The sequence below is a fragment of the Lingula anatina genome, chromosome 2 (genome assembly GCF_051362555.1).
Source record: "Lingula anatina isolate TDL-2025a chromosome 2, LinAna3.0, whole genome shotgun sequence".
NCBI lineage: Eukaryota > Metazoa > Brachiopoda > Lingulata > Lingulida > Lingulidae > Lingula > Lingula anatina.
The window spans coordinates 29,209,943-29,324,400 of record NC_141768.1 but is presented as its reverse complement, the minus strand read 5'-3'; the positions used below and the strand labels follow the sequence as shown (position 1 = coordinate 29,324,400).

General features: G+C 35.3%; 7 protein-coding genes across 16 annotated transcripts; 5 read left to right on the top strand and 2 right to left on the bottom strand.

Annotated features, from left to right (window-relative positions):
- Positions 1 to 4,018: 4,018 nt before the first annotated feature.
- LOC106167966 (Golgi-specific brefeldin A-resistance guanine nucleotide exchange factor 1-like) lies at positions 4,019 to 33,447 on the bottom strand. Of its 4 annotated transcripts, none has more exons than XM_087003749.1 (41): positions 33,278 to 33,447; positions 26,561 to 26,734; positions 24,442 to 24,508; positions 23,121 to 23,252; positions 22,703 to 22,821; positions 22,283 to 22,391; positions 21,881 to 21,990; positions 21,436 to 21,584; positions 21,027 to 21,177; positions 20,654 to 20,857; positions 19,672 to 19,855; positions 19,166 to 19,386; positions 18,806 to 18,904; positions 18,346 to 18,540; positions 17,900 to 18,041; positions 17,342 to 17,452; positions 16,898 to 16,998; positions 16,478 to 16,680; positions 16,094 to 16,217; positions 15,581 to 15,706; positions 15,184 to 15,266; positions 14,950 to 15,013; positions 14,369 to 14,541; positions 13,904 to 14,003; positions 13,442 to 13,618; positions 13,203 to 13,267; positions 12,296 to 12,485; positions 11,984 to 12,105; positions 11,404 to 11,557; positions 10,784 to 11,021; positions 10,278 to 10,444; positions 9,658 to 9,868; positions 8,923 to 9,113; positions 8,443 to 8,587; positions 7,965 to 8,095; positions 7,524 to 7,625; positions 7,063 to 7,176; positions 6,351 to 6,510; positions 5,827 to 6,090; positions 5,242 to 5,450; positions 4,019 to 4,534 (listed from the first exon to the last, which is right to left on the bottom strand). In XM_087003749.1, exons 2-41 carry the CDS (start codon positions 26,660 to 26,662, stop codon positions 4,481 to 4,483), a joined length of 5,763 nt encoding a protein of 1,920 aa, XP_086859875.1. In that variant the 5' UTR covers positions 26,663 to 26,734; positions 33,278 to 33,447; the 3' UTR covers positions 4,019 to 4,480. The 4 variants fall into 4 exon arrangements, with proteins under 4 accessions (XP_086859875.1, XP_086859874.1, XP_086859876.1 ...); XM_087003748.1 differs by lacking the exon at positions 33,278 to 33,447 and adding an exon at positions 29,573 to 29,763; XM_087003750.1 differs by lacking the exon at positions 33,278 to 33,447 and adding an exon at positions 29,573 to 29,763 and having other exon boundaries at positions 20,729 to 20,857.
- A 139-nt stretch (positions 33,448 to 33,586) lies between these two features.
- Positions 33,587 to 39,251, top strand: LOC106168008 (protein Wnt-8b). The gene is made up of 6 exons (XM_013546931.3): positions 33,587 to 33,895; positions 34,422 to 34,455; positions 36,916 to 37,054; positions 37,343 to 37,468; positions 37,691 to 37,833; positions 38,206 to 39,251. Exons 1-6 carry the CDS (start codon positions 33,804 to 33,806, stop codon positions 38,701 to 38,703), a joined length of 1,032 nt encoding a protein of 343 aa, XP_013402385.1. The 5' UTR covers positions 33,587 to 33,803; the 3' UTR covers positions 38,704 to 39,251.
- An 845-nt stretch (positions 39,252 to 40,096) lies between these two features.
- LOC106167930 (melatonin receptor type 1B-B-like) lies at positions 40,097 to 47,795 on the top strand. Its single transcript, XM_013546831.3, has 4 exons — positions 40,097 to 40,788; positions 44,391 to 44,909; positions 45,938 to 46,058; positions 46,629 to 47,795. The coding sequence occupies exons 2-4, from the start codon at positions 44,417 to 44,419 to the stop codon at positions 47,320 to 47,322; spliced, it is 1,308 nt and encodes a 435-aa protein (XP_013402285.3). The 5' UTR covers positions 40,097 to 40,788; positions 44,391 to 44,416; the 3' UTR covers positions 47,323 to 47,795.
- A 2,286-nt stretch (positions 47,796 to 50,081) lies between these two features.
- LOC106168001 (NADH dehydrogenase [ubiquinone] 1 alpha subcomplex subunit 6) lies at positions 50,082 to 56,352 on the top strand. The gene is made up of 3 exons (XM_013546922.2): positions 50,082 to 50,272; positions 51,353 to 51,468; positions 55,867 to 56,352. The coding sequence occupies exons 1-3, from the start codon at positions 50,119 to 50,121 to the stop codon at positions 55,987 to 55,989; spliced, it is 393 nt and encodes a 130-aa protein (XP_013402376.1). The 5' UTR covers positions 50,082 to 50,118; the 3' UTR covers positions 55,990 to 56,352.
- On the bottom strand, positions 56,262 to 78,223 carry LOC106167985 (telomere length regulation protein TEL2 homolog). Of its 5 annotated transcripts, none has more exons than XM_087004761.1 (20): positions 78,097 to 78,223; positions 77,317 to 77,700; positions 76,437 to 76,646; positions 76,107 to 76,261; positions 75,635 to 75,782; positions 75,056 to 75,158; positions 74,709 to 74,777; positions 74,330 to 74,471; positions 73,503 to 73,639; positions 72,980 to 73,059; positions 72,588 to 72,701; positions 71,588 to 71,768; positions 71,014 to 71,130; positions 70,566 to 70,637; positions 69,691 to 69,968; positions 69,257 to 69,356; positions 68,678 to 68,742; positions 66,611 to 66,726; positions 65,370 to 65,452; positions 56,262 to 56,563 (listed from the first exon to the last, which is right to left on the bottom strand). In XM_087004761.1, exons 2-20 carry the CDS (start codon positions 77,685 to 77,687, stop codon positions 56,537 to 56,539), a joined length of 2,568 nt encoding a protein of 855 aa, XP_086860887.1. In that variant the 5' UTR covers positions 77,688 to 77,700; positions 78,097 to 78,223; the 3' UTR covers positions 56,262 to 56,536. The 5 variants fall into 5 exon arrangements, with proteins under 5 accessions (XP_086860887.1, XP_086860891.1, XP_086860890.1 ...); XM_087004765.1 differs by having other exon boundaries at positions 69,691 to 69,869; XM_087004764.1 differs by having other exon boundaries at positions 71,651 to 71,768.
- On the top strand, positions 78,209 to 80,290 carry LOC106154108 (dynein axonemal light chain 4). Its single transcript, XM_013528363.2, has 3 exons — positions 78,209 to 78,386; positions 78,741 to 78,824; positions 79,572 to 80,290. Exons 1-3 carry the CDS (start codon positions 78,321 to 78,323, stop codon positions 79,734 to 79,736), a joined length of 315 nt encoding a protein of 104 aa, XP_013383817.1. The 5' UTR covers positions 78,209 to 78,320; the 3' UTR covers positions 79,737 to 80,290.
- A 516-nt stretch (positions 80,291 to 80,806) lies between these two features.
- On the top strand, positions 80,807 to 104,917 carry LOC106154098 (regulatory-associated protein of mTOR). Of its 3 annotated transcripts, XM_087005052.1 has the most exons (32): positions 80,807 to 81,109; positions 82,351 to 82,453; positions 82,790 to 82,950; positions 83,530 to 83,610; positions 83,789 to 83,935; positions 84,629 to 84,819; positions 85,372 to 85,431; positions 85,847 to 85,947; positions 86,205 to 86,349; positions 87,188 to 87,365; positions 88,037 to 88,120; positions 88,474 to 88,584; positions 88,771 to 88,845; positions 89,413 to 89,478; positions 89,710 to 89,808; positions 90,030 to 90,122; positions 90,597 to 90,737; positions 91,038 to 91,212; positions 91,760 to 91,834; positions 93,739 to 93,983; positions 94,334 to 94,446; positions 94,645 to 94,810; positions 94,991 to 95,222; positions 95,703 to 95,817; positions 96,041 to 96,165; positions 96,315 to 96,425; positions 97,357 to 97,509; positions 99,172 to 99,278; positions 99,470 to 99,600; positions 101,722 to 101,925; positions 102,297 to 102,426; positions 102,900 to 104,917. In XM_087005052.1, the coding sequence occupies exons 1-32, from the start codon at positions 80,960 to 80,962 to the stop codon at positions 102,969 to 102,971; spliced, it is 4,140 nt and encodes a 1,379-aa protein (XP_086861178.1). In that variant the 5' UTR covers positions 80,807 to 80,959; the 3' UTR covers positions 102,972 to 104,917. The 3 variants fall into 3 exon arrangements, with proteins under 3 accessions (XP_086861178.1, XP_086861180.1, XP_086861181.1); XM_087005054.1 differs by lacking the exon at positions 91,760 to 91,834; XM_087005055.1 differs by lacking the exon at positions 97,357 to 97,509.
- Positions 104,918 to 114,458: the final 9,541 nt, after the last annotated feature.

Here is a 114,458-nt window from a genome sequence, read left to right as displayed (position 1 = left end):
AAAGTTTTAGAACAGTGAATTCATTCAAATGTCAAGTCAAATTAAACAAATAGCACACTTATGAGGGGACTTTGAAGAAAAGAGAGAGAGATAAATTAAATCAAAATTTATCAAATGACGTCAGTTCAATGCATTCAGCTCACTGGTCAATAAAAAATAAATAAATAGAAAATAAAAATTGAAAATGAAAGTACCATATCTGGCCCAAGTCTGGGCAGCATCTGGCAAAATGTGGCATAAATGCCAGACTTTGCCAGACTTGGCCCAGATCTGGCAAGTGTCTGGCAAAATGTGGCATAAATGCCAGACTTTGCCAGACTTGGCCCAGATCTGGCAAGTGTCTGGCAAAATCTGGCCCAGATATTGCCAGACGTTGCCAGATCTGGGCCAGACGTGGGCCAGATTACTGAGGCTGTCTGGGGATCCTGTCTTCCTACAATATGGCAAGATACAGTCAATTATCTAATGATTATAGAGGTCAAGTTATTAACCTGAAGAGGCGGAATATAAGCAATGTCAAAATATCAATACAGTTGAATTGTTCAGTCAGAACCGTGCAGAGGGCCAGGTCTCGGTATAGAAACACAAGAGACAAATCGCCTCTGATGGGTGGTCCAGGAAAAACTATCGACCGTGAAGACCAACGACTGATTTTGATGTCCAGGTTGTCAAGGTTCGACATTGCTTGTCAGTTGACAACACTGTGGAACAATTTCACACATAAGAATCTGTCTGTGAAAACTGCTAGGCATCGGTTACATGCTTGAGAGTGTACAGCAGGGTAGCGAGACGGAAACCTCTTATATCGTTACAAAACAGGCAACGTAGAGTGAACCAAGGCCAACAGGATCTGGAACTGGACAGTCCATGACAATTGGTCATATATAGTTTTTTTATGAGTGTCGATTTGGTCTGACCTCTGATGACAGACGTGTCCGATGCTGGCGAACTGCTGGTATAGCATTTGAACCACATGTACTGAATTTTCGAACCCGGAGCAGCATATTCATCATGGTGTGGGGCTGCATCAGCATCCATGGCGTGGGTGAATTGGTAATGGTTGATGGAAACATGAATCACCAGAAATATATCGATGTTTTGGAGTCAGGCTTGCTACCATCTATTACTAACATGTTTGGTGACAGGAATTATCCGTTTATTCACCAGGATGACAATGCTCCTTGTCACAGATCCAGAGCAGTTGATGATTGGTTTGACCAACAGGGCATTCGCAGGGTGATGTGGCCTGCCCAGTCCGGATGCAAACATAATAGAAAATGTGTGGAATGATATGTCAAAACTTTTGACAAATGCCCGTCCAACCAGCAGACAAACTCTGTTAGATTCAGTGTTTCATGCTTGGGCCAGCATAAGGCAGCTATTATTAGGTAACGTGGCTATGCCACTAAGTACTAGTTTTGGACTTGAAACTGCATATCTTGGTAAAATGTATATTTTGTTCTCATTTTGTGTTTGTTTTTTTTTTTTTTTTTTTTTTTTTTTTTTTGTGAAATTTGACGTTAATAAAATGTTACCAGGAGCATATCATTCCACAGTCATTTATCTCCCCCAAAGTATTGGTTCAGTAGGGGTGACACTTGTATTGTCCAGTGTGTGTGTGTGTGTCCATAGGCTCTATTCCCATAGATTTTAGATCGATCTATCCCCGCGGGGAGTCTCACTAGATTACTTTCAGATAATCCGACTTAAATGTCCGTCCCGCCTACTACAAGCTGAAATGAGGTAATTAACTTTCGTGTCCGCCAGGCTGACAGCTATTTAGCGTGAACCCCCAGGGAGTTAGGTCGATCCAAAGTAGGTCGATCTAATCTATGGAAATGGGATGTAACTCTCTGGCCTTGGATAGGAGATATTTTGGGTCCTACCTCTGGCGAATCTCACGCTGAAAAAAAATGCACATAATTAATCTGCCATGATCTGTGACCCTGGTAGAGGGTAGTTTCGATTCGACGCGGATAATTTAATTTTATTGACAAAAGAGGATTACTACATGACTCTATGCTTCAATCGTTTATTCAGTAAGGGGGGAGGGAAAGAGAAATCCAATCCCCTACACCAGTTGCTATTTTTTTAAAATTAATTGTTAACCTCCCTACACCATCCTATTTAAATCTACTTCCTATGCACCTGATATTGGACTGAGAGTGCATGTATATATATATAGTGCGCTTTCAGATTGACTCTGCTGATTGTTCTCTATTTTTTTTTACTTTCGGTTTTCTTGTTCTTTCTATTGCTTTCCCTTGCTTTATCAAGTTGGGTTACTTTCACCAATTCGTTTAACAAAGTTAGCGCATGCATCGATCCCAGCAAAATACCAACTGAAAGGAAATTAACATAACAATAAGGCTTTAACGCGCAATCGCTTTTCAGGTTGACCTCGATAGGCAGTCGCAGTTCCTTGGATACGAGTAAACACTTGAGAGAACCGCGTGTTGATACACATACCATAACAACACTGCCCGAGTTAAGTCGGCAGCAGAAAACGTTGGAATAAAATAGTGTCGCGCAAAGACAGGCCTGCCGCAATGTCATTCAGTCCGTATGGTCCACAGCCAGTATTAATTCCCCCGCCGAGAGGGGCACCAGAAAACGCACTCAACAGGGTGCCTCAGATCACAGAATTTGGTAGAATCGGCTTTAAGCAGGACGAGCTCTACTGGCCATGGTTTCTTGACACCAGCAGCACTGGGGACATAGCCGTGGCCGATACCGACAACAACAGGATCCAAGTGTTCAACACCCATACCCACAGCGTCGTTTTCCCACCCTACGGTGTCCAGGGCCAAGGAACCAACAAGGGAGAGCTGCTTGCCCCAAGGAGTGTTAAATACAGTCCCATCCCCGAACTTCACTTCACCGTCGCAGACACTGGGAACAGGCGAGTAGTGCTTCTTCGTATTAACTTTAAAAGCGGTTGCCTTGAAGAGGTAGGAGAATTCGGTCGCACGATATTCCGAGAGCCATCCGATGTTTCTTGCGACTGGCGCACAGGAAACATGTACGTCACAGACACCAGTCTGAACAAAGTGACAATTCATAACAAATACGGAGAGCTCGTCAGCGAGCTCCGGCCTCAACCCCAGCGTCCATTCTATCAACCCATGGGTGTTGCCGTAGATGAAAACGGACGCGTTTTTGTCACAGATATGGGCAATAACGCCGTGAAAATTTTTGATCGTAATGGCGATTTCATTCAGGAGATCGGTGGGCTAGGTACTGGGCTAGGACAATTCAACCGCCCAAAAGGGATTTGCATCGACAGAAAGGGTTACATATACATTGCCGATGAGGGGAATTCCCGTGTTCAAATGTGGTCATCCGATCTCAAGTACATGTCAGAGATCATCACAAGCACACCAATGCCAAAGGGGGTTGCAGCCCATAATCAACTGTTCGTCACCACCGGCGATCAGTACAACTTCGTGAAGGTGTATAACATGTGAGCCTCTTGTCATTGAAAAAAACAAACATTTCAGACAGTAGGTACCATTCCTACATTCATAACGTAAAGATACACGTACTGTGACACCGAATTGAACTGGATGACACCGCAGGAATATATATACTATTTTTCATATTCTTGACAGTTTTGTCCAACCTCATCACCAATTTCAGATGTGAAAACCAGGACTGACCCAGTACTCAGGTCATGTAAAAATATGAGGGGATTCTTTATGAGAAAATCTCCTACTGCATTGGGTTTAGACCTTAACAATCTATAAAATACTGGTTACATTTGAAAATGAGATGGGAGGGCTGAAAACAATTTGAAATACCCCAAAGTAGTGCAACAGTACATAAATCAAATGTAAAATACTTGAAATTCATCAAAATATATCCAAGTTATATGTCAAGTTCAGCATACACCCAATTTTTAAAATGCGACTTATGTATATGACATTTTAAGACAGTCACCCAAAACATGATCACTTCCATCTTGTTGCAATCAATTTGTAGATTGATATGTGCTAAGAAAGTCAATACAAACACAATCAACACTGTGAACTATGTTTTTATTGTTAATGTATGTTTGGCTTTATTCTTATTCGTGTATAGTTTCAGTAAACAATTTTAACTGATCTTGTCAGCATGTAGTTTCACATATTTTGTAAGGAAATGCAGCATATAGTCTTTCTCAACTGTTATTACTTTTTTCACTTCATCCATTACCATTTCTTCACAGTAATAAAATCAAAAGCTGCTGAAGTGAGCAATTATATCACTCACAGCACAAGCCACTATGTAACCAAATCACAGTGGATTTATAGCTGTCACTCGGTAATTCAGTCAGTTTACTGATAAAATTGTACAGTGTCTCATTAAGAAATTCAGTGCTTATGAATATGTTAATAAATTAAACATCAAATGCTGTATCTTTTCATCTTATGGATCCTGTCACTAGTAAAAACCACTGTAAGTGATCTTGGGGGGGGGGGGACAGTAGTGATATCTTCTCTCACTGGTTAGAAGAGACCATATTGTTGGCATCACTCACTTTCTCAGGCGTGTTCTGAAACATATAAACAAATGTGTAAATAGCAGCAAACTATGGCAATAAATAAATAATAAAAATCTAAAAAAGCACTTATTTTCTTTCTTAATATGAGAAATACAAATAACAACAGAACGCTGGATTCAAATATTAAAATAAAGAGGTGCACATGGTGAAAATCTCACTTTTAAAAATCGTACATGAAAAGATATTCTTAAATATATATATTTTTTCATTTAAATTTCACATTGAAATTAAAAAAAAAAAACATTGCTGTTAATGCCAACATATATAAATCAAGGGAACATATTCATAAACAGATTGTATAAATTACTCTATTACAAATCAAAACATGTGTTTGACATTCAGGATTAACAGCAATAAGCACTTAATAATAGGCAGAATAATGCATTATCTAATATCAACTCCAACATTCAATGTGTTTCCCATGTAAATGTCCAAAAGATAATATTCTTCTCACTACCTTCAACATGGAGAGCTAAAAAATTTTAATCTAAACAAATATACACACATTTGCAATTGCTCCTGCAAGTGTGTATGCTGAGTAAAAGTACCAGACAATTCTTATAAAAGAGACCAGAAGCAATAACATATTATGCTCTTTCTATCTCTTTACATAAATCAGCAGAAAACCTGCACAAATCAGTCATCAATCAAAGATATCCAGTGAAGCTTTCTTTCGGTTATTCCAATTAGTTAAGTACCTGTGGTGATAACAGAGGCATTCCTGCCTGTATCAGGTCAGGGTTCAGCAATAATGGCACTTGATGCTGGTGCTGTAGAGGCTGTAGAGGCATGCCTGGCTTCAGTGGGGAGACCACTGTAGGCAGAGGAGGGTGCAGGATGTAGGTGGAGGTTGGGGGCAGTGGAGTCTCATCTGTCAGGGGGCTGGCAGGTCTCATGGGGCTGCCTCCTAGAATACAGTTTGATCTGGTTACATGAATGTGAAGGAGGCAAACTTCAGAATTTTATGCATGATAACCACAAGAAAGGAAAGCAATTAAAGCTAGCATAATGGAGGAAAATCAAATACATTTTTAATAATAATAATAATAATAAATTTTAAGGCTAAAATTCATTTAAAATGTTCAGTAGACTTTACATAAAAACAAGTATACGATAAACTTTTTGAATAAAAACTTTATGAACACTACATACTAAATATATAATAAAAGTACCACTTTATTTTAACATACATCTTTCAAAATCTTATATTCAGCTCTTACAAATGCCCAAGAAGTTTTATGTGGCTTATTCCCACCATAAGCCCAACACTAGAGAAATCTTACCTGAACCCCATGTGCTTTGCGCCACCACACCGTTGGTCTGCTGTGGTTGCTGTAGCTGTTGTTGTATTGGGTGCAACTGTGCCACTGATTGCTGCTGCTGACATTGCTCAGGCCCAGGTTGTTGTTGTTTTTGTTGTTGCTGCTGCTGCTGCTGTTCTGCAGGTTGTTGTTGTAGTAGAGGAGTGTTTGGTTCAGCTTGAGAGTTATGTTCAATAACCTGTGGTTCAGGAGGAGTGGTCTGTTGCTCGGTTGGTTTCTTCTCTTCTGTAAACCAGAAATATTATAAGAGAAAATTATTACTATAATGTGATAAAATAATTTTCACAAAATATTTGTATTTATTTCAGGCAAACTTATCTCACACACAAAATGCTTAAAATAGTGTTAAATACTTTCTATTCTTTCATTTTCTCTACACAAGCAAACTTTTACACCTCAAAGGGCAACTAAGGTGTAGAATGAAAACAGTGGACTGAACAATTCCATTTCTTTCTATCACATTTAAGAAAAGGTTGCTGGTTTACCTGGTGGCTTAAACAATTCTGTTCTAAGAGTTGGTAGAAAACTGTCAATTCTATCCCAGGTTAGTTTCCACAACTGTGACTCTTCCTCCTCAGGTGTGAAGATCCTTGCTGTCTCCATCACCAGTAACATGTTCTTCAGTGACTCAGGAATAGCCTCATACTGAAAACAAAAATCATGAGTTTGGCAATACTATGTCTTTTATGTCAAAGACACAACCTTCTGTTCAAACACTGCTTTTGTATAAGAGTATTTGTATAAATAAAAGTGTACCAGACATAAGTTGGAGTACACCCGGCATTACACAATGATAATTCACCATCTTCACCCAGACATCATCAAAAACAATGATTAATCCTAAATGTTTGACTTTTTAGGCTTTTAATTAAAACAAAGATACTTTTCATTTATATATCATAAAATGACAAAGAAGAGTTCAAGAGTTTACAAATCAAGTACTACCCTTTAGCAAACAGCCCTACACATATTCAGTGGTAATAGCATGTCACTTAGGCTTCGTTCACATGCAATGTCTATTTTCTAAATTCTATTTTCTATTTGCGGTATGTCTTATGATCACGGTCTGTGCCCTGAATATCCCGCCGCGTAATTACTGGCAGCGTGAGCCAGTTACTTATAGTAACTTATAGTAACTGGCTCGCGCTGCCAGTAATTACGCCGAAGCCTTAATGTGCATAGGATTAAGTTTCTTACCAAGAGGTCACTCTTATCAGCATGCATGTATTTGTCCATGTAATCCAGTATGGTCAGCCACAGGGCTGTAAATGTGGGCAGGGAAAGCAGTGGATTCAAGTGCTGTAAGAAAACCTGGAACAAGAAATTAATATCAAAGTAGATCATTTAGATTTATAATCATATTCACGAGATAGACAAAATCATTAATATAGTATTATTAAATACTTTATGATCATGATTTTTTCCATACATATACTTGGCGCTTGATCTATTTACAAACAAAATTTTTATTAATAATTTTCCAGTCAATTTACCATGGAAAATCTTTCAGCTAAAAAATTTAAATCTAAAGTTAAGAATATCCAAATATATGTCAAACTAAACTAATCTTTTGACTATAAAAACCAACAGTTCACTAACTAGAGTCAAGTTTTGGTTTGCATTTAATAGCATTTCACAATGTAACACATCAAGGGTACCTTGCAGAGTAAAGTAGATCCTCTCATCCTAGTCTCCTCCAGTCCCACAGGATCTTGCGTGCAGATGTTTTCTAGAAGTTTGGCAAGAAGTGGGAACAGGACCTATGCAGGTGAATAGAAGTAAAGTTACATATTTTATGCTTTCTATGAACAATTAGATGCTTAAAGCATAAATAATATCATATATCTTAACTGACCTCTAGAGGGCACAGGTCATTTAATATCTCCCAGACCTAAGACTTTCAAACTTGTCCTTACAAAATTACTTTCTTCTCTGTGATCTTCTGGCTAGTATTTAAAATGTACATAAATGTATATACAAAGGAGCTTCATTCATACTCAAATAAATTTGCTCACCACAGGAAAAAATATTTTTTAAAAATATAATGCCAAAAACTGACATTGCAAAACTGAGAAGATTCACATCAAACTTCTAATTACCTTATTAAAACAGGATTCCCATTCTGTAGGGGACAGAGTTTGCAAGTCATGGACCAGTAAAGCCCTCTGTAGGTATGTAAGTGCTTGACTTCTAACTGCTCTCCTGGCATCACAGCAGAGGCGAGCAATACCTACAACAAAAAAGACATTTATGTTATTTTTTGATAGAGGCAAAATAGAGTAAATGGATTGAAAATGTTCTTCCCTTCACTACCCCCAATGTGATTTATTTTCTCAGAGGCCACTACAGTTAAAATGTTTTGATGTTAAAGTGTAAAACAAAAAATGTTGGAAATACACACTCCTCCAACCATGTTACATTTTACCAAACAATATTTTCTAATTTAGGGCACTATCCTATGACAAACTTGAGAAATATACATTGCAGAAATTTTTCTTATTAAAAAATTGCTGCATAACCTATATAAAAACTATATAAAATTTCAAAGCCGGTGCTACCCGACATTACTTTACATACCCTGCAAAAGTGGACACCAGCATTTTATCCACAGAGTGCCAGAGCCAGCATCTATACTATCTTTTCCCTGCCCATCCTCCTCCTCTGCCCAGGAACCAAATATTGAGGCTGCCCTGGTGTGTAAGGTGTGCATCAAATCCAGAAGCTGAAGCAAAGTTTGATAATGGTTACTCAGAAAAAAAACCCTAGCATTACAACTCTGGATCTGTGTGCATCAAATCCAGTAGCTGGAACAAAGTTTGATAATGGTTGCTCAGAAAAAAACTAGTATTACAGCTGTGGTATTTTTAACATAATGAGAACTGAAAGTATTAATCAATGCCATCCACTGATTACAAGTCCTCTATGCTGTTAAGTTAAGCCAAGTCGCAACAGTTGGCTTTCAGCACTTAACCCACTGCTGGGCCATATCAAACATTAAAAAATAGTCTACATACATGCAAACATATTACAAAATAAACATGAATTCACAAAAGGTACCTGTATTGATAGCGAGTGATAAGCTCCAGTAGTGTTTTCAAACTCTTCTTCATCATCCGAGTTTGTGACATGTGCTATGTGAGCAGGAGAGGATTTGGATTTTTTCATTTTATCTCCTTTTTTTTGACCATGTTTGTGGCCTTTCTTTTCATGAACTTTTGGCTTTAAAAGATGTTTGTTTAAGTGGGAGCCTAGAAGTAGAGGAAATGAAGAGTTCTGATCATTTCAGATGTTCTTAAAATATTGCCTCCATCCATACCAAAACATGCACCCACCAGATTTCAATTTCAAACATCCTTCAGACATAGCCATAGATTTTCTTTATTAAGATATTCACTGCCTCGCACACCAAAGATAGAAATATTTGAATGAAAAAGTAAGATAAACTGGCACATTAATTTTTCCAATTTTTTTTTCTGTCACTGTATTCAAACAATCTTAATCCTTTGTAACTCATATAACTATACTGCTCTTGATATATATCAAGCAAAATGAAGTTTCAATCTAGATATGACTTAAAGTTACATGTGAAGCTAGCTAAGATGTGACACATATAAACCACTTCTACTAGTTTCCTATATGACTCAAATAAAGTCGACACACCTACGGATGGCATTTGGTCAGCATTTAGTGGCAATGATAGACATGTCAACTCTCTTCAAACGCATCCTTAACCCAGTAAAGTTAGCCCCAATCTTGACACACGGTAATAAAAGGAGGTTCTTGACCACCTACCTCCATTCACGCTGGCTTCCACAAACATCCTAATAGCGTGAACACAGTTCTCAAAGTTGTGTGGTGTCACATGGGCAGCATCACGCACAAGGAATGCCAGGCTTTCCGAGGCCTTCATTAAAGACTTGGTATCATGTGGCTGTAGCCTGTCTCTTAATTCAATACTATACTGGTTCACTAACATTGCTCTTTCACATTCCTCTTTATTCACCTGGAAAAAAGTATACAATTTTGTTTTATTTTCTAGATGTAATATCAAGTAAAGGAATGACAAAGAATATTTGGGAACTTTTTGACAAAAAGAATGTGACAAGATCCTGTGAATCAATATTGTCCACTTGATTAAAATGTTAAAAAGACAACAAATCTTCAAACAGGCAAACAAAGCTGTTAGGAGCCTCCTAGTAAACGTGAATTAAAATAAAAATATGGCTAGGCAGTTATAGTATTAACAAATGTGTCAGACAACGTCAGTGACAGTGGCAGCTATGGGCAGACAAAGTTAACCAGAACAAGTGTTTGAAAGTAAATGTAGTACATGAAGATTGTAAAAGTGATCACATTAAACTGCCTTCAAGTCTGATTACTTTGTTACTGTAACACCATTTGCTTCCACTTACCACCAGCCAGCTGCCATTGGAAGGCCTCACATTTAGATCTACCTCAGTGCTGGTTTTCTGATGCTTAGTCTGAAGTGCCTCATACAGCTCACTGTCTGAGGTATACCCTCTGTCACTGTATTCACTGGGTACATGGTCTGTTCCTATCTCACTATCACTCTGAGCACCTTCAGGAAGAGAAAAATAGATAGATTTATTATTTTTCATGAACTGGCAAAAGGGATTTGGAAGTAACATTTAATCACCATGTGATGACACAGGTAATTACAAAACAGGCAATACTAGACACATTTGAAAGTTAGCTTTCAACAAAATCACTTAAGATGTGTATAAGTAAAAAGTTAAAAGGAAATATCATTTTACAGTTGCACAATGTAATTTTACATGCCACTTAATCTAAGGATAAAATAGAAAATTTTTCATTAGGTTTGTGCATGTGCCTAGAATACATGAATGCATGCAAATGTTAATTATCAAACCAAATAACTATCAACAGACCCATTTACCTGCATCTACCAGACTTTCAGCCACATCCACTCCACTCCCAGTCTGCATGACGGGTGGAGGACTGGCCCCAGCCCCAGCCACCTCCAGCAGTGTGAACAGCGTATACCAGTCCTCAGAGGAGTGGATATTAGCAGCATTAGTCCTCAATAATTCATGCAGACCAAAGGTGACTTGACGACACAGTGAGTGGATGATCTCTGGTTTCATCATCAGTAGCATCCTCAGAGACAGTAAAACCTAAATAACCAAGACATGTTTGTGGTTAGTTTTTTTAATTATGGTGTATATATGAAACAGAACAGAGTGAAACAAATGTGAACTCATTTTAAGACAGCAGGGATATTTGGAAAAGACCCAGGGTATTTGAGGCAGATCATTAACAGTCAAAGTAAATGTTGACCAATCAATAAGATATACACAAGCTAATAAAAATTCAAAATGCATCCACACTTCTGATTCTTATCTTCAAACAAACAAACAAAAAAAAAAAAAAAAAAAAAAAAAAAAAAAAAAAAAAAAAAAACTGCCAGGAAAAATGAGTGTGAAATGTTTAAAGTAGCAGAAGGGGCACATCTTTCTATGTATTTTTCTAATAATTATTCAACTATGAGCAACTTGCCTGTGATGCCACCTCTTCTCTCCTCAGTAACCTAATGGCCAGTCTGAGCAGCCCCACCACAGCTCTCTCAACCAGGAATGTGTGAGCACTGGCATTCACTATCAAACTATAGAAGTGTTCTCGAACTGCCTGCCAGATAGGAGCTACTCTGTCTCTGTAAATACGGAGAAGTTTGCATTGGAAGGAGGAGATTTTGTCTTACACTCCATTTCCATAGTTTAGATCGACCTACTTTAGATCGACCTAACTCCCTGGGGGTTCACGCTAAATAGCTGTCAGCCGGGCGGACACGAAAGTTAATTACCCTCTTACAGCTTGTAGTAGGCGGGACGGACATTTAAGTCGGATTATCTGAAAGTAATCTAGTGAGACTCCCCGCGGGGATAGATCGATCTAAAATCTATGGGAATAGAGCCTTATTGATGAACAATTTTTTTATGGCTTAATGCTGACCTTTCGACAAAAATTGTTCTTGAAATGTATACATATAAACCCAAAGTTGCATTTTAATAGTTGTCTCAATTGAAGCTAGAGTGAAAGTATGAGTCAGTTGTCTTTGACAGTTGAGATAAAACAATACCTGTTCTGAAGAACCACTTTAATCAGGAGTTCTAAGTAGAACACATGCTGAACGTCATCATCACAGTGCAAGCCAATGGATTCAGGGTTTTCGAGAGCATTGTTAGAGGCAAATATCAAGGCCTGAAAAAATAAGCAAAAATTTTCCATTAATTCAAGTTTCATAATATACAATGTATTTGATAGTCAATATATGTTTAGAGGTCTGAAATAAACAAATAAAACAGCATATAAAGAAGATTTTTATTTCCCACCTTAATAAGGACAAATCAAGCATATTTCTGAGAAAAAAAATATGGCATAGTGAAATAACCTTGATAAGTTCTTGCAGAGAATCTATCCTGAGGAATTTACTGTCTTGTATGAGCTGTTCTGTGTGGCACTCTCTGATACAGTTCTGTGCTTTCTTAGTGGCCTGCTCCTCTTCTGGAGTGGGACCCTTTTGATTTGGCTGCTCAGTCACAAAGATGGAGTACAGAGAACTAAACACACTAGATTCAGGCCTGTGGAATAAAATAAAATAAAACTTGTTCAAAGACGGTTGTTTGTAAACAAGAAAACATTATTTTTAGCTTATATGTAAGCCTCTATAATGTTTTGCGTATGAAAAAATAACAATCTTTGAAGTCTATACTAAGTTGATGAATTTTTTTAACTAGTATTGCAAAAAAGTATCTCTTTTACACTTATCACCATAAACTTTTGCATTTTTGAAATAGTAAATTACCTCTAAATTTGATGTACAAACATTATATAAATATTTGAAACACACTTCACACCATTTGCTAGGACACATTCAGCCATCACACATGGAATAGGTTACTTTAACTAATATGATTTTACTTTATTTATTTATTTATTTATTTAATTTTTTTGCAATTCAAGACAATTGTTTCGTGACGTTACATTATTAAGGATCAGTATACTGTTGAGATATAAATGTTAAGATAGAGTTGAGGCAAATTCTGTGTTATAAGAAAATAAAGACTTAAGGCAGTTTTGGCATTCTGTTTCTCTTTCAAGTTAACAAAAAAGACACAAAACAAATGAAGAAATACCACAAAAAGTACAATTCTACAAAAATTGTGAACAAAAATTAAAACAATAAGGTGACCTCCTTTTAGTAATGGCAAGGGACAATAAGCTTCTATTATAATCAGAGGACTGGCATGTATACTGAGAATTTTTCTATATAAGTCTATCAAAATAATCAATTTTACCCATGATCCTTTGTCTCCTCTTTGATAAGGGAAATTCTCCCACTGGGGTCCAGGAAATCTTCCACCTTGAAAATTACATTAAATTAATCAAACAGCCAGTTCATGGTGCTTCATGCTACAAAATCATGATAACTGACAATGTAATTATATCTAAACAAAATGCAAATGGCAAATTGCAAGTCACAATTATTTTATATCATCAATAAGTTCTGTATTTTCAAACACACATTAATCATCACCTTTACAAAAACTTCAGGCAGTAGCTTAGCTCTAAAGAGCTGTAGCATGCAGTCAATGATATTCTTCCAGCCCTCTCTGAGTATGTCCCCGTGTCTGTGTGCTAGTCCAAACACAGTGCGAGCTGCCAGCTGGGCTTTAGTGTTATTACCAAAGGTCACAGGAATGTGTTCTGCTGTCTGGAACAAAACAGATACACCAGTGAGGAACAATGTGATGATTAGTCCTTGTACCAAGTGTGTGATACAGATGCATCTTATCTTAAGGAATCTATCTAAAAATCACTTCATTTCCATGCATATATAAGGAGTACAAACATTTTCAATTTTTTATAAGTTTGCTGTAAGCCTGATAAGTTTCACTTAAAGGACAAAAAAGATAAAATGCTTATATTAAAATGAGCAGATGACATCTAGTAGTTTTTTAAAAAATCACAACATATGTTCTATAAGTTAGTATTTTACCTCTGATGTGCTCAGCAGTGATGTAAACTTGCACAAGGAAATGACTAGATTATCAAATACATCACTAATGCCATAGTAGGCAGATATCATTGCACATTTTCTGGAAAATAAAGAGTTTTAATAAGTTAAAACATTAATAGTCTGGGTAATGCAAGAAGCATCGTTGCATCTCAATTATCTACTATCATCAATATCCATTCTGAAGGTTTATCAGCAATGAGCTTGGTTTTGACATTTCTTCAAGTGAGTACTGTGCTACTTACAACTCAACTTTTAATCACTGTTAATTAAAAGGTTAATCAGCAACAATTTTTTCAATGTAATTTCTCATCTTTAAACATGTCTATCTATAGTAAGCTTTTTTTTTTATTTTTTAATACTTTTTCACTGTGACCTTTCTACTTCATTTTTCCTCTATGACTGCTACTGATAATCAAACATACAGGCAGTGTAAAATGTAACTACCTGAAACCAGACACAGCCTTCTGTATGATGGACTCATCCATGCTCTTGTCAAACACAAATGACAGGGCAGCCACAGTGGGACCCCAAATCAGTGTGAACAGTTCATGGTCAAATGATCCTGTAGGGCAGTGGATGAAAGCTGTATCCTTGGACCCTCCTCTCTTCAATAGTAACTAGAAAATAGTAGGATTGGCAAGGCTTCACCAAACAAGTGTAGGAAATTTATATTACCAATACTTAGGATAATTTACTTTGGTTGACAGAATTGACAATTATCTTCATAATCATTATCATTTCCTATAAAAATTACAAGTGACTTGTTGGATATTTTAGCTTGATTAGAATAAATTATGCTAGAATGACCCAAGAATTCAAAATAATCTTTAAACATTAATAAATATTTTAACACCATGTCAAGCACATGCAGCAGCTTTTTAAGCTGTTACATATTATTAAAGGTTTTTACTGCTGCATTTTTTATCATCTTAGTATGTCACACTAAAACATTTAAAAGGAACTCAAGTTTCCATTAAATAACTCAAAGGCCTCACAACTTTTCCACCATTACACCTGAAACTTACCTTCCACATATAGTTTTCTTTCACGTGACCAGTGTGTTCTTCTGGCAGTAAAATTTCATCTCCCCTGAAATACGATTCATAATTCACATCAGATCCTAACTGGTTCATCAAATCATTATAAAAATAATGAAAAAACATAAAATCTGAAGAAAGTAAAAGGAAATTCAATCTCTATTAGGCACCCTTCAATGTGAACCTTTATTACCCAAATTTTAATGAAAAAGGTGTACTCACTTTATAGCAGTATAAATTTCTTCCAACATTTCCTGGTCAAAATCCTCTCCGCCATTCACTTTTGAGACATTTCTCTTAAATTCCTGGAAATAAAATATTCTTTTTTACATCAATTGACAAAGAAATCTGATATTTTACAAGTGAAAGTAATATTTTATAAATGTTGTATTACAAATGAATAATGGTTCCTAGTCAGACATATAGTGAAACCTTATACTACGATCATCCACTGAATTTTTTTGTTTTTAAATTTTATTTGACCCTATGTCCCAAAATGCTACTTAAAAAAAAAACTTTTAAGCAATTTAGCTCCCTTCATACTTCAGTCACATAGGTAAACAATCATGATTTTTTTTTTTTTTTTTTTTTTTTTTTTGCTAATTTTTTTTCTTCTCACCTGCACTGTCATTGGCACATTCTGTTTTTTAACATTATGGTTGTGCTGGTCTGTGTTCAACATAATGACAGCATAGGCCAGGGTGAATGCAGCATCTACATTGGCAAACGGTTCCCCATTTGATTTCTAAAAACATGACAAGATATAGATTGACTTACATTTAGAGCATACTTTTGGCAAATTTATCTTCACAATAACATTGCCACAATCAGAAGTTGAAGCAAAGATGTAGATGTTATCCAGTTTTTTGGATTATATACATTTTTTTTCTTCTTTTGCAATGTTGACATTTCAGATTGGGCTTCAAATCAATTTAGTAATCTTTAGAATAAAATGGTTTACAGGTCTTAAGCAAATAAAATAGATAAATAATAAAGAAAAGAAACTTTTTTTTGAAGTGATACATATATATCTGTAGAACATAATATAGTATTAAAAAAAATACATCACAGTGCTGAGTAATGAGTTGACTGTAACAAAAATATCTAGAAAACAGTCTTATGTTACACTTACATGCCAGTGTTCTGCAAAGTGCTCCAAGAGATAAGAAATAACAGGGGCCTCTCCTGGTAATCTGAAGGTTTCGAGGTACATCCGTAATGCCTCGTCCAGACGAATATCATCAAAGTTAAAGTCCCTAATAAAGCAAAATAAACTGTAACTGTCTGTTTTTTCAAAGGTTTATTATATTTCTACGGCAGAATTAAGGCCGCAGAAAAATAACAACTTGGTGAGTGCCCATGTTTATGTAGATTCCTCTAGGTTTGCATCAGCAAAATTAAGATAATTTAAAAGTCAATGTGCTAATCAAAATATTGCATGTTTAAAAAGGGTCAAAGCAGCTAATAAATATATTTTTTAAAAAGGTGATCACAAAGACTAAAGATACATTCTTACTTCACAAATGCCTCCAAGACAGCATGGTTCTTCTTTTTGCTTATATACTCCCCAATCATCTTCTTATCAAGTTTTGGATTAGTTTTCAAGAACTGCACAACCTCTCCTGGTTGAAGAGGAGCTGACAAAAGATGCTGTTCTTGTAGGAAAGTTATCCCTTTACTTGGGTTTTGGTTGAAAAGCTCAGCACCTTGTTGTAGAAGCTGAAAGACAAAAGATGAGGTTTAGTCCACAACATATAATATTCCATATTAGTAAGATTACTTTTCTGATATCATTTGAAAAGTTCTGATCACCCACAAATTCATCACGGGCCCAGATATAACACTAACCTTGAGATATAAATTACAAGCCACAATAAAAATACTGTGAATGGGCAATGACATACTTTATGAATATAAATCAGTGGCAAATACCCACCCTCTTGGTAGTTCTGGTTTTATTTATGTCTTCCACAGTAGGAATGTTGGGAGATATCTTCATTCTATTGGGTCTCACAGAGCTTCTTTTCCTGCAAATTTCTGGAAACACAAGTAACTTGCTCAAATGAGCCAGAATCTTTTATCCTTCTGCTAACATATCAAACTGTATGATTGCTTTTCCTTTTATTCACATTTATCTGACTTACCAATTTTGTGCTTCAAGACAGATTTATATCTCCTCATTCCTTTTAGTACAAATTTCATTTAAAACATCAATGGCAAACATAATCCATAGGATGACTATTATTTCGCTAGTTAACATCCCTTTTAATAATGCCAAATACAAAAGAGATTTTAAATTTTACTTTAACCAATTGACAAGGTAATAAAATAAAATGTCATTAATTTTTATTATTATTCTTATAATTATTGTAGTTTTTACCTTCCATCTCTTTTTGTAACAGCTGTTGTCCCACTTCATACCCTGACACAGGAGGGGCTGGAGGAGTTTCACTGGCACCATGATTATAATCTTCTTCACCCTGGGGTTTTACTGGATGAATCGCATAAATAAACAATATAAAAATTAACTATTTTTTGTTATATCCTCCATTAACTAAACTGCCTTAGCAACTCAATTGAAATCTTATGAAATTTGTTTGAAACTCATGAGAATTTTGCTATCCAACAACACAGAATTTTTTAAAAATATATTCTTCTCCATTTAAAGCAAATAGCAATTTATGAAGGATACTACAGACACTGAATTACCAAAGTTATATACTTTTTAGAGAGAGCAAGGCATTGCAGCAGCTCATTAAGAAACAAGTTTAAAAGAACAGGACAAAATCATCCTACAGAGCAATAGTGGACTGAATGAATCCTAGTATGCAGATGGTGAACACTACAGATTAGTTTCACTGCAACAATTGCTAAAATACCTGAATAATTACTCCAATCACAATACATATTGCAAACTAATGCAAATGAAATCTCTTACCCATTCCATCCAAGCTGTCCTGGGATCTTGAGTTAGTCAGCACCTTACTGTGGCATTGTAGCTCTATATAGTCTACCACTGTCAACAGGGCTTCCAGGCAAAGTAAATGAGTTGTGAATAGGCCTTGCACAGGGAAAGCATTCTGGACAAGAAGTGAAAAAAATATTCATTTGAATAATTTCCAATGATAGATAAAATGTATCAATACTGAATTGGTCATATTGCCATAAATAACACTTTAATCATCTAAAACTGGTCTTCAGTCTCGTTTTAGAGGAAATATAAACTGAAATCCTGAAAACATACCTTGCAATTTCTCATTGGATTTAGACCATATGAATAAAAAAAACATAAAAAAGGCATAATCCTGATAACTTTCACCCATGTATCTACCATAAGTCAACTTATTTAATTGTAGTTTTGTAATCAACGTGAATCATGCTTACTTTTGATAAAAGTTTCGTCAGGTCCTCAAATAAATTAGAACAGACTAAATCACAGTCATAGTTAAGGTAAAGTTCTGTGACCAGTCCAGGTATTCTCCACAGCTGCACCACAGACTCCAGTGCTATCTCCTTCTGCTCATACGACACACGCACACTCTCCGTCGTGATGATCTCAGTCAGTTTGATCAGGTAGCTCTGAAAGTAAATGACCATTTTTTTTCCTATTTTGTTGACTTAACTTCAGCCAAAGAATCTTCACAATGAAAGCCTTCCCCCATTGGAGTCACATTAAAAGCGAGTGTCTCTTAAACAACATCTTGAATAAATTTACTCAGTATTTTTTATTAATTTGTTTGAATAAACTCTCCTTTTTGTGTTCTTCTTATATCAATTGTTCAAATCTTAATGTATTGTTTTACTTCTATTTATACTTGAATCATAAAGAAATATGGGCTTATACCTCTAACTGGAACTTGAGATGACTTCTCATAGATTCAAACAAAAGAAAGCACACCCTCTGTGCTGCAGCAAAAAGGGAGAGACGTTCTGTTTGCAGGAGCTAAAAACACACAATCAAGGTCTTAAAACTAGACATAATAACTTCAAACAGTAGATTGTTATTTTTTAAGTGTATAACTTGAACATTACTCCAAGTTCAAAAAAATATAAAACAGGTATTTTTTGTTTTAAACTTTATATCTTTCTAAATATTAATCACCAGCATGAGAGCAAAATCCAATGTCATGTAAGTAAACCATTATAACTAAATAACCAAAACTCCCTTGCATTTTTTTAAATACAGGAAACAACAGAGGCTCACACTAAACAAGTTCCTGCACATTTCATCTTTAACCAGCAGAAGAAGAGAACTGTTATGTGCTATGTGATCAGCTCCAGCCTCCAGGCCAATGGTCAAGAGACTCAGACCAATGTGGATCATAACATCAGTATTGTGTCTGTCCAAGGGGTTGGTCAGGGAAATCAGGAATCTGAACAGCTCTCTGACACAGGGAAGGCCATATGGTATCAAAGGGCCTGAACCTACCAATGATGTAAACCCAGTGAGTCAAGGTTATACAGTTCAGAGGTTATCATGATGATAGTCCAACTTTTAAACTCCAAACTTCCAAATCAAGCTTAAGGGAAATTTGTTTAAACGAGTAGCTTTCCTTATCTTACAATAGATTAAAGATCAATAAAAAGTATACATTCTCACTAAATTTCTCTATTACATAATAGACGAGAGAGAGCAAGGAGAGAGAGAGAAAGAGAGACTTCACATTCAAATATGCAGTATTATTTCACGCTGTTCAGGAAGTACTTTACCTTCTTTGGCCACCTGTTGCTGTGTGAACCGGACTCCGCGGGGGTTGATATAGTCTACATCCTGTAGAGATGCTGTGTCAGAGACGAGGGACTCCTGGTCACTGCCCTCTACCACAGCATGACAGCTTGGTTTGTTGGCCTGCTCCATCTCCCTGTTGGCTTGCTCTATCTCTGTGGCCAAGATCTGAAACATCATATAAATGTCAGTATTAATTTATCCAAACATAAAAAATAATGTTTCTGTTAGATTACTCTGTAGTGTATTTAATGCCAGTTTCTTCTCTTTTCTTTTAATGTCCATTATCTCATTTATAGAATTTCACTTATAATAATAATAATAATAATAATAATAATAATAATAATAATAATAATAATGCATTCATAATTATTTTGGTTGTCTCTTCGGGGCTACCTGGTAATACTATCAATAACAAGATTGTCCTGGAACTTTGCAAGACCCATATTTAATATTTACAAAGATATCTTAAAACACATTAAATTACATTAAACATACCTTTTCTGAAAAGATAGCATTTAAAAAAATAATAATACTTTCCGAAATCCCTATTTTACCTAAACAAACACATAATATACAAGTCTGAAGAATATCAGTCAAATGGTTTTTCATTTATTGTGTTATCTCTGAAAGTGCACAGTTTCAATGGCTAGATGTACAGACGTGTCAGTACATAAAAAGCACCATACCACATGTTGCAATATTAGATTAACAAGAAATCCAGCCTCACAAATAGGCTCTATTCCCATAAATTTTAGATCGATCTATCCCCGGGGGGAGTCTCACTAGATTACTTTCAGATAATCCGACTTAAATGTCCGTCCCGCCTACTACAAGCTGTAAGGGGGTAATTAACTTTCGTGTCCGCCCGGCTGACAGCTGTTTAGCATGAACCCCCAGGGAGTTAGGTCGATCTAAAGTAGGTCGATCTAATCTATGGAAATGGGGTGATAATCTATGGCATACCTTGTCAGCCTGAACCACATTGCCTGCTCCACCAATCCCACCACCACCACCAACCCTTTCACCCTTTTCTCTAACCTCTACAGCATCAGGGACATCACACACATTCTCGATGTTAATGGTAATATCCCCCGTGGTGCTAGGCCTATACTGGTAATCTTGTGTCTCTTGTGTGTTAGTACTCTGCTCATCTTTCTCCAGTGCCTCCTGAAAGTAGTTGATATTTTGATGGTTAAGAACCATGTTAGGTTGCTTCAAAGAAGATCTGTTTCTGTTTAAAGTTTACTACTAATACTACCATAAAGGAGAGTAATTTGAATAAGAGTGTGTCTCCAAACAGTTTGTGTGCCCATGCAAACCAGTTTGTAACTGGTACCTGAAACCCCTCGTGTATGTCCACCATGTTCATTCCTCCAGCCACTGGTGTGGTGGCTATGGTAGCATGCTGTTCAAACATGGCTTCTTCATCTTCCAGAGCTGTTGCTGTCGCACTTGGTGCAGCCTGGTCAGAAACAGCTTCTGTGCCACTATAACAGAATATTGGTTCAGGAATGCACTGTATGTTGGATGAATACTTTACACAAAACAAGAAAACAGACCTACTGTGGTACGATAAAAGGGATCTATATAAATCGAACTTCCTTTATGTCACTGTTTGCACAAAATATATAACAAATAAAACTGCAATTCACTACATAGCTATCAGTACTAGTAGATGGGAATGCATGGATTTTCTTGAACGATAATCATTATTTGTATGCGAGTGCCTTGAAAAAGTATAATACCCTTCTTTTGGTGAATCATCTAATTCTGGTACAGTGGTTGCTGCCAGCTGATTACCACCTACTGCTTGGGCTGCTGATCTTTTTCTTTTTGTCTTTGGAGAACGCTTCTTTTTGTATCGCGTCTCTATCACACCTGCTCTCATTTTTAGCTAATGTGGAGAAAAGAAAAGAAGGAAACAAAGAGCATACAATAATATGGGTATCAAGAAAAATGATGCATCAGCAAAAAAAAAAAAAAAAAAAAAATACAACTTGCCAACTTAGTCTTATGGGATATTACAAGAAAATCAATACAAAACTGCTTTTGCAAGTCATCATAGACAGTGCTTAGACTGAGTCTATTGATATTCAATAATCAAGAAATATCATGTTGTAGATTAACATACGTATTCATCATCATCATCATAAAGAAATCATGTTTCAATTTCAATTCTATAAAACTCACCCTTTTCATCCCCAGAGCCCATTTAGCATCTTCTTTGAATTGAGGAAGTCTAGAGAACAGGAGCTGTACCATGTCCATAAGTGTGTGTTCAGCTGACTTACGTAACAGCTCTGTAATATTAAATATAGGCATGTGCTGCACAACCATTATTTTATCAATATTGGTTAATCTATGAGAAAAAAATCAATTAACAATGAGTTAAACTAATTTTTTTAAAATGGTTGTTCCTTCAAAATTTCCTTTTTCAGCTGACAAAACAATAATTTTGCCTTCATATACAAGCAAGGGAAATGAGAAACTGAAAAGTTTTACACGTGGACAAAAGAAGAAAAATTCAATGATGCTTTACTCAGACAACAATAATGAATTAAACTGGACACTAAGGTACCACTCGGTACATACCACTCAGTCTCATCTCAAAACATATTCTGAAACATGACTGCATTATCTCACAGACAGACTCATTGGTCAGCTGAGCCCCAGCAGCGGTCAGTAGCAGTGTCCGCAACACCTATAAATAATCATTTGGCAGGTGAGTCATGGGAAAATGCCAATTAATGTAAATTAAGAAAACAGAGATTTATACCGGAAACAGTTCTGAAACAAAATTAGAACATTAAGACAGGAGAAAGTAGAAACAAATAGAAAATAATGCTCTGTTTTTTTCCCCCGAAGAAAACAAAATCAAATTAGTAGAAAACCTGAAAACAGTAAACATCAAATGGGTTTTTAATAAAATAATAAATAATGTTATTTTCACATGCAGTATTCCTTTGCAGTCTAAGATTTTATACCAACAGGAAAGCATTTGCACGCGCTTACATGTAATATTTTCATGAGTACCACTTCGTCAGATCCTGGGTCAGTTCCTACGAAGCGTGCATGGGTTACAGCATCAGCTATATTCTCTATGGCAGCAGGGGCTGTATCACAACAAGGATCTGAAACAAAAAAATTTATGAACTAAGTTAAAAATAAATTACTTTATTTCAGAGCTACTTTGAAATAACCTGCTATTCAACTTCCCAACTTTCAACATTATTTAAACATTTCTAAAATTATTTAAACATTTATTAAAAATTTATTACATAAAATTTTAATAACATATAATGCTCATTTCATATCACAACAAAAACTGAAGTTCATAAGACAACAAAAACGCCCCTTTTTACAGAAACCAATACTTATTTAAAGGCTGTCTGTTTGACCTCAAACTCACAAAGATGAAAGGGTATCTTACCTAGAAGTCCATATGATAGAAATTTGTTGATAGAAGTGAGTGCAAGCCCTGTTATAGGCCCAGTGGTGTCTTCAGAGCGAATCACTTCCAAAAATGGACTCAAATACACATTAGGTTCCAGTTCGTCTAAATCTAAAAATGAAATAAGTAGATGCATTTGAAGTCAATTTTTTTTCAACAAAAGCTAACCACTTTATAGCTTCAAATAGTTAAACTCAGAAAAACACCGAAAGATGTAGTTTCATATTACTGAAAGATATAGTTATATATTATGATATTTGAACTGCTTTGTCTTTTTGTTTTCTGTGCTGTATATAAATGGGGCAGATAAGGTCTAAGAATTTATGACCAAAATTTTGATGAAAGTGCCATTTTAAGCTCTTTTATGGCTGACAGAGTGACTAATCCGGTTTATCCCTTGGCATGACGACTTTATTTGAGTGGCATGAGAAACTAGCAGAAGTGATTTATATGCACTACTGGGAATCCACGCCCCACTGATCCCTGGTTCAAATGTACCTTTAAAAAGGAAACTTGCATTGTGCAGATGATGCTCAATTTGTCTCAAAATCATTACATAACGATTTTAAGTGCTCAATTATCTAATGATATTTCTTGATTACAGAGATTAACATCCATGAAGGAAGGAAACCATACATTCTATTTCCACATCAGCACTTACATATTTCAATATGTAACATTTAAAGCAGACTTTATGTCAACAGACAATACTCCACTCAAAGATTATTGACTCAAAAAGAGACTTTTAAATAGTGTGAATATCATCAATCTTCAATATTGTATGTGAGACTGATCGAAAAATATATTATAAAAATATTGCAAACTATCTTGACCATAAATGAGCAAAAATGTTCATTAACCATATGACAAAATTCATCTTAGTGAAACTCCTGAAAAGAGAATCTATTTTGATCAAAAAGTTATCAATATACAGTTGGAACCTGAATGTCTCAAGCCTTTTTTTATTCTATAGTCTTGATTGATGAAACAGCCACAATGTGTGAATATTTTGTTTTTCCACATTGGACATTTACATATAAAACATAATCCTTGCATATGACCTAAGTATTTTTTAAAATCTTTCTTATTACCTTTTTATAATGCTTTCATACCTTCCAGGTCTTTTACTGAGATTATAGGACTTCAAAACCATCTTTATCATTACCAACTTCAGAGATTATTCTTGAAACAGTCAAAATCCCTAATAATATACTGCAACTGTTTATCTGACACTAGCACAATTCTAACCCGAAACTATGGTCAAATAATAAACATCCCTTATTTAAACTTTTATACTAACCTGCGACATGGTTGAGTTCTTCTTTCAGACGAGAAAACCCTCCAAGCAAGGGGTCCTGGTCATCATCCTACAATTCATTTATCTTATATAGTATAATATAAATATAATAATTTAAATACATGTAACATAATGGCATGAAACACACAGATACATTATATCGTATACAAATACATTATATTGTATATGAAGTGCCAAACTCTATTCACTGTAGGTTTCAAGCACCATGAACCTTGCATAATACCAGTGTATGAAATACGGCTGTCCCTTGGCAAATGGGTTGACAGCTGGGTTAGAAATATCTGACATAGCTATTACTTCCTTCATTAAAGTTATGTTTCCCTTATTTTATACCAATATCATGATAGTTACCCAGAAAAACCCAAACCCATCAATAAGCAGACTCTCTTCATTGCCCTGGAATTTAGTATCAATCTGCATTTCTTTTAGCTTCATTGAATTATTAAAAAACTTACTGAAATTGTACCTGAGCTATATTTCAGGATCTTTTTTTAACAGCAACAAGCTGATATAAAACTAAAAGTTTTCTCATTCTCATTCATTAAAAACAACCTCAAGTATTTATCTTTGGGAAACCTGAAAATGCTCGTAAGCCTACTGGTTGTATCAAATATCTAACAATTATTCAGTGTGGCAGGCAATAAGACAATGTCAAAACTGGAGATATTGCAACAAAAGTCAAAGCCACGGCATTGGCATTTGTACACTAAAAAACAACCCACACACATTTCTGAATATAAATGCTTAGAAAAATCAATATTGTGATTAACTCAGCTTCAGAATAAGGTAAAAATGTGTTTGCAGGGGTCAAATAATATGCATTGTTCTGTAAATTAGCTAGATAGGAACTGTCACCTTGCATGGACGAATGGGCATATTTTAGACAAAAGCAATATCAATCAACAACCAATGCCTGTTGTGGAGTTTTAATATGCTTCTCCTGCTAGGTATAAGTGCTCAATGAAATTCCAGACAAATGCTTGTGATTCCTCTCTTACCTTCATGTCCATTTTATTTGCTAATTTTTTTCTACTGTCTGTAAATCTAATTTGATAACACCAACCCTTTTTTTTAAAGAAATCAGATCTTCTTTCATTTCCACCTACTTTTTAGACATACAAATACATTAGGTTTCGGCCTGTTAAGAGGGAATAAATTGACAACTGACCCCAAGAAAAACCTAAATGCTATTGTTTTCATGCTCTAAAATCGCCTACCACAATGCAGACGTGATCTTTTTTCAAAAATTAAAAAGGCCAACTCTTAAATAAAGCTTTTATGCTAGTTTAAAAAACATCACATGTAAAAAAACAAATGTTTTCTACTGATCATTCTGACTGAGTCCCCACTAGTCAACCATCTTATCAATTCTGTCAATTACACAATGAAGGCACACACAAACACACACACATGTGACATGATACTGGGAAGAAGGGTATATACCAGTAAAAGAGATAAGAGGGAGGGGGGAGGCAAGAAAGAAGTAAAATGATCATGTGACATGATACTAAGAAGGGTATATACCAGTAAAAGAGATAAGAGGGAGGGGGGAGGCAAGAAAGAAGTAAAATGATCATGTGACATGATACTAAGAAGGGTATATACCAGTAAAAGAGATAAGAGGGAGGGGGGAGGCAAGAAAGAAGTAAAATGATCATGTGACATGATACTAAGAAGGGTATATACCAGTAAAAGAGATAAGGGGGAGGGGGGAGGCAAGAAAGAAGTAAAATGATCATGTGACATGATACTAAGAAGGGTATATACCAGTAAAAGAGATAAGGGGGAGGGGGGAGGCAAGAAAGAAGTAAAATGATCATGTGACATGATACTAAGAAGGGTATATACCAGTAAAAGAGATAAGGGGGAGGGGGGAGGCAAGAAAGAAGTAAAATGATCATGTGACATGATACTAAGAAGGGTATATACCAGTAAAAGAGATAAGGGGGAGGGGGGAGGCAAGAAAGAAGTAAAATGATCATGTGACATGATACTAAGAAGGGTATATACCAGTAAAAGAGATAAGGGGGAGGGGGGGGCAAGAAAGAAGTAAAATGATCCGAGAAAAGCAAAAAGCACCCTTCATAACACTTATTATTACCTGGTGACTGTGAGATGACCATCTGGAACTTCTCCTCATTGCAGTTCCAAGGAGAGTGATCTCCCCTTGGATGATGTACACACCATTCTTTGGACACGGCATCTTAGTCCCAGTACTGTATATCTGTGTGATGTGCCAATACTGTGTTATGTGAAGCTGGGATTCTAATTCAACCTTCATACATTTCAGGTGCAACAGAAAAAAAAAAGAAAACTTTCATGATTCAGAATATTAAATTAATATTTCATTCATTGCTGCATGATACTTTCACCTTGCTGTAGGGCTATTTTGAGTGAATCAAATAATTATAATATTTGAAATATTAAAAAATATGCTGATAACAGTACAATTTATGGTTACAAACTGACATCTGAAAGATAAATCAAAGATCAACTACCAAATAAAATGCAGCTTTGTTCACAAATATTTTGAAGGAGGACATCAAAATAATCATTTGGATTTCAAAATACAAATTTGAGAGATAAGACAATTAAGAAAACATAGTTCTGACAGCAATTTTTCTGTTTGGAACTGGTTATTTGCACAATCACAGATCAGGGATTATTCAAATATGTACTGATATAAAGTATTGCTAAACAAACTCAAAACTTGCTGTTTTTCATTTGTGTTAATCACATGACATGCATATTTTGGCATACCATATATTCATTTAAAGTAAGATTTAATAATAAATCTGTTGAAAAAATCTACAGGATTACTCTTTGCCAGCCAGTTAGTCAGATTGTGAATGAATGTATCAATACTGTTCTTACACACAAAGCAGAATAATTATGATACATTGGGTTGAATACATTCCGAAGATGCAAGCATAAATGATGGGTAATCTTCCCCTTTAAGGTTATTCTAAAACAGGAGATCTCAATCGAGGCTAGTCATAAGGACAGCATCTGATGCTGGGTCAAATGTGAAGTATAGGGTGTCAATTTTGTAAATGCTACCAAGTCTCATGTCTCTCTTGAGGCCTTGTATTGATGAGAATCATTAACCTAAGCCACGATGTTGGTTTTGTCTCTTGAACTTGGTCTACTAGAGAATGAGGCTGCATGCAGCAAGCTCTACGTGTCATACACAGTGGTCAGTCAACTCTAAGAGCGCATTCTCAATGAATTAAGCCAGGCTTTACAAAGCCGGTGACCTGAAAATGGCGGACGTACATGAAAGAAAAACCGCCTAATCTTTTAATAGTCTCTCCGCCTCCCCACACGTCGTCCCTGCGGGGTACAGTAATTAAATCTCGGCTCCGTTCGCCATGCAGAAGCTACCTGAGAAATATTAAGTGCGCATGCTCATCAGTTAAACTCGTGGTGAAGAAAGCATGGCGGCTGAAGGCGATCGAAGGAAAAAAGCTCTTCTGTTCTATTATCTTTGAAAACAGAGACGAAAAAGGAATAAATTGGCCCGCAGAGCAGCAATGAATCGACTATCTACGGAGCTAATATCACCAGAGATATTCACGGAAATATTAATGTTCGGAGCCGAGATTTAATTACTGTACCCCGCAGGGACGTCGTGTGGGGAGGCGTGTGAGAGGCGGAGAGACTATTAAAAGATTAGGCGGTTTTTCTTTCATGTACGTCCGCCATTTTTAGGTCACCGGCTTTGTAAAGCCTGGCTTAATTCGTTGAGAATGCGCTCTAAGCTTCCTAGCCTGACCATGCCAGTCAGCCTAAGAAGGTCACCATAGGTGCATTCCCAGAGATTTAGATCGATCCAGAGATTTAGACTCCCCTGGGGGTTCACGCTAAATTGCAGTCAGCCGAGCGTGCACCATAGTTAATTACCCCCTTACAGCTTTTAGTAGGCGGACAGATGCTTAAGCTGGCTAAGCTGACAGTAATCTAGTGAGACTCCCCACAGGGATAGATGGATCTAAAATCTATGGGAACGGGGTCATAGAGTTTTCCATTTCTCACATGGTTCTCCCAGGCTACATACTGGGCCATCCTGAGCATACTCACAAGAATACACTCTGTCTCCAGAGTATTCTCCTGAGAGGATTGGCAGTTTATCAATTTCATCTTTTTTCATCCACCCAATCTCTCTCTCTCTCTCTCTCTCTCTCTCTCTCTCTCTCTCTCTCTCTCTTAAGAGTCTCAATATATATAATACTGACTCTCAAAATTGTAAGAGCTTGTCAAATTATTATTGCCATGAAGTCTACCTCAAATGTCACCTTGACTAGTTAATGAAACCTAAAACCACATAAAAAAATTTAGACTGCAATTATATTGTAACTAGTCTACCAAAATGAAAAAAAAAAAAAAAAACAGTAATGAATTGACAAAGTATTTTTAATGAATTTCATAAAATAGCCATATATCCCCACATAGACAACTGATGTTGAGATCCACATGCAAAAACATCAATTTCAGGTGGTATTTAAATCTCAGTGTGGCCAAGCACTGGCATTTACACTATGCCTACTAGTTGGTAAAAAAATTAACAAGGAGGGGTTACAGCCCACAAAGAGGTAGGTGTGCTTAATTTCAGTGTGATCCAATTTCTAAACCTATTTTATTTGTTACTTTATCCTTCATTTGTGTTTGACAAGATAACTTTATTTTATTTTCTATAGGGGTATATCACAATTTTATTAATTTCACTGACGAGCATTATCCCGATTTTTTTTTTATATATTGGTAGACTTGTTTGATGGGGTTTTAAGGTTTTACACGGTTAATTAACCAATCAAGGTTACAGTCTAGCGCGATTAAGTCAATACATGAAGATACTTCAATTTTACGGACTCTTAGTTTTTATGGGTCGAATTATGTTATTTAAAATAATAATCAGTATATTATGTCCGCAACACGACGTCCCTTTTGCGTTCCTACCGAAGGTAAGATCGCAGACTTGGAGGCAAGATAAGGGACACCGTATTTAGACTTCTTCATTTATAGTCAACATTAATATATTACTGTCACTGACTTAGACTGAACTCGGCAAGGAAACAGACGATCAAACTACACATGCTATAAAAGAAATATCTACCTTCTGATCGAGTCCTTACTGGTTGCCTTTGTCATATGGCCGCAACAGATAGTCGTATTTTTCTACATTCTGGTATATGACTGGACGCCTACGATATTCTGTACAGTCAATATTATGTTGATTTTTACAGTCGTCTATGTGGAAACTAGCAGCTCAACTCCACTGACGTGGTGCGCATGTGCAGATGTAAAAGCCGTCGCGATTATAGATGGCGCGACCAACCTCGACATAGCGTTTATCGTAATGTAGCTCGATCGGAGTCCGAAAGGGATAAAGCAATAATATTTCTTGTACATCATCAAATTATGGCTAAAGTGCACAACAAAATATATTAAATCCTTTAATACAAGGTAAACACACACGCACACACACACACACACACACACACACACACACACACACATAAAGATATTGAATCCTAGAATCGCAATATTTAACCATTTTTATTTCTTATAAATATTGGAAACCAGTCATGCGAAAGTCTTAGCATCACATTAACTTTAATTTTTGTCCCACTTAATCATGTCTACTTATATTGAAATCATATGTGGTCATTATACCGATTGCATGTGGCCAGATAGGGCCTATGCTTTTGGTAGTCATTGGAAAAAAAGGTTAATTTTCCTGGAGTAAACAACAATTTTCCCCTACTTACCATTGGTTAACGAATTCATTTCTACATTCAAAGTTAGTCCTTTTTTTTTTTTTTTTTTTTTAAGTTTGGTTTTATGTTAAAATCCCTTAAGAGATTATTACAGAGTATAGCCATCTATATGGAGGTCACGTGGTCTGATAACCAGCTCAGATATCAGAATGATAGCCGTTTTTGTGGTAAAACAGAATATATTATATTTCTACGAGTTGTTTACAATGTTCTTATTGTGAAATATAGATCTCATACGAAGAGTTATTATCCCTTTGATGCAGTGGTTTGGTTCATTCTGAGTAAGGAGATACCCTACCGTTGCTGTCTTCAGACAATCACGTAATATTCCTTTTGTACATATATCATAAGCCGATGTCTGTCCAATTGTTTCCAACGCGAGTAAGTTCATTAGAGCCTACAAGTTCCATGACTAATTGACTCAGATTGACTTTAAAGCGACCTTTAAGCCTAGATTACATTTACACGGGCGCCGTGCGATGAAATTGTCCGTACCATTTTTTTTTTTTTTTTTTTTTTTTTTTTGAAATCGTATGTATGCATTACATGGCCTTAAATCCGTATGATTCCGTGCGATTTCGCACGGCCACTGTCTAAGTACTAGTACCTCCACTCAGACGCCGTGCGAAAAGTGCATTACGGGCAGCATACGTGCACCGTACGGGCATTGCATTGCAAATGTAATCTAGGCTTTACGCTGATCCCGTATGCGCTCCAAAGAAAATAAGATACAGAATATACTTTTCGTTCTCATTTTTAATTTGCACAATAGTGGTTTAGAATAAAGGTATGTGCAAAGCCACATTTATTCTTTGAATGGCGTTACCTGGATTGAATAGACATAAGAAAGGCGCTGCGACGTATGCCAGGCGCGTTTTTTAGTTTTAGAATGTTTTCTATTTTTAAAGTCAAGTAGGGGCCTAATTGCTTATACTTTACGGCATATATCATAAGTATAATTTTAATCAGGCAATCAGGTTAATCTTTTCGTTTAGGGCATAAATCCTAACAACTTTCATTATTATCTTAAAACTACAATATGTGCAACACTTTTATTTTTGTCATTTTCTAGGTTCTTCTACCCGTCTGGTTCGCTAGTCTGTTTTATTCTATTTTCTTTATCCCGTGGTACTCTTGGGGCGAGAGTTGGCCATAACACCTACGTAACCTTTTTTCTGATACCGTGTGGGGCTCAATGCGCCGTGGTTGGTGAACAATGTAGCGAATTTATATAGGAAAAGGCCGTGTGATAAAAGCATCAACCTCAGATAAAATAAAATTGTGGCGTTTGGATCCGTAGGCGAAGGCTGTCATAATTTTCATCATGCATTTCCGAATGGCTACTCGACCAATGAAATTGGATGGCGAAGTTGCTGGAGTCCCACAACAGCCTAATGGCTGTTATAATTAGACAGGTATATGATCGGAGAAAGGTGCCTCATGAACTTGCTACAAACTACAAAGTGGTTAGGCTACAAACTGGCGAGGAGACCGAATTGGGAGTAATTTGTTTTTCCTGTTTTTCTGTATCATGTTATCTTATCTTTTGATAATTCCGGTCATTATTGTGCATTAACCTCGTATTGCTACAGAGCGCCCAGGACACAATTACCTTAGATGAGACTCCGCACACCCTAAGCAAACAGGATAAGACGGGAGAGCATCTGGTTGCGTTTATCACTGGTACTGATACCACACTTGTAATTTTAACGTACAGTGTGAGATCTAGGATTTTTTAATTTTAATATTATATGAACAATTTCAATCTTCGATGTAGCTTTTGAAATACGTAATCCCTTTCTTTTTTACACCCATTTATCATTGTAATTAATTTTATTATGAAACATCATTTTTCGCCTGTCCAGTCTTACCTTCTTTATCATATAAGAGCTAAAACAAATTTCCGTGCCTCTTTCGAATTTTATGTCACTTGGAATATGTTTGAGAATGTGAACGTAACAGCTTGAGCCTGCTTCAGTTAGGATACTACCTGGTTAATACAAAGAAAGATAAGAAATACCTGAGTTATACCTAAATGGATGAATAGCCGGTAAAAAGATGTGATGCGACGATAGATAACGGATGTTTAATTCGATCTGCAAACTGTGAATGTGTCAGCCCAGTGCATTAGCTTCATCACGCCTAATTATATAAATGAAGTTAGACCGTTTGTGTCTCTTTTTGGTGTAAATCTTATGATTAGGCCAAATCAATTTGATAAGTTGGTTAACGAACGGCGACTTTTAGCAAACAGGGTTGGTAAACGAAATTGATTTTTATTTCGTTTTTTTAAACGTATGGTGTTTAACGAGTAGCCGTTAAATTTTAGTGCCCAGTCGATATTTCTTTCTTTCTTTCTTTATTGATGTGGGGTCAAATCAACAGTGTAGTAGATATTAAATAATAAAAAGAACAACGTTAACATTAATAATTTCCCTAAGGTCAAATGAAAAATTGTCCCACTTACCAAATCAATGCCCAGAGTATTTTTACACTAATTATACGTGTGAAAATTTCTTTGATTTCCTGAAAATTAGGGTCGGTTGCGTTCGTAATTATCCAATTTATCAACTTTGTCTGGCCTTATCCTCCCTCTACTTTTTCTCTATTTTATCTGCCATTAAGTTCAAAGGTCATGACATAAATCCCACGCACCATCGAGAAATAAGATATAAATATTCTATTAAATAAATTAACTTCTTCGCTGTTTAGTTTTACCTTACAAGCGTATGCAGGTTGCACCCAAGTAGTAGTATTATTATTTCATGGAATGATATAAATGTTAGAATTCTTCATTTATTTCTTTCCTAGTTTGAAACATAGCATAGACGCACTTGAATGCTACGGATAGTGCTTTAAATTTAATTATAAATACTTAATTGTTTTAATTCTTTAAATATTCATTTGATCACAGAAGGTTACATCCCTTGCACAAAAATGTTTTATCATCGTAAATGTTATCTTGCACTGACCTCCTTAAATCCATCCAAAAGTACAATGGGCGAGTTAATTGTGAATTTTTGAACATTCAATTAAGTTACCTTTGGTCCATATTAGATTACATCTGATGAAGCCGGCTCAAACAAAGTACTCTTCCTATTCCACTGACCGCGCGGCACTTGAAAAGAATTACAAGTCATAGGAAGTTAAAATTTTGACGTAATTACATTCCCTTGAAATCACTTCCACCTTAGCCCTTGAAGCCATAGCACAAGCAGATCAGGAACAAAAGAGAGTGGTCAAAGTGGACAAACAAGCCGCCCTGGACAGTTTGACCATACACCTTAATCCGCTTAGAAGACAGCCACAGTAAATGTAATCAAGCGCAAGTGGGCCTCCTAAAATCTATTAGGTGATACACACTGCGCAGGTGCGTTGTTTGATTTACCTTTACATATTTTAAACCCGAAATTTGATTGGGTGATGACGTCCTCTCTAATTCCATTGATAATCGTGTGACGTATTGGATAGTAACTTTATAAATGACCGCCTCGTGGACATTTCATGTCATATCAACTCTCTCACTTTGAAGACGAACATTGGACTATTACTACCAGAAACTGAAAAATGTGGACGAAAACGAAGTCGGCAACCCAAGGACATTACTTTAACGTCGCTGTAGTATTCTTACTTATTATACCTGTAGATGTATTAGCATGGTAAGTCATCACTTTACATTATTTTGTTCAGTATTTTCTTAAGGTAAACTCATGCATGTCGTATTTATTGCATATATAGCCATACATTCTTTTTATAATTAATTTAATGAGTAAACTTTATTTGCAACCATGATTCAGACTGGTTTTACGTGCGCAAGAAACGACGAAAGTGACATTTCTTTACATGTATATTTTACAAGTTAATGCTTTTTAAAGCGGTTACATCTAAATTTGCACTGGTATGTGCCTAGGCGTGTAGAATGATAACAATCAACGCATCCCATGCCTGGCTAATGAAGCGTGATTACATCTCCATGTGCCACAACACCGGTTAACAGCGGGGTCAAATGGAGCAGGTTTAGATGCAAATTTAGACATTTCCAGTCTATTTTGATTGCCATCGCTGACGGGACGTTGATTTCCACTGATCTGCTCCATATTTGCTTTGTATGTCGACGATCTTCCTACTCGTGTCTAAATTGATAGCTATTGTATCCCTAATCCGCCCCTTTTTCTTTTCTTGCAGGTCGCTGAATAACTTTCTTATGACAGGACCAAAGGTACGTACACGCTTTATTTAACCTTGCTATTACTTCACAATGTCTTGGGAAAAGAAGTCACAGCGCATCACATCAACCAAAATGGACAGCTACTGTAATACAATAACTGAAGCATGGGCGTGTTTGCTTAACACAAAATTAGATTGTTAGATAATATCCCCCCAAAAAGGCTATCGTCTGTCATATAAAGTCCAGAGCTTATTGCTATATACTCAATAAATCAATTTAAAGATTTATCGAGAAAGGAATTTGTATTTAAAGCGTCTTTGTGTAGTTCATTTTGAGTAGGGCTGACAGGTGAAATAATCTAACCTCCTCAAAGTATAAGTCCTGCATCTTCTTCAACTCCCTCCATCAATTTTTGAGTGAGGTAGGGCATTTCCTTTTGAGGTACATTTTCCCAATTTATCAAAGAAGAATATTAGACCCTAAACCTCTAGACTGACCAATATGAAATGTTAAGTTGTGTGTAAAGACGCATTCAAGGTTGCACTAAATTGGGATCGCAGTTAAGCCCTTTCCAATCAAACTAAGAATACGACCAAGTAAACTAAACAATTATATGGCTTCATCGACATTATGTCAATAACATTCCACAACAATGCCTAATTCAAGTCAAGATGAACTGATTAGAAGGTGTCTAGAAATAATTTTAGAATTAGTGTATTTGTGAAATTGGATTAGCAACATTAAAGAAGCATTCTCAAATAACAACAAGGAATAAATTATTACACTACAAAAGGCAGGTATAATAATTAATATTCGGCTAATGTATTTATTAAGGGTTTCCTCGGATATGCGGTAAAAGTGAAAAACTTTTCCTCGACCACAGATTAGGGTGTAGGCAGAATCCGACGCATTATTTCTACATACAGATTGTCACTGGAATGCTAGTATTTAAGAAGAAAATTTAGAAACTATGTGTCACGCAGAGTTTAAGACCTGCTAGCGGCGCAAAAACTCGATACTTCGTTTACCCAACTACTTACGGTATGGCCCATGATGAACAAGGGGAACCTTACAATACAAAACGGAAAACAAATGGAACTGTAATAAAGAAATGATGGACAAGACTTGACACTCTGTTGACAGAAGTGTAGCGGGTGTACCTCCTGCATCTGTCGCGCTGTTACCAATAATAACACAATAATCTGACATCCAAAGAATTGAAATTTTCAAATAATGAAAGTTAAGGCTGCTTAAAGTTGAATTTGTTTTCCTTTTGAAAAAAGTTATCAGCTGTAGATGACTTATTAAAGGAAGGTCTATAAAAATAAATATCCCGAATAAACTACTGTACTTTTTCATTTTTTAAAATTAGCGATTGAAAAAAATCTTGGTTCAGTAAACTTTGTTGAATTCGTCACTATAGCCTTGAGTCACAAACATAAAAACCCCGGCCTTGAATTTTGCTAAATATCAATTTCGCGAGTAGGCTGGTCTTTCCCTTAGGTAAAGAATGCACTTGATCACAAGTTGAAATAATCATTTTAGTTAATGACGTTTATTTAGCTGTATGATATAATGGATAATTGGAATATAGGCATGTTGTTTCTCATTATCAGCCAAAATTGTATCACTTATTTCATACAGTCCTGCAATCATAAAAGGGTACTGGTGAGATTGAACCTTTGTTAGCTACACCTCCTAATAATGGGTTTTAGAAACATTGGCTACTAATTTGGCCAGAAAATTAAAGTACAGAAATTGTGGGGCTTGGGTTTACTGAAATATCATAGAAATGAGCCTGGCGCCACTCCGTCTGCGAGGATATAAGGCAAAGTGAGTGAAAACAAGAGAGCACTAAACGTTTTTCTTCACACGATTTAAGTGATAAGTATCACTGCCTCCAGTTGATCGGCCCTTTGATCACGCCCACTTAACACAAATTTGCTATTCTTGATAGTCATCGCGTTAACTTGTTAATATCCTTTAAGTCGTTTGAAGGGAGACTACGTAACAATAGAAAATTTAAGATAAGTGACGATAAGCGCCGTGTTTGCTGACTGTGTTTGTAGTATGCAATCGAACTCAAAGGCAAACGAACTTAATCAGTTATACTATACAATACAATACCTGCGGGATTGTGAAGTGTTAATGGCACGAGGCGCAGGGATACAGGTTAGGAAAATCACCCTTTTCATCAATATATCGAAAAGTTGCGTGTGTAGGAATGCATGTGGCCAACATGAAAATTGTCACTTTAAATGATCATTATTGAATAAACAAATAAACAAGGGAAAAGTGATTCACGTTAAGGACAGCTGACTAGTAATATTTGTATGTATGTTAAAGGGATGCGTTGGTGACCAAATGGCCAAATTGTTTGTTAGGGACACGACTAATTACAAATTTCTTTTTTTGTCCATTTATTGCATTTTGTATCCACAATATGTAAAACCAATTTTTCATCCTTTTCTGTGAAAGTTAGCTTTCAGTTTTGATTATTATTTTTTATAGGCTTACTTAACCTATGCCGACAGCGTGGCGTCGGGCGCACTCATGGGTGTTGAAGAGTGTAAGGAACAGTTCAAGTGGGATAGGTGGAACTGCCCTGAAAACACGATCCCTTTCTTTTCTCATGGATCTTTCAAAAAAGGTAAGACATTTAAATTTTGTGAGAAAAAGAGGAATTTAAACAGTTAAACAGTGAGAAGGGAATCAGGAATTTTAAATAATTAATCTCAGTTTCTACAGTCAACCCATCTCAACTAACACAATGTCGTTGAAGTATTTTTTCCTATGTAAATATTTCTTCTGAAGTTCACGTCCTTAGTTCTATAGTTTTGCCTGAGAATGGCTGTTTGGATGCCAGCAGCAATTAGCTGATAGGGTTTCCGCGAAGTCCTCCATAATCGGACAATCAAATCAAAGTAATCTTTTTCAGCCGACAAAGAAACCTCTTTCGTCCATGCCATTAGCGCCGCAGGTGTGATGTACACGCTAACTAGAAACTGCAGCATGGGTCATTTTGAAAACTGCGGATGTGATAACTCAAAGAAAGGTTTGCAAGGTAAGATAGTTGCTAAATATCTTGTAACATAATAATCTGATATCGATTTTCATTAAATGTTTTTTTATACAAGCCAGTCTGAAAGTGATAATGCATTCGATTAGGTCCTTGCACTAGCAGCAAATGGTTGAGAGGAGTTAATGAGCGATTCATTTTAGATCTTATATAATCTATTTTTATGTAACATCTGGCTATACTGGACTGTCTCTTTTTTTTTTACAGGAGGACCTAACTGGAAGTGGGGAGGTTGCAGCGATAATGTGAATTTTGGGGAGAGAATTTCTAAGTTGTTTGTGGACTCGCTGGAGACCGGGAAAGACGCACTGGCGATTATGAACATTCACAACAACGATGCTGGCCGCAGGGTAAGGGTCTTTAATCGCTTCACTATGATCTCCTTGCCACATGAAAGCCAGAGATTCACAATATTTTGTGATGCTGATTAGTCATACTAGATAATATGATATTAATAAGAGTAACGATTAGTTATCTTTCCTGACTGTCATCAATACTTTGTGTTAGTCTTGCACAGTTAAGTTTTTCTCATATCATAATGCTATAAGTGCCGCCCCTTCTCTCTTTGTATTTTCAAGGTGTCCAGCTTCGCTTACGCATTCAAGTAAAATGTCGAATTACTGCACTTCTTTATGTTAGTTGATAATACATTTGTCTTTCTACTTAACCTCTCGTATAATTTGATGTCTCAGTATTTATGCAATTATTTGATCATTTTACAGGCTGTCCGTAAGACTCTGAAGTTGACCTGCAAGTGTCATGGTGTATCCGGCAGCTGTACCACAAAAACTTGCTGGCATCAACTCCCCGACTTCCGCGACGTCGGAAACTGGTTGAAGAAAAAATACCAAAGAGCCATTCGAGTTGACAGTATCAACGGGGAGCTCAGAAACGCAAGAAGAAACCAAGGGCTCATGTCTGTCTCCAAAAATGACTTAGTTTATTTGGAGCACTCTCCCAATTACTGTAAAGCCAATCTGACTGCTGGTTCCTTCGGCACCGTTGGTAGAGAATGTATCAAGCCACGAAAGAAAGACAAGGGCAGCACCCGTTGGGAAAGAAAAAGCTGCAGACGACTATGCACATCTTGTGGACTCAAAGTACGCAAGCGTTATGTTGAGGTGACATCAAGCTGTAATTGCAAGTTCCAATGGTGTTGTTCCGTCAAATGTGAAACCTGTCGACAGAAGGTGGTAAAATTCACCTGTGCGCTTAGGTAACATTGATATCTTATTGCCAGTGTATTTTTTTCATGGGGCCAATACAAAGAATCAAAGGTGCGGATATATTTTCATCTCATATATATATATATATATATTTATACTATTACTGTATATAAAGAGTCTATCTGAAACATATGTATATATATAAAGAGAGTTTATTACTGAATGAAGATGACGTTAGTTAGTGAAAGGTAATAGTGCAAAAGTCTATATTTATTTATTTTTCATTCTTTCATCTTTTGATTGACTTCGAATTGAATTGATTAAGAAAGTAGACATAAGAAATTAGAGTATTTATTTCGCCGAGCACAGAAGGTCAAGCTTATTTATCTGTTGTCCATATTTTGTACATATGAAATATGTTAAGGTATTTATTGGGAAACATGTAAGTTATTGAAAATTCTTGTAAATGTGTGTACAGTAAATGGGAAACTTTGAATAATTTATTGCAAAGACATCAGCAGCACTTTTAAAACGTGTTGTGCTTATACTGTGAATAAATAATATATGTGATCAAATAGATATTAAATTTATTTCAAAAGAAATATTACAAAGCGTGCATTGTTTTTTTCTGACACACACGTATATATATGAGAAAGAAAAATGACTGATATTAAAGATCCGAAATAAAAAGGAAATTAGGAAGAGTTAACAATTTAAGCAATCATCATTAAAAAATATTCATGTTATTTCTGATACATATGACATATGGTTAATTTTTGTACAGTCGAGGCGACACCTCCATATAAAAAAAAGTCCTGTGAAGTGTTGATACCACATTTCCATTATACCATACCACTACTGTCAATTAAAATTTCATCCGAAAACAAATCAAAATAACCACGCACTGCTTCTCAATCACGTGATCAGTCTGTCGGAAAACATCGAAACAAGACACGTTGTAAAATAAATGAATAAAATACTTCTTTTGGTATACACATGTAACACGAAATTCTAACATTTTGAGCAAAGCAAGTGATTGACAGCCTAACTTAGTGCCATTTAAGTACAGCGGACCGTTTTATAACGATTTTCGTCATCCTCTTCTCACCACAGCACGTCACTTAACTAATTTGACCTGTCAATCTGCTGTCAATCATCGGCCGTTCTTAACCAATCAACGCATTTTACGACTCTCAAGCCTTATCACTAGGTTGCCATTTTTTTCTGGACAAGCAACGTGCCTGTGCTAAGGTCTGGGCGAACGTGATTATCGTCCCCCCCTCCCCCGAAACTATGAAAAATTATCCTTTCCTGCTGTAGCATTACCTAAGCACTCTGATGAATCGCAAATCCTTTGACTGCCAACTCTTTTCATCGTGAAAAAAACTGAATGTTCGGCGATTTTTTGTGTGCTACATTACAAAGCAAATAGGCTTAAGGATCTAAAAAAAATGTTCAATTTCATTTAAAGTTAGGATTCTCCGATAAGCCGGATAAGAATTGTGAAAATGTTTTAATATCCTGTGAAATTTATTAAAAACAACATTTCCAGTTTCCTGGATGATACAATAACATTTATGTGATTCTTAATCGACCTTTTCTAAAGAAATAAAGTGATTATACCTCAAAAACATTAACCCTGATCTAAATCATAGGCTGTTGTTAATATACTAAACTGATGAGTGACGCACATTATCGGAAATCTGCGTCAATCCTCTCATTTCGAATATATTATTCCGCCCTATTATTTAGCGCGAAGAAACTCATTTCGTACCATCACTCGGAGTCAATTTGGTTACATTACACTATCGGAAGATATTTAGCACTCACTTATATTGTCCACGTGTAGCATACCGGAATTGTATTCATCACGCAAAATAGGTAAGCGTTTCTTAATTATCTATAATACCGGCAGGTGAGAACAAAATTAAGAGTTCCTGGAAATAATGGAAGCCTTTTAACTGCCGCGGTTTCCTATTGGTATTATGGTGCATCCGTACAACAGAGTTTAAATGCAATCCGACAGCGGCGTGTTCTCTCAGTGTTCCCCTGCACTATTCCAGACAAGGTCGCCTCTCGGAACTTTGGATGCCGCTCGCAAGACTTACATTCAAAAACAGACAAAATCATTCAGAATCGGTAAGTAGATCATTTCGATTGATTTTCTTGAGATTTTTAAGACCCCACTAAAATTTAAAAAATCATTGACGATTTGCGTGAGGTACGACTTTCATACAACACTGACGCAGAAAAAATTCTGACATAGGTTATTTAGCTTTGAATTTAACATTAAAGCCAAGTTGGCAGGTCAAAAGAATAACACTAGCTTTGTTGTCTTGATTCAGGTTTTCGTAAAAAAAATGTTCCGTGGTTTGTAAATCTCTTTCAGATTGTTATTATGATTTTGACTCTTTTATAACTTTAGTAAAAGAAAATATTATTAAAGGATGTTTACAAAATCTGAATATTTTATAATAGTTATATTGTTAGATAGTAGTTAATCGTGTAGCATGTTCTTATTATTATTGTCAGTGTTTTGAAATTCTTTCGATATTATGCAAGGGACATTTAGTTGGGTGGCTTAACGAAAAAATCGTGACACGGCGGATAAAAGCACCATTTGGCATGTAGTTACCTTTCGGCATTCTAAACCAAATTAGGGCCGTAGCCCTCTGAAAACATTTACCGTTTGGTCAAAAATCCAAAATGGCCCTCAATTTACGGAATTCTATAGAAATATATACATACTTATATTGATTTTTATCAAATAAGTTTTTTCCACATCCTTATTACCCATATAATGCATACCTGTCAGGGAGGAAACTGGTTTTCTTGGACTTTCTGAAAAAAACAAAAACAAAGTTGCCAGCTACAAAGGTACTTTATTCACTATCAAATTCAGATTGTTATTCAGTATTTTTGATATCATTATAACTCCATAATACCTATCTGGTAGGTCATAAATGTGCATATTTGATCGTTTTAAGAAAATCCAAGTTGGCCGCCATTTGCCATAGGAATACCATTACAACTGTACATGCCTGGCTTTTCATCTTCTACCAGAGAGATGTAGTGTTTATTAACAATTGTGTTTGTTTCTAAGGGATTTGCATGTTCAGTTATGTCCGCTTCCTTATTAACCTTATTCTATATAAATCTGGTGTGTAGCAAGTGTGTATCCGTGTGTATTTATGAAAATCCAAGATGGCTGCAGTTTTATAGGAATTCTAGTAATTGGGTTTCAGCTACTGCCAGAGATATATAGGGTCCAATTAAAATAAGTTTTGTCTCTGAGGATATATATCATTATATCTGTTGGGTAACAAGTGTGCACTCTTGGATATTCTGAGAAAACCCAAGATGATTTCTATTTTACATATCAGTACTAATGGGCGCGTTTTAATTGCTGTCAGAGAGACATTGGGTTCATTATACAATTATGTAACCAAGGATTTGTTTTTCAAAATATTTAATGTTTTTTCATACCCTTGGTTAATTCCCCTATATATACAGGTACTTGGTCTTTTGCCATAAGAATACTAATACACAGACTTCAAATAATGACAGAGAGACATTGAGTCCATTTTGAAGTTAACTTTAGATCGTTTTTAAATGGTTTCATATTCATATTTCCCTTATGTAAGATTTTTGGTGTAGTGTAGAAAGTATGTATTATTCTGAGAAAACCAAAGTGGCTAACGGTTGCCATAAGAATGTATCATTCAAATGTAAATATGTGTCAATTAACGGAACATAGACATGGATTAAATCATGGAATAAAGCTAATGTTTGATGTTCAGTTATGTCCGCTTCCTTATTAACCTTATTTTACATAAATCTGGTATGTAGCAAGTGTGTATCCTTGGGTATTTATGAAAATCCAAGATGGCTGCAATTTTTAATAGGGATACTAGTAATCGGGTTTCAACTAGGCCTATTGCCAGAGATACACAGGGTCCAATTAAAATAAGTTTTGTCTCTGAGTATTAATTATATACCTTTAACTCTGAGATAAATATCTGGTGGGTTACAAGTGTGAACCCTTGACAAAACATCATGATGACCATGCACTATGGCAAACGACGGCCATCTTGTATTTCCTCAAAACAATCAAATGTGCAAATTTTTTACCTACCAGATAAGTATTATGGGGTAATAATGATGAAAAAACACTGAAAGACAAACTGACATACCTAAATTTAGCTTCATTTAATGTTAAACCCAATCTCTCTTTTTTTTTTTTTTTTCAAATTGTGCAAGGATATACACACAAGGTTCTCAGCACATATATATTTTATGGGTTTTAAAGATGTGGAAAATACCCAAAAGCAAACCTAATTTCTTCATAACATTATATTATCTCCCTAGTTGGCATTAGTTGAAACCCCTTGTACGTGTACTAGTATTCCTATGGCAAATGGCGGCTATCTTGGATTTTTTCAAAAAGTCCACGGAAATCGTTTCCTCTTTGATAGTTAGGCATTATATAAGTAATAAGGATGTGGGAAAGATTGACAAAAAACTTTATTTGATAAAAATAAATAGAGGTACGTATATATTTCTACAGAATTCCATACATTTGCGGCCATTATGGATTTTTTGATCGAAAGGTATATTTTTTCAGAGTATGTCAAAAGGTAACCGCATGCAAAATTTGGTGCTTTTATCCGCCGTGTGTAGATTTGGCCATTTTTTTTTACCCTTAATTACCACTAATTGAGATTTATATGCAAAGCGCCATAAATTGGTTACACTTTGCTAGATTTTTAATGCTTGTAACTTCTAGTTGTGTAAATGTTTTGTGTTCATAAAAGAGTATTATTATTATTATTATTATTATTATTATTATTAAATACAAATGAAAGACGACATGACCACAGACAAGAAGCTATCAATTAACACTGATATTTGACTTCATCACCATAAAACAAGGTCAACATTTCCGAATGAATAGTTTTTGCAGTCATCCCTCTTCGAAGACTAAGAGTTAAGGCGTCTTAAGTATCGATTTTTTAAAGGTCACAAATTAATGGATGGGAAACCACAGAATAATCAATCAGCGAGGGAGCAAGATTGATAAGTAAAACAAAGTGTTGGTGTTTATTTCACGCAAATTAGCGAAAACTTGATCTCAAACATATTGATATTTTTCTACTTCAAGGCATGTCCTGTGGTTAGTTTGTTAAACATTATCTTTTACGCTGATAAAATTGATTTTTAAAATATCATAATCTCTGAAAAATATCAAATATATGCCATGGAACTTTCTGGTCTCAGCTATATTAATTTATTCATTCATTCATGTGTAACTTATGAAACATTACGAGTTTCTGGAAGTCTTACTGAAGGTGAAAACTGGCGAGGATGGGAGAACTCAAAAACAGTTTTATGAATCTTTATTTTCTCAACGGTTTTGGATAGGGTATACCTTGGTGATTATGAGAAAATTGACGTTGTCAGGAAAATGCGTTTTTTTCTTTCTAAATACTGGTCTAACGCACGTTGTTGGTCTTTAAGGTGTTCTTCCGACTTCTGAATTCCCAATCAAAAGTTATTTTATAGTAGTGCATTGCGTTGTAAAACTGAACGAACATGTCAACGACTTTGTGGATTTTAGTCCCAGACTGCTTCTTTCTCTCACTTTCTCGTTCTTTCTTTTTATCCCTCTCTCATAAGCACCTACATCTTTAAAAAACCACCCAACTTAAATTAAGACATGATGCGCTCGGTTTTTTCTTCAGGTATAAATTCTTGTTACTGAAGAAGAATGGAGGTTTTAAACCTTGGTGGTCCGCTGTCAAATGCCACCGTGCCAGCAGTGTTCGTTGCCTTCATTACATCAACTGTGCTTGGGGGCACTGGCGAATTGACGACCGCCAAAACATCTAAAGCACCAAATCCGACTGCGTTAACCTCGGAGGGGTGGCAAATGGCTACGGTCACACAACTTGCTTCAAGCATCACCACAACCTACATGAGCGACGAGCAGAACTCAACAATGCTGCCAATGGCCTCCCCGGCACCGGAAAAACGCCAGTTTGCAGAGCCTCTGATTGTCACCGACCCGGTGATTGGCACAATATATGTGTCTCTCACCAGCGTTGCCTTGCTGATGGGCGTGGTAGGCAACTGCGTGGTACTGTCCGTCTTCTGTTGCGGACGCATGCCGGGTTTCAGTAAGGTTGGAAGCGAATTTCTCATCAACCTCGCCATTGCTGACCTCTGCGTGAGCGGTGTGGCAGATCCTCTTTGCATCATAGGTAACTTGTAGATTCCCTTTTTTCATTCTTTATTCACCTTTTTTTTTACTAATTATAATTGTCATATTTAAAAAAAGTAATATTATATACATTATAGAACAATGTTATAAATATACCTCTATTCATTTGATTGTTTCAATCAGCCATCATTCATTTGCATTTTTCTTTTTTCACCTTTGCCTCAGAGATGGTTTGTAAAACTGAATGCATCTTTTCGAAGGATATAAAACTGATTTTTATTCTAAACAACACAATCTAGTATGTCTTATTTACATCAACTGAAAATCAAACCTAAACGTGTAAACGGAGCCACGAGTCTTATATACACCTGAGACACACGAACAGACAATTTGTCATTAATGAAGCCATATTAACTACGCAGATGGCGTTAACTGGAATCTCAGATCTATGAAAAAACATAGGATGTCAAGTATTCAAGCAAAACGTAACTCTATACGACATAAAATGTGTCTTTTCATTTGTGTCTTTCTTTGGGCAAATAAAATCATACTAAGAGACAATATTTATTGACCATTACCAGTCGAGTTTTAAACCAAAATATTTTATAAATACTAGATCAGCTTTTTTGTCACCTCTCTTCAAATTGGCTTAAGGTGGTTGAAGTGCATTCTTTGAATATTCACTTTTGTGAAAAAATACTTTTTGCAGGGACTAAATACTTAATCGCTTGAAAAAGAATGTACCAACAATGAATCTAATTTGAACATAATATAGTGTAGATTAACAGGAAAGATACTGAAGAAGATTAAAGACAATACATATCCTGTATTCTTTCGATACGAATTCCGTTATTGAGATTTATTAAAATATTATTGATTTTGGATGTATTTCTTACGTCAATTCCCTTAAGTACTGATTCCTGCCAATTTCCTTATTGCAATGGAATATACCACTATAAATACCAAGCCAAAATGAAATTTGAAATACGTGACGTCTTTCCACAAAATACAACTTAAAATATTACAACATTTTTACCTGTTTTTCTTACTTTTCCTTACTGTTTTCAGGAGCCATCAAAGGAGAGGAGTTTTTCCAGGATAAGTGGTGGCTTTGTGAGGGAATTGCATCTATGTGCTTGACGGCATGCGTTTGTGCGTTCCTAAGTCTCAGCGGGGTGACCCTAAATAGGTAAAAATGAGCTTACCTTTGAACATGCATTAAGAACTAGATGACTTCGCTACACTGTCAATGGGTCTCACCCGTATAGATGTCTACAGCACTGCCAGGGTATTGATTATTGGTAGAAAACATCATAATAACAAAATAAGACATCAGTTTTCAAGCATGACTATTTAGAAATATCGATGGAACAACATCTCTATGTGAAAAATAGAATCATGCACTCCCATACGCATCCTTGATGTTAGGAAATCACACACACACACACACACACACATCCCCAAAGTTTCAAGCTCTTCAACGTAATTCGTTTTATTATTTTTTTCACATAATCTTATCACATGACATGTATTTCACTTCATTCCGTGATGAACATGGTCAAGACAGACCTCGAAATATTGAAAGGAAGTAAGCAATATATTCAATACATGCAAACTGCTTTATTCTTAGGTGTTCATCATTTTTGAGGTCTGAATCGGGAAAGATAAATAGCTAAACAGCGAGATATTTAGACATAAAAGTATGACTTTTGGAGATTTTCAAATATCTATCTATCTATCTATCCCTTTAATTTTACAGGTACATTTACACTTGCCACAACCACATCTATGATCGTATTTACAACCGTCTCAGCAGCATCTTGATGTGTATCTTCTTCTGGGTCTGCGCCTTCTTGCTGGAAATGCCCAACTTCATTGGCTGGGGCGACCACGGCTTTGATGAGAAGAACCATTCCTGCATCTGGGACAGAACTGCCAGCTTCTCTTACACCTTCTTCGTGTCAGTTGCTCTGATTGGTGGACCTCTGGTGTTCATGGCCTATTGCTACATTCGTATCTTTTGGAAGTTGTACCGCAGTCAGACCTCTCTGGCAAAGTTCAGCGCGAATCCAGATGCAGACCGTACCTTTTTCAAAACCGTCAGCATGGCACGCACCTTGGTTGTCATCTTCTTCGCGTTCGTCATTTGTTGGACCCCCTACGCATTTGTCATCGTTCTTGACGCCGACAACAGGTTCCCATATCAGATTCACCTGTGGGTCACTCTCCTCGCTCACCTTCACTCCAGCGTCAACTGCACGGTATACCTTGTCACCAACCGCGAGTTCCGTCGCCGTTGCAAGCAACTACTCAACCTTGCCCAGCCCTCAGAGACCTTCACTCCGTCAACGTCCAACCACGGCTATCTGTCGAGCAAATCTGATAAAGACGTCCCTGTCGGCAAAGAAATAAACAGTCTCACTAATATAGGGAAATATACTGTGAAGGCATGATTTTATGTACAGACACTTTGTGTTTGCACATATACCAACCTCAAAAATGTCCGTGTGGCCGTCGGCGCTGTGGAATTTTCTTGTTGACACGATCACTTGAAATCAGAATCAAGTTACATCAAACTAGCTAGAATCTTCAGTAGGAGCATTTGGTTGAAACCTAAAACAATTTTGAAAATTGCCCTAATCAAATTCGAATATTTTTTTTATCGTTGCCCTTTCCTATTTTGCGATTTTGGAATTTTTGCACACGTTAGGGAATTTGCCGCCCGTCCGTATGCCCGAGCGTTTGTGATTTGTAATTTCCGATATCTCCTCCAAAATAATCAGAGTGAGGAACTTGAAACTTTGAACATTGGTAAACCTATCATCAGGGGTGTTTATGACCCTTCTGAAATTTTAGGAATGGGGCTGGCCCTTGGGGGTAGATGATTCTCTTTCCAGGGCCGTAGCCTGAGCAAAATGCCAGGAGGGGGCAGTAAGCGGACATGAGGGGGCGAAGCCCCCAAGGGGGGGGGGGGGTGTCCCCCAATCACGATGTGGAAAATGCCAAATTCCAGGGGGGGCAGCTGCCCCCCCTGCCCCTCCGGAGGCTACGGCCCTGGTTTCTCTGCATTAAGTATTTTTTTTCCTCGATGCGTTTAATTATCTCATGCTGGTATGAAAACAGTGGTTTAGAATAATTTTTAATGTATTTGTTTTATGAAAAACATAAATAACTTGACTGATCAATATTTCTTAAATGTCAGATCCATGACTGGACTGCACCAATGTGTCACAGTTTTGCACAAGAAGTCAAATGGTTTGCGAAGACGATGTCGGCCTCTGCATGTAACAACTCTAGAAGTTAATATTCCTTACTAGGGCCAGACAAATCGATAAGATGGTTAGCATCAACGACTCACTGTAAACAGCATCGGTAGAAAAAACTACAGGCTATATGGCCTGTTGCTGTTATTTAATCATTATTTAACGAGGATGATTTTCTAACTTAAAAACAACAACACTGATCACGGATAAAATAGGCCCTATCATCATAGCAATAGTCGGAACCTGTTCTTTTAGATAATGATTAAGACGCTTTTTCATTATTATATTATTTGCAATGAATTTTGCTGTCGTACTAATAGTGTGTGTGTGTGTGTGTGTGTGTGTGTGTAAATTTCCAATACCCGACTTTTCATTTGAAAATAAATAATTGAATATATATAAATTATAATAAAACTTTGTGTTGCGTCACATGAAGACTGGTTGGAGCTTATTAAAGACCTTTGTAAAGTGGGTTAAAACAACCTTACATATGAATTAGGTGTATTCAAACTTTCAACATAAAATAATTGTATATTATTTTGTACTTAACACCGATACTATTCTTCACAATGGTGATACCGTATCTTCTTTATGGCCTACTTATGTAAAGTTAATAAAATGACTGGTTGAAGCTTATTAAAGACCTATATGTAACGTGGGTTAAAACAACTTAACATATGTATTATGTGTATTTCAATCTTTTAACATAAACTAATTATGTATTATTTTGTATTTAACACCAATACTACAGTATTTTACATTATTGTGACTCCGTATCATCTTATGGCCTACTTGTGTAAAGTTAATAACCTGTTATAACATGCTTAAGCTATACACGCGTGTGTATAGCTCATTAAACGAGGTGACGTCTGGTAGTTATAAAACACAAGAGCTTATATATATATATATATATATATATATATATATATATATATATATATATATATATATATATATATATATATATTAGTTTAGATAATTTAGATATTAGATATTATATAAATTGCGCGTACTATCCATATAAACACTTATAAGTTATGAATAAAAAAATCTGTCAACGCAACATTCGTATTGTGCATAAAACAGTGTAAAATGTTGGTGATAATAAACTTTTCTGCAAAACAGATGATTTGCATTTATTACTTGCAAATATTAGAATTAGAAGTGATGTCGAATGAAATACTGCGTGTGTGTGTGTGTGTGCGTGTGTGTGGGGGGTAATTTATCAGTCTTTTTCAAGCACATTAGTCAGTTCCATTGATCACGGATAAAATAGAGCCTATATCATCATATCAATAGTGGGAACCTGTTCTTTTAGATGTTTTTTCATTATCACATTATTTGCCATGAATTATGCTGACATAATAATTATAATAATAACACACACACACACACACACACACACACACACACACACACACACACACAGTAAGAGATGTGGATCTTGTTTCCTGGCGTTAAGTTCTGGATGCCTTGGGCGTGGCCTGTGTGTAGATACATCATTCCGGGCATTACAAATCTCTGTTAGCCTGTGCAGAGCGTTCTTTGCGACGCGATAATCTGCCTGGCTATGTCTATATCTGTTTTGCGCCATTCTGGCGCAGTGCAACAATGCTGTAATACTTTGCGTCGCTCAGTTTAGGCACTGTAACATCTGCTACTTGTATTACAAAATCTTCTGAGCAGGCGTTGCCGAAATATTGAGACTTTTTTTTTTTACTGAACCATGCTCTGCCCTAGTCATACTTGGATCAGCCCAGAAAATACTAAAAATATAAATAAATAAATAAAAAATGAAAATAAACACACATAACGTAATGCAGCAGTGCTTCATAAAAGGCAGTCAGTTAATTATTGTTACCGAAACATATGACCACACATTTATCAAATACTTGATTGTGCTAGTTGCGCTCGGTGTTTCGCCCTTGAGGCGCCTTTCACTTGCTGCCCCCTACCAGTGACTCTGAACACTAACCGACGGGAAAAATGGCGTCGAAGAAAGTAGGGTCTGCCGTCAGTGCTCATGTCTTCCAAAGCGGGATTAAGATAGCAAAACCAGTGGTCTCTCGTGATAACTTAGAAGTCAAACAACGAGTGCTTCAAACTTTCACTGCCTGGTATATTGCAATACCACGATTTTGTAAGTTAATGGCGTGTAAACAATCAAATCAGCAATGCAGTACTTGTTTAGCAAAGAGGTTGTTCAAAGTCACCAAATGATTTCAAGGGAGGGGGAGGACAATACTAATAAAATACTTAATGGGGGGGGGGGGTTACTGCAAAAATGACCATAGTTTCGACATCGTGAGTCACAGGAACAAATCTACAGCTAATCATGATCAACAACTACCTTTTTTATTTCCCATAAATTCGAGGTCAGGCCTACCCAACTACCAGACTCGGCACCGAATGATCCTGAATTCACCGGTAAATCGGACCACACTACCCGTTTTCAAGGTGTGTATCAGTACACATTTCACAGTATCAGACGCGACACCGCTCTTGCCTAGTACGCGATGTGATAGTGACGATTCTCAGCGGGGTTGAAAAGTATTGCATCACCACTCAAAATTTGTTCAGGGTATGATACTGTGTAATGTGTACTGACTCACACTTTGAAAATGGTTAGTGTGGTCTGATCTACCGGTGAATTCAGGATCATTGCCGAGTCTGGTAGTTGGGTAGGCCTAAAGGTACCGGTTTAATATACATGTATGATCAGACTACTTCTCTGGATCAGATGGGACAGGCCCGTACAGGAAGGAGCCGAAAGAACTCTTTTGGACGGAAAAAGGTCCATTTTGAATAAAAAATTTAGGTTCTGTGCCATTTCTTGTGAAGGATCAACAAAGGGAGTAAAAGGGTTCACATTTTCAGAAAAAAACCCAGTTGAAATGGTCGAATTATAGACTTGTAGGGTCTTGTGAAATTTTGTATCATAGTTTTTGAGCCTGCAAATCACTGTGATAATGCTTCCTTGATTATAGTAAAAGTAGATAAAATTGTTGGTATTAAATATCTAATTGTCCTTTCTCTTTCTAAGAAGCACAATTTGCATTTACAAATTGTCTTGTATTTTCAACATATAATGAACTGGCCATGCTGAAAGTGTGCCAAAAAAATCAACATATTTATTTTTAAAATAATTATGTTTTTAGCTGTGACTTTCTGTGTAAAATTATGGAAACTTTGCTTGCTGTTATGCCATTTTTATTTATAGTGACTACCGCCAACTTTGATGCAACAGTCCCACAGGCCAGGCAAATTCTCAAAGAGGAATTTCGCAAAAATAAGGATGTGACTGATTTGCGAGTAATTGACACACTGCTTATCCAGGTCAGTAAATCGCTAATCTACAGTAAATCCTCAAAAATTTCAAACTATTCAGTTCTTCAAAACTTTTTTCAAACGTTTTATTTGATTACTCTTTCTGGAAATTTTGAGCAAACTTAAAACATCTACGGCCCCATTCAGAATAGGGGACTAATTAGTCAGAGGGTCAAATATGGATATCAATTCAATGTCTATTAGCAGATTAGAGAGCAAGCTTTGTAGTGGGTCGCCATATTTGACCTTCGGACTAGTTGGCCCCCTATTCTGAATGGGGCCTACATTTATGTTTTTGTAGGTGTGCATAAATTTACAACCAAAAATTTCAAGAAAAGAGCAGTTTAAAGCTTTTTCATGGTTGATTGAGTAATATAAGATACTAGTATAAGTGGTTTATATGCATCACTGGGAATCCATGCTACACTGATGCTGGGTTCATATGTATCTTTAAGCGTTATTTATTGCATCAAAATTGACAAAGTGACCCATTTTATGCATCTATTTTTTATGTACAGACACAGATGTGTCTGTACATATAGCCATCACCTGCATCTGTCATCGTGGCCGTGCACTTTCACCACCGATAACACGATAAATGAAAAACCGTTTTACCTTTTGGCTTGAAACTTACAGAATTGATGAATATTTATAATAAGCAGGTCAAGTCCGAAAATCAGCATGATCGGGTCATTTTTAGGGAAGTTATGCTGTTTTTTCACTTTTTTCAACATATATGCAACACCGATAACATGATAAGTGGAAAACCATTTTACCTTTTGGCTTGAAACTTACAGAACTGATGAATATTCATAATACGCAGGTCAAGTTCCAAAATTGGTTTGATTGGACTATTTTTACAAAATTTATGCTGTTTTCTTTTCCATAATTCAGCATATATGCAACACTGATAACGCATTTTAAGGAAAATCAATCAGCCTTTTGTCTTGAAATCACAGGAGTGATCAGTCTGACTAGTTTACAGGTCAAGTTTGAAAATAAGCTTGATCAGTTAAGTTTTGATAAAGTTATTAGCCTTTTTGCATACAAGTGGTTTTTCTTCAGATTTAATTCTTAGGCATGTTAACAGTCTCATTATGGAACTAATTAGATATGTAAAAGTGTTGTTTTGACATTTTCTGCTTCTTAACAATATTGTTAGTTAGTACGCTGGCGGTACTCATGGTTTTAGTCCCGACCCGTCTCATACAGCTCCGCCGGCTTCTGCGGCTCCGCAGGATGACGTGGGATACAAGTCACCATTACCGCTTCTCCTCCTAGACTGTAAGGATCTGTGTCCCCATCTCTGGGATTTAGGTCACATATAATCTCAACTTGAACCCCTAGGTTTTTTTGTCTCAGTTGGTGCATTGACCTGGGTGTGACGCTTGTTGAAACGCACCCTTGTCAAAATTTTTGAAAATTCAATGCTTAATATCTCCCAAACCAATGGAATTATGGGAAAAATTACTACAGATGGCTGACCAAAAGTCATATGTGAGGATTTCAAATATGCCCTTGGATTTGACTTTTGACCTTTTTTTCAAGGTCAAATGGGCCAGAATTTTCTAAAAATGGGAAATTTTTGCTAGAAAAATAAATTGCGAGAAAAATAAAATTTAAAAACTAAACAGATCTTACCTATAATATCATGGGCAGGTGTTACCCTTAGGGTCATCTTTCATTTTGGTGAGTTTGGGGTCAATAGGTGCATTTTCATGGTAGTAGCGGCCATAAAATGCTGAAACTGAAAACTCTCTCTAATTCTGGAACAGTTAATGCTAGACACCTCTTGTTTTTTGCATTTTGTAGAACTTGTTAAAGGCAACACTGGAAGTGATGTCCATTTTTTTGTTTTCGATACGGCTAAGGCATTGCACTATATCAAAAAGTTCAACATTCGAAATTCAGTGGTGAAAATAAAATGTGAAATACTCCAAAATTAGCAGAGATAAGCCCATAGTTACTATTGAACTTGAATAGGAAGTCATATACTGGTAATCTAACTGTGACCTTGAAATTGACCTTTGACGTACTTTTCATGATGAACTGCACTTTGCAAGTTTTCTGATCTTTATATCTCCAAAACTGGCAAAGTTACTATTGACCTTGAATAGGAAGTCATATAATGGCAATCTAACTGTGATCCTGAAATTGACTTGACCTAATTTTCACCATGAACTGAACTTTGCAAATTTTACAGCCCTTATATCTCTAAAACTGGCAGAGATACATCCGTCGTTAGTGTTGAACTTGGGTGGGAAGTCATATACTGGCAATCTGTGACCTTGAAATTGACCCTAGACCTACTTTTCACCATGAACTGAAATTTGCAAAATTTCTCTCCCTTATATCTCGAAAACTGGCAGAGAGATGCCCATAGTTACTATTGAACTTAAATAGGAAGTCCTATACTGGCAATCTAACTGTGACCTTGAAATTGACCTTTGACCTACTTTTTATGATGAACTATATACTTTGGGTATTTTCTGGCCTATGTATCTCCAAAATTGGCAAGGAAATGCCCATAGTTACTATTGAACTTGAATAGGAAATCATATACCGTGACCTTGAAATTGACCTACTTTTTCACCATGCACTGAACTTTGCATATTTTCTTGCCCCTCACATTTTTCAAACTAGCAAAGATATGCTCAGTGTTGCCCTTATGTTTTCTCTTTTGTCAGTATATATGCAACACTGATAACACATTTCAAGGAAAACCAATAGGCCTGTTTAGAAAATCACAGGCCAATACGAAAATCCACTTGATTGGACCATTTTTATGTTGTTTTTTCTTTTTTCTCTTTTGCATATTTTGAGAATTCTTGTTTATTGCATAAAGCTTTTACTTATAATGCTTTTACTTTCGTCGGTGTTACCTGTTGTGCATAATTAAAATTTGATGTTGACTCTGCAGTTAAACATAATGTATTATTGCATCAGAATTGGTAGTCTCCTATTTTGTGCATTATTGTTTTGTGCTTTTCTTAAGGTGTGACTTATGGGCCTGAAGACCTTTGAGAGGGTCAGTCTGTAAATTTCCCTTGGGTATCACTAGGCTAAGTTCAGAGTTATAAAGTCATTTGCCTAATTAATAGGCCATTAAATGAGATTACATAAAGCACACTTGTTGATATTTCCCTGGAAACTCCCAAAGGTTAAGCTCTCTGCTAGATTAATAATACGGAAGCAGTGATAATTATGCAGGTAAATTTTGTTTAATATTGCAAATAAGTTTTTAATATATATATATATATATATATATATATATATATATATATAAAAGTGCATGGTGAAAAATATATATATATATATATCAAACTCAAAGATTAAAAGTTTCAATAGCAGCTTCATTAGCATTATATTTACCTCTGCCAAAGAGGTTATGTTTTCACCCCTGTTTGTCTGTCATTAACATAACTCAAAAAGTTATGGACCGATTTTGATGAAATTTTCAGGAACTGTCAGAAGTGGGTCAAGGAAGACAATGATTAGTTTTTGGTGGTGGTTCGGATCAATAATCAATCAATAATAATCAATAATAATCAAAAATTGCTGCCTTGGCAGAGGTCTGCGCTCTCGGAGTGCTTTCCTAGTTTTGTTATGTTTTCCTTTTTAATTTTTTCTCAAACACTGGCATTTGTGACTTTTAACTCCCATCGGCCTGAGGCTCTGCACATTTTCTATATTTCCACATAAGCAGTTGTATTGGTTTTTATGTCTTTAAACATTATGTAATATTATTTTATGCACTGTCATCATTTTTCAAATATTGGGACTTTCATCTTGTGAATTTGAACTCTCATGGTCCTGAAACTGTAATCTTATTGAAGGAGTGGATTGAGACCATCTTCTGGGTCTTCCAGAAGACGGTCAGGTTTTTAAGTTTATATTGACCGATATCTATTTTTTTTTCTGTTGGAAGACCATCAAAATGGAGGATGGATCAACATAGATACTTTGGAATACTGTCAGAAAATATCTCTGGGTCCGCTCCTGTTATTGACCATGTTACCTGTTGTGCATGATTAAAATTCAGTGTTGACTGACAGTGCTATTATAAGTATTATTTATTATTGTATCAAAATTGACAAAATGACCTATTTTGCATCTTTATTTTCTGTTTTTTTGTCTGTACATTTGACAGCTTTGCTGCCTTGTTTATGTTTTGTTTGTTCATTTGACAGCTTAGCTGCCTTGTTTTTATTAATAACCCAATCTTAATACTGTTCTGAAATAAATATTTATAACTAAACATGATGCTTTAGTGTTTTGTAAGACTGATCATAATAACAGTTAGAATGGAACAGTTGGTATCTGTTCAAATAAGATACATTTATATTTCATTCTTTAACAACAAATCAGGTTGTTAATATTGCAAATTGATTTTCGTTTTCATTTCAGGCCCAGCAACAGTTTGATGATCTCCATAATGTATACAGCCAACATTACCATATAAAACAGTACTTTCGTAAGCAGGACAAAAGAGACTTTTTACAAAAATTCTATGATGGAGATAACAAATGACATTTCACTTCATTTACCAATAGACTTGGTGTTTTTTCGTTCAAGACAAAGTCCGTATATTATTTTTGGTTGCTTTCAGTTCCTTTGGAATTATCATTTGGACAGAGTTCTACAATACCAAGTTCAGGAATTTACAGATCAACAGACATTCAGACATTCAAGAAATGTTTGCCTGCAAATATCTATTAGAACATTACGATGGCATACTGAATGGTGTGTTGTTAACAAATGTCACATTAAGTTTGAATGAGGAAAAAAAAAAACAAAAACAGTTTTAGTGTTACTTGAATTACTCACTTTTATCATTTATTAGCTTTTGTTCAATGACACAGAGCTTTGCTCAAATAAATGCTAACACTGTTATGAGTGATGCAGACTTGTTTCTTGAATCCATGATCACATTCATGACAATCAGAGGGCATAAGTATTGCCAGTAAAAAGGAAATACAATGCTTCTGAAAAGTACTGATGAAAAGTCTCCTCCAATTGTAAAATGAGCAACATTTAAATTTAGGACTTGATCCTGCTTGAATTCCCATTTTTGCTTCTAGTGTCCTGCCATCTTTGATAACTCCTACAAGAAAGAAAAAAAATAACCTTATGAGTACACTGATAGCATTGATGCCATAATTTAATCAGATTAATTGTACCACCAGTGTCCCGTCTGGTCCGTTCCGCCGGCTCCGCCGCCATGTTAACCGTTACCGCTTCTCCTCCTAGACGGTAAGGGCCTCCGTACCCATCTCTTGGATTTAGGTCACCTATAATCTCAACTCATTCCACGTAAAATTTGGACTTTGTCAGTATTGGGGTCTAGGTGTGGCACTCATTGCAATGCACCCTTGTCCAAAAATGCCAAAATTAAATGCTAATTATCTACCCTACGGCAGGAATTATGGGAAAAATTGAAGGAATTATGGGAAAAATTTCTACAGACTGCTTTCCAAAAGTCATATATGTAGATTTCAAATATGCCCTTGGATTTGACCTTTGACCTTTATTTCAAGGTCAAACGGGCCAAAATTTAAAAAAAAAAACGAATTTTTTTTACGAAAAAAAAATTATTTGCGCTGTTATTCAAACACTACTCAGACTTAACCAATAATATTATAGGAAAGTATTACCCTTCGGGTCGTCTTTCATCTCCGTGAATTTTGGGTCAATCGGTGCATTTTCACAGGAGTAGCGGCCATAAGTTACCGAAACTGAAAACTGTCTCTAATTCGGGAACCGTTAATGCTAGAGACCCATTCCTTTTTGCATTTTTGAGGTGGTCTCCGTTTTTTTGTATTCCATACGGTTTTCGAGTTTCGCTGTATCAAAAAGTACATATTGGTGGTGAAAGCAAAATGTGCAGTAGGTAATGGATAATAAATTTTGAACCCTGGGAAAATAAAACATAAGGCTTGGGGAGGCAGACAACTTCTGGTCAAAAATGACATTATTTCATGAAATTTGAACATCTGGAACTTCTGAGCACCTCCCATTTCAAGAATTTCAACCAAAATGACGTTTTCTTTATTTTAATTAATTTTTTCTGTAGGAAATTTATGGCACATTATTGTAACTCCAAAATTATAATGTTTAGTCCCTTATATCTCCAAAACTGGCAGAGATAGGTCCATAGTTACTATTGAAGTTGAATAGGAAGTCATATACTGGCAATTTAAATGTGACCTTGAAATTGACCTTTGACCTACTTTTTATCATGAATTGAACTTTGCAAATTTTGGTTCCCTTTTATCTCCAAAACTGGCAGAGATAGGTCCATAGTTACTATTGAACTTGAATAGGAAGTCATATACTGGCAATCTAAATGTGACCTTGAAATTGACCTTTGACCTACTTTTCATCATGAATTGAACTTTGCAAATTTTGGTACCCTTTTATTATGTACAGACACAGATGTGTCTGTACATATAGCCATCATCTGCGTCTGTCGTCGCCGTCGTCGCCGTGCACTTTTACCGATAACACGATAAGTGGAAAACTGTTTTTTCTTTTGGCTTGAAACTTACAGAACTGATGAATATTCGTAATACGCAGGTCAAGTTCGAAAATCAGCATGATCGGGTCACTCATAGGGAATTTATGCTGTTTTTTCACTTTTTTCAGCATATATGCAGCACCGATAACACGATAAGTGGAAAATCATTTTACCTTTTGGCTTGAAACTTACAGAACTGATGAATATTCATAATATGCAGGTCAAGTTCGAAAATCAGCATGATCGGGTCACTTATAGGGAATTTATGCTGTTTTTTCACTTTTTTCAGCATATATGCAGCACCGATAACACGATAAGTGGAAAACCATTTTACCTTTTGGCTTGAAACTTACAGAACTGATGAATATTCATAATACGCAGGTCAAGTTCGAAAATCAGCGTGATTGGGTCATTTTTAGTGAATTGAGGCTATTTTTTCTCTTTTTTCAGCATATATGCAGCACCGATAACACCATAAATGGAAAACCATTTTACCTTTTGGCTTGAAACTTACAAAACTGATGAATATTCAAAATACGCAGGTCAAGTTTGAAAATCAGCATGATCGGGTCACTCATAGGGAATTTATGCTGTTTTTTCACTTCTTTCAACATATATGCAACGCTAATAACACAATATAAGAAAAACAGGCCAATTGTCATTATACTCACAGGAGTAGACAAACTAACTAAAACGCAGGTTGAGTTCCAAAATCAGCATGATCGGGCCATTCTTTTAGAAGTTATGCTGTTTTTTCACATTTCCTCAGATTCAATTGTTAGGCATATTAACAGTCTCATTATTGAACTAATAAGATACGTAAAAGTGTTTGATTGACATTTCCTGCATCTTAATAACATTGTTAGTTGATTATGTAAAAATGATGGTAAACTTGTTATTGTGTATTATGTTATAAAGTGTCAAAAATGGAAATAAACAAATATCATTGCAGTTTGTCAGATTCAATCATCTACTATATTCATTATCTCAGAATGGAGGAAATTGGACATTTAACACTGTTCTATTGATATTTTTCCCATCTCATCAATTTTCTTAGTTGATCATATACAAATGGTAGAAAACTGTTTATTTTGTTTTATGTTAAAAAAGTGTTTTAAAAATGGAAGTAAACCTATTGCAGAACAGTGCTGTCTTGTTTCAGCATATATGCAGCACCGATAACACGATAAGTGGAAAACCATTTTACCTTTTCCCTTGAAACTTACAAAACTGATGAATATTCATAATACGCAGGTCAAGTTCGAAAATCAGCATGATCGGGTCATTTTTAGGGAAGTTATGCTGTTTTTATGTACAGACACAGATGTGTCTGTACATATAGCCGTCATCTGCGTCTGTCGTCGCCGTCGTTGCCGTCGTCGTCGTCGCCGTGCACTTTTACCGATAACACGATAAGTGGAAAACTGTTTTTTCTTTTTGTTTGAAACTTACAGAACTGATGAATATTCATAATACGCAGGTCGAGTTCGAAAATCAGCATGATTGGGTCATTTTTAGTGAATTTAGGCTATTTTTTCTCTTTTTTCAGCATATATGCAGCACCGATAACACGATAAGTGGAAAACCATTTTACTTTTTGGCTTGAAACTTACAGAACTGATAAATATTCATAATACGCAGGTCAAGTTCGAAAATCAGCACGATCGGGCCACTTATAGGGAATTTTTTTTTTTCACTTTTTTCAGTATATATGCAACACTGATAACACAATATAAGAAAAACAAATTGGCCAATTGTCATTATACTCACAGGAGGGGCCAAACTTACTAAAACGCAGGTTGAGTTTGAAAATCAGCATAATCAGTCCATTATTTTAGAAGTTATGCTGTTTTTTCACATTTCCTCACATTCAATTCTTAGGCATGTTAACAGTCTCATTATTGAACTAATAAGATACGTAAAAGTGTTTGTTTGACATTTCCTACATCTTTACAACATTGTTAGTTGATTTTGTAAAAATGATGGTAAACTTGTTATCATGTATTGTGTAATAAAGTGTCAAAAATGGAAATAAACTCATTTCATTGCAGTTTGTCAGATGCATTCATCCACTATGTTCAGAATCTCAGAATGGAGGAAGTTGGACATTTAACACTGTTCTATTGATACTTTTCCCATCTCATCAATTTTCTTCATTGGTCATATAAAAATGGCAGTAAACTGTCTATTTTGTTTTATGTTAAAAAAGTGTTAAAAATGGAAATAAAGCCATTTCAGAACAGTGCTGTCTTGTTTACATTTTGGCATTTTCAATATGTGACTTTGAAGTTCCATGGGCCTGAAGACTTTTGCTAGTTACATTTTCTGAATAACCATGATACTAATATTTTATAATTAAAAATTGATGGTCATTATGCTGTAAAACATTATGTAATATTGCATCAAAATTTGAAGAAACCCCTATTTTGGGCACTGCTCCCATGATGACCATTTAAGGAAAATCATGTCACTTACTGTTCTCAAACTTACAGGAAAGAAACATGGGACTAAAATACAGCTTCAGTAGGCAATGCAGTCTGTTTGGTAAATTTTTCTGGCAATTAAACAGTTTTTTGTGAAAATTTAATTTTTCACATATTGGCGTTTCCAAGGTGTGACTTAGAACCTCCACGGGCTTGAAGACCCATGCTAGTCACATTTTGTGAAAATCCATGACACTTATATTTCATTATTAAAAATTGCTGGTCATTATGCTGTTAAGCATTATGTAATGTTGCATCAAAATAGAAGAAAACACAATTTTTGGTGTTGCTGCCTTGATGACCATTATGGGAAAACCGTGTTACTTATGACTGTCAAACTTTTAAAAAAGAAACACAGAACTAAAATGCAGCCTGAGTTAGAAAAGCAGTCTAATTGGCTTCTTTTTCTGGAAGTTATACATTTTAGTGTAATATTCATTATCTTTTTGGCATATTCATTATGGGACTCGGAGCTCCCATGGACATGAAGCCAAATGGTAATCATATTTTCTACATGTCCATCCTATTTATAGTCAATAAACAAAAATTGGTGATAATTATTCTCTAATTTATTATGTAATGTTACATCAAAATTGACAACAATCTTTTTGCACTGCTACTGCAAACATTATGAAAAGAAAACTGTGCTACTTATTATAATTTTAAACTTACAAGTACGATTTTTAGGATTGGCCTTCAGCTCATGAGAAAACCAGTTCTATTGGATTATCATGTTTATTGTATTTATGCATTTTTTGTGAAATTTTCATTTTTCTCATTCTGGCACTTTCTAAGTATAAACTTGAACTCTGATGGGCCTGGAGCCTTATGCTTTTACTTTCGTCTGTGTTACCTGTTGTGCATAAGTTGATGTTGACTGTGCAGTTAAACATAATGTATTATTGCATCAGGATTGGTAGTCTCCTATTTTGGGCATTATGGTTTTGTGCTTTTCTTAAGGTGTGACTTATGGGCCTGAAGACCTTTGAGTGGGTCAGTCTGTAAATTACCCTTGGGTATCAGTAGATTAATTTCAGAGTTATATTTAGTCATTTGCTTTAATAGGCCATTAAATGAGATTACGTAAAGCACACTTATTGATATTTCCCTGTAAACTCCCAAAGGTAAAGCTCTCTGCTAGATTAATAATAAGGAAGCAGTGATAATTATGCAGGTAAATTTTGTTTAATATTGCAAATTGCAAATATATATATATATCAAACTGGAAGATTAAAAGTTTGAAAAGCATCTTCATTGGAATTATATTTACCTCAAGCTCTGCCAAGGGGGTTATATTTTCACCCCTGTTTGTCTGTCATCCACATAACACAAAAAGTTATGGACTGATTTTGCAGAAATTTTCAGGAACTGTGGGAAGTAGGCCAAAGAGGACAATGATTAATTTTTGGTGGTGGTCCGAATCAATAATCAGTCAATTATCAATAATAATCAACAATTGCTGCCTTGGCAGAGGTCTGCACTTTCAAAGTGCTTTTTTAGTTTTGTTGTTTTCCTTTATAATTTTTTCTCAAACACTTACATTTGTGACTTTTAACTCTCATTTGCCTGGGGCTCTGCACATTTTCTGTATTTCTACATAAGCAGTTGTATTGTTTTTTATGTCTTTAAACATTATGTAATATTATTTTATGCACTGTCATCATTTTTCAAATATTGAGACTTTCATAATGTGAATTTGAACTCTCATGGTCCTGAAACTGTAATCTTATTGAAGGGGTGGATTGAGACCATCTTCTGGGTCTTCCGGAAGACAGTCAGGTTATTAAGTTTATATTGACTGGTATCTATTTGTTTCTGTTGGAAGACCATCAAAATGGAGGATGGATCAACATAGATACTTTGTAATACTGTCAGAAAATATCTCTGGGTCTGCTCCTGTTATTGACCATGTTACCTGTTGTGCAAGATTAAAATTCAGTGTTGACTGACAGTGCTATTATAAGCATTATTTATTATTGCATCAAAATTGACAAAATGATCTTTTTTGCATCTTTATTTTCTGTTTTTTGTCTGTACATTTGACAGCTTTGCTGCCTTGTCTCCAAAACCGGCAGAGATAGGTCCATAGTTACTACTGAAGTTAAATAGGAAGTCATATACTGGTAATCTTACTCTGACCTTGTAATTGACCTTTGACCTACTTTACACCATAAACTAAACCTTGCACCTTTTTTAATGCTCACACTTTCAAAACTGGCAAAGATACGCCCATAGTTACTATTGAATTTGAATAGAAAGTCATTAGAGGCAATTTACTGTGACCTAAAAATTGACCTTTGACCTACTTTTCACCATGAACTGAACTTTGCAAATTTTAGTTCCCTTTTATCTCCAAAACTGGCAGAGATAGGTCCATAGTTACTATTGAAGTTGAATAGGAAGTCATATACTGGCAACCTAAATGAGACCTTGAAATTGACCTTTGACCTACTTTATATCTCCAAAACTGGCAATGATACGTCCATAGTTATTATTGAATTTGAATACGCAGTCATTAGAGACCATTTACTGTGACCTTAAAATTGTCCTTTGACCTACTTTTTACCATGAACTTAACTTTGCAAATTTTAGTTCCCTTTTATCTCCAAAACTGGCAAAGATACGCCCATAGTTACTATTGAATTTGAATAGAAAGTCATTAGAGGCAATTTACTGAGACCTTAAAATTGACATTTGACCTACTTATCACCATGAACTGAACTTTGCTAATTTCTTTCCCTTTTAACTCCAAACCTGGCAGAGATAGGTCCATAGTTACTATTGAAGTTGAATAGGAAGTCATATACTTGTAATCTTACTCTGACCTTGAAATTGACCTTTGACCTACTTTATACCATAAACTGACCTTTGCAACTTTTTAATGCTTTTGTTTTCAAAACTGGTAGAGATACACCCACAGTTACTATTGAATTTGAATAGAAAGTCATTAGAGGCAATTTATTGTGACCTTAAAATTGACATTTGACCTACTTTTAACCATGAACTGAACTTGGCAAAATTTGTTCCCTTTTATCTCCAAAACTAGCAGAGATAGGTCCATAGTTACTATTGAACTTGAATAGGAGGTCATATACTGGCAATCTAAATGTGACCTTGAAATTGACCTTTGACCTACTTTTCATCATGAATTGAACTTTGCAAGTTTTCGTTCCCTTTTATCGCCAAAACTGGCAGAGATAGGTCCATAGTTACTATTGAACTTGAATATGAAGTCATTAGAGGCAATTTACTGTGACCTTAAAATTGACCTTTGACCTACTTTTCCCCATGAACTTAACTTTGCAAATTTTTGTTCCCTTTTTTCTCCAAAACTGGCAAAGATACGCCCATAGTTACTGTTGAATTTGAATAGGAAGTCATATACTGGCAATCTAAGTGTGACCTTGAAATTGACCTTTGACCTACTTTTCATCATGAATTGAACTTTACAAATTTTGGTTCCCTTTTATCTCCAAAACTGGCAGAGATAGGTCCTTAGTTACTATTGAACTTGAATATAAAGTCATATACTGGAAATTTACTGTGACCTTGAAATTGACCTTTGGCCTACCTTACGAAGAACTGAACTTTGATTGTACCATTTTTAGTTGTATATTTTTTTTGCATATTTTGAGAATTCTTGTTGATTGCATTTTTTTACAGCTTGTCAAGCACAAGACTGGTGGTGTTGTCCCTTTTTTTTGTGGGGGGGGGTCTATACGAATGTGCTTACTCCAGCTGGTGGTACAATATTCGGAGGCGGTATCGCCTCTCTGATCCTCTAGTTCTGATTGGTCTTGTGAAAGGGAGAAAAAATGTAGTTAAATGGCGTGTTAGGACCAGTCTAAGTGTTTCAATTCAGATAAGTGTAATGCAAGATGAGTATATGGGCCTTAGCCTCTACAGTAAAAACTTGAAAATTCTGTTAATTTTTCACATTAAAAAATTGACTAAACTCGTTAATAGACTTGCGTAAATTTAAAAGAAATTGTCATCCTATACAGTTGTGTTGTTCATTTAAGCTGCAACACATCAGTGTAGTTCAGACAATTTAAGTAACATATGAAGCAAACACAGAAATAAGTTATTTTGCTTTATCATCATTTGATCTTATTGTTCCCCAAAAGAATAAAATATGTCTTATAGAATATGTAAGTTTGGTGTTTCTGAAAGGAAATACCATTGTGCAACTCTTTCAGCACTGGAATGTCAAATAACAAACAACCTGCCTAATTTTGTCAGTAATTGAATTACCTTAAATTTGCCTCTATGAAAAGGTCAAGTCCAGTCAGAAACTCCGATAATTTACAGGTGTGAACCCTAAGAACTCCACAAGAGATTTTATAGCTTGTGCTTACTTTAAATCCAAACGGTTGCAGGATTATGGAAGCAACTTACTCTGTTCAGTGGTTGAAGTGGAAACCCACAAGGGTTAGGATTGACATTATTTTTATGAAACAATAGCTTTTTACAGGTGTCCATGCATAAACAATCTATTACAAAAGTAACTTCTATTGCGTAACTAAATTCTATCAAGAGATGCATATTCAGGCCTAAAAATAAGTTTTTTTTTCAATCCACCTGCATAAAGACTGGTAATCTTCTTGATTTTTTAACTATATACAGACACTAAAAGTATAAAAAAATACATGCAAAATATCACAAACTATATGATATCTTTAGTGAAAATAATCACAAAATGCTGAGTTTAATACTTGTGTTAAATTATGACACTTAAAGACCTAAAAGTTACAATAAAAAATGCAAATGTGATTTTGCAACCACAGGAATTCTGATAACATATACAGGCGTCATTGACCAGAACAGAAAAAGTATTCAGAACATTAAATATCAGATACAATGACAGACAAAAGAAGCAGGAGAAGAAAAGCATATTATTCAAATAGTACCTGTGATAGAATATGCTGCACCAGTAATAGTGTCTGTGCTGCCTGTTTCTGACAACTGCTGTCAACACTCTTCTCTGAAAGGTCTGGAAAACATTTTTTTAAATCAAAAATAGGACCATGTGAATGTACCACAAATGAAAGTAATATAAATAATTCAAAGATGCAATTCATGGAAATTTAAATTTCAAAAATGTTTTAAAATAGATCTTTCTAATATAATATTAAGCAATATATGTGAATAAACACAGCTTTTAAGGTGGTAAAATGCACAGGCACATTTTACAGAAGATTAAAGGAAACCTGTCACCCTTAGAGTGCATTCCCAGAGATTTAGACCAATCCATCCGGACCGACCTAACTCCCTGGGGGTTCACGCTAAATTGCTGTCAGCTGAGCGCGCACGACAGTTAATTACCCCCTTACAGCTTTTAGTAGGCAGGACAGCAATTTAAGCTGGCTAAACTGACAGTAATCTAGTGAGACTCCCCACGGGGATAGATCAATCTAAAATCTGTGGGAATGGGGTCTTAGTTTCAGAGAACCTTCTCCTATACCAGCATATGGCATGCGGTTATAGAGAAGATCTATCAGTATGCCTTTAAATTCAGATAGACAACTGCTTTCTAAAATCTTAAAACATGTTCAGATAGTTCCCTCTACAAGGACCGCAGATTAATTATGTGCACTTTTTTCCGACGCAGAGGAGAAATGTGCCATGAATTAGTTGGAGACATATCTGTGAATATCTAGTACTAGTAAAAAAGAAAAAGAGGGTACCCAGATAGGCTGTCGGGTTAATTTCACATTTTAGCTGTAAGGTTACTGCTACACCTTGCTGGTGGACCAAGCAGGGTCTTCATCTACATCTTCATGCTTCTTTTCGAAACTGCCCTCGCTTATTAAGCACGTGGTCCATTAGTGGGCCACTGATGGCTTAGTATCTGGCTATATTTGTTCATAGGTGGTAGCTATTGGTAGTAATCTTATGTCACTGGCTTATCCAATTCAATCGGAGGGAAGTCCATAAGGCTTGTGGTCGGGGAGGGGGGGGTGTCAAACAAACCACCCTTTTTGCCAGGGAAAGGTCTGCTGGTGGCAAAAATTGATTACATGAAGGTTTCATGGTAAAAGGTCCACTTTTTCAGAAAAAGAATTGCCCCCATTAAAATCGCTAGCTACAGGCCTGTGCATACAGCACGAAGTCCAATCAAATTTCTGTTGAAATGAAACTGCTAACTTACCTTCTAACCACTGCCTCACCTCCATCACCTCTGTCTGAAGCTCCGTAATGAAGACACGAGGTGGCAGTGCAAGAAATGCCATGGAGACAGCAAACAGTACAGCTTGAAGAATGGACCTGTAATGATTCAAAATAAAATAAAATAAGTACTTTCATTATCTCAGTTATTACATGTTGCTTCTTAGATGTACTTTCCTGGTAGCTTGGACATAATAACGTTATTATGTCCAAGCTGGTAGTAATATCATTTCAAAATGTTTTAAATGCAACATACCCTCAAATGCAGAAGCCCACGTGCACAAGCACGTACCTGCACAAAAGTAAATTAAAATTCCATATCTTTTTCAAACTGATACATTCATAAAATAATTTGGAATATCTAATTCTTTGATCCTCTGGTTGAGATTAAAATTTTGATAAAATCATTCTTTCACAAAGAAGTTAATTTTTTTAACCATCTTAACTTTCATTTATGTGATGCAGTTTCATTAATCATTATTCCTTTTAGTTATAAGTTACAGATACATCATTTCAAAACTGGAAGGTTTTAGGAAAAGGGAAAAATATTAATTCTTTTTACAGTCAAATTGAAGATTTATAAATGATCATCTATATTTATATATTAGTACTATGTGCAGCACTGAAAAATCACATCCCTAAATTCCAAGTAAGTTTCATGAAATAACAACTGTAATCACATTTTGTTAAAAGTTTTCATTTATGATAGATCCACATATTTGATTAACCTGTTGACTGTTGAGTCTGTTCACTCTGACATACTTGGTCACAGCCGAATTACCTGTTCAGGTGAACAATAAACTGACAACTGTATGATCTTTATTCCGTAATTCATTTCGTAATTTAGGGTCTCCGACCCAAAATACATGTGCAACTTCACCATAATTTTTCCACTAGTAGTAATGTATTTATGTACACTGAATAAATATGAACATATATCCATAATAGCTAGTTCTCTGATTCTAAATGATTGTACACATTATAATGTTCTTAATCAACTCTTTGAATTATACTCACTTCACTAGCAACAAATCTTTTCTAGCAATACAAATGCACTAGTTAAAAATCTTGCCAATGAGAACATGCCATCTGTACTAATGTCAGGTATAATCAAAGTAAGTAATCATTCATTTATACTATATTTTGTCCATCTTGGTATGAAGCACCCTGAGCTTCAGAGATAACTTGACACTAACCTCTTCACTATAGCCTATCTTCATCGTGTCAAGTTACCTCTGACCACATTCGATTGCCTCCGCCGCCCGCCAATCTAATTTAAAGCCCGCACTCAATGACTCATTGAACGATCTAGCCAATGAACGCGAACGAGTCAAAGCGCGCTTTGTTCAAATCCGGACCAATCAAAGATAAGGCTGAATATCAGGGACTTGCCGTAACCTGTGGGCAGCACGCAAAATACATCATCCCTCAGTAGATAATTATGCAGGGCATCAAACTGCTCTGGTTTCAATTCCAATATACTCCATGCTTTCTTTGTGTACGGTTATGCACTCGGAACTACTCGGATGTCTCCGCACTCGACAAAAACTATGTTGTTAGTATGGAGCTTGCGGAATCAGCCGAGGATTGCCGATTGACGGTCAACCAATCAGCGTTTTCACCAAACTTTGGTGAAAAATTTTGAAACATGGATTCGATTGGCTTATATAAACTAGGTCAAACTATTTTCGTCAGAGGTAACTTGACACGATGAAGATAGGCTATAGTGAAGAGGTTAGTGTCAAGTTATCTCTGAAGCTCAGGGTGGGTATGAAGTATCTCTCCCTCAAATCACTATACAACAGGCACAGTAGTAGAATGTGTATCTCGTTTTCTATAGTATAAACTTTCAAACAATATGGGCAAAATCTAGTCTTTTTCTATATTTATCAGTAGTTCATGTCCAAGCAAAACAAAAGGAAAGATTAACTGAACTCATTTCCTGAGCACTATAAATTTGAAAAAAAAACTTCCTTATACCGGAAAAAAAAATTTTTTTTAAGTTTAATGAATAGTTATCAATGATCTGATCTGTGATAGGTTCACCTACCTGTCAGGATGATATCTAATTCCCCATGTAAACTCAAGCAAAGATTTTCCCATGTGTTTTGCAATCTAGAACAAATTTAAGACTTTCAACATCAACATGAAAGAACATCAAAGATGATAATAAAAAGAAAATAAAGACTAAAAAATTAACTGTACTAAACATCTATATTGTGATATTAAGTTTCCTGTGGCTGTTACATTATACAACTAAATGAAATGTAGAGATAACAAGTGAATCTTTGTATTTTCAAATATAAGAATCATTGTATATTGGGATCATTTTGAAATAAGATGAATAATCTTTTCCTGGCTACTTATTGTTATAGTAAACTATTGTTATAGTAAAATTACCATTTTCAGAGATGACATGAAACAAAATGGTCATGGCCATGTTGCTTGACATAAAATTTTATTTTGCTACAGCTCTTCTGCTAAATATCTACGAACTATGCATTGTATGTAAAATTTCTATCCAAGTGACCTTGTTTTTTTTCTAGATATATATCATTTCAACAAATTGGCTTTTGTCAATCTTATAAAATTTCTTTCATCATATCAAACAACTTATAATAATACTTACTGGGGCATTGGTGGCAGCATAAACAACTATACCCAATGTATACAACAGGCGTCCAAGTAACAGGCAATCCTCACCAAGTAGATCAAATGGAAGGTCCTTTCTGAAAATTTGTGAAAAAAAAAAATCCAAACCATTCAATTATGTCTACATCAAAGATTTATATAACTAAAGAACAATTCAATTTCTTTTAATGCCCCAGTACTGCAAATAAATAAATAATTAAATGTTAATTATAAATAAATAAAAACAAATAAAGAAAGAGGGAAAAATTAATAAATGAAAATGTTTGCAGAAGTTTGTTATAAATTCAAGCATACATAAAGCATTTTCTTTCTTGCACTGCAATTCATGAGCATCAACTGACAGACATTTGTTAATGTGACTAGTATCACAATCTTAAACCCAACAGACATAATCTAATCTTCTTACTTTACCTGTCAAAACAATTTAATAGGGGGAAGAAAAAGTCTCCGGCCACAGGAGCAAATCGATTTGGTAGTGCCTCTGGTTTTGTCGCCTTTGGGCCTTTGGCAAATCTATGCGTCTTGGCTTCAATTCTCCTCTGCACTACCTCTCTCCAGTCCTCAGGTTTGATATCATCGCTCTTATTTTCCTGTAAGATCTGAATTGGTTTGGGTTGCATCTTTTCACCACAGTTTTTATGAGAAACAGTAAAGGGCTGGGAAAGCTCTTTGGCAATACCTCCAAGTACCTGTAATATACCGGTAATACACCTTACACTATATACACTATTTGACTCCATAGTATCTCCTCCTCCAAAAGACTGAGAACTGAAATTGTAATTAATGTGGAAAATATGTTACTGAGGGGATAATACTGTGAATTGACTTAAATCTATTATAAAATAGTGTGTGAGTGTGTATGTGTGTGTGCACACGCGCAGGCATCTGTAAATCATTAACTGTATGAAATTGAAAATCTTGACCAGTAACATTTGTACATTATACTGAATATTAACTTTGAACAAAACCAAAACTATGGGTGCTTTCCCAGAGATTTAGCTCGATCTAAAGATTAAGATTTAGATCGTCCCAACTCCCTGGGGGTTCACGCTAAATTGCAGTCAGCAGAGCGGGCACCATAGTTAATTACCCCCTTACAGCTTTTAGTAGGCGGGACAGACGCTTAAGCCGGCCAAGCTGACAGTAATCTAGTGAGACTCCCCACAGGGATAGATCGATCTAAAAATCTATGGAAATGGGGTGTATCTTAACCCTTGCCCAAGATGTATTTTCTTAGTGTACTTTAATCTATATTAGTGATGTTCCAGCCTGGATGTACACTTTACCTCCAACATCTCCATTCTCTGTCTTATGTTATAGTTTCTTCTGTAGAACTCTTTAGTCAAATAGGCGGATACCTGAAAAATATCACATTTTCTATTTTAACAGAAACTAACAATCAGACACCTTTCAACGGGTACAAAAGACATCTTACCAACTGATTCTCATTTAAGGTCTAATGATTTATTCATTTTACATATCCTCTATTGTAATAAAGCAAGATCATTACTGAATATAACAAAATTGTGTTGTAATTGATATTTGGCTTGAAGCAGGTCACTTTATTGTGTTTCTTAAATGGTTTAAGGGCAATTTGGAGTAATTTTTTCGTACTTGCGAACCATTTATCCATCCTTCTCTGCACTTGGATTCGACCACTACTTAAATTTATAAAGGTTGACTTAATTTAAAAAGACTGTCCAGTCATTATAACCAGCAACAAGAACAACCTACCTCCACAGGACAAGATACGCCCAGAGCAACCATGGCGCTGTGTCGCAAGGAAATGAAGTTTAGTAAAGTAAAAGAGTCTTGGAGGTGCAGTAGGATCTTGATGAATTCAACAGCTATCTGAAAATCCAATCAGCAAATGACTAACCCTCTTAGCCTTGATGTGTGTGTGGGCACGTGTGCCTGTGCATGCATGCACACATGCATGCGTGTTGTAGACATAATTTTTTGTAAATTAAAAACAAGTTCACACAAATGTAAAAAATAAACAAATCGCACAATAGAATTCATCTCTAATATATATGGCTCTTTTATCATCGAGTGCAGTTGGATTTCAAAGGCCATCTGCAATGAGAATCTATAGTAATAACTTTTGCAAACAGTTTGTATAGCAGATTTTTAATGCTCCTTAAACACTGTGACTTTTTAGTGCCATGCCAAGGTCTTCTGTAAGCACTTGACTTAAAAAGTGGTCAAAGTGATAACGACAAGTGGATTTGATTAAATCTGTCACAAAGGGAAAAATAAAAATAAAATCAGTATTATCATAAAATAATTGAACCAATATAAAACTGACCTCTTTAAGTCCAACAGGATTGGATCTTATTAGATCAGCAGCAGCACATAGACAAGACTCAACTCTTTCTGGGTCATCCGATGATATGAGACCTTCCATGCAGTCCCGCACGTATCTGGGGGCCTTTGTCTTCGTAACTGGTGCGTCATTGGACATATCATATGGCTCCAAGTCATCATCACTGAAATCCATAGCAGATGAAACAAAATAAATCCAAAAGCCTGTTCAGAATAAAAGTTATTTAGACAGATGACCAAACTAACTTTGGTCATCAGAATACCGGAGTGAGTGACCAAGGATTTACATAATGGGGTGGTTGCAATGGGGTTCTTTGTTTTCAGTTCATATGTGACGCATATGAATTTCCAATCTTCTGTAATCCTCATATGAACAAGCTAGTGTCATGACAGCAGGGACATTGTAGGCGTTATTAATACATTGTAACAAGATGTCATAACACGAAAATACCCTTTATGTGCATGAAAGTCAGTCCCAGATGTGAAACACTAACGTCAAGTATATTTCAAAAGGGCACCTGCATCTTTAACTTTGTGAGGTAAGGCTCTTTTGCATTTTCCAGCTTCTAATCAATTTCACTGGAATCTTTTAAAGAGTAGCTAAACCTTAACAGAATCAATAGATTAAAAATTTGACATTTAGTGACTGCTTTGTAATTCTCATTTTATTTTTCTTATTTTCTATTACTGATCATGGTATGTGCTATCTAAATGCAGTTTTTAAAAAACCTAAGTCACACATCATTTAAGTTTAATTATTTATTTATTAGAAAATAAAATGCCTTGCTTTTACACAATGCACATTCCATGAAACCTAAAATATGATTACTTATAACAGTATAAAATATAACAAAAGAAAAAGCTGATAGACTTAGTCGCCACCTGGCGACTATAAAATAAACTAACTACATTCCGTGTGACTTCAATCTAGACCATCATTTGCTTCCTAATTCTGGAAAACATAGTATTTTGTTATGTTTTACCTGTCAAGTTCTTCTGTATTTGTTGCTTCTATTATCTGCTCTTGCTCCTTTGTGGAACAATTTTCCTTCACCTTAGAGTCATTTTCAGCGAGTGTTACTGTTTGAAAATCTCTGCTGGAAAAATTTTCTATCATTAATACAACGACTCATAAAAATAAAAAAAAATTCACTTCATGGTATCAAATTATAAATATTTTATACCTGCTTATTATTAAATGTTGAATAAGATTATCAATTCATTTTCTGACCTTCAATAATTTTATTCAATATTTGGGCTCACTAATGCAGAAACCGTTTTCTTCATAGAGTAACTTTACAGTAAATTCATATTTTGGCAATTAAAAAAAAAAGAAAGAAAAAAAAAGAAATGAAAACCGTTTATTTCTGCAAACCTTTGAATATCAACTAAGCCTGGATCAGAAGGTGGAGTGACTAGGGAAAGCAGGTGGTTCACCTCTTCTGTCTTCTCATACTGAAATAAGACAACAGCCTTTCACAATTTGCTTGAGGAATGCTTGAGTAGTGAAAGTGGAACTAAAAACAAGATAAGAAAGAAGTTTTAAGGTCATATCTAAAAAAATCAGAGGAGTTACACCCAACCATCTTTTGCAAGAAGAAACACAGCTGAAAATAAGGTAGAAGATTCTAGAAAAGAGACTTACTAACATGATTTTTTTTTATAAACATCAACATTTGAATTCGTTCTGTAAAAAAAAATTGCCCTTTTACCAAGCCATGGTGACAATACTTAGGTGCAGTAAATGAAAGTAAAAGAAATATGTACTTATAAAATGCACAACAGATGTGTTGGATTGTGATGGTGAAGACACAGACAAAGTGTTAAGACCATTTACAGACACATACAAAGTGAGTATATAACAAAAGTAAAGACACTACATATGATAAATTTTCTACCTCAAATTCTAACTTGGGTCCTTTGGGGTCCAGAGCTGTGGTCAGTGCCTCAGCCACAACCATACCAAGGAGTCTTACTTTGAAGGCCTGGTTGTCTATGTGACACTGGACACCGGTCATCAGTTTTCTTATTAAGTCTGAAATACCATTTTGATTACCTGGTCAGTTGGTTTAACAAGCAAACAAAGAAACAAACAGTTTTTTCAATAATATCTTTAATGAATCTTCAACTACTACTTGGGATGGAAGGGATATAAATATTTCAAATTAGAACATGTTTATGAACATGTCTTTTGGTCACAATTTTATTCAAATATACTCATATATTCAAATTATACTCTACAGGAATCATCACTTTACTTAATAACTGAAATGTTTATGTTTCACACACAATATAAAAACCCAATGACTTCAGCAATAAAGCTTAAACTATATTTAACTGTTATCCATAAGGTCACTTAGAATTTATTGCTTATCCTCAGTGTGTGGAAACTAAAATGGCTGAAAGTTTTCATTTTGTCAACTGTTGCAGGCCACTCTTCAACAGACTGATTTTAACCAGCTAGATGAAGGAAGATATCACTGGTAAAAATTATTTTACCAATGCACAAAGTGAGAGCTAGACACAAACAGTACATCTCTCTTCTTTGAGTCTGATACAAACACAATTATTAGTATCTCTCTATGTGCTATGAATCTGAAACATACACAACATGCACATTCTGCCAATCTAACTCATCAAAAACAATGTCAAGATTTTTACCAAAAATGCCTGGTTCAAAACAAATGCCTCCACACAGTATTGTCTGTGCAGATAGGTTTCATACCTCCTTTATGCTGTTCCTTATCCCTATCACTCAAGAGTCCTATGCCAATAAGAATTGCCCTGGAAATGTAATGATGCTGATCATATGCTGTGTGTTTCACTGCACTGCTGTCTCCCCATACTTCTAGAAGAGTCTGAAGAACCTAGATTGAGGAAGTTGAAAGAAGCGAAGTATTGAAAATAGCATTAAAAAGGTTTGTATTATGTGGATTTGAAAACACACACACACATTCACACACACACACAAGGTATATGATTTTCTCCCCAGTCTTAACAAATGAATAAGGATTCCATACAAATGTTATGTAAATTGTTTACTCATCTGTTATTTGTAAAAAATAATAATAATAATAAAACAAAAGCCTTAGTATCAAATATACCTGGATAAACAGAGGCTTTCTTGTATGGGAACTTGCCAGGTGCCCAACTATGTTCTGTAATATCAGGTCCTAGAAATGAATAAGAATCCAACTGCATTAACTGAAAAACAACAGATCTTAACCAATTTTAGGAAAGGTGACAAAGAGAAACCCAATCCCTTTTTAAATGCACTATACAAGTTCGAACATTATTTATTCATCTCACCCTACATAACTATCACAGTCACGAAATCATGACAACAACTGAATGAGTATTAAAATAATGTATCACCTACAAAGCTACAGCCATTTTTAAAAATATAAACTGACTGAAACACATAAAAGACAATGAAAAAAGTGCCAATTACCTGTTTAAAGTGTCTGTATAGAAGAAGTTTGTTAGTGAACAAATACTTCAGTTTTTGTTTTGAAAGAACAGCATCCCCTAGTAGTTTGTTCACAGTGCCATACCTATAATGAAGATGTGTGTAAGAAATAATGATTATTCCATATACTTGTTAAGGGTATCAGATTCAAAAACATGCAATAATTATTAGGTTTTACGATGAAAACATGCACAGTAAGTAAATGAGATTCATTTCATCAGACACAAAAAAGGAGAAATAAATATTTAATAAGCATATCTTAAAAATGTCCTTAAATGAAGTAACTGCTCTTTATATTTTTTCCCTAAATCACTAGCGCATAAGAAAGTCTCTATAGACCCCCTTCAAAAAACTTAAACAAAAACAAAAAAAAAAAAAAGGCAGTGGTACTGCTGCCCATCAACAAATACACTATCAGCTGTCTCATGCATCAAATAGTGGCAGCAGAATCAATTGGAAACTAATCTCATGGTTGTCTGATACCACCATTAAGATCTTAACTGGTTTGGGTCCATCTTTGTGGGTGGGGTTATCAATAAAAAATATCAAACACATACGCACCACGCTGCATCCCTTACTACTGGAATAATGGTACTTTCAATACACCTGTCAGGTACTTCACAGACAAGACGCTCACAAATTCTACACCAGATAAAGTCTTGATTGGTGAAAGTAGTAAAACTGGGAAGTAATACTGACCATATCCAGTCTGAAAAACAAACACATGTACTAATGAATTCCTTTTTTCTTGCTCTGTATTTATAATGAAGTCTAAAAAGTTACTGTTTTGCTAATTTAAAAATATTATAACAGAGGACATGAAATTCTTGAGGGTTTAAATGCTTCAGAAATCATATTTTCAAAAACTAAGTTATTGCCAATTCCAATTTCCAACCAGAAACTTACTTATTTGTTTGAGAACTAGCATGTCCTATTTCATTAAAATGGCTATAATTGTTCTACCCTGCAGCTGCACAATACTGGTATCATATGTTTCTTTAGTTGTAGAACACGTAATTTGTTTTTTTCCTACCTGCACTACCAGTGATGCACAATTTCCCTAACAACTGACTGAAGAAAGACAGAGAAACATCAGAGCCATTCTTCACAGCACTATACACCTGGTGCAGCACCACTAACATTTCATTCGCAAGAAATGGGCCATAATTCTGGGGGTAAAAGATGTCACTGCAAATAACATAATGGGATAAATTGGGTATAGCACATATACATATACATATGAGTCCACTTTAAATACCACACACAATATCAAGATGTGATTAATATTCTGAGAGAGAGAGAGAGAGAGAGAGAGAGAGAGAGAGAGAGAGAGAGAGAGAGAGAGTGTGTGTGTGTCACCTACCTTGTTTCCTGCTTTGTTTTATTGATTATCCTCTCTGGCAACATTGCAAGTGTGGTAACCAGGTCATCCCACATAACTGAATGTTGGTTTTCTTTGGTTCTGCTCTTGTCTGGGATGATCACACACTGGTTCCACAAAAGTACTCTTAGTTTATGTTGTTTGATGAATTCTTCAAGCAGGACAGCACATTTGTTTAGTTTGTAACCATGGCTATAAAAATTGAGTATCATGAGTACATATCTTTAGTTATACAGTGCGCATTAGACTTTTATACAACAAGAAACAAGTTTCACCAGAAATATCAGCAATTTTCCCAACCATTGACAACTTTATTATTTATCAACCTGTTTTCATGTTATAAATTTCTAATATTTAGTGTCACCTGAAAATTCACTTTTCTCTGTTTACATCATAAGAGTAATTCAAAAACTTGAAGCTTGAAACCCAATAAAGGGTTTAAGGCAGGGGCGGATTGAGGCCGTCTTCTGGGTCTTCTGGAAGACGGTCAGATTTTCAAGTTTACATTGACGGGTATCTATTTTTTTCTGTCAGAAGACAGTCAAAAATTGAGGATGGATTAACAAAGATAATTTGGAAGACGGTCAGAAAATATCTCTGGATCCACCCCTGTAAGGATTGTAAATTTTGTAATGGTTTTGGATGTGGTCTGTCTTGGCATTTAAAAGAAAAGTGGTGAAATTCCCTAAAAATTCAACTTTTGCTACATCAGGTCTAAAGTTCATTTGGTTTACCAGCTTTGTGATATCTGAATAATTCACTGTTAAAATAGCAATCATCAGGAAACTATTACAAGAGTCAATAACATCTGCGAAAATTCCAAACATGCACGTATGAGAACATGCATAAAAAACAGCCCTACCTCAGAGTTTGTATTGCACTTGTTAGGATCAGAAATGCTTCCTCTGGAATTCCATCCAGGAAGAATGTGTCAAAAAGTTCAGGTATCTTATCCTTTGGTAAATTAGAGAGCCAATCGACACTCAAACATTTCACCAGGAAGTCCAGAAATTTCACATAATGATTCTCTGCAAATTCTTCCTGAGCAGTTACTATATCTTCTTGTGAAATATTCAACTTCCCTAGGGCATTCTCTCTCGCAGGTAGCAGGCACTGTATTCTCTGTAGACATTCCACACATTCACTTTCATTTTTAGGGTTTGCTATAATATTGTATGCCTCTCTTACAATCTGTCGCACAAATGGCCTGACATTTAATGTCATTTCTCCCATGTTTACAGGTCACCTGGAAAAGAGATTACAAGTATATTTGTAACTCCAGTTGTAGAGAAGATGAATACCAAATTATGATAATTTTTACACTGTAGGCCAACTTTCCAAATCCATCCATTCAAGATGCTAAGTGTTAAATTTTCCTGAGAAAAAGTCATAATAAATTAAATTAATAAGTGTGGTATTTTTTTAAAGTCTGGGCAAGAAGAAACAAAATATTCATGTCAACTTGCTTTTTCACATATTGTATATATTTGTGGACTACTGAGAAGTATAAAACATGTCGTGTACTTGGACCCTACCAAAATTATACTAAAATTATACTAATAAGTCACTAATTTAGTTGTAAATCACGTTTCACACAAAGCACATGAATGTTAAATATGTTTACATGAAGCCTTGTACTTACGCTAACATATTTCTTTATAGTCTTCAAATAGCGAATGAGTGCGTGGCTAAAATAATTGGTCGTATAATGTAAGAAACACACTTCCCATGTTTTGAAGTGGGCGCTGACATCTTGAATCGAAAACGAGGCTGCAAAAACGCGCATGCGTTGTTTTCCTTAGAGACAGGTTGCAAGACTTGAGTTTGCTATCAGTTTTTGAACAAATTACATCTTTTAATTCAATAATGGCAGAAGAAGGAGGGGAAAAAAAGGTGGTTGAGGTTGTGAAGCATACCTATCCGTTAATCAGAGTAAGTATAGAGTATTATTTTAGCAAAGTTATCCTGAAATATTATGTATAAATTGGGAACACAACATTCAGTTTCAACAGTGACTGGTTAAGTTACTGCTCTTTATTGCTAGAATAGTTAATATTAATATACTATCTGGTATACCTATTTACCGCATAGACATTTCAACTTTTAAAGCGTTATTAAGGATCAATAATTGCTAAAAAAAAACTCAAAAAGAAACTTAAACAGTGTTTTTAGATTTGTTGCTTGAATATAACTGGATTAACCTTTAGAATAACATGAAATGCTTTTGCATGGCATTTTATTATGATTTATGAAACTATTTGTCATTTTACTGTTAAATACTTTCAGCACTCAGATATGCAAGATGAGATGAGAGTGGAGGCAATGGAGCTGTGTGTCACAGCATGTGAAAAATTTTCTACAAATAATGAGGTGTGTTGAGAAAGAAAGTGAGCATGGCTTTCCAGTAACACATGTAAACCATTACTATTAGTTTCTTATACCACTAAAAGAAATTCACCATGCCAAGACATAAATGAAGTTAATCTCTTGTTCAGCAAACGTAGCTTTAAAACTTCAATTTTTGCGCAATTTGCATACTTATTCAAATGAGAATGCTGAGGCGTTTTTATTGCACTGAAAGAAAGAAAATATCCCTTCAGATATCATTTTTCAGGAACTTATGAAACAGTGTACTTTGGTATTTCTCTTAGTTATGTTATACAGTGGGGTTGGTTGGTTTTTGTGGCATTTTGATTTAATATGCATCTTTAACCAGAAAGAGTTACACTCATGTTGGTTTAGGCCTGTGCAATGTTTTATCTGCTCTTCAGTGAATTAATGACTTCATTTACCTTTTTGTATTTCATTTTTTAATTCTTTTTGCCAGTTATTGCATGATGCATTATACTCAGATAAGTTGGTATAATTATTATAATCTAGGATTCAACATAATAGTATTGAATCTTAGTTATAATGATGATGAATTAGCAATTCCAGATTCTCATTTCTTTAAGCAAGTTGATTGTAGTTCACTGTGTTCTTAGAATAAAAAAAAGTGATTAAATGACCTCTGATGTTAGGAATCAGAATTGTAGATTCTACTTAATATTGAAATCATTATGACATTTTAAAGACCAAGAAATGCTTTATTCACTCTTGCATTTTTTTGTATTTCAGACTGCAGCCAAAATGATAAAAGAAACTATGGATAAAAAGTTTGGGCCTTCTTGGCATGTGGTAGTTGGAGAAGGATATGGCTTTGAAATTACACACGAAGTGAAGAACTTGATATACATGTTCTTTGGTGGAAATGTGGCAATAACTTTATGGAAGTGCTCATAGTGTGATTTTTTATTCAACTTGACAATCTTATGAGGTTCACCTTGCTAATAGGTGAGAAGTTGGGAAGTAAAGTAATATCTTCCCCAAGCCACAATAAACTGAATACACACTTTACAGCATAAACTTTTTGTGTCAAAGAGGCCTGAATTCCTTTGATAAAACTTCACATAAGAAAAATATAAAAACACAAAACTGGAAGGAAAGATAATATCACTTTATGACATTATTATTTCAAATTTAGATGTTGGTTTAAGGTGGCCATAAGTTAACCTGACCAGCAAACTTTAGAAGTGTAAATTGTATATTATGTATAAAAAGATGTTTTATTGTATGGTATTATTGTCATTATAATTATTGTTATCATTTTATTATTTATGACTATCCCTATACTAGATTTTGCTACACTGTGCTGGGAATGTTTTCTGGAAATGTTTTCCTCAGAATCTACATGTACAGTAGCCCAGGAATACCAGTACTCCACCAGTACATGTTGCCTAAATGTCAAGATTTGTAAATATAAATGATAATAAAAATTCTGCAGTAGTTGTTTTTTATTCAAGCTTTATAACTTTCTACATTTAACATAAATAAAAATGTTATCCATGTAGAGTCAAAATAGAAGTCTGCTTGTACAAAGATTTGAACAACAATAACTTCTATATTACTTTCAATATAAATACTGATATATCATGAATTTCTTGTCTTAACAGCCAATCATATTAATTTCATTTTCAAATATTTTAAAAATAAAAAGTATGCATTTTATTATTCAATAAAAATGTTACCATAAAGGTAAAGACAAAGAAAATATCTAGCTTTGTTACCTTAATTAGTTTAGTGGCCCCTTGCTTAAAAGCAAGGAACAGGCAATTCTAATTTATCAGTCAATATGCATTTTTGCAATAGTTTAAATCCCTTTCTTCTCCTGAGCGTCAAATATTCCAAAGCTATATATATACCATAAATATTTGAATTTTTGCGGTTTTCAGAAAAAATAACAGACTTCGTACATCTTGTCTTGATTGCATCCTACATTGGGCGACGCAGTGCTGACCCCTTTTGAAAATAAACAACATTATCACAAATAAATATGGAAGCCAAGCTCGTGGTCTACGCTGTGCATATTGCTCCTAATATACATATATTTACTCCAAGTCTTGACCAAAATAGTGTTATTTCGTGAGACTTGTTATAACAGCTAGTTTTTTCTGAATAGTTGGACAATGGCAGGGGAGGGTGTCGAGGACACTTTTAGAGAGAATGATAGCGAGTTGGGGGACTGGCAGCTAACGCTTGCATTTACGAGTCCTCGGCACATGGAGAAGATAGAAGGAACTAAATCTGTGACGCAGACATGGAGAATGAAAGAAAGGGTAGGACTGATGCATTTCTGCGGGAAAAATATTTAAAGGATGAAGGTTTTTTGTGATTGGTTTATGATATTTATCGCATGAAATTGCTGCCTACTACAGTCTACAGCATGATGTATATAAATTATATGGACCCACAACTGAAATTTGGACCTCAAAACTTTTTGAAGTGAAACAGTGGTTTATTTGAGTGAAGTTAAAACAACAGGATGTATGTGCATTTAAGTTAGGATCTAATAGGTTTCAACAGAAGTCCTTTTTACTTATTCTACTGTATATATTCCATAAATTATTGAAAACAACAACAACAACAACAACATTTGATATGAATTACAGGTGGCATCAGCACTTCAGCTACAAAACTTTGTACTTATGTAGTATACCCCCCCCCCCCTTCCCGCTTCTTGCACATGTAAGGGGCCATTTAGAATAAGTTCCTTTGACCTAGCCAGGTCAATCTAACTCCATAGGGACTCTTGCTGAATGCAGTCAGATTAACAGACCAACATGCTTTCTTGAACTTTTGAGCGTGCTTGACTGGATGCACTGCAGTTTTTGCTGAGACTGAAATTGCAAAAAGGCTGCTCTCTGGTGATTCCATGAGAAGGACTGACATTTTGTAGCTGTAACACATGTTCAGAAACGGACTCCTTGCTTCGTCTCTGTACAGATGAGAAGTAATGTACCTCTTTTCTATGTGCCATTTTACTTCAATTTGAGTGTGAACAGTGCACATGTGCATCATGGTAGTTTTTGTAAGGCCAGGACACATGAAAGTTAATTACCACCTCACTGCTTGAGGGGGCGTGTTAGTCTGTTTAGCTGATTGCATTCAGTGAGTCCCCTTGGAGTCAGATAAACCTGGTTAGTTTACTCATTCTGAACTACCCTGAGTCTTTGATTTTACAGGTTTTTCTAAAGTCAATTATGTGGTGACTAAGATCAGTGTCTGCTATTCAAGTAAATTAGTAATAACAGATCACTTGAAAATAAATGAACTGACTATATATAGTGTCTTTACTGTTAAAGGCCATTGTTGGTGTATATTAAGGGCTCTATCACTTGTATTACCCCCACTGTATAGATATGCATGTCTGCACACACATACACACACACATATACTGTACATTGGCGATTAATGAATTTTATTGTTAGAAAATAATGTTTTTACAATTTTTTTTTTTATTTTTATTTTTTTTTTTTACAATCTTACTATTAAAATATACTGTTCAATCTCATCGCAGATGAAGACTGTAAGTGTGGCCTTGGTGCTGTGCCTCAATGTTGGTGTGGACCCACCAGACACTGTGAAGACTACACCCTGTGCAAGACTGGAGTGCTGGATAGGTGGGTACATAGTGGAATTGTTTAGTTGGTAGTTATATATCCATTTTAATTATATATATATATATATATATATATATATATATATATATATATATATATATATATATATATATTGAGCCAGATGCAATTTTAAGAAAAAAAGCAAATTTTTCCTACTCGTGAATCATTACTTGACTTGTCATGTGTGCGTTTAACTTTGTAGGATTTTGATATTTTAATGTGTATCAGCATTTTATTATTTTATTTATTTCATATTCTGTTCAGGGTGACCATGTTTCCGTCGTTTAAATGATGAAATGAAGTGATATCTATTTTTTTTTTTTTTTTTCATTTCAGACCCACTTTCAATGAGTCCGCAGAAGGCTCTGGAAGCCATAGGCACCAACCTCCAGAAACAGTATGAACGCTGGCAACCCAGGGCCAGGTATAAGCAGAGCTTGGACCCCACTGTAGATGAAGTGAAGAAGTTGTGCACATCTCTCAGACGGAATGCCAAAGTATGCCAAATTAACTGTCATTAATGTAGAGACAGGCTCATAGCCTGGGGTTGGGGGTTATTGTACGAACTGGCCTTTTTGCTGAATAAAAATTTAATCTAGGAACATAAAGATTTTTTGGTGAAAGGTCCACTTTTACAGAAAATGACCCCCCCCCCCCCTTTTATTTTTGTTCAGCCTAATTACAATTTTCTCATCAAAATCGTGGATTATAAAAAATGACCAAATGATCTGTATTTTTTTAGCCATGCTCATCTTGACATTTTGGTAAAAATTATTATTTTTTACATAAAGCTCAAATATTGTGTCAGTTACTGTATTGATTATATAAGGGTTAGATGCTCAAATTAGTAATTTTGGTATTCTCTGTTTAGACAGTGAATACCTATTATATTTAAAGTTAGCATATGTTGTATAAAGGTGGGTTATTTGATGAATGGAGGCTTGAGAAATTTTGCAGTATACTATATTAGTGTGCAAATTAGTAAGAAAGGTTCTTGATTTGTTGCAGTCAGTCAAGGTTTTAGTTCTGGAGCAGTAGAATACATTACACTTTATGTTGTTCTCTTTGTTTTGTAGGATGAGAGAGTGCTCTTTCATTATAATGGTCATGGTGTGCCCAGACCTACAGTGAATGGAGAGATATGGGTTTTTAATAAGGTAAAATATAAGTTTATCCCTTGTCAAAGCATGCATTTAGATTTGTGTTGAAGAATGTGTGAACTGTAGAGAGAGAGAGACAATATTGGATTTTAGCAATAAAGTCATCCTTTATCCTTGGCACTCGCCTCTCTTCTTTTTTTTTTTTACTGAATGGTATCAATTCAATTTTTTTCAGAGTTATACACAGTATATACCCCTGTCAGTCTATGACTTACAGACTTGGATGGGGAGTCCTTCAATATATGTCTATGACTGCTCCAATGCTGGCATCATTCTGGATTCTTTTAAACAGTTTTCACAGCAAAGAGAACAAGAGGGAGATGTAAGGAATCAATCTTATCTTGTCTTCTTATGATGTTTTACTTGGTAGAGTCTACATAACATTGTACAATATTTATATAAAAAGTACTTTTAACCAATTTTACCAGTTACTTGAATCTGGTTTATTTCAGGAAAAGAATTTACTTTTTTTTTATTAAATCAATCAATTTACATCGAATTAACAAAAAAAGAAGTCTTTAACGCAATCTTTGCAAAAAAAAAAGCAATAATTAGTATGTTGGAATGCAATCTTTGTGAGGGAATGCAATAATTTTGACATTCAAATGTAATTGTAACATGATAAGTCTTGTAGTGAAAATTTAAGATTGCGTTACATTGTAAAATATGATAGCATGCATTCCTTGGCCAAGATTGCGTTAGAACATTATTATTATTATTCCGAATGATTAAAAAAAAAATATATATTTTTTTTTGCATGTCTCTTTAAAAGCTCGGTAGTTCAGTTTGAAAATTAAAGAATAACTTCTTGCATTATTAAAGAGTCAATGTAGAAATTATAGAAAACTTTGAATTATGGCAAATTTCAACTTTACAGGATGTGTTGACATAGATCTATGACTTTTGTACTGGAAAATATGATAAACAGTAAATCTAAACAGTTTTAGAAGTTGAGAAAAATATTGGCAATCCTTTAAATGAATATCATAAAATTTTTTTCTTACAATCTTTCTAGACTAGTTCTCGACAATCTGCTGCCAACAACAATTTTAGTTCACCATCAACCATGTTGTCTGCAGCGGCAGTGAAGAGCTGCATACAGCTGGCAGCCTGTGGCCCAACGGAGCTCCTGCCTATGAACCCAGAACTTCCAGCTGATCTTTTTACTTCTTGTCTAACTACACCCATCAAAATTGCCCTTAGATGGTAAAGCTATGTACATGTGCACAAACTGTGTGTGTGTGTGCGTGTGCGTGTGTGTGTGTCTGAAAAAGAGAGATGAGAAAGAGAGATGTAAAGAAAATACAAGTTAGTAGGTTTTAGCAGATATGTCAGCCTTACACCACTATTTGATTGCAGCTATTAACATGCTCCATAAAAGTATGTTCATGACCCAATCTTTTTAATAAATAAATAAATCTAAATTTTACAGGTACATTGTTTTTCTAAATCTTAAATTCTTAAAATTAGAACATATTAACCATTAAAATACATAACTATTATACACAGTTAAAGCACCACAAAGACTACAGAAATATAATTTTTCATGATTCCCAAAGCTTGATGATTTTAGCAATTTGATAAGATCAAGTAATTACCATATTATTTATGCTAGGATAGAAAAAAATACTATAAGTAGTTTTATGAGTGCCAGTTATAAAGTTATTACAAGATATAAATAATGTGAATGTAAGGCAGTACTCTATGTACATTTATGATGACGTGTTACTAATGCTGTTTTACATTGCCGTTTTCCAGGTTTGTATTACAAAACACAGCCAAACTAGTACCTAGTATATCTATGGAGCTAGTTGACAAGTAAGTATACAATCAATAATTTATGTGATGGAGAAAGTAAATTGCTCCAAATTTACTTGTAAGTACATACGTGGTATACCTGTTTAAGTACTGAATCTAGAGTTTAAACTGAGTCTGTTTCTTCTGATGGAAATTCATCTGTGGTTTGTTGATCATGTTATAAGATTAAACTTTTCATTTCATTGTAACACAAAGTGAGGAACGTCATGGAGTGACCGAAAGCTCTGTTAGTTTAGTGTAGAAATTGGAAAGTTTAATTTTAAAACATGAGCCTGATTCTCCTTTTTAGAAATCTTTTTACATTCCTTGTGTGATGTAGGGACTGCCTTCTATGTCCTTCTGTCTCTTAAAATAAAGGTGTGTGTTCTGTATCCAATGATGCATTTCAACTTGGCAATTGCTGTATTTCCTGCAGGATTCCAGGCCAGTTGAATGACCGTAGGACTATGCTTGGAGAGCTGAACTGGATATTTACTGCAATAACTGATACAATAGCTTGGAATGTCCTTCCTAGGGGTAAGGCATTTCTTTAGAAAAACAAAATTTTCCTTGAAAATTTTTTTTCTTGATCATTTGTTAAAGTGAGTAAATGCATATTTAGGTTTACAGTGAACTTTACAGGTTATTGACAATATTTGTAAGAGGCAGTTATTAGGAGGGAAAAATATCTTGTAGGTAGAGGTCTCGGGGCCTGAATGAATATTTGTTGCATACTCCATTCGCAAACAGATAAAATAATTTCAAATGTTAATTTTTTTTTTTTTTTTTTTCAGAGTTGTTCCAGAAACTGTTTCGCCAGGACCTCCTCGTGGCAAGTTTATTCCGTAACTTTCTGCTGGCAGAGAGAATCATGAGAGCGTATAATTGCACCCCTGTCTCGGCACCCAGGCTGCCTCCTACCTACCAACACCCAATGTGGTGAGTGCTGTTTTAGTAATGGCAGAATTGTTTAGCACACACTGACTTACAAAATGTTTAAGAAATTGTCAAGGACTAAACAGTATTTATTTATTTATTTTATTTTTTTTATCAATTCACTTTTGATTTGGACAAAAATGCTTATAGGCTTGATGCTAGTGATATCGTGTAAATGTCTATCAAAACTTTCAACTTGTGCTTTCAAAGTTCAGGTTTATACTTAGAATTAATACTGGGAGCACAAGGCAGATGTAAGGCTTCGTTCACATGCAATGTCTATTTTCTAAATTCTATTTTCTATTTGCGGTATGTCTTATGATCACAGTCTGTGCCCTGAATATCCCTCCGCGTAATTACTGGCAGCGTGAGCCAGTTACTTATAGTAACTTATAGTAACTGGCTCGCGCTGCCAGTAATTACGCCCCGGGATATTCAGGCCACAGACCGTGATCATAAGATAGCGCGAATAGAAAATAGAAAATAGAAAATAGACATTGCATGTGAACGAAGCCTTAGTCTTTATGCTTGAGACCAGTGAGCAATAAAATGGATGCCCCTTCCTTGTTTTTTAAAATGGTTTTAAGGTGGTACTTAGGTTAGTTAACTGGCCTTGATGGTTACAGAGAGGGATATAACTTTTATTTCTTTACTTGTGATTATAATATAATTAAGTCGTAGATATAATATGAATACATTTGAATATGAAATATGAAGGTTGTCAGACTATTTTGCTTCTCTTGTTACTGAAATGTACTTCCTTAGTGATGTGAAGTTCAACATGATGACAATTCAATATTTGCTCCTGTATCCACATCTAAGACTATTTTTTCCCATCAAGGCAAGCATGGGATCTGGCCCTAGACTTGTGTCTGTCACAACTGACGGGGATTTTGGATGAAAGCAGCACATTTCAGCACAGTCCATTCTTTGCGGAGCAGCTCACAGCATTTCAGGTGTGGCTGTCATATGGTTCAGAGCTGAGGAGTCCACCTGAACAACTTCCCATTGTGCTTCAGGTAAGCCTAGAGGTCTTCAGCTGAGCTCATAGACCCCATTTCCAGAGATTAGATCGATCTACTTTAGATCGACTTAACTCCCTGGGGGTTCACGCTAAATAGCTGTCAGCCGGGCGGACACAAAAGTTAATTACCCCCTTACAGCTTGTAGTAGCCGGTACGGACATTTAAGCCGGATTATCTGACATTAATCTAGTGAGACTCCCCGCGGGGATAGATCGATCTAAAAGCTCTGGGAATACAGCCATAAGGTCTTGTGTTGTACACTGATACACTCGAATATTAATAAAACATTTTAAACATAAACTTTATAGATATAAAATGTTACAGTACGTCTTATTTGGTCATCGTCATAGGTATTTACAAGACGGAGTACTTTTGAATCCTGTAGCTTGTAGGCTTACTTTGTCCTTGATGATAAGATGTTGAAAACCTAAGGTTCTCAGTTACTTAAAGAATCACTAATTGAAAAACTAATTAGCAATTGATTTTGTTTACTTTGATAACTTCATAATTCGAAAAGAAAAAAGATTTTAGTTACTTTGAGAACAGTATAGTTGACAGTTCTTGTGATAATAAGCAAAACAGAACCTTATTCCTTTATTAGCTTTTATAATAGAATTTGAAATGTTTATTTATTTGAAACATAATTTATGTTATTTTTCTACTAGGTATTACTGAGTCAAGTCCATAGACTACGAGCTCTGGATCTCTTGGGAAGGTTTCTGGACCTGGGTTCCTGGGCAGTCAGTCTTGTAAGTGGACCTGCTTATATTGAAATGTGCAAGTAATGAGTCAGTAACCATTGAACCAGGGCAGGTTTCGTGAAAACCTTTAAAAACTAATAATGTTATGTGAAAGAGTTCAGTCACTAAGTTTCCATTTAATATATGGCAAATTTTACAAACACCCATCATTACCTAACAAATGGTATGTAAAATAGTATCTTGTACTTGCAAAGACATTTTTTCTTTTATCTTCAACCATTTGTTGTTAATGAATCACTTTAGATTTATTCTGTATATCTGTATATTTTCAGTATGTTTACTCAGTAGGGCTGTGATCAAAATGGTTGATTATACATATAATTTCAAGTGTTCCTTTCCAGGCCTTGTCAGTTGGTATATTTCCGTATGTGCTGAAACTACTGCAGAGCTCAGCCAGGGAGCTGAGGCCACTGTTAGTGTTCATATGGGCCAAGATATTAGCTGTGGACAAGGTGATCATTGGAGTCCTTAGTCAGTAGAATATGACAAAGAATGAACACAATGAAATTAATATGTACATTTATAACCTGCTACAATAACAGACGGCTGTGACAATAAAGATAAGATTTATAAGAAAAAAAGACAACTTTATACTGGTCAATCATGCAACTAGTGTCTTTGTCATCTTTTTTTTCCAGTCTTGTCAAGCAGACCTTGTAAAGGATAATGGCCACAAATATTTCTTGTCAGTTCTAGCAGATCCTTACATGCCAGTAAGTACTTAGTCCTGCAAATGGGCTTGCACATGCAGATGCTTAATATGTAAATGCTTGGAGATTTTCTTTTAAAGTTAATTATCTTATTGATATATGTATGCAGTTAATGTTTACAAATTTATGTAGAATTTAAGATGTATGAACGTGGTGGTAACTTATGTTAAGAGATCAAAGACTTATTTCAAATTGTTTACATATTGCAACCTCTGTATGCATTATATGATATTTACAGGATAGAAAAGGGGATTTGAATGCAAGAAATTTGTGCCCGTCTCGATGTAATTCTTTTTGTATATTGGATTTTTTGCTTTCAAATGGAGACAGACTATCAATGAAATATGGTTCGTAGATAATTGAAATATGTATGAACTATGATGATAGAATTTTATTGATACCCAGAGGTCTGTGATGTTAGCATTGGCCCCATGCCGCAATGAAATTTTTAAAATTTAATCAGTTACTAGCCAAGTTTCTACTTTGTCATCTGGCATCCCAAGGAGCCAGGTGAAAAGTTTTTGGCTTAGAGTCAGACTGACAAAGTAATGAAGTTTTTGTAAATTTAAGGCAGAACATCGAACCATGGCAGCATTTGTCCTGGCAATGATAGTGAACAAGTACCAGCCTGGCCAGGTAAAACAACACGGTGTACAGCTAGAATAATAAAATAATATGTTATGTTGTTATGTCAGTATGCATATACACTATGCTGATAACGGCCATGGTAGTGTATTTGATCATTAATTCAATAACATTGTTACTACACCTTGGCTTTTAGTATCTAGTCTGTTGTGTCATTTGTCTTGTTTTGATTCTTCACAAATTATTCTTGATTCATTATCATGGAAGCTTTTCCACTTGCAGGAAGCCGCTATGCAGGGGAATTTGATCTCTATCTGCCTGGAACAGCTGGACAGTTCCAATGCACAGCTAAGACAATGGCTGGCACTGTGCCTGGGCAAGGTGGGCTATGACTAGGCACAGATAGGAAAAAAAAAAGCAAATATATTATATTTAGTATTTCTGGTGTTATGTATTTTAAATATAAAAGATGACATTTTTAAACTGAGCATTTCTTTGTTAATATTTTAAATGTCACTGACACAGTTACAGATTTATAGTCAGAACATCAGTGTGTTTGTTGTAATTATTATTATTATTATTATTATTATTATTATTATTAGATCTGGACCAACTTCAGTGCAGCCAGGTGGTGCGGAGTGAGGGACAGTGCCCATGAAAAACTGTACACTTTACTGAATGACAAAACCCCAGAGGTGAGGACAGTGTAGTGCAGGCCAGACAGAGGGAGGGCACTTATTGTGGTAGAATGGTGGATAAAAACACATGTTGTGTCTATTTGTAAACAAAATCTTGGGTACCTTTTTAACCCATAAAATTAGGGATGATATTTTCTGACTACCGGCAGATCTATGACTTTTTGGGACCCAAAATGATTATTGGCCTAGGTGCCCCCTGGACCTCGGGCCATTTTTTTCCCACTAAATGACAGTTTTATCTCTGTAGGTTAAGGTAGATATTTAGATGTTGTGGACCTAGATGAATATGATGTACTAGTGAAAACATGCACTCTTACTGTAGTTCACTCAGCACGCACATGGTCAACTAGCCAGTGCTTTTTTCACTTGATATAACACATGTTAAAAGTCAAGGTATGTGTTAAGCTTTGACAGTTTTTGCATGCGAGACTGATGAAAGCCTCCTAGTGATAGTGCTCTGATTCTTATCAGGTACGGGCTTCCACGGTCTATGCACTGGGCACTTTTATCACCAGCACCCATGAGAGGACAGACCACGCTAACAATGTGGATCACAATGTCGGGATGATGCTTCTTACCATTGTACAAGATGGAAGCCCACTGGTCAGAAAGGTACGGATCTCATTCTGGTGTGACATTGATATTATTTTATAATCTTCAGACAAATAACTAATTTTTCAAAAGATCAATCACCGTGATAGAGTTTGAAAAATTATGTTGTTTTAAATTTTTTACCATAGCTGAAGATACAGTTTTTGATATGTTTGAAATCATTCTCCATTGCAAGGAAAAGGTAAATGTGTAAAGAAGAACTTTTTAAGTTTTCTCTGCTCCTCTTACCCAGTGATCTTACCAGCCTTTTTGGTTTAGATATTGATTAGAAATACATTGATAAATGTATATCACTTGTAGGAGTTGGTAGTGGCACTAGGTGGACTGGTCCAGCAGTTTGAGACCCAGTTTTCTGCTGTGGCCTACCAGTTCATAGAAGAGGAAAGACAGCGAGACCAGCAACATTATGCCACAGTGTCTGCAGCCCCAGGGGGGTGGAATGTCGGGAACCATCCCCTGGGGTTACATAGTACAGGTAAAATGAATGTGTCAAAATTGTAAAATTCAGTTAGTTTTTCCAATTTTTTGAGGTTTTATAAGAATAATGTTTCAAGAAGTATAATATTATGACAACTTTGCAAAACACTTGTTTTAAAAAGTCCTGAAATGCTGGTTCTTATACACTAATGGGTATTAATGTGTATAATGTCAATATCTGAATAAATTATTTTCTCTTAATTTAATGTTACATTAATGGCATGGGTGAAAATGGAAAATTATATGTGTGGTTAAAAGTTAAAATTTTCTTAAGCACTGAGCTTTCTGTTCTGTCTTTCACATTTGCATTCTATTTGGAGAGTTATCAAATATTTACCAACATCTCCCTTTCCCTCTGTAAGAAAGGGGACCTTTTTTGCCTTCATACTTCTCTGGTGAAACCAATTTTCTTTTTGTTAATTAGAAATAAAGAATGTGCACTTGCAAAATTTCTAGTTTTTGCCAAAGGTTTAATGTATTTTTTAAAACCTTAGAGCATTTTGGTAGTTAAAAACCTGTGTTGACTCTCCTAGTTTTACATGTAGGTTTCTATAGTGTTAACCCAGCCCCTGCTCCAGGTCTAAGGCATTCTGGCTCTGCAGGCAACTTGAAAAAACTGGGTAATATTATATGCATGTGGCTATGGTGCATATGAGTTGGTAGAAAAGATAGAATCATATTGCTTCTGAATCCATATTTTTCTTTTCAAATGGTTTGCTTGCATTGTTTGCAACTGACCAAAGTAAGCTCTAAGTCTGTACCCGAATAGTTGGTTCTGAAAAGTGTTTTTCAACCTTAAGAGCTGCTGTTACTGAGACCCATTTCTTTCTCAGCCTCAGTTGTCTCCACCAGAGTCTGAATGAGGTGCAGGGACTTGCTGCTAAGGTGTAAGTGTACGTCATTTAAGACAAATGACATTGAACTCAGACAGATATAATGTCCATATGAATATGCCTAAATATATGAACAGAAGTATCAGGTCAACCTCTGAGATATGTGATACAGAAGCTAATATGATCCTAATTGCTGGTGATGGGTTGGCATTAAGTTATTCATAGTTCAGTTGGTTCATATATTCATATATTTCCTTTTTGTTTAGGTTCTGTTTGGCTTTATCCACAGGCTATAAACCTCTGAATTTTTTTATCTTCATTGCATTAATCAAAACATCCACATCCGCCTTTTTGTATCTTGTATATCTTTTTATATTCAATGAGTCAGACATATAAACCTTATACATATTGATTATTATCCAAAAATATTATCCAAAACAAAATGAAAACTGTAATAAAAAAACTGACAAAATTTCATTTCCTAAAATTTTGAAGAGCTTTGACTTTATGGATTATGATATTTGGCTGCCAAGTCAGTAATGTTAACACAGTGACACTACTTTTATCTGTCTCTGTGATGTCTCTTCAGCACCAGTTGAGTAATAGTTTAGATAAATATCAATATGTGAATGCTTTGGACACGTTTATGACATGTATCCAACAACAATCATTGAAAGTATGGTTTTGACCATTTTCTTGTAATTTTTAATGTGAATGAATAAAGGTAATGTGTAGACTTTAGGTTTAAATGTTAAGCAGCCCTTGGATGGTTATAGACTTCAATGATTGTTGGATATATCGAGTTCTAACCCTGGTTAAATGTCAACCTGTTTAACTGTCAGTGGCTGCTTTATTATTTGTGGGCTGGTTTAGGGTACAGTATTTTGCTAACCACTCTGACTGCTGTTACTGTTGTTTGTTTGGTCTTATTTCCCCAGTGTTGTCTTTGAGAATGTTTGTAGTGGTGTAGGAAGGAATGCATTGGAATTATCATTACTCATCTTTTCTTATTTCCGTATTAAAGATGGACATTTTCATTATTTCATTAGTTTCACAAGTTTTTTTGTAATTCTCTTTTATTAAGATCAGAGGTTCAATTGCCATTTTCTTTCTTCATGTTTTTCCACAAATATCATGAACAAAAGAAAATATACCTTTTTATGATATTTTTCTTTGCTGAAATTTTCAAGAATATTTTGTCTGCTATATTCACGTCCATTTGACTCAGATTCCTTCAAATTTATATCTGCGTATTTTTTTTTTGTCCACTTATTTAGTGACTAACGTGGTGGCTAAAGACCTTTGCTAAAGGGGAAAAAGCAAATCCATTTATATCTCTATGGAGCTGATGTGCTTGAAAAAAGATTCATGAAAGAAAAGTCTGCTTCTGCTAATTTTAGTTACAGTAGTTTGCAGTGCTTTAATTTGTACAGTGTCCTCACTTATAGAAAGCATTGATGCTCTTAGCAGTGATATTATATAGTTAGCATTCTAGTAATTTGAAATGAGTGAATTGGAGACTTTAACAAATTAACATAACAACCACTCTAAAATGTTAACTTTTGAGCAGACACTAGAATGAATCCATTCACAGTTGTGCTCAAATAGATTGCTTCAAAGCTTTAAAGTATTATATATAAGGTAGCCTCACCGTAGATTATCTCAATTAGACATTTGTCTCACTTGCCCAGCTGTGAGTCCCATCATGAGCTACAACAGCAGTCCCAGCAGCAGCTTTGAGAGCTCTGGCAACCTGGACAGTCTGGGAATGGACCGCCTGAGAAGGACCAGTTCCAACACCAACATCAGCTCCATAGTGTCAGGGCATGGGAATGTGTACGGTAACATCTGGAAATGTCTGCTCCAGCTTTCCATGGACCCGTTTAAGGAGGTGGCCGACCTGGCCAAAACTGTGGTTGATGCCATTAATACAAAGGTATGGGGATTGTGGGAGGAATGGGTCAGAAATGAGTAGGAAAATAAGTCCAAGCACTGATTCAGTTGAAGCGGACTCCACCTTGAATTTAGAATTTAAAAGTGAGAATTCAAGTCGTGTCTTGGCAGTGGTTATGTTGCTACAGTACTATGCATTATTTGTCGGCAAAATTGCTGCACATCAATCAGTGTAATACAGACTGCAGTAGACATTAATAATCCTAACTGTCCCATAGTGTGCCATTTATTAAAATATGACTGCCAGCTTCTTTTAAAAATAATGTGATTTTTTTTCCCTTCATTCCTCTCTGATGTTCATTATAGAGTAAAGATGTTAATTATTCCTTCCAGGCTACCATAGGTGCACGTCCTCGCCCTGTAGGCCCCAGTAATGGCAAGCATCAGGCCAGCCACTCGGCCCCCTCCAGTCCATCTGGGAAGGCATCAGCCCACATGACTACAAAGTAAATAAACAATCATTTCCATACAAAGAAACATCTTCACCTGGATGGGCACTTATCAGAATGATTGATTTTGTTTTGAAATAAAAATTGGCAAATTTTATGGAATGAATCACAACATTTTGAAAGTAGAAAGTATTAATAAGCAACTTAATTTATTTTCCTTTTAACTGATAAGGATTTGTTCTGCTTTGTCCTCAGCACTGAGAACTCACCTGTGAAAGGATTTCAGACTGGTGCTAGCCCGCCAATCAATATGAGAGGGGGTGGAGACCCTAGGAGTCCTGGGGCCTTGACCCTGGGGCAGCAGTACCAGTACTCTGCTCAGTACTCCAGAACCAGAAAACTGTTTGACAAAGGTCCAATTGTAAGTATAGGCTGGGGTTTTGAGAATGCCAGAACTATGCAATAATTTACTTTCTCCACATTTGATCATTTTAAAACATAACAATTTTATTTTCATTGCTGATTATGCTGTCTTTAGAATACTGCTTCATTCCTTATCAATGCATATACTTGTTTTAATGGTAAAAATTGATATCAACAGGTGGAAGAATCGGATGAAGAAGTAACAAGTCCTACCTCTGGGAACTCTCCAACCAAAGAGCAGATAGTTTCTACAGAGTTCTTTGACTGGTGCTGCAAAAGATTTGCTCAGCCAATCATGAAAGCTGGGGATGAAACTGAGGCCGATAGCGAGTCTTATTTAGAACGAGAGTATCGCTACATGAGGAATGGCTGCATCAGGAGAGAGGCCAGAGAGGAGCAGGAAAGAGCAGGTTTGTTACGGAAATCGCCTCCTGGGTGCTTCACTTCTTTCTGACCTAAGTTCTGTTCATCACCTACTATCTGTCCCATGCATGATATTTTTTTCTGGAGTAACTTTGTGCAAGGTATAAAGTAAATACAGTGTAAAGATAGGGAGGTGGGTTCTCAACTGGGTGCTTACATAGGAAATTTGTCAAATGTGTACAGTAGAAGCTTGTACAAGTTAGTATCTGACTGTCATAGTATGTTCATCTATGTATATTCAATGTGGTGCAAGCAAAGAAGGGATATTATTCCTTCTTAGTTTTTTTTTTTTAATATGAGTGCAAAGTAGCTCCCTTCCTGTCAGAAGAAGGTATTGTACTTTATATTTTACCAAGTTGATAAACCATGCATTTGAACTGTGGATTGTTATCTTTATGAATCAATGTGTTGTCCTTTTCATATTCTCCTCATATCCTTAATGCTGTTAGTTTTTGTTTTATTTTCAGGTTTTAATCGTGTAGATGATCAAGTGTTTATTAACAAAAACCTTGGCAGTCCTTCTGTGATAAAATTCCACCCTTATGAACCCCACTTGGCTGTGGCAGACAAGGAAGGTGTCAGGTGAGTGGGCCAAGCAAGAAGGTTGGGGGGAATAGTTCAGATATTTTGAATATCATTAGGCAAAGTAGATAATCATTTGCAATTATATAGTCTGATGTATGTATAATCCAAATATGCATATAGAGTGTTCAAGTAGTATCGAAGGAATTGTTTGTGACGCCGGTATTAATTTTTCTCAAGTATGAAAACATGAATGATGTATTGAGAAAAAATTAATTTTCAGCATTTGGGAATGGGAGCAAGGCACTAGGCTCAACTACTTTTTTAACACAAACCCTAAACACAGCAGAATCACCTCCATGGATTTTGTCAATGGCCATGACAAAGCTCTGCTGTTAATGGGATCAGGTAAAATATTTTGCCTTTTTAAAAAATGAGACATGCAAATAAAAGATATTAAAAGTTTTTTTATTTATTTAAACCTGTATTTATGCTGCCAAACAACAAATCATGATTGTTTCGAGTTTTGCCTATTTATGAGATTGAATTGTTTTCAGATGATGGTGCTGTGAGACTGTGGCGTAACTACAGTGGAGAATTGGAAGAAGGAACTCAGGAGATGGTCACAGCATGGCAGGCATTATCTGACATGCTGCCCTCAACTAGAGGTACTGATATGTATGCCCAGTATTATTGTAGAATTTCTATCTGTGAATTAAACTTTCTTTTGATAATAAATGAAAATTATCAAACACAAGACAAAAAAAAAAAAAAAAAAAAATTCATACTGTTAACATATGGCCAACCTGGACATAGGCCTTCATCAGACTTTTTTAGCTTGTGTTGGATCATTTTTATTTATGATCTAACTACCAAGCTAATGAACATTTTTGCTTATCTTTTGATAAGTGGTTTTTTAAAAATTTTATCTGTAGAGATAAATGGTCTAGTTTACTGTACTTTTCTAGTCACTTTTTATTTAAATTGGTAGTAATGGAATGGGTGAGCTTTGTTTGCAATTTTTCAAAGTAGTGTGCATGGTATTGCACTTGTGGTCTTAGATAATAGAATTTAGCATGAAATGTCCCATTGGCAGTGCCTGTAGTCTTCAGTATGCATTGTGCAGCTAATTTAGAAACTTTGTATTTGAACTGTTGAGCACTATTTTATTCAGAAAAGAATATGCTTTTATTCCTTGCTGATAATGGCAAGAGTAGAGTTTGTAAATTTTTATGTACACCCAAGTCAAAGGTAGATATCTTGTATGAAGCAGAAATAATACTCATTATCATGCTCAGTTATACAAATGTGGCCCAAAAGTAGAATATTTACTTTATTTGTGGTCAGATTTTTTGCTCTTAGTCAAAAGTCGGATGTTAGGTGATTAGAAAATAATTTTAGATACAGCTAAGTTAAAAAATAAAATTATGAGTGCTTCTTAGTCCAGTGTCCAAGCAAGGTGGATTAGTGTGTGTGCGTGCGTGCTTGCGTGCATGCATGTGACAAACCCAAAAGAGATTTATTTACAATGTGATTGAATTGAGGTCATGATTACATCATTCTGTGGTTATTAAATCTATCCAATGTATATTGTCTCAGGTCTGGTATCAGAGCTTGCAATGGCCTCGCCTTTAAAGAGAAGTAGAAGCTTTGGAGGTATCTCTAGGATGTCTTTTTACAAGAACAAAGTCAAGCTAAAAGAACCTCTGAATGTTTGCAAAACTTCTGCAGCTCTACCACTAGGCGTAATTGGTAAAACAAAGCTTCTTGGCACATTTTAGTTGTTGTTGTTGTCTTGGAAACACTTGCCAGAATTGCTAGTTTAGATACCGTGTTTTTTTTTTTTTTTTTTTTTTCAAGAAATTTAGTTCATGCTGCTTCCACTTAGATGTAACTTTATTTATTTACATGTTCTTCTGAGTTAAACATTAGTCTTTGTCCATTTAGCCTACAGTCAAAACTAACTTTAGGTTTGTTGTATCTTTTGTTTTCGACCTTTTTTGCCATATTTTTCATATTCTTTGCCAGGATGAATTGCTTTGCTGTAAAATCTGTAGAAATTTTGCAAACGAGCCCTCTCTTAGACTACTGTGGTATATATACAGTTGGTTTAATATTCACTTTGGAAAAAAAACTCATGAATTTGATTAGTAGCTCATTGTTATCTCTGATATAGTGATGAATCTAAAGTGGACATTTACAACAAACAATTAAAAAGTTATATATAAATATAAATTTAAAAATGAAATTAAATATCCACGTCAATTTTTGACTGGGCAGCTACTGAGGCAACATACATTAGAAATGCAATTTTCTCAAGCCTTGTGAACATCAGTTTTAATTTAAGTTTTGAGTATGGTCACTAGCCAAACAAAATGAGAAACCCCTATATTGCCTTCCACAACACAAAACAATTGAGAGGGTAATAATTTCAAAATGCAGCCACTTGGAGAGGGATATTTAAAGAGAGGACTGTTAGGTCACTTGGTAATTGGATTAATTTTAAATGACCTAACATAGAACTGATGTGAACAAGATTTTACCTATGTTTGATTTGAGTGTTCTTTTAATTTTCAATCCACTATCTGGTGCATGGCAGTTGTAGTGTTAACCAATAGTTTTGATTTGTGCATGTGAATTATATAAATTATTGAACTGTGCTTGTGCTTAAAATGATCTCATTATCTATTGATCAAGGCATAGCTATAAAGTTGGCATGATAATTAGCTCTGCCATTTAAAGTGAATTTTAGGCACTGTTTTGATCATCTGACATTTCCAGTAAACTACTGTCACAGGAATTTTACATTTGTCCATCAAAAACAAATCATTTATGTTACAGTGCCAAAAATTACCATGTTTCCACATAGAAATCAATTTCGTGTCAATTTCTCTTGTAGTGTAGGTGGATGTTAAAAGTGATAGTTTGTTGTTTTTTAGATGCATCTTTTCTGTAGTTAGAACTGTTACAGGTGGCGTTGCTGTTTTTTTGTGAACATTTAGAAAATGCCAGATCACGTTAGAAATTTTGTCGATTGCTTAAGATGATGTGTTGTGGCTGAAGATTTTTTATCTGTTTATGTGTGGTTTGATGAAACTGAGTTACATGCATATGGTTAATACTGCAGATATAGCAGATGATTCAAGATGATGTACATTAAAGTTAGAGATTCCTTCTGTTATCACTTCCTCTGTTGATTTACGTGCAGTGCCCCTGAATCCTTAATGACTAGCCATTTTCAAATGGTTTATAAACTGTTTTATTAAGCGCCTGTAACTTTGAAAATGACATTCACCTCGCACTAACAGAATACGAAGAAGTGATCAGAGCTGCACTTTTGTCCAATCATGTAGAAGATGTTTTTATTTATTTTTTAAAAATTTTATTTATTTATTTATTTATTTTTGTCTTCAGGTTCTGGTCTTGTGCTGGACTGGCAGCAGGAGTCTGAGAAGTTGCTGGCTTCTGGAGATGCCAGAATTATCAGGATATGGGACACACAGAGTGAGCTCAAAGTACAGGTACATATCTCCAAGAAATCTCCATGAAGCAAATTGCAATTATTTTATCACTATGAATTATCTTCTTTGTGTCAGTTAATCTTAAATTTGATATAATTAAGCTGATAATGAAGGTACAAGTAGTTGTCATATCTGGAGGCAAGTAGTGTGTTCAAACAAATTGGCATTAAGACAGTTGCTTTTTCTTTAAGGATATCCCAACTGGTGCTGATAGCTGTGTTACCAGCCTTGCAAGTGATAGTGCCAGAAGTTCTCTAGTCATTGCAGGATGTGGAGATGGGTCTGTGAGGCTTTATGACAGGAGGCTATCACCTACAGAATGGTACATTTTCAGTACAAATAAGCTGTCATGAAATATTGTAAATTAAAATATTTTGCCATAAACTTTAGAAGTATTACAAGATGTGGTAATTTGCTCCTCATTCTTGCTATGAGCTAGTTTTTACTGCAAAGGCAACTTAGGAATTTTATCAGTATATTATATTTAAGTTGGAGCTCATATCATTTACCCTTTGCCAGTATCCAATGTAAGATTTAATCTTCATTTTTATGTACAGACACAGATGTGTCTGTACATATTGCCATCACCTGCGTCTGTCGTCGCCGTGCACTTTCCTTGTAAACACGATAAGTGGAGGGCAGTTTTACTTTTTGGCTTTATATTTACAGAGCTGATGAATATTCATAAAACGCAGGTCAAGTTCGAAAATCAGCATGATCGGGCCATTATTGTAGAAGTTATGCTGTTTTTTCACTTTTCAGCATATATGCAACCCTGTAAACACATTTTAAGGAAAACCGTTAGGCCTGTTGTCATGAAACTCACAGGAGTAATCTATCTTACTAAAACGCAGGTCAAGTTCGAAAATCGGCATGATCAGGCCACTATTTTAGTAGTTATGCTGTTTTTTTCATTTTTCAGCATATATGCAACACTGTAAACACAATATAAGAAAAACAGATGGGCCAATTGTCATTAAACTCACAGGAGTGGTCAATCTTACTAAAACGCAGGTTGAGTTCGAAAATCAGCATAATCGGGCCATTATTTTAGAAGTTATGCTGTTTTTTCACATTTCCTCAGATTCAATTCTTAGGCATGTTAACAGTCTCATTATTGAACTAATAAGATACGTAAATGTGTTTGTTTGACATTTCCTGCATCTTGACAACATTGTTAGTTGATTATGTAAAAATGATGGTAAACTTGTTATCATGTATTGTGTAATAAAGTGTCAAAAATGGAAATAAACTCATATCATTGCAGTTTGTCAGATTCAATCATTCACTATGTTCAGAATCTCAGAATGGAGGAAATTGGACATTTAACACTATTCTATTGATATTTTTTCCATCTCATCAATTTTCTTAGTTGATCATATAAAAATTGCAGTAAACTGTTTATTTTGTTTTATGTTAAAAAAAAGTATTAAAAATGGAAATAAACCCATGTCAGAACAGTGCTGTCTTGTTTTTTTTTGTGTTTTCTTTTTAATTTTTTTTTTCTAAACACTGGCATTTTCAACTCCCATCCACCTGAAGCTCTTCAGATTTTCTGTATTTCCACATAAGCAGTTGCATAGGTTTTTATGTCTTTAAACATTATGTAATATTATTTTATGCACCGTCAACATTTTTCAAATATTGGGATTTTCATTATGTGAATTTGAACTCTCATGGTCCAGAAGCTGTAATCTTATTGCAGGGGTGGATTGAGGCCGTCTTCTGGGTCTTTCAGATGACGGTCAGATTTTAAAGTTTACATTGACTGGTATCAATTTTTTTCTGTTGGAAGACCATCAAAAGTGGAGGATGGATCAACAAAGATACTTTGGAATACTGTCAGAAAATATCTCTGGATCTGCTCCTGTTATTGACCATGTTACCTGTTGTGCATGATTAATAATCAGTGTTAACTGACTGTGTTATTATAAGCATTATTTATTATTGACAAAATTGACAAAATGACCTATTTTGCATCTGTATTTTCTGTTTTTTGTCTGTACATTTGACAGCTTTGCTTCCTTGTTATTTAATTTTATCAGGTTTCTTTTTTTTTTTAAGACAAAAAAGGAAAGGGGGAACTAACAATGTTTTACAGATAGAAGGAAAGAGAAACCTCACAAGTGTCATTTAGTATGAATATGCAGTCTAAGGCCCCATTCCCAGAGACAGCATCATTCTATGTGATCGATCCAACTCTGCTGGGACTTGCTGAATGCAATCAGTTTAACTGAATGACACCTCATCCTGGCATTGAGTAAGGTACATAAAAACTGGTGGTTATATGAGTACATTGGAAACTAAAGGAGGTGTGTCATTCAGTGAAGCTGATTGCACACAGTGAGTCCCAACAGAGTTAGAACAACTACATAGACCCATGGCATCTGTGGGAAGGTCTAAGGTAAGGTAAGATTTGATATTGTATAAATTGTACTTGCAGCCGCGTGATGACACTACGGGAGCACACAGGGTGGGTGGTCAAGGTGTTCCTTCAGAAAGGTGCCGATGGAAAAATCATCAGTAGTAGCGTAGCTGGTGACGTGCGATTCTGGGATCCAAGGTTCACGGAATCTGTGAACACAATACAGATGCAGCAAGGTTTGACGTCACTGGAGGTACATCCTGTAGCAGATGTGTTAGCGTGGTGAGTTTGAAATAGAAAAATGTGTCATATTGAGCGTAATACTTGATATTGTAGTGCAAGCTATTGAAATACATATTTTATTCATTACATTGACTTAACTGTTCTAGTTTGTTTTTGACATGTTGCATATTAATAGATTTATGATGGCTTTTGAATTTTTGAGTTTTTCATTTTTTCTTTTAATTTCTGATATTAAGTTTCATTCTTATTCTTACATTATTTTAAAGGAAGTGAAGGTTTGATGCAGTGGAAGTATGATGTTATCCAGGGTAATTTATATCAAACCCACTACTGGCATTTCAGTTTTTGTTTTCTGTACTGTTGTGTCTGATCAAATCAATGATGCTACTTCTTGGTTGTTGGTATTTCAGTGGCTCAGTAAACCAATATATCACAGTGTTTAACAAGTCTGGCGACAATCTCAGTACTATCAAATATCATGATGGCTTCATGGGGCAGAGGATAGGACCCATTTCATGCATGGCTTTTCATCCTCACAGGGTAAGATTATATAGAGACAGCTGCAAATGAACTTAGACATTTTTAAAAATAAATACTTCATGCTGGCTCAACTATAGCCATTTGCATATTAATTGAATATTTTTTTAATAGGAAGTGGGCATCTAAATGAAAACAGAGGGAGTTAGGGATATTTTTTCACTGACTTGAATGATAGGAACTGTTGCATTAAATCTGAACAGCAACTGTTGCATTAAATCTGAACAGCAACTTTTTTGTGTGATTGGAGTTTTTAACTGCCCTGGCTAACAGTACATAATAATGATTGTCATGGCTTATCATGCCCTAAAAGGCAAATTTAATGTTTCCTGGAAAATTTTGATGTACATGTATATCACAGTTTTGATTGTTCCCCATTAAGAAGATCGTTTTGCATCCCATGCTATAGTTTTTCTGATAATTTTTTCTTATTTCTAGTTACAATTATATTTTTAATATCCTGTGTTGTATATCAGGTAAAACTTGCTGCTGGCAGTACGGACTCATTTGTGTCAGTGTATTCAACACCAGACACCAAGAAGAGATAACACAGCAAAAAGGGAAATGCTTTTCCATGTCACTGCACTATGTAGTGGGGATTATTGATATAGGATCCACAAAGGACTGGGGACAAGTATGGGAAAAGGACATTGCCTAAATCAGGTGCTTATCAAGTAAAAGAGCAAGGACATGTGCCAATATTGTTTACACTGCAGCTTCTCCAGCGGTTGAAATGTCAGCATGCAGCTGTGGTGCAATCAAGCAAACACTGATTTTCTATGTGTTGCCTAGCTTTCCAGTCTTTTTGAACTTGGGAAATGGTTAGACAAATTGAATTGTAAAAGTTTGTGTACATATGGCATGTGCCATCTCTTCACACAAGTTGTGGATTCATAAGACATGCTAACTGCACAACTGCTGAAGTCTGCTATTTCAAGGTTTCCTTTCAGGGTCATCTCACCACTTAAGCTGCATACGTGTCAATGGAAGTCATCACTGGATAATTTATCACTGTATCACTATAATTATCATTGTTCAGCGTTTAGACTTAGTACATGTAACACTGCCAGTTGCTAATGGAAAGTAACCAAATCATTCTGTCAGGTATTCTGGTCATTTTTGGAGGATCTTCTCAGCAGGACTGTGTGTATAATTCTGTTGATTACACTTGTTGTTACATATACCCCAAGTCTTTTTGCAATTGACTCCCAGTTTGGGCTGTCAACTGATAGGCTGACACATAGATGCTGCAGTCACATGAAGGGCAGATTCATCGTAATTCTAGGCTGTCAGTCTTATAAAAAATTGGAACATCTTTGTGATTGTGATTGGATACATGGTTTTTGCTCAGCGTTCACTTGTCCAGTTGTAATCCAAACACTCATGAGATTGTGTGTGATGGTGGATAAGTATCTGTAACAAGACCCAGGAGGAAGATGGGAGGTCAACTGCATGTTCTAGTGGTCAGGGGTTGAATGGAAGTTGTGAACACTGTCACCTTCTCTGCTCCTTGTTGCAGTGGGAAAAATGATATTTATATGCCAAAATTGCATTTTGTTTTCATCAGATTGCCAGATATGGTGAATTTTGCCTTTTTTTTTTTTTTTTTTTTTTTTTTTGCTTGGGTTTTGCCCCATGTCATTTTTATGCTCACCGTTCAAATACCTAAAAAACTAAACAAGTGGAGTAAGCTTAATATTTGGATCATTTCTTTAACATTTCTCTTTTGTTGATTTTTGCAATCAATGATACACATGAATGATTTAACAATATGATGAAATTGTGTTGATATCAGTTTGAAAGTACAGTTTGATATAAGAGCTGTCATTGATCTAACTACAGCTTGTTAGCATTTTCCTCTTCTCTCTTCCTCATCTGGGCAGGAGGAGAAAAGTAGCATATAAAATTTACTATGGACTGGTGCAATTAATATGGAATTCATCCTAGATCATGACAGAAATTAAAATTTTCAGGTAATTTAATAGCTTAAATTGTTATGGTTGTGAACAAGTGAAGTAACATGAACTACCACAATAAGACCACATGGTTTTTCTGGTAGAGTGCTCTCCTCCAGTATGGGAGCTCCTTGGTTGGTTCTTCACATCAGTGTCATAGCAAAGACCATTATTTTAATGGCTCTGTCTCATCACCAAACACTCATGCATAAGGAGGATGAGGCAGAGGGTAGAGACCTGGTTTTGTTGGTGCTGGTAAAATTGAGAAAGAGAGTTCTGGGCACAATATATGTGCAGCCAAGTGAGTTGAATGCTCCCCAGGGAGGTAATATCAGCTCAGGATTTAACAAATCCACAGTGACCAGGCATAATAAAATAATTCACTTAGCTGAACTGCTTTATGGAGAACATCAGGCTTCAGAATCAATCTTTAACTCTCCCTACTAGATATGCTATGATTGTATATGTGGTAAGAATAACTAACATCAATATAGTGAAGCATTCAGTTGGTATATTGATGAAATAAATTATTTAAGACATGTTTGTGGTTGCATTTTCTCAGTGTGCATGAAGAAACAAGGCAGCAAAGCTGTCAAATGTACAGACAAAAAAAACAGAAAATAAAGATGCAAAATAGGTCATTTTGTCAATTTTGATGCAATAATAAATAATGCTTATAATAACATAGTCAGTTAACACTGATTTTTAATCATGTACAACAGGTAACATGGTCAATAACAGGAGCAGATCCAGAGATATTTTCTGACAGTATTCCAAAGTGTCTTTGTTGATCCATCCTCCACTTCTGATGGTCTTCCAACAGAAAAAAATTGATACAAGTCAATGTAAACTTTAAAATCTGACCGTCATCTGAAAGACCCAGAAGACAGCCTCAATCCACCCCTGCAATAAGATTAGTTTCTGGACCATGAGAGTTCAAATTCACATAATGAAAATCCCAATATTTGAAAAATGTTGACAGTGCATAAAATAATATTACATTAAAACCTATGCAACTGCTTATGTGGAAATACAGAAAATCTGAAGAGCTTCAGGTGGATGGGAGTTGAAAATGCCAGTGTTTAGAAAAAAATTCAAAAGAAAACACAACAAAAAAAATTCCAATAAAGCTGCTATTCAAACTGTTAATCTTGCTGTATTAACATGATATGAATAATCCCAATGTGTTTGAGGATAATAAGGCACTGTTATTCATCTATAGCATTAATGTTGGCATTACACAAATTTTTTTTCTTTTGTAAACTTATTTGCAATATAAAACAACATTTACCTGCATAATTATCACCAATTCCTAATTATGTGACACAGTTAAGAGAGCTTAACCTACAGGACTTGAATGGGAAATCTCAACGTGTGTTTTATGTAATCTTATTTAATGGGCACTTGAAAATTAATTAGGCAAGTAATTTTATAGCTCTGAATTTAGCTAGTGATTATCCCAAGGGACAATTACCACCATCCATAAACAGTAGCCCCATATAGCACTCTATAGAGCTGCATTGCTTCCAAAACAGAAAACAATCACACTGATTTCCAACACAAGCTACACTTCAGTCCTATGAAACTTTTCAGTAAGTTAGAATATCATAAGTAACATGGTTTTTCCTTAATGGTCATCCCAGCAGCGATGTCCAAAAAAGGTTTCTTTTTCATCTTTTATGCAATTTAACATAATGCTTAACAGCACAATGGCCATCAATTTTTAATAATAAAGTAAATGTATCATAGCTATTCAAAAGATGTGACTAGCAATGGTATTCAAGCCAATGGAAGTTCAAAGACTAAGTCACACCTTGAAAATGTCCATATGTGAAAATTTTAATTGTAACAAAAAACTATATAATTTCCAAGAAAGTTAACCGATATAACAGGTTTTCCAACTGAAGCTATAATTTAGTGCTATGCTACATTTCTGTAAGTTTGAGAAGAGTAAGTGACTTGGTTTTCCTTTAGTGGTCACTATGGAGGCATTGTCTAAAATGGGGTTGTCTTCAATTTTGATGCAATATTATATAATGCTTAACAGCATAATGACCATCAATTTTTAATAATAAAATAAAAGTATCATGGATATTCAGAAAATTTGATATGGAAAGGTCTTCAGGGCCATGGAAGTTCAGAGTCACAACTTTAAAATGCCAAAATGTAGGCAAGAGATAACTGTACTGAAATGAATTTCTTTCCACTTTCAACACTTTTTTTACATATATCAAAATAATCAATTTACTGTCGTTTTTAAATGATCAACTAAGAAAGTTGTTGACATAGGAAAAATATCAATAGAACAATTATAAATGTCCAATTTGTTCCATTCTGAGATTCTGAACATGGTGAATGATTGAATCTGACAAACTGTAAAGATATGAGTTTATTTCCATTTTTGACACTTTATTACACAATGCACAATAACAGGTTTACCATCATTTTTATATAATCAACTAACAATATTGTTAAGATAATAATAATAATAATAAAACACTTCTTTAAAACCGCGCTACACATGCGTCTCAGCGCTGTTTACATAAAAAATATAAACTCCACAGATAAATTAAAGCCAGTATAGACTAAAAACAGGATACTTAAAAATTTTAAAAACTAAAAAGATGCTATAAATTAAAGTATTCTTTAAATAAAAAAGTTTTTAAATTCTTCTTAAAACAGTAATATGAGTCATCCAGAGACACATCAGATCTTGTGATAAAATTAGACCATAAAATCGGTGCACAAATCTCGAAACTTCTGTGTCCATATGTCTTAAGAGTCTTTTTAGTGTCTTTTCGCTTAAGTTGAAGTTGTCCACTAGATCAAAGTGATCTGATAGGAGTTAAAAGTTCTATGGTAGAGTTTAAGTAAAATGGACAGTCGCCCTTTAAAATCTTAAAAGTCAAAAGTAATATTTTAAAAACTATTCGTTGAGACACGGGTAGCCAGTGGAGGTTTCGCAGAATTGGTGTGATGTGGTGGGACTTCTGAGCTTTACAGAGGAGACGAGCAGCAGAGTTCTGAATTGATTGTAGCTTTTCCATTTGATAGTTACTAAGGTATTCCAAACAATAGGCTATTGCAATAATCCAGTCTAGAGGTTACAAATGCATGGATGAGTAATTCAGTTTGCTTGGTGTTAATAAGGTGAAAGATCTTGGATATCCGTTGGAGACTAAAATATGCTGTTTTACATACTTTGTTAATGTGTGATGTCATTTCACATTTGTTATTAAAAATAACACCCAAGTTCCTTACTTCTGTTGTTGGTTTTATAAAAGAATCCCCAACTCTAATACTATCAAGTGCAGTATTGTCTTTAGAAAACTTAGAGTTGAAATGGACTAATTCAGTTTTTTCATCATTAAAAACTAAGTAGTTGGACTTGAGCCAAGATCTAAGTTCATTCACACAAGCCTCAATAGTTGCTTTTTCATCACAAGGATTTTCACATATAACATATATCTGGGAATCATCTGCATACAGCATCAAATTGAAACCAAACTGAGCAACTATATCCTCAATTGGTGAGGTGTAGAGTGTAAACAGTATAGGACCAAGCACGGAGCCTTGTGGCACACCATAAAGTAATTGCTTAATTTTGAAATAGAAGAACCTATGCGTACATGTTGCTCGCGTCCAGTTAGATAAGACCGAAACCAGGAGAGAACTGTCCCAGTTATCCCAAAACGGTATGCAAGTCGTTGGAGCAATATGTCGTGATCGAGAGTATCGAAAGCTGCTGATAGATCAAGAATCAATATCACATGTTTCTGATCATTCAGGGCTTGGAGAATGTCATTCTGCACCTTAAGAAGGGCTGTTTCTGTACTGTGGTTTGGTCTATATGCAGACTGGCATTTTGCATATAAGGAAAAACTGCTCAAATAGTCATTTAATTGGTAATACACAGGTAATCAACATCACCATCACCAAGATGCAGAAAATGTCAAAAGAACACCTTTACATTACTAATTAGTTCACAAATGAGATTGTTAACATGCCTAAGAATTAAATCCCAGGAAAAAAGACTTATATACAAAAAAGGCACAATTTCACCAAAACTGAACCGATCAAGCTTATTTTCGAACCTCATCTGTATTTTAGTAAATCTGATCACCCCTGTGAATTTCAAGACGATTGGCCAATTGATTTTCCTTGAAATGTGTTATTGGTGTTGCACATATGCTGAAATAGTGAAAAAACAGCATAAATTCCATAAAATTGGCCCGATCAGGCTGATTTTCGAAACTTGACCTGCGTATTATGAATATTCATCATTTCAGTAACTTATAAGCCAAAAAGTAAAATGATTTTTCGCTTATCGTGTTATTGGTGTTGCATTTATGCTGAAAAAAATGAAAAAATAGCATAACTTCCATAAAAATGGCCCAATCATGCTGATTTTCAAACTTGACCTGTGTATTATGTATATTCATCAGTTCTGTAAGTTTCAAGCCAAAAGGTAAAACGGTTTTTCACTTATCGTGTTATCGGTGTTGCATTTATGCTGAAAAAAAATGAAAAAATAGCATAACTTCCACAAATTTGGCCCGATCATACTGATTTTCGAACTTGACCTGCGTATTATGAATATTCATCGGTTCTTTAAGTTTCAAGCCAAAAGGTAAAATGGTTTTTCACTTACCGTGTTATCGGTGTTGCATTTATGCTGAAAAAAATGAAAAAATAGCATAACTTCCACAAATATGGCCTGATCATGCTGATTTTCGAACTTGACCTACGTATTATGAATATTCATCAGTTTTGTAAGTTTCAAGCCAAAAAGTAAAATGGTTTTCCACTTATCGTGTTATCGGTGCTGCATATATGCTGAAAAAAGTGAAACAAGGCAGCAAAGCTGTCAAATGTACAGACAAAAAACAGAAAATAAAGATGCAAAATAGGTCATTTTGTCAATTTTGATGCAATAATAAATAATGTTTATAATAGCACTGTCAGTCAACACTGAATTTTAATCATGCACAACAGGTAACATGGTCAATAACAGGAGTGGACCCAGAGATATTGCAAAATTTACCTGCATAATTATCACTGCTTCCTTATTATTAATCTAGCAGACTGGCTTAATCTTTGGGAGTTTACAGGGAAATATCAACAACTGTGCTTTATGTAATCTCATTTAATAACCTATTAATTAGGCAAATGACTTTATAACTCTGAACTTAGCTTAGTGATACCCAAGGGAAATTTACAGACTGATTCTCTCAAAGGTCTTTCAGGCCCATAAGTCACATCTTAAGAAAAGCACAAAGTAATAATGCACAAAATAGGATGCTGTCAATTCTTATGCAATAATATATTACGCTTAACTGCAAAGTCAACATCAAATTTAAATTATGCAAAACAGGTAATACCGATGAAAGTAAAAGCAGGCCCATGAGAGTTCAAGTTCATACTTAGAAAATGCCAGAATGAGAAAAATGAGAATTTCACAAAAAGTTGCGTTAATTCAATAAAAAATGATAATCCAATAGAGCTGGTTTTCTTATTTGAGCTGTATGTCAATCCTAAGAATCATTCTTTTAAGCTAAAAAAAATAATAAGTAACACAGTTTGCTTTTTATCATAACGTTTGTGATGACAGTGCACGAAGTTGGCTTTTTGTCAATTTTGATGCAATATTACATAATGATTAACTATAATTACCACCATTTATTTTTATTAATAACGTGGTCATTTAGAAAATTTGATTACCACTGGGCTTCATGACCATGGGAGTTCCAAGTCCCACATTGAAAATGCCAATATATGAAAGATAACAACTTCACAAACATGTACAACAGAAAAAGAAACCAATTAGATTGCTTTTCCAACACAGGCTGCATTTAAGACCTGTGTTTCTTTCCTGTAAGTTTTAAGAAGAGTAAGTAACATGGTTTTTCTTTAATGGTCACTATAAAAGCAGTGTCCAAAATAGAGGTTTCTTCATTTTCGTTGCAATATTACATAATGCATAATGACCATCAATTTTAATAATGAAATAAAATTATCATGGATATTCAGACTAGCAAAGGTCTTCAAACCCATGGAAGTTCAAAGTCACACCTTGAAAATGTCGATATGTGAAAAATTTAAGGATGAGTGCAGATAACCATTGGCAAAGTGCCCATCGTCAAAATTTTTAAATAATTTGCTATTATAAAGTTTATGCATATATTTGTTGTGTGAAAAAATATTATTTGGTTTGAGGCATCGTTTGAGGCATCGTATTTTTAATGAGTAATATGTGGGGGTGGAGGTAACCAGATTTACCTGTTGTATGCAGTCTAATATGAATCAGAGCAAGTTAATTCAGCATATATATTGCATAAATAATTTTTTCTAATGAAACTTGTCTTGTGGTGAAAAAAAGAGTTATATGTTAAATAATTGCGATGTGGCACAAGTAAATGGGAAAGTAATTGTTTTTTTTTTTTTGTTTGTTTGTTTGTTTTTTTTTTAATCCTAGAGAAGAGAGGGAGGGGTGGTGTATTACAATATTTTCTCACAGAAACCATCACTGATTTCACTTAACTGTATAAAAGTCTTGTAACTAGAAAAACTTGTATCAGCGTATTTATTAATTTTATATAACTTTTCTCACAGACCAGCATTTGTTGGTCTAAATAATTATATTGTTAACCAATACACATTTTGTACAAAGCCCTATAGAATAGTAAAAAATGCTAAAAGCAAAAGGCTGTTACAGTAACACAAAAAAAATCATGTGTTAAAGCACTCTAAACACCTATTTGGAATGTTTCCATTAACCATACAATAAACAAGGTATAAATTGTACCAAAATAATGATAAGGTAAAAGTAAAAACTAAATGAAAATATAGTACACATAGTAACAGTAATGGCCAATAATCTGTATGACAATGAAAATAAATCACCTAAAAAGTACTTCATATATGATAATGTATGTGATAAAGACCTTGTATAGAAAGCAATGCAAGAGCTATTTTATACAAAATATATAAATATGAGAATAAAAAATGTATAATAAACAATAGATAATTAATCAGATGTGCTGTCTGAAACACTTTCTGCCTCGCTAATACTCTCACCACTTGATGTTGGTAAATGCAAGAAGTTATAATGAGACTCTTTATAACTTCTTGGTAAATGTGAGGCATCCTACCTCCCTACCTCCCCCCCCCCCCCACGCACACACACACAAACACACACGCGAAAGTTTTTTTAAACCATGCCAGTTCTGAACTGTGAATAGGGGAACTATGGGTCGCTGCATGCCATCTTCTTTCAACCAAATCAAAGAAATGTTAAAATATTTAAGCAATTATAAATAGTAACTAAAACATTTTAATTTAAAAATCACACCAAGCATATTATCTTTTCGTTATCCTTTCTCCTTGCAAAATCAAAGCAACCAAAAAAACTGGACAACTCCACATAAATATTAATAGCAAAAATGTATTATCACTTTATCTTTATTGTCATCATCTGTGAAACAAGATATGAAATGAGTTTCTTCAAAGTGCATTGTGGATCAGTGTATATTGTGGATAAGTGTTCCAGTGTACGCGGACAAGGTCGTTCAATGACGGCCTGGGGCAGGTTTGTAAACTTCAAGTTGATATCATGTCAACAAGATGCAAGGACACTGTCAATCACAATTAGGGGAGAGGCATGCGTGGTTTCCCTTCAAAAACTATTATAGCCTAACATTGATTCTTCCCTCCGAAGTAATTGTGTGATTTTTTTTCTTTTTAAACAAAAAAGTTAAGGTATGAAAACGCTGAATGTATTTCAAACGTAGGTGTATATACAATACAAATAATGAAATCTGTGTCTCACTCTCACACGACACCCCCGCGTCCAAACTGACAGGATGGTGGCGACAGCAACGCCCCCAGTCGACAATCTAAGATTGGAAGTCTATGAGCGATAGACTAATTAATGCCAAATTTCCGCATGACAACGATTTATAGACTCCCAGGAATTATTTTCCCTCAACGCTCTTTGTCGCGCTGGCGGTCAATGCAGCATTTATTTCAAAACAAGCTGACCGCAAATTAAGCACGATTTTGCACCTTCAAGTTCCGTGTCATGTTTTCATATCATGCATCTTTTATTTCTACAAGTATTCTCTGCCCAAAATGCGTAAAAAAAGAGAGTTATCTTACCAGGTTGTTTAGAAAACTTCTTTTTCCTCCGACTACACGTCTTCTCTCCCGTTCACCTCCAGGTTAAAATGACCACTCAGCTTCGCTTCTAACACCACTACACGTCACTTCCGGGCACAATCAGTCTTCTCCGATTCCCTTTATTAACACACGTAGGAACTGCAAGTCTTCAAAATGGTTGAATAAGTTTAAATCAGTGAAAAGGGATCCAAAAAATATTTTTTCATTTTAATACTTATCATTCATCAGCTTTTGCATTTTCCATCTTTTTTATCTCAGCTGCTTATGATAAGTGTTTAAATCATCAATTAATTCTCGTAAAATATGAATAGTTTAAGTCATGAATAATCCTTAGATATACACCCAATGCATATTTTCAAAGATGCCAGTGTGTTATTGTGATGTTATACAAGTTGTTATTATTTTAACAAAAGTTAAAAGAAAATGATAAAAAAAACACCAGACTAAGATATGGGTCCCGTGACAATCTTCCTTCTACAATTTAAGTGTGAATTACTAGTAACTATGAAAACAGGAACTCACAAACAATATTACAATCACCATTTACCGAATCTGTATTAATTATTACTTTCAACCTTAAAACATTTAAGTCAACCATGAAACAATCTGTAAGAGAATTGAATTGTGTTAATGGTATGGCAACTCCTGAGAACATCTTCAGTTATAATATAATGGCAGTGTTCCAAAACCACGATACATATAAAATACAGGCTTGCTTAAATCTTAAACGGAAAGGAAGTATTATCAAGTGTTGCACCTGCTCAGCAAAGCTGCAAATTTTATTTTGCAGCATCACAATTTCACTAGCACAAATCAGTAATAATTGTTAGTATATTTGTAACATATTTAATATTCTTCATTTGCCTCTAATCTTCGCTTAACATTATTAAAATATTACCACACATATTTATGATAAATGTATGCATATTTGTAATGACTAAATTTTGTCATTTGCTACGGGAATGGGGGGGGTCTTAAAAGTAATTCCCACAGCAAATATGAAGGAGTACCGGTAGATAAGGCCGGTGCCATGAAACTGAGGGTCCGTGTGACAGAAAGTCCGTCCTCCATATAGTTCGGGTTAGTTTGACCTAAGTAGGTCAAAATCTAGGGCGAGGCTCACTTGTACAAATGAATGGGAAGCAGACTCTCTGTCATGGGGGACTTTCTGGTACATGTACATGTCACCGGTGATGGCACAGAAATGGGAAAATTCTTGGTTTTGTCTAGTTTTGCTTGCATTATACATTTATATAAAATCTGATTCTCAAAATAAATGCAATCGGCAAGTATTATGCTACAGGGATGGGAGTGAGGTGTTCTTAAGAATAAAAAAATTGGGCCTTAATTCCCTCAGCAAATATAAAATAGTGCCAGTAGATAAGGACAATAATGGCACAAGGATGGAAAAAATCTTGGTTTTGTCTAGTTTTGCTTGCTATATGCATTTATATAAAAAATTGGGCCTCAATTCCCACAGCAAAAAAAAAAATATATATATATATATATATATATATATATATATATATATATATATATATATATATATATATATATATAGTGCCAGTAGATAAGGATAACAATGGCACAGGAATGGGAAAAAACTAGTTTTTTTCTCGTTTTACTTGTGTTATAGTCAAGAACATATACATTTATACACAATGTACCCCTTCGTTAACATTAAGAGGTGTTGGGTTCTTAAATCTACAGTGGGATTTATTTAAGTAAGATAGTTACTTCTCTAATTTGACTCGGGAAAGTCTAGGAAACGGCTCGAGTTATTCCTGGGGCTCCGTAACTTAAAAGCATCGCGTATTGCGAACGGCGATATCACATAGAGGCTACAGTGTATTACATGGGGCGAGCATGGGCAAGTAATGGAATCGAGACGCTTGCGCTCGG

What these genes read in the sequence shown, in the direction of transcription:
- LOC106167966 (XM_087003749.1), bottom strand. Translation starts at nt 26,662, where the DNA reads ATGCCGTGTCCAAAGAATGGTGTGTACATCATCCAAGGGGAGATCACT. An exon ending in GTCTTGGAGGCATTTGTGAA is followed by an intron (nt 16,218 to 16,477) that starts GTAAGAATGTAT and finishes TTGCTTTATTAG; the next exon opens with GGACTTTAACTTTGATGATA. An exon ending in GAGAAGAGGTGGCATCACAG is followed by an intron (nt 11,022 to 11,403) that starts GCAAGTTGCTCA and finishes TTGGTTATTTAG; the next exon opens with GTTTTACTGTCTCTGAGGAT.
- LOC106168008 (XM_013546931.3), top strand. Translation starts at nt 33,804, where the DNA reads ATGTGGACGAAAACGAAGTCGGCAACCCAAGGACATTACTTTAACGTC. An exon ending in CCTGTAGATGTATTAGCATG is followed by an intron (nt 33,896 to 34,421) that starts GTAAGTCATCAC and finishes CTTTTCTTGCAG; the next exon opens with GTCGCTGAATAACTTTCTTA. An exon ending in CTCAAAGAAAGGTTTGCAAG is followed by an intron (nt 37,469 to 37,690) that starts GTAAGATAGTTG and finishes TTTTTTTTACAG; the next exon opens with GAGGACCTAACTGGAAGTGG.
- LOC106167930 (XM_013546831.3), top strand. Translation starts at nt 44,417, where the DNA reads ATGGAGGTTTTAAACCTTGGTGGTCCGCTGTCAAATGCCACCGTGCCA. An exon ending in AGATCCTCTTTGCATCATAG is followed by an intron (nt 44,910 to 45,937) that starts GTAACTTGTAGA and finishes TACTGTTTTCAG; the next exon opens with GAGCCATCAAAGGAGAGGAG. An exon ending in AGCGGGGTGACCCTAAATAG is followed by an intron (nt 46,059 to 46,628) that starts GTAAAAATGAGC and finishes TTAATTTTACAG; the next exon opens with GTACATTTACACTTGCCACA.
- LOC106168001 (XM_013546922.2), top strand. Translation starts at nt 50,119, where the DNA reads ATGGCGTCGAAGAAAGTAGGGTCTGCCGTCAGTGCTCATGTCTTCCAA. An exon ending in TATTGCAATACCACGATTTT is followed by an intron (nt 50,273 to 51,352) that starts GTAAGTTAATGG and finishes TTTTATTTATAG; the next exon opens with TGACTACCGCCAACTTTGAT. An exon ending in TTGACACACTGCTTATCCAG is followed by an intron (nt 51,469 to 55,866) that starts GTCAGTAAATCG and finishes TTTTCATTTCAG; the next exon opens with GCCCAGCAACAGTTTGATGA.
- LOC106167985 (XM_087004761.1), bottom strand. Translation starts at nt 77,687, where the DNA reads ATGGGAGAAATGACATTAAATGTCAGGCCATTTGTGCGACAGATTGTA. An exon ending in GTAGTAAGGGATGCAGCGTG is followed by an intron (nt 75,159 to 75,634) that starts GTGCGTATGTGT and finishes TCTTCATTATAG; the next exon opens with GTATGGCACTGTGAACAAAC. An exon ending in GAAAGCCTCTGTTTATCCAG is followed by an intron (nt 74,472 to 74,708) that starts GTATATTTGATA and finishes TCCTCAATCTAG; the next exon opens with GTTCTTCAGACTCTTCTAGA.
- LOC106154108 (XM_013528363.2), top strand. Translation starts at nt 78,321, where the DNA reads ATGGCAGAAGAAGGAGGGGAAAAAAAGGTGGTTGAGGTTGTGAAGCAT. An exon ending in ATACCTATCCGTTAATCAGA is followed by an intron (nt 78,387 to 78,740) that starts GTAAGTATAGAG and finishes AAATACTTTCAG; the next exon opens with CACTCAGATATGCAAGATGA. An exon ending in AATTTTCTACAAATAATGAG is followed by an intron (nt 78,825 to 79,571) that starts GTGTGTTGAGAA and finishes TTTGTATTTCAG; the next exon opens with ACTGCAGCCAAAATGATAAA.
- LOC106154098 (XM_087005052.1), top strand. Translation starts at nt 80,960, where the DNA reads ATGGCAGGGGAGGGTGTCGAGGACACTTTTAGAGAGAATGATAGCGAG. An exon ending in CCTGGGGTTACATAGTACAG is followed by an intron (nt 91,213 to 91,759) that starts GTAAAATGAATG and finishes TTTTACATGTAG; the next exon opens with GTTTCTATAGTGTTAACCCA. An exon ending in AGGCAACTTGAAAAAACTGG is followed by an intron (nt 91,835 to 93,738) that starts GTAATATTATAT and finishes TCACTTGCCCAG; the next exon opens with CTGTGAGTCCCATCATGAGC.